General features: G+C 38.1%; 7 protein-coding genes and 4 long non-coding RNA genes across 18 annotated transcripts; 6 read left to right on the forward strand and 5 right to left on the reverse strand.

The window, feature by feature from the left end:
• Positions 1-3,474: 3,474 nt before the first annotated feature.
• On the forward strand, positions 3,475-49,000 carry LOC103458587 (palmitoyltransferase ZDHHC14-like). 4 transcript variants are annotated; one of them, XM_017302591.2, is made up of 11 exons: positions 3,475-4,018; positions 4,569-4,867; positions 20,034-20,194; positions 29,959-30,111; positions 34,772-34,909; positions 36,894-36,942; positions 38,683-38,785; positions 39,582-39,691; positions 42,021-42,126; positions 47,466-47,491; positions 47,914-48,160. In XM_017302591.2, exons 2-11 carry the CDS (start codon positions 4,632-4,634, stop codon positions 48,008-48,010), a joined length of 1,179 nt encoding a protein of 392 aa, XP_017158080.1. In that variant the 5' UTR covers positions 3,475-4,018; positions 4,569-4,631; the 3' UTR covers positions 48,011-48,160. The 4 variants fall into 4 exon arrangements, with proteins under 4 accessions (XP_017158080.1, XP_008397726.1, XP_017158081.1 ...); XM_017302592.2 differs by having other exon boundaries at positions 3,478-4,018; positions 47,959-48,160; XM_008399504.3 differs by lacking the exon at positions 47,466-47,491 and having other exon boundaries at positions 3,477-4,018; positions 47,959-49,000.
• A 1,187-nt stretch (positions 49,001-50,187) lies between these two features.
• lgals8b (galectin 8b) lies at positions 50,188-54,547 on the reverse strand. Its single transcript, XM_008399502.3, has 8 exons — positions 54,364-54,547; positions 54,091-54,179; positions 53,566-53,776; positions 53,370-53,489; positions 53,253-53,279; positions 52,103-52,191; positions 51,190-51,355; positions 50,188-50,961 (listed from the first exon to the last, which is right to left on the reverse strand). The coding sequence occupies exons 1-8, from the start codon at positions 54,400-54,402 to the stop codon at positions 50,812-50,814; spliced, it is 891 nt and encodes a 296-aa protein (XP_008397724.1). The 5' UTR covers positions 54,403-54,547; the 3' UTR covers positions 50,188-50,811.
• Positions 54,548-55,046: 499 nt separating this feature from the next.
• On the forward strand, positions 55,047-59,656 carry LOC103458720 (interferon alpha-inducible protein 27-like protein 2B). Of its 3 annotated transcripts, XM_081603072.1 has the most exons (7): positions 55,047-55,133; positions 55,639-55,766; positions 55,864-55,966; positions 56,564-56,670; positions 57,591-57,620; positions 57,862-58,032; positions 58,485-59,656. In XM_081603072.1, exons 4-7 carry the CDS (start codon positions 56,571-56,573, stop codon positions 58,682-58,684), a joined length of 501 nt encoding a protein of 166 aa, XP_081459198.1. In that variant the 5' UTR covers positions 55,047-55,133; positions 55,639-55,766; positions 55,864-55,966; positions 56,564-56,570; the 3' UTR covers positions 58,685-59,656. The 3 variants fall into 3 exon arrangements, with proteins under 3 accessions (XP_081459198.1, XP_017158145.1, XP_081459199.1); XM_017302656.2 differs by lacking the exon at positions 55,639-55,766; XM_081603073.1 differs by lacking the exon at positions 55,639-55,766 and having other exon boundaries at positions 57,594-57,620.
• A 402-nt stretch (positions 59,657-60,058) lies between these two features.
• LOC103458585 (uncharacterized) lies at positions 60,059-64,879 on the forward strand. Of its 2 annotated transcripts, none has more exons than XM_008399501.3 (6): positions 60,059-60,404; positions 61,229-61,847; positions 62,583-62,678; positions 63,304-63,330; positions 63,632-63,801; positions 64,184-64,879. In XM_008399501.3, exons 2-6 carry the CDS (start codon positions 61,466-61,468, stop codon positions 64,304-64,306), a joined length of 798 nt encoding a protein of 265 aa, XP_008397723.1. In that variant the 5' UTR covers positions 60,059-60,404; positions 61,229-61,465; the 3' UTR covers positions 64,307-64,879. The 2 variants fall into 2 exon arrangements, with proteins under 2 accessions (XP_008397723.1, XP_008397722.1); XM_008399500.3 differs by having other exon boundaries at positions 60,082-60,404; positions 63,632-63,805.
• A 293-nt stretch (positions 64,880-65,172) lies between these two features.
• LOC103458581 (interferon alpha-inducible protein 27-like protein 2A) lies at positions 65,173-69,786 on the forward strand. Its single transcript, XM_008399496.2, has 4 exons — positions 65,173-65,815; positions 66,068-66,097; positions 66,907-67,080; positions 68,506-69,786. The coding sequence occupies exons 1-4, from the start codon at positions 65,806-65,808 to the stop codon at positions 68,670-68,672; spliced, it is 381 nt and encodes a 126-aa protein (XP_008397718.1). The 5' UTR covers positions 65,173-65,805; the 3' UTR covers positions 68,673-69,786.
• A 488-nt stretch (positions 69,787-70,274) lies between these two features.
• Positions 70,275-73,099, forward strand: LOC103458583 (interferon alpha-inducible protein 27-like protein 2B). Of its 2 annotated transcripts, XR_014085775.1 has the most exons (7): positions 70,275-70,387; positions 70,494-70,526; positions 70,629-70,790; positions 70,899-72,347; positions 72,471-72,503; positions 72,620-72,781; positions 72,898-73,099. XR_014085775.1 is itself a non-coding variant. In XM_008399498.3 (4 exons), the coding sequence occupies exons 1-4, from the start codon at positions 72,338-72,340 to the stop codon at positions 72,981-72,983; spliced, it is 291 nt and encodes a 96-aa protein (XP_008397720.1). In that variant the 5' UTR covers positions 72,188-72,337; the 3' UTR covers positions 72,984-73,099. The 2 variants fall into 2 exon arrangements, 1 of the variants encoding a protein (XP_008397720.1); XM_008399498.3 differs by lacking the exons at positions 70,275-70,387; positions 70,494-70,526; positions 70,629-70,790 and having other exon boundaries at positions 72,188-72,347.
• A 3,726-nt stretch (positions 73,100-76,825) lies between these two features.
• LOC145549978 (uncharacterized) lies at positions 76,826-86,305 on the reverse strand. Its single transcript, XR_014085777.1, has 2 exons — positions 85,616-86,305; positions 76,826-79,478 (listed from the first exon to the last, which is right to left on the reverse strand). It is a non-coding gene; the product is annotated as an uncharacterized LOC145549978 (long non-coding RNA).
• Positions 86,306-86,680: 375 nt separating this feature from the next.
• Positions 86,681-88,754, reverse strand: LOC103458584 (uncharacterized). Its single transcript, XR_014085776.1, has 5 exons — positions 88,552-88,754; positions 87,805-87,850; positions 87,670-87,699; positions 87,149-87,286; positions 86,681-86,965 (listed from the first exon to the last, which is right to left on the reverse strand). It is a non-coding gene; the product is annotated as an uncharacterized LOC103458584 (long non-coding RNA).
• A 10,339-nt stretch (positions 88,755-99,093) lies between these two features.
• Positions 99,094-101,481, reverse strand: LOC145549965 (uncharacterized). Its single transcript, XR_014085767.1, has 5 exons — positions 101,457-101,481; positions 100,111-100,159; positions 99,980-100,009; positions 99,759-99,896; positions 99,094-99,581 (listed from the first exon to the last, which is right to left on the reverse strand). It is a non-coding gene; the product is annotated as an uncharacterized LOC145549965 (long non-coding RNA).
• Positions 101,482-101,976: 495 nt separating this feature from the next.
• On the forward strand, positions 101,977-102,546 carry LOC103458580 (uncharacterized). Its single transcript, XR_532593.3, has 2 exons — positions 101,977-102,113; positions 102,267-102,546. It is a non-coding gene; the product is annotated as an uncharacterized LOC103458580 (long non-coding RNA).
• A 2,351-nt stretch (positions 102,547-104,897) lies between these two features.
• LOC103458579 (cytosolic 5'-nucleotidase 1A-like) lies at positions 104,898-111,901 on the reverse strand. The gene is made up of 6 exons (XM_008399494.3): positions 111,266-111,901; positions 109,782-109,949; positions 109,512-109,641; positions 107,028-107,150; positions 106,743-106,927; positions 104,898-106,449 (listed from the first exon to the last, which is right to left on the reverse strand). Exons 1-6 carry the CDS (start codon positions 111,386-111,388, stop codon positions 106,078-106,080), a joined length of 1,101 nt encoding a protein of 366 aa, XP_008397716.1. The 5' UTR covers positions 111,389-111,901; the 3' UTR covers positions 104,898-106,077.
• Positions 111,902-120,265: the final 8,364 nt, after the last annotated feature.

The raw sequence follows: 120,265 nt of genomic DNA on the forward strand, positions 1-120,265 counted from the left end.
GTTTAGACTTGTCATTTTCCCGACCAGCCTACTGGGCTGCCGTGCATATAAAGTTAGATACCTGGGTATTTGATAAAAGCAAGATGTGTCTCATTTTTTCAATATTATGGGTGGTTTTAGTTATGGGTTTACCTAAATATGTCAAATTTCCAATCAGATGATGTTTATTTTACTGTGATGAGGCCTAAAAAATGTATTATGTTCCTACACTGAGTTTGATGCAAGTGCATGGGTTTTCCTGCTTCTGCCATGATCCTCACGCTGCTTAGCAAAGCCCACTCTAAAGACAACAGTGTAAAGGTTCAACAGACCATCAGTAGCCATTAAAGGCATCCAAAGCTTTCCTACAACCTAAGTGTTGTATTTGAAACTTCCTGGTTCACTTGCGCACTGCTGGAAACTCGACAAGTGTTTTTCTTAAAACAATTTCAAAGTAACTAAATTTTGTATTTGGTTCCGTTTCTTCATCCGTAACCGTTAAAAAAAATACAGCTGATTGTAAATATTTTAAACATTAAATTCCTAACATTTCTGGTTAACACACTGCAAGAGATTTACAATGTCATGGCCTAGTAGATTATATCACAGTACCTTCCAAAGATATATATGCAACAAACTTCAATATCTTTTACTGCCAATTATTGATTTTTTGTGATACATTTTCACAAAATAGCTTTTAATGGCGATACATAGAAGTAAAAGAATACATGGTTTTAACACTTTAATAACCCTTTTGATATTTGACACCCATAAATAAAGTCTAGTGCAACCAATTGCCATTGCATCATTTTTTACAAATTCAAATTTTAAAAGATAAATTTTGACTTTATAGATTTTAGAGAACCACCTTTTGCTGTTACTACAGCTTCAGGTGTTTTGATGTATGTCGAGGTATGATTCAGATTGGACTTTGACATTCCCCTCAGCATAATGCTGCTACCACCATGTTTAACAGTTAGAATGATTAATTCAGGCCACAGACTGTCAGCTGGGATAATAGCTGTACTTTTTTATGAAACCATTTCACTGTGGCTCTAGTGTAAGTTTAATATTGTTGGTCCAGTAGAAAGTCAGCTTTTGTTCTTTGTAAAGCTTTAGCAACCTCTTACAAGTTTTCTTTCAGGATTTTCCCTGTATTCAGCTCCATCCTTCCCCTAAAAGCTCTGACCAGTATCTGAACCTCCTCATCACATGATGATGCTGCCATAGGAGCAGAGATACTTTTTTTTTTGCATATTGACCAAAAGGTTTAAAGATTTTCTCATTATCAGATCACCTTCTTCCACAGTCTGTGCTCCTGACATTCCATAAAGAAGGTTGAATACAGATGAATACCATATGTTTCATTTTTATTGCAAAGAAATTGAAAATACATGCATCATTTTACTTCTACTTCAATTTAGTGTAACTAAACAGTACTTTGCAGCCTGTATTTGAACTCCAATAGCCTCTGAGTTTAGCATGCCTTTTGTATACCCTCAAATAACAAACATCAGAAAACAAAAGTAAAATGAGAAGGTTTTCCATCTCTGCAAGCTGGAACAACAAAGCTTTCTCAGATTAAATTAAAAAAAGCAACAAGGCTTCTTTACAGAGACAGGATAATTGCACAGCCATGGGAGAGAACGAGCAGGACTGCCTGGGCAACTTTGGAGAAAAATGAAGAGGTGGGCAAGTGTGTCTGTGTAGGTGTTAGGAAGGGGACGGAGAGCTCAGGGAATGTAGGCTGAGAAGGCAGTCGGAAGCTGGACAGGAAATTGATTCATTGGTAACCTAAAACTGGCATTTGAGTGGGGCACGAGTTGTGGTGGTAGCATCACTGCCTGTTTGTTTTCAGAGAAACGCCGTCAATATGACAAACACAGACTCCATTTACTGTACAATTTTCTTTCAGTAAATGTTGGTTTTGTCAGGTTTTAGTTATTTAATAATCTTTCTTCCTGTTGACCATCTGTTTCAAAGGACACTGCAGAAGAGGCGGAATAGAACAGGAATTAGCTCTCTCTCTCATACAGATAATTGACGGCGAACTCTTAAGCATCGCCTCATACAATATTTAACGTTTCCTGGGTTTGTTGTGAACATTTCAGGCTGCAGTGCGATTTATCAAAAATCCACACTATTATCTTGTGGTGACAGTGTTGAAATGTTTAGCCACATAATACATTATGTAGACTATTTTATCAAGGTTGATTTCTCTCACAGCGGTATACCATCATCTCTGCTTCTAATACAAATAATTAATGACTACTCACAGCAGAAAGACTTGAAACGAATATTCCAGTTCTGTTTTACGTCCTCTTTAAGATAGAAAGTCATGTGAAAAAATTAGGACACCTGATGAAATATTCAGAGAATTGATTGTATTTTGCTGTCTCACCTGTTTCTTCTCATTTATATCTGGAAAGGAATCGTTTAATTTAGGCCAAGCACCAAAAAGTGACCTTGTTTTACTCATTAAAAAGTTATTGATATAAACGTAAATTCTAACTGATGTTAAGCAAAATGTTAAAATACTCTACCCTCTATTAGCTAATATTACCGCCTCAGGTTGAAATAACATCAGTGAGATTCTCCTTTAAGACATTTATTCCAAAAGATTAAAGTTTGGCTTGCATTCTGCCAAACTTTAAACTTAGAGGCACCTCCCATAAATGTTAAACATGTGCAGTTTCTTTCTGATTGCACAGGCATGCACTTTCATGTCAATAGCAGCTGGACTATACTGCAGGCTATAATTTTTCCATATGACTATAGTTCCAAGAAACAAATCTGAATTGGTTAAAATGGGTATAAGAAACGTAAAGCATCTGAGGAAAATACAATTAATTCAAAACCTAGTTTAGCAGCAATGTAAAAAGTTGCTTTTGGTTGGAAGCGCTGAGCAATAGCAGCTTCGTAAGGAGGTGGAGAAAATCAATATTTTCACATAATATCTTTCTCACAACTTACTCTCTTGACATGGTGACAGTTTTAACAAATATGTAAAAAAAACATATTTTTATAAATGCTATATACTGCAGGTTTCATTTTTTGCTATTTTAAATAAGCAAAAATATAAATAAATAAACAATTTACTATAAACACAGGGTTGTTCTCTATCACTTGACAGTCGGAAAAAAACTTACAACACGTATGCAGTAGCTTACATGTGTGTTTTGTAAAATAAACGTTTCCACCACACTTTACAACTGCTACTGCAAGGAGTAACCAAACTGAAATGCAAAGTTGGCCTTACAAGTCATAACTGGGGTTAATTGAAGTTGATCCCACTCAAACTACTAGAGAAGGCATCCCATTTTTGATTTTTCCAACTGTACAACTGAAGCATCAGGTTTGGGTTTTTAAAAAAAATATAGCAACTTGATCTCCAGCTTTCACAGCGGAGGATCCCCCGACCCCTTGAGTGGACCCTCTAGTGGTCTCCGCACCCCGTTTTGGGAAACCCTTAATCGGCGCTTCCTGTCTCTGCACCTTCATGACTTCAGCCCCAGCTGAAGGGGGAGGAGCAGGCGGTGGAGGCTCTTCTCTGCTCCCATGTTGATGTTTGTTTGCGAGGGTGGCATTGCCGTGTGTGGACGGGTTATTGACGGAGGGTTGTCGAGTGGCCTGGCAAGACGCTTTATTGAGGAAAGCTGCAACTTTGCCCTCACCCCTCCGAATACGAGGCTGAATAATGAGGATTTAAGATAATGTCTCATCGATTATTGCTATGAACCGCTTTGCCATATGGCTGCATGATCATGTTTGACTCGTCTCTCTTGATTGACTGCCAGTCCGGGATTTTGGAGCTCGTCTGAGGGCGCATTCTCTGGATTTTCCTTCCCCTTTCAAAAAAAAGATAAAAAAAAACGACGAAGTTCCCCCTCGGCGACGAGACCCTTTCCAACTCATTTGTTCACCTCTAAACTTCCAAAAATGGTCTTCTTCGCTTTGGCTCGAAACAAACCGGGATAACGACGGGAGAAGCTCCGCGACAACACCCCTACCAAGGACGGCCAGTGTTACTTTCCCCCCGGTAAGGCAGCGCTTCAGCGGGCAGACCAGACGAAAGCAGCCGGGATGCGACGCCTCGCTGCCTGTTTGTGATACATGGTTGACAGCGCCGCTGAAAACTAGATTTAAACCTTCTTCTTCCTTGCTCACTTTCAGCGGGAAACACTAATGCCAAATAGTTAATTCAAAGCTTTTCGCTATATTTGAACGAACATGGTGCTAACATTTGAATGCACAGGCTTATATCAACTTAAATGTATCTCCTCAACTTGTTAGCCACGCTAGCCTGTTAGCGACACTTTATTTATTTAGTTAGATGAAACTAGCAATGTTCCCTGCTTGCAAAGGCAATATATACTTTAATTAGTGCTTTTGAGACTTGCTTGTTAGGTTTGCCTTTATTGTATTTACAAAAAATTATTACATTTAATGTCATGTGGCGAACTGAAAGCTACAATCGAAACGTTAAGGTTAGCAGAGGTATTTTTTAATAACAGGAAGTGCTGTACTCTCAAACTTTACTTCTATACCACCTTACAAGTTGAGCTAAACTGAACCTCTCTTCTCCGCAGAGGCTGTCCTGGCGCTGGATTTATTCAACTCCTTATTTATTTATTTTTTTTTTACTGTAATTGATGCATCTTGGGGAGTCCATGAGAGAGTGCGAGTACAGTCAAATCAGCACTCGCAGCTCCACGCCAATGGAGACCCCCTACAAGAAAAGGACCCCAAAGAGGAAGAAATGGGAGACCTTCCCAGGTCGGAATAAATTTTACTGTGATGGGAGGATTATGATGGCCAAACAGACGGGGGTTTTCTACCTCACCCTGGTCCTCATCCTTGTAACCTGTGGACTGTTTTTCACCTTTGAGTAAGTATTATTTGCTCACATCTGGTACTTGGTTGTGCAAGATGACAGTGTGGATTAGGGATTTCATCTCAAAGGCTCAGCTGCCAGAAGAGGAAGTTGTACACAAATCATTGCATGGGTCTGGAGTGAGCATGTTTCCCTTTATCTGACCTGCTTTAGGGAGATGTCAGTATAAACTGGTTGGAGATTAAAATATCTCATACGCCTTTTGTGCAAGAGGATTTTCATAAGAGCTGCATGTGGAAACTGCAACCAATGTGATGATATTTCAGTGTTTACAACCCAAAGAGCCATTTTCTCCCCCAGTCCAGCTGAAGCAAACTCATTTAGAGCCATTTCCTGATATTTTTTTTGGTTAATATCTACTCTATAAAATGTGTTGACATCTTTAAAGAACCACCATTTTAATTTTTTATTTTAAGGTTTTTAAATGAAGAAAAACACAAAACCTTTTCTACTGTGGGATGTTTATTTGTCAGGAAAAATCAAATAGTTTCTAACCTAATGACAAGAAAATCATCTAAAATAATATGGATTATTTCTAAAAATCTGCATGAAGTTTAGTGCCATTGTGGAAGGTCCAAAAAGGCACTTGGGGCTCCAGAGCCAGAGGCAACATCTAAAAATGTTGGCCTATGTTGTTGCAGTTCATCACGGAAAAGTGGAACAAACTGAAATTTGAAACCAACAAAAAAACACATTCTGGCCATTGCTGGCAGATTTATTGTACTTCATATCCTCTGGAATTATAAAATTTATGCAACTGTTTTTCTCTTAAATTAACATACAGTTATCAAGTTTGTCTAAACTAACTGAAAATAAGTTTTTCTATTCCTAATTGTACTGTTCCTCTAAATCAATCAATTGGAGGTGCCTAAACGCTTGCTCCCAGAAAGCGTCACCTATTTCCACAAAGCTTCTCCTTGGATCAGCCCAACGCTCGTAAGAACGGATGTAAAGAGCATACTGAGAAGCGCTATTAATTATAACGTGCTGAGTGTCTGAAAGAGTTGGAGCTTTTTGGAGGGACAAAGACTAAATTTCAAGTTGTTTGATATGTACAGCATTTTAATAACGAAAGGAAATATAGTTACTTAATTGTGCTATAAAATGTGCCTAAAAAGTACAAAATACAGCGCCTTTAAGTATCGATAGTAGGCCACAAAGAGTTGAGAGAGTGCAGATGTTATCAGCGGTTAGACATTTGCTCAGACCTGTGCTATCTCAAGATTTTGTCTGTGACTAAGATAAAAAATTTTTTTATTTATTTATTTATTTATAAAGCTCTTCTAAAACCAAAGTCCTGTTCAGGTGAAAAGGAAAATATGATATATTTTTTCTTCTTTTTGTGATGCATCTCCATGCTGAAATAAATGCTCAGAAAGCTGACCTTTCTGTATTAGTGCTACACGGGTTCGGTTAATTACATTCCCAGTGTCATTAAAAGAGCATTGTTCCTCTTTTACGCTGAAAACAATTGTTAATAAGCGTACAGTGTGTCCCTCTACATGCTACTCTCCCCCCAGATGTCCTCATCTTTCCACTGAGTGGACTGCATAAAGCAGTATGTGTATAAAGGCTGATGTGCTGCCATCGCTGGAGAGTCTGACAAGCGAGTGTGCATTCTTTCTCCGGTCGTTAGCCCATCAGTCTGTCATCTATCATGTCAGAAACCCCTTTCTATAGTAGATAAGAGTCCTGCTCTGTCATGAGAATTGTTGTGGAGTTGGTCGGTGTTTTCATCACGGCAAAGTGCTTCACAGCCAGAGGGTGTTTTATGGGGAAATATGTGCTGTGGTCGAAGCCTCCTGCACCCTGTCTGCACAGCAAAGACAGGCTATACTACATTACACTATATTTGTACCGACCTCCAATTTTTTTTTTAGATTTGCTCTGAAACCATGTGAATAAATTAGGTGCCCCCATTCATGATTTTTTTATTTTATTTTTTAGTTCGGACTTCGCCAAGTATGAACTTTAAATTTAAACTTACTTTTTTCTATATAGGCGTAGGGATGTAGTTTTGGAAAAGGTTTGTATCACAATTCTTTTGTACAAATAAATCATTGCATGTATCAACGGTGATGATGTTATTGTGCCAAAAGTGGAACCAATAGTTAAAGGGTTAATTTAGTCCCAATAAATAAAGTGGGTAACAAGTTTGCATATAAATCAGACTGTTAAATATTATCTAACTTGACGTTTTTGTTCCTGGCAGAGCGGGTGGAGGCCATTGATGGAGTCCAGATTTTTTTTTTAGATCATCTACTGCATATAGATCAAACCTCCATTACACTTTTTTACAAGCCGTGGAAAGCAAAAACAACTTTGATTTCATTATCTGTCCACGGAACGCCTGGCTGGCTAAGGATATGGTCTATACTTGGAATCTGATCAGAATTATGTTGCTTTAAGAAAAGAGCTACATGGAATAATCTCATTAGTGATTTGTTAAGCATAGCAGCTTGCAGTACTGTTAAAATAGGTTAGTCAGCTAAAAAAATCAAGAAGAGAATAATTTGTTCTTGGCATAATTCTGAACTTATAGATCAATAAATTGCAAGACATTGAAAATTCAATCTTCTATGAGTCAATTTAGAAAAAAAAATTGGTACTTTGTATACAGAGAACATTAATGTGTATTATTTTATGGTAGAGCTGTGGTAAACAATAGACTAATCAACATTACAATATTAATATTTGGAAACGCAATGAATTGCTTGAATGCGGTTTTTTATTCAATTCCTTGATACTTTAGTTTAATTGTCAAGGAACCGAGGAAAAGACAGAAATTAACCTGTCGGTTACAATTGATATCCTCAATTCAGGATTTAGTGATGGTATTATTACGTGCTGTTTTTTTTAATTTTTTATCTTTTACAGCTCTACAGTTTAGAGAGATTATTTGTTTTAATAGATAAAACACAAACCAAACTCCTGTAGGTACAGTATATGTATGCCCTTTGAAATTCATTTCTGCTTATCTGTGTTGTGTGGCTTGTGTTTAAAGTCTCCCAACCTCAATGCTGTACATCCATCAGCAGTGATCTCTGGACCACTTCAGCTTTCAGTGCATTGTCACTTCAGCATAGATACGGACATAACCCATGACCAAAGGGCAGCCTACCACAGCACCGCAAGATCTGAGACTAAACTACCCTGAACATGAAACACCTTTTAAAAAAAAAAAGGGAGATGGACTTTTATGTAAACCTGGAAGTTACTCTGCATCTACATGTAGGATGTCAGATGCTTCCTGATGATACCTCTCCTGCTGCTTCCACAGATGGCTTCATTTCCTACAGTGTGAGCAGGACTCTTCATTCTATCTTATGTTTGTTGTGACTACACAGGGACATTTTACAGGAACACCATAAAACAATGTTTCAGCTAAGCATTGCCCCGTGCCCCAAGGCTGGCTGAGTCCTCCTGACTTTCCCACCCCTCTCCCATCAGCTGAAGGGAGACATTCATCAGACAGGGCGATGGTCAGCAGACCCGCACATTGGCTTATGTTGTCATTAACAGTAATGTGTTTCGATTAGTTGTGTATACCTAAGCTCATTCACTAGTTGTCAGCATAGTGGATTGCAGCTACTCATTCACTTTGCAGAGCTTTTTTCTTTTGCACAATGTTTCCCATCACGCTGCCGGATCATATTTTGCAGAAACAAATCTTAGGGATGAGGCCATTTGCAGTCTTTCTTTATACTTATTTTCTTTCCTTCTGTCTGAGGGGTGCTCAGCCATGCATGATAAACCAGCCTGTTTATTATTCTGTTTCTGGTCACCCCCCCCCCAAGTGCCTATGTGCCTTGTTGTTTCACATGTTGCTTTCTGTCCCATATGTGTCATAAAAGTTCACTGAGGCCAGTGTCTGAATAACAGTTTGAGCATTTTTCCAGGTTGGAAAAACTGAATGCTTGATCACTAGTTGTAATTTGAGTAAAAATATGTTGGGTGTGAAGCTTTTTTAAAAAATGTATTATTTATTATTTCCCTCTTTAAGGTAAAGACTCCATGCGTGATTTGAAGTAAAGTTCCATCAGGGCTGCAGACACAAGTTGCTGTTCATGGCTATATTAGATATTGTCACAGGAAATGTACTAGTCCTCAACAGTGGATTCATACTTCTTTATGAACAGGGATCATTTCATATACAAGCTTTGTTGAAAATTACAACCAGAGTATTTTTTACATCAGTATTAAGCAATTTCCAAATGTGATAAGACTAAAAGAGTAAGAGTAATTGCACAGGATATGAAGCAACTAATCTACTTCATGGATATTCAACACCAGATTTGGGTTTGCAATGATTATTTTTATTTTTGTAAGCAAAGGTTTTTCTCCTTGTGTAAGAATGTTTTCAGCTTGGTTTGCAAATTCACACCATCCTGGTGAATGATCCTCGGTATTTTGCTTCTGCTGACTCAACAACGTTATTCCTATAATTGTGGCTTTTTCTTTATTTTTCCAATGTGAAAAGCCACCTTATGAATCTCACTAATTGGACCGGGATTGTGCAGCCTTCCTTATTATTTGTGCCTAACAGTTTGTCTTTCTTCTCGGCTAGAGATGAGGAGAAAAATTGGAAAGCTAAAGGCACATGACTGTTGGGGAGAGACTCTGACCCCTCCCGCCGCCAGTTTCTGACACAGAACTCACAAAAAAGGATAATTTCAATGCTTTTGAGAGCCGCAGTGCTTTATAGATCAGGGTTTTCAAATTGACATTTTGTTCTTAAAATAGGTCTGTTTTAGAATCCAAACAGAACAAAACGACGCTATCAAAGGACACAGGGCGTGCTTCAAATAATCTGTGTAGTATTATCATATGTTCAGTTAAAGTGTTTTTTCCTAATCAGTGTTATCTGGAAGGGTGTTGATTTGAGGCATTCCAGATGGCAAATAAGGAGAGAAGAACCATGAAATGCCCCTTTAACATCTTACAAAATTGGAAACCAACTCGAGTATAGTTTGCTTTCACTGTTAGCAGGACATGCAGATAGTAAAACCCATCTATGTACAGGTTTTGTGTTAAAATATTCAAGCTTATTTTTCAAATTTAAGCCTGAATAAGTAAGAAAAGCTGGAAAATGTGTTTGAACTTGGTGAGTAGTGCTGTCACTTTTTTTTTTACTTTTATCATGCTATGCTGCAGGAGTTTTGCAACTGATCCTTTTCTAATTTTTATGTGTTTTTTTTAACACTACTAACTTGTTGGAACTTGTCTTTCATATTCTGAATTTCTAAACATCTCTGTTCTCTGACAGTATTTACTTACCATTTTGGTGTGTGCATTTGTTTCTTGCAAACATTTTGTCAAAAATCCAACCTATATACAGTGTTTCCTGTTGATTGGCTTGGCAATCCAACATTCATATTCATGAATGGAGCAGCAAATATGATTTAGGCTCTGGCAGCTGTAGTCTGGATAAATTACATTTTTCTCTGTCTGGGACTTAAATCAAAAAACTGCACATTTAACGTCAGAAGATGGCAACAACGTAGACATCAACAATATCAAAGTTCAAAAGAAGATCCAGAGCACATTTAAATCTGTGCATGACTCCAAAAGATTATGTTTTATGTTTTGTTTTGACACAGTCTACACTTGCTTTTCAGTCGCATAATTTATTGAGATTTTGTTTGCAGTTTAATGGAAGCAGAAAATGACAAAGCAAGACGGATATGGATTAGTCTTTCAAAACTCTTTGCGTATGAACTGAAGACGTAAATACAACACATCTCTGTGATTCACATTTTTTATTTTTAGGGTGAACACAGGGTAAACATACACACAACTTTGAACAGACTTAATCGTTTTCATGTTTCTCTGCACTTATGTATGTGCTATCACCATATACAAGTTTTTTTTCCTTAAGAGTTGGCGTGGCATTATTATTTTCACCTCAATGCTGGGAGTTTGCCGAAAATATCAGGGTTTTTAATGCACACAATCCTTTATCTGGTAACAAAGGTAATCATTCAGCTGTCACCCATTAAGGACCCATTAACGAACATGTAGGCATCTTGGAGGTGACACTTAAGGGATTAAACAGAGTTAAATGCTTTGCATGCAAAATGGTAAACAAGTTCTTAATTGTCTTCACTTAAGATGTTAAGGACCATAAAACTGATTAACTTTGCTTTAAATATACTTGTGTCTGTCTATATGGGCTTGTCCTGCCTCCAGCAATCTGACCAGTCCAAATACACACTGACTAATGAAGCTTTGCCAGTGGATGATTTTTTTTCTCTCAAGACGAGGAAAACTATGCTACCTCAACATGAGAATTATCAATCAAAAAGCAAACATACCAACCGCCTTATTTGTTCATAACTTGGTGCAGTCCAGATAACTTGCTAAAGTATCTGCTGTGAAAGACTGATTACAGATTTATAACGGAAGCTGCTAAGGTTTCAGAAGATTATTTTCCATATTCTGCCCCCATCATATTGGTATTGTTACCTGCTAAAAGAAACGTCCACCCAGTTTGGCTCGCTTTTCTCTGATCACTGGAAAAATAATTAATGTCTCTTGAGCTATTTTGTTAAGACATGTGAGAAACAGTTAAAGGGTTGAAGTCTTGGCTCATTTTTTTACTCTGCTGGTTGTTGTAGAACACCAACACTTATTTTTTTCTACCTTATAGCTTTCTTCCCTTTCTATGTAAGACTTTGCAGGCCAGTAAATGTCAATTATTTCAGCAAGTATCAGTTCTTGGCTGTGTTGCTTTTGAGATCTTTTGTCCTATTTCATGTTGTCAGATGTGCTCTGTTCAAGTGGTTTCTTCGTTTTACAGGTCTGGCAGTCGTTAGATTTGGATTTTCTAGTGAAACTGAACTCAAGCAGTAGGGTAATTACAGGTAAATAATGATTGAACAAATGGGATAATCTTTTTTTTTAATGTCAGGCCAGGTTGCTTTGGATAGTTGTCTTTTCCCTTAGTAAATAAAATCATAATTTGAAAACAGTTTGAGGCTGTTTTTATCTGATATTCAAGAACAAAGCAGAAAATTGTTTTCACGGTGCATTCTATAAACATCTGTGCAGCTACATGGTACAGGAATGCTTTAAAGTTTACATTTAGTGTTGTGTACATTTGTACGGCTTTTTTTTAAATGCCCCCAGTAAACTGCAGCCGCTTATTTATAGAGCCTGTTGGGAACTGAACATTGTTTAAGACTGCTGTCTGACACACTTCATTCAGGAAGAAATGCATCCTCATGGTGTGCAAGAAAAGGTGCAGAAATCAGTCGTTTATCTTGTCTGTGTGACAGATTCATAAAAAAGCCTGGCTTTATTAGTAGTTTTTAGGGTATCCTGTTTTTTGGGGGAGGGGTTTTAGTTTGTTTATTTTTTTAACTACATTATAGCAAAATGTTTGACTGCTGCATAAAACATTTACAAAAATGTTGCTGCAAGTCAGCTTTTTTTTTTTTTTTTTTTTTGCTCCCCTTCAACCTAATTTATGGGAAGCTGTCTATTCTGCTTTTCATCTGCCTGACAGATGCAGAGTTATAGTGATCCTGTTATAATTCCCATCAGGTACATGTATTAAAAAGGCTAAAATAAGCAGCGCTTTGATGAGCATTAACTTACATCAAACTCTTAACAGAACCGATTAGCTTTGTGCAACAGTGTTCTTGAAATATGGATGGAGTACTTAGTTTTTTTCCCATGTGTTTGACAGGTTTGCTCTTGTGGCTAATCCATGCAGCTGAAATGTTTTGGAGGCTGTTGAAGCTAAAACTGCCCACATTTCACATTTGCCCAGTAACTCTCTCAACCAAACAAATAGGCTCTGCCTTCAGTTTTGATTAAGAGGGTTGTTAAAAATGCTTTAAAGTACTTTCAGGTGTAGCTCTTTTGAAACATGCCCCAAAGTGCATGAAAGAAAATCTGTTTAATGAATACCCAATGTATTGTATGAATACAATTACTCTCAAGATGCCTTTGCAAACATGCAATTAAAAAAATTGAATTTGTTTTGCTTTTTCTTGTCCTTGATATTGTTGACTGTTTGTAGAAAATTCCCTGAAAGAATGAGTGGAAAAAAGGTTTGCTGCATGAGTGATCAAGAAAATAAGTCATCTTTTGAGTGTTGTCAGGCAAATGGTTGCGAAACAGACTTTATCCACATAACTCAAACAGTCACACCCATTGCTAGGCATAAGGAAACAAAAAACATTCCTCTCACTCCAGTACAGTGCCATTCCAAATCTTGTTTCACTGCCTTATGTTTTTTCAGATGGGTGGTTGAATGTGGTGGAAAAAAACAAGTTGATGTTCTTTTGAGTGAGTTATCAAACTTGAAACTTTAAAATTTAGACTTGCAGATGTAGATTATTGTAGAATAATATAATATAAACATACTTCTTTTTTTGATACTCCAATGCCACGACCAGTTCTACCAGCCTCTCGCTTTTTTTGTGTGTGTGTGTGCATTGCGTGATTTCTTTCTCCAGCTTGCTTCAAGTCTTTAATCAGTCCTGCACTGTGTTTGTCAACCCCCTCCTCCAAGCTACATCCAGTCCCTTCTTCCAGGGGTGATTGAGTGCAAGGCCGAGGCTGAATGGTTACACCTCAAGAATTTGTAGGTCTCTGGAAAACATGAGTGACACATGTTTCACAGTACACTATTGGCATCTGTCTGAAATCTGGATGAAAATCTCTGGAGACTGTGGAGGAGTTTGGGTAAAAACAAAAAATGCAATTGTTTGCAAAAGCTTGTCATGTTCTCTTGTTTTGCAGACAAATGAGGTGGCCTATGGCTATGAGGAGATTGATATTCTGCCCTTGTCTGCTATCAAACCCAATCAAAATGTTATAAAAGCCCATGCAGACAAAGCCTTTGTTTCCGTATAACACGGATGATTAATGATACTGTAACCCGAAAGGCCAGAGAGGTATTTTAACACGGCATTAAACATATTTGAAGTTCCTTTGAGTGTTAATGTTGACATTTCTTATCGAGTAATCACCCTGAAAACTGACTGCAGATTCAGATAGCAGCTGTTAACTTTGCATGACAAACATTTTGTTTTTCACAGATCAATGGATCGCTGTTCTTAGAGTTACCATAAGAAAAAAAGAGATCTGTTAATCTCGGAGGACATTGTGAGGACAAACTGGGAACAGTGCACAGTGAAGCAAGTTTTACTTGATTAAATAAAGCTCAGGCAAAAGTCCTCAATGATTAACTCCCAGCTGAGTCTTGACTAGCTTGATGACATTATATTTGAGTCATGATTGTTTACATTGTAAGCATATTCAATAAGTTGTTTAACCAATTGGAAAGCAAAAACATGTGATCTTGTGAGATTTTACTGAAGTGAAGCATTACTTTTGCTCTTCAGACTTGGCAAAGTTTACCATATTTTAACTTGTTCCATTTGGCATTCGAGTTTTGTGGTCCTGTTGCTGCATCCTAACTTTTATCTTTTACTTATTGCTTTTTCCATTAGGGAGATGAAAACACTTGGAAAATGGTTCAAGTTTATTCTTCATTTGAGGTTACCCTAATACTTCTATATTTCCAATCTCCAGTGCAGTGAAGGGTCGTGTGGGTTAGTGACCACAGCCATGCATGAATAGCTGAAACCTACGAATAAATACTTTTAAAAATGCTGCTAGCTGCCTAGTTTAATAGGCTACCACAGAAGCTAACATCCACAAATGTGTATTCCTGAATTGGGTGGTTTGCAAAATCTTGCCAATAACATGTCAAGTATAATTACACCTATTTCATGTTCCCAAGCTGGATTTGTTTTTTTTTTTTTTTTTTTTAAAGTTTATATGTTCTCTACAACAAATCAAAACAATTTGGAGTCACGTTCCTCATAAAAATAAAAAAAAACTAAATACTCAACACTGAATAAGTGGGTGTCCTTATATTCTGTAGGAATAGCTGAAAGTTTCCCAGTGACAATATATGACCTTTCCTTGTCTGCATCCACAATAGTATTATGATGTTTCCATTACAAAACAATATAATGACTACTCTGTGGTGAAAAGACAGCCTTCTTTTGCATATCATACCAAAATACATTTTTAACTGTCGCTGTCCTGAATATATTTTTTCACTTAAATGGACCAACTTTCAGATGTAGCTGCGATAATTATGTGGGATTGCACAAGAGATTGGCAATGACGTCAGTATCAGTCGATGTTGGTCATTTTTTAACATACTGGTATCGGTCTGATAAATACGACTGGGCTAATATTACTAACCAAAATTTATTTCCATTTTGGTATTTGCTGTCATGTGGTATTTTTTTCATGTGACTGACAGTGACGCAGCTAGCACAGAATTGTGGGGAGTTTAGCTGAATCAGAAAAGCAGTGGTGAAGTCAGCAATGTGGTTTGCCTTTCTCTCCAAAATATGGCGAGGGTTGTGAAATGTATACATAGCTCAATATCGGATATCGGCCACAACAACAATATTATCAGATATTAATATCGGCACAAATTTTCATATCTGCACATCCCTAATACTGATTTCTCCCTCACCTGATGTATCGGTGACGACTGTGACCATTAAAGATGCAGCTTTCACTGCAACCCTGACTTGGTGAAATTAGTGCAAAAAGCTTCTCAACTCTTAGGTTTGTCCTGTTTTAGTCTTCACTTCAGCCTCTGTCTGTATTCATTGGTTTTGGCCTTATTAGATGTTGTCCTTGTTTATTCACTAAAATATTTCGTTTCTTTCAACAAGACAGGCTAATAAAATTGGTTAAAGTCTGCTGCTTCTTTCCTATGAGGCTTCAACTCACTGATGTGGCTGTTTCCAGGGTAACCATAACCCCTTTTGAAACTTACCATGTCTGACATTGCATGCCATCCGTCTCTATGGCAACGATGCCTCCAAAGTCTCTGTAAATATAAGAAGTGGATTGAAAGCAAATAAAAACGACAATATGACTTTGTTCATTTCTGCTCTCTTAAAGTCTTATCAGGAACGGGAGCTGTCGAAGTACTCTTACTACCGCTGTTCCTCGACAGATGAAGACAAATGTCGGAGACGTTTCATTTGAGGGGGCTTGACTGGGCATGTTTTTGTATACCTGCAGCGTGTAGACAGACATACCTGTTTTAGATTCACAGGAGGCGTGGGGTTAATGGATATGTCCTTTCTCCCAGGTGGGTTCGGTGTTTAATCTGTGTCAAATGTCGCCTTATGCCACACTTGATCACGTTTTCATTATGTTCCTGATATCCGACTCGTTGAGATGTCGCTCTTAAAGATGCTGTTGCTTGTAGCGTATTTTTCCCCCCCACTTTCTTTTAAATCTGTCAGTGGATAGGTTTTGAAGTATGACAGGATTTTTACCTTACAGGAGGTTGAACACCACATCTCTTCAACAAAGTATATAATATTAATTGTAGTTCCAATGCTGGATTCAGTAATTTTTTTTGCCAAATCATGACTTTTATCCATGATCTATGTTGTCTTTAAAAAGCTTTCCCTTCCATGTGTGGAGTTACTTTCAAAATATGTTTTTGCTTTGTACTGTAATTGCAGATTACTGGCAGTAAAAAAAAGCTGTAGATTTTAGCCTTTACTAATGTCCTATTTAAGATTTTAAAATTCAGAAGTTATATTGGGGAATTATTGGGTAGGACTTTGCGGTAAGGTGAGGTGTATATTTGAAATAATAACTAAAACATGTCTAAATTTAGAAAACCAATGTTTAGCCAACCACTTTTTGTGGGTAATTTCTTCTGCTTTATTTTGTTTTATCAAAGTTAGTGCCTTGTTCAGCAGGGAACTAACAGTAACTGGCTGAAAAAATCTACAGATTTTGTAACTGAAGTTTTCTTTTGCAACAGATACTTCTGAATTTAATGATGGTTTACGCAGAACAGTCTTGCAAAGTAGTCTGCTGTTTGTTTCTTCACCTTTTAATATGCAATACCATGATGCAAAATTAACCATGGTAAATGGCAGCCGGCTAATTAGAAAAACAAGTGCAAGTAAGGTACAGTTCCTACTTTTAACTAGGTGTTGCTTTTAGTCATGTTCACTTGTCACCACTTAATTTCATTGCGTGTGTAAAGACTAACCCTAAAGTGTCCAACTGAAGTTTTTATGTTGATCATTTTTTGGATCATTAGATTTCCTGTTTTCGTCATCGTTTGCACAGACTCTTTGGTGGGGAGGAGTGTTTTCAGAGGAACTGTACAAAGTGGTGATTCCTGTAGTTCCCATTTAAGCAGTGTTGTAGCCACTGAATCTCTTGTGACACTTGTTCCTAAGAACAGGATCCTGCCATCTTGACTTACAAGTAAATCCTGCTTTTCACATTGAGACAGTCTCAAAGTGGACTGGGCCCTCTCTACCTTTGGTATCTGTTGAAAGAAAACCCAACAGCAGAATCACAAAAGCAACGCTTATGCTTTGAAAAGGCATTCAGGAAAAACACAGCTTCTGACACAGTCCACCTTATTTCTACAATCCGCTGTACTTTGTAAATAATTATTTTCATAACTTCTGGACCAACATGTGAACAAATGGTCTCTCACAGAGCAAATCCTAATGAAAACATCAGGAAACTAAGCAGAGCTAGGAGTTCATTTTTTAAAAATTGCAAGGGCCACCTGGAGAAATTGCCACTGATTATCAATGCTAGCTTAATTAGCTGCTTTGTACACTATTCCTGTTGATGGATAAGCTTTGAACAACCTACAAAGTTCTGAATCAGTATGTACTCTGTTATAAAGTTAGTTAAGTTTTGTTGAAGGAAGTCGGGCACAACCTTGTGTGACTCCAGACAGACATAGAGCTCAGTTAGACTGAACAATACATCTACACTGTCAAGGTAAATAAAAATATAACTTGGTTTGATGAGCAATTTTTTTCAAAAGTTTTTTTTTAAATTATTTTGTAGAAATCTGAGTCTCCATTTAAGAGGGGAATGTCAGCGACGGCATATGCTGAATTCTCTCATAAATAGACGTTTCTGAAGTCTCCATTGAGATGCTAATGCTTTTCCGAAGCTGAAGTGTCTTCTGTTTATCTGTCGTAGTTTTTGTGTTTGCGTTTCTGATTAGATTTAGAGACACGTTTATTTTCATCCTCCTTGTAATCAAGGCAAACTGAATCACGACCTATTGCAGGAGTATTTCAAACTCACTTTTGGTGCAAATTAATTTACGCTTTTGAAGCTTCTAAATTTGAGCTTCAGTTGATTTTTAAGCGGAGTTGCAGACAGCCGGATAAATGCCAGAACTTTGCAGGAAAATATGTGGTATTATTACAACAGACGAACGAGTATACATTTTAGCTAAAACTTTAAAACCATTACTTAAGATTACTTAAGAAGAAGGTTTGCTATTTAGCTATGTTCTATTTACTGTAAGCTAGTTGTTGAAGTAGCAGTTGCTTTTATATCTATTGTTGCACTCATCGCTGATCTGCATTGTCTGTTTTGCTGATTACACTTTGAACTTTTTCAGATCAGATTTTCAGATCGTTTTTTGCAAGGAGTTGCCACAACCTCCCACAGTGTTTGGCTTTTCATCTACTGTGGCCTGAGCTGATGTTGTAACACAGACATGCGAGGACTCTGTTAATGATGCCGCCAAACAGATTTGGGATCAGTGGATCAGCGGCTTTTGTTTTTACAAGCATAATGTCATGCCATAAATCAGTACAGATTATATCTGTGCTTATATTTTGGCTTTACTCCTGTTAAAAATAAGTTTGAAAAAGTTTTACATATATGGCTCAGGGTTTTCCTCTGACGGAAAATAGAAAGAAAAGTGAATATTAGCCACAGTTTTCCAGGTTATCACATTGAATGCCTTTTTATTAAAATTTTTTCGCCTATACAAATAACTGGGTTGTAAATCTTAATGTTTAAAGCCATTTCATCAGAAGTTATGAGGCACTCATACATCTCAAAATGGGGAGCAATGTCTGGTTTCAGTACCTTGATTTAAAAAATCATGATGCCAAACCACCAAATCAGAGGTGGAGGCTGTTTGAGCAAATGCAACCAAAAGGTTAGAAATGACACAAAAAATTGCCTTTTTTTAAAAACCTAAAACAATGTTTTTGCTGAACTGTGTTGCCCTGCCTGCTTCCCCCTGCTGATGTCCCAGACATTTTTTTCCCCTTAGGTCAATGTCACTTAATTTGTAGAGAGCAGCTGGATTGCATCTTTCCACTCAGGTTTCTACAGGTCAATGTTTATAGAGATGTTAGAATTATATTTTCAGTTGTTGTTTTTTAAACAACTCTAAAAACATTTTGCTGACCAACTTCACATTTAGGTGTGATTCATAAATGATTCATTCTCTTCCATATTTTACTGGCTTGGAAAACAGGTTAAGTGTTGAAATACTTTTGTATTCAGTGTGGTTTTATGTTAGCGTTGTTGCTGTAAGGTATGCCTCGAGTTTAGATGGATCACTAAGTAATTAATCTCTGCAGAACTTGATGAACCAGTATTGGGACAGTTCGTTCCTTAGGTGGAGGGAGCTGACGCCTGTCTTTAGCAATCATTAGCAGTCAGCACAGGAAACCTAAAAATTCTTTTGTCAGTTTCATCAGAACAAATGTTCAATGTTTTTGAGAAAAATTTGATATTTATGTTGTATCCATTAGAAACCTGTAATGCATCATGGGAAAAAGACGGCATCAATTTAATAAAATACCAGAAACTTGTAAACAAAAAGAATAGCGTGCCCTAGGCCCATCCCTGTGGTACTTAATGTGATTTGTGCCCTAACCAGCTGCAGTGTATTTAAAAAAAGTCATAACTTTTTAATTTTGCTTTTGGGAGGTATTTTATGTGATGGATGAACATAGGGTGGAACGTAATTGTGAAAGTAGGAAAAAGAAATAAATCTTCAAAATTCAACTGTTTATCCATGTTTCCTTGTACAGTTTATATATATATATATATATATATGACCACTCTGTTTTGTGGTTATTTTCATTTAGTTGTTGAGCAAGAATATTATTTTCCTAAACCTAAATACATTCCTCAGTAATTTCCAAGTGTTGTCTTTTGTGCTAATGTTGAAATGGGGGTAATAAAGTTTTGATGTGCTGGAACATAAAACTTCAACTTTTAGCTTTTCTTTTAGTCTATCAGAATTTCTGCTTATGCCTTGTCACTGCTCTTTCTTCATCATCTGTTTTTATTTCACCAGTTGTCCGTTCCTGGCACAGCAGCTGACCCCCATCATCCCAGTCCTAGGAGGAGCTCTGTTTTTGTTTGTACTGGGGACTCTATTGAGAACCAGCTTCAGTGACCCCGGCGTCCTGCCTAGGGCCACCCCTGACGAGGCAGCGGATTTGGAGAGACAAATAGGTAATAGATTTCATTTCAATCATTTTTTTTTTTATAGAAGAACAGAGTCTATTTTAAGATCTTCACTTTGGGGTTTCTCTCCTTGTTTTTTTATTGCTTTTGTGCCAGTATATAGTGCCACAAATGTATTGAGGTCCTACATACTTACTCCAAAGTGCTGAAATAAGCTCTCAGTGTAAACGCGTGATGAAAATTGTCATTTTGTTCCAAGAGAAGCATCCGCCTACCAATCTCTACTCCATAGAGTAGAGTTTGAACCAGAGTAACACTTTGCTCTCTGTGCAAAGGGTTGCGATACTGGTCAGAAGTTTGCTGCTGTGTTTTATGTCGAAATGGGCTCGGACAGCAATATTGATATTTCCATTCAACTATTCTGCTTCCACCATCTTGCAGCAGGAGACACAAAAAATGTTTTGAGGAACATTCGTCAGATGTGATGAGAAATTATGTACATTTGTACGGTTCCTCACCAAAAATCTCCTAGAAAAACAAGACTGGCAAACGGCTAAATGACTCTTGGATGGAAATTGTGACATTGTTTTCCACAGAGGAGGCTGTGTGTAGAAAGTGACGCTCTCTCTGTGACTGCTACATAAAAACAAAACCAAGGATTGCAGGGAAGCAGGGGGAACCCTGGTGAGTAGGGACGTATACTGAAGCAGGAGGGGTGTCCCCCAGGTGGTCTGTATGAAAGGTGTATGTGAAAACAAACCCCGTTCGCAACCGTGTGACTGTGTGTCGACTGTTCGGCATCAGATGAAGGATTTGGGATCTTTTAGTGATTCTCCTTTGTATGTTCTTTTGTGCATGTCCTGTTTACACAGCTCCCATCCGTCTCATCTCCCCTATCTGAGAAAATGTTCCATGTGTAGCTGGATTCAGCTTTTGTGTGGGTGTTTACTGCCTCCCTGACACATTAACTGGAGGAGGTGTCCTTAGTAAATCTGCACAGCCAAAGAAATAGGGGCTTCAATTGACTTTAAAGGTTCTCTTTGTCTTTGCTGGGATGAATTATTGGCACTGCACTGAACTGCTCTGCACAAATGGCCTCCGATCTTTTTATTTCAAAAAAAGCTTCTCCAAATACCCTTTTCTGATGGATTACTTGGTCATAAATTGCCATTTGATAAATACCTTATCTAATATATGTTGGCACAAGTAAAACTTATTGGTGCATTAGGAAGCACTAATGTTGAACTAACTGAATTAACAGGAGTTATGAGGATTTTCAGAAAAATTCATTACTTAATTTTAGTAAATTTGTTCAGTCTGGAAAACAAATCCCATATTGGGAAACAATTCATAACATGGAATAATCTTCCTTGTGCAATTAATACCTCCCATATTAAGCCCTTTAAAATGTGTTCAGCTGTAGGATTGTTTCTGAAGTTGAGCCTAATTTCTAAGAACATCGTTCTGTTCTCTTGTCCTAGATGGGTGACATGACATGGAGGCCCATCACTTAGTCACTGGAAACTAGATTGGATGAGGGCCCGTATTTACTTTACCACCTTGCACAGTAAGCAGGAAGGGAAAAGAGGTAATAAAAATCTTCATAGCTCATTATGGGAGAAGTGAAGCAAAGAACAGCATCGTGGGGGTCACCCAGTGTTCATAACAACCATTAGACAGTGTGTACGTGCCAGTTGTGTGGGAGTGGTACAATTTTCTGTTCAATCATCACAAATATGAAAATGATGAGTTTGATAAAGATCACTGGGACTTGAACTTAGACTGCAGATTTTCCATAAACACTCCAGGTGGGTGTGGCGTGAAACAAAGAATGAGCAGTTGGAAACTTCTTTGATGGACCGGTTCCTAACTTTAGACTGCGTGACATCAGACTATTTGAAATGGCTCAAGGTTTTAAAGAACAAACGCTGCCATTGGGTTGTCACCGGGTCTTATGACAGGTTAATGATCCATAACAAATGACCGAATTTACTCAGAACAGTTAACCAGGCACAAATTCAACCTTTTTCCTTGGCCATTAAACTAAGCCGTGTAAGATGGGATTGGATGATCTAGAGATCAATCTTATGAAATGTTGCAGGAAAAGACAAAGCAGTGACCTAATCAGGAAACAATTTTTTTTTCTACTAGTTGCACACGATAAAAAATCACAGAGCTAAATGTACTGCTTTATAAATATACAGAAGCAGATAATAATGATGGCTCATCTAAAATGGATGTTGCCTTGGCTTAAGGTGATGTCAGGAAGATTTGAGGGCCAGAAAAAGAACAATGTGTAAAGCACAAAGGGACGTCATCCTTAGAGGTTAGTTTCTTGACTGTTAAAGATAGTAAATATCCTTTTGATTATTAGCTGCGGGAAAGTTCCTTCACAGTAAGTTAACAAGAGGGTCAACATTTGTTGTCAGTACAAGCAAGAATCCATCCGCCCGTTGACTTCATTTCTAGGATTTATTGTGGTTTGCTAAAATGCTTTGTAAGACGTTAGTGACTATGTCATCATTGCAAAACATGTATTCAGTATCAGTGACTCCCAGTGTGCTTTTTTTTCTCCTGTTTTTCCTTTACATTTTCTGCTTCTCTGACTTTACCAGGGAAGTCATGATTCAAACACCAGTGCTGGTTTAGTGACCAACTCTCAAGGATCTGTAGGTGCCCTGCTGCCCACTAGCTAAATGGATTATCACAGCTTAGCCCCCTAGTTTAGCTGACTTAAAGTGTTCTGTGTAATTGTATAGCTTTGCTTGGAATGTGAAACTTTTCTCAGCCATCGTCCTCTTCTGTGCTTAAGGCCATTAGGGCCTCATTAAACAAACTCTGGGCTAGCTTAATTAATCTCATTAGGAGACTTAAAAGCCTTTGGAGGAAAGTTAGAGTACCGAAAACCTGTAGCAGAGGCAGAGACATTAGTGTGCAGAAGTACCATTTTATGGTGAAATTTATTTATTTTTTTTTTAAATAACAAACGAATTAAAAATATTCTGGCTTAAATCTGAAGGCCTTTGGTTGAGTATTTTACTTTTCCTTTGAGTATTGTTGTCTGCAACTGAAATTAAACTAGAGCTGTCATATATATATATATATATATATATATTTTTTTTTTAAACCAAATTTCTTGTCTTGCTTTTTAGCAAAGTAGTTTTCATTTTTAAGATTTCTATAAAAATGTGTTTGGCTGCTACAAGTATGTGTTAATGATTGCTTTGGTGCTGAAATTAGAGCCACAAAATATTATTATACTATATGATATGAATTCACTTTCCATTCTTCAACCATCTTTGTTCTCAACCATGCTTCTCAGTGTTATGTTAATAAAGAAATAATTGTGATTCCAACTTCTTATTAATTGTGGACATCCATTAGCTTTTAATATTTCCTCAGAAGTCTGGAAAAAAAAAAACCTAACCATCTTTTTCTACTGGTGTTAGTTTTTGTTAGCATGCAGGGATTTGCCTGTTGAATTGTGCTGCCATGTGAACATGCCTGTTAGATGAGCCACATGTTAATTTTGCACATAAAATTCTAAGTATTCCCAGATGTAAGACATTATCTAGCCTTTAAACACATTTGCACTAGTTTCACATTTCTAACCACACCTCTGGCCTTTCGGTAGCCCATAAACTCCCGCAATTCCTACTTTTTTCTCTTAACATCAGGTGTCTGCATGCTGCTTTGGGTGTAACGGTGTGGATTCATTGTCAGGTTTCTTTAAAATGTGTCCAAATACACCTTGAATGTTGAGGATCTGCAGAACAAAAGCAGTTTTGGCCATATGTGTTAGTATAAATTTTAATTCTACGTAGGCGTTTGGATGTTGATGCATTTGTATCTTTAATCTTCAAATCAGAATCCTGTTCTTATCGGCTAGTCTTTGCGCTGCATTGAGCAGATTTTGTTCTCCGTAACCCTCCTGTCATTGTGGAATAGACCTGCCCTGTAAGTAGATGACAATGTTTTCAAAACAAAATGCCACAAGGCTCAGGTTCAGCACACATCTTATCGATCTGTTGACTAAGCGGTGTTGGGCCTAATCTGTGAACAGTACGGGGACATTCAGGTCTCTCACGTTCCATACCCCAGATGGGAAACTTGATATCTCTGCTGACTGACAAACACTCAGCTTCATGTTAGAGTGCATAGCTAAGTATATATTCATCATGTCTTTTGATTCTGTCCTGTCACTGAACTGAATGCAATAGGAAAAAAATGTGCACAGCAATTAAGGATCACAAAAAAAATGTGGCCAATATTGTTTAATATTTGTTTAAAAAAAACAACAACAAAAAAACATGCTGTTTCCCCTTGCACTACTGCATTTGATGCCCATGCATGTCTAGCTTCCCAATGTGTCAGAGCTAGACAGGCTGGCGTGATTTCAACTTCCATATGCCAGATTCAAAATCCTCTCTGAAGCAGCAATCAGAGAGAAGGATGGATCAGACCGCTTGTTTCTTTCTTTGCTCTGAAATGGTCAGAGCCTCCCTTTGATTTTCCAGCACAAATACAGTTGTTTTTTTTCTTCTGTTGCCATCGGAGGAAATAGATCTTGACACGTGGGATTTGATTTGCAGGTGGAACAAGTCAAGATTTTAACATTTCAAATTTTAAAAAATCATTCTCCTGTTAAAACTTGTCTTTTGTTTTGCTTCATTTTCTTGTAGTAAAACTATTTCAAATGCCAAACTTGAATACATATTAAATCCATATCCTCTCTGCTCTTTTTTTCAGAGAGCATAGACAGTTTTATGGTATTAGATGCAGTTTTTTTCTTTTTTTTTCTGTTGCAGTGAGACTCTGTAAAAAGCTTGTTGGATTTTAAAACCTTGTAGGTCTAAATCTTGAATTTGCTCTGGCTGGAATTTTGAGACCACAGCACAGATGCATTAAAGTGATTGACTTTGAGTCATCTGTGTGTGTAAGAACTAAATGTCATGTATTTTTTTCAAGAATTTTTCTTGGAAATTTCAATGACGTAAAATATCAAGAAAATATGGATTCAATTATTGATATATGGATTTTCTTGAATCCATATATCAAGAAAATATGGATTCAATTATTTAATACGTACAGGATGACGTATTTCAAGTGTGTTCATTTTTAATATTATGGCTTGCGTCTAATAAATATTACGTTGGTCCAATAATGAAGAAGATTTTTGTTACAGACATGGTGCAACCATTTCATTGGGTTGGTAAAATATACTGCTCAAAAAAATAAAGGGAACACTTCAGTGTTCACTTAAATGTTAAAGTGTTCCCTTTATTTTTTTGAGCAGTGTATAATAGCCAACACTGAGTTGATTTGAGTTATATGGCAAGTTGAATTGCCATATAACGAATACGTGTAGATCACAAATTTTATTGATGTCAAAGTTTATTTTGGTGAGTCACCTGATTGTATCCTGTTCTTTTGAGCCTTGCGTGATAAATTAGTAAAATATTCCAGTCAGAATAGATGATTGACTTTATGATGAGATCACATGAGCCTCTCGGTAACTGTGAGCATATTTATGTGGTGTTTTATTGAGCACCGGTCTGTCCTGTTTAATGCCTGTCCAATCACGATTAATAATTAATGTTGATCTTTCCACCACAACTGTGATCCCTTTACTTTATAATGTCAAATAGCAATGTCCACCTCACTTTCCTTTAACAGCTAGTGGCTAAATTATAACTTTAAAATGTGAATATAGAAGACTAGAGCTTCTTCAGCTGCTTAACGTAATGTCTGATTAATTGACATGAATACAAAGAAACGATGCTTTTCTGCAACTTTTTTGTGCAAAACCTTTTCATCTTAGTTGAAAACTAAGACTGAATTTTTATGGAAGGAAATTTGACATTTTCAATTCAAAAGCTCCTTTGCGATTTCTTGACTGAGATGAAGTTTCATCATTAGACACAATATTTTGCATAGACACTGGTACATCAATAATCCTTTAATTTTAAAGGACTGCTGACACTCTTTAACAGCCATTTTACAGTCTTGAAAGTGCATGAGAAAGAAATGGCTGTTTTCTTTTTCACTCCTTCTCTTCTGTGTTGTTGGATTTGCAGTGACGGGAACATGAAAAAGATGGACTGAAAAAGGAATATTGTTTGTGACAGAGCTGCTGCTGGGGGAAGCATAAGAATAGAGCTGTCACTGTAGAGCCGTTTAAGTAAAAACTTGTTAGAAAAAATTTAACTGGTCTGTACTGAAAGGATATGCTTATCAGCAAATATCCTCTAAATCAGCCATTTTATCTTTGAGCAAGATAAAATGGCTCATATTTATTTAAGCTGAAACACAAAGTATACCTGCAGTAAACATCATATATATTAATCGAGACATTTTTCATACTTTAGGCTTTTCATTCTTTTATCCAGATAGATGTTCAGCATAAAGCCAACCTTCAGTGGCAACCTTTTCAGAACAAAATACCCCTTCCCACTGGTCTAATGACTGAACCGAGGTCTCAGTTAAGACATTTCTCCCTTGAGACCTTGTGGACCAGAGGACGACAATCCTGACTCTGTACTATTCTGGACAGAAGGCTCTCACTGATGCTGGATTTATTTATGCCGTCTTTCTTTTCATTCTGTCTCCCGATATGATGAGATGTGTGTATGTCTTTATCCCATCTCGTACTAACGTGCTTTAGGGTTCCATCCATCCATCCATCCATCCATCCATCCATCCATCCATCCATTTTCTTTACACCCTTGTCCCTTAGTGGGGTCGGGAGGGTTGCTGGTGCCTATCTCCAGCTAACATTCTGGGCGAGAGGCGGGGTTCACTTATATATTTATATGGCAAATTGGGTTTAAAATATAAACTGTACGCAGCAAGATGGCTGGTTCAGATGGCAATTAGTTGATGATTTACTACATTGAAAATCTGTAAAAAAAAAAAAATAAAAAAAGAACATAAGCTTTTTTGTTTAATAAATTATCACCTCTGAAAAGAATGCTCAGTTGAGCTTTTTCAGGAGCTTTTATAAATGCTACCTTTTTTGTATGCAGTGTGGGCACAAAGGCGCAAGCACAGAAAAATCTAATTAGCTCAGCAAACAGTAATCAGGAATCCTCGTGGAAAAACAATGAAATAAAATGGCATCCCACAAGCTTTGCACTGTGGCAACTGTTCAGCAAAACTTGATCTTTTTTCCTAACCTGCTCAGTTTTTATTATTAGTCGACACCTCCAACTGAATGAGAAACAACTTTTGTGGATACAAGGGAAAATCTTAGAGTGAGCAGAGTTAATTAAAATAGGCAGGTAGGATTTTAGACATTTTGTGGAATCACAATGAGACCAATGGGCAACATACATACCTGTAGCAACCCTGTATGACTAAGTTTAGATATTTAGATCCAGTTGTGAGTCTCAAAATAATGATAAACTTGAGAATAGATTGCTTAACTTTTATTGTTTTGATTGTACATTTTTGCAGGTCCCTTGTATTCAGCAACATAACAAAATGGTGAATGTAACTGCTAGTAGGAAAGTGGAGTTGTAGTTACTATGAAGTCCTTGGTACAATTTATTTACATTACAGTGTATGAAAAGAAAAAGAAAAGTATTTCTGTCACTCTGTCAAAGTCCAGCCTTCAATGTTGCATAAGGTCTCAACATAATTGATGTCATTTAATTAGCTAAAGCCATTGTTAATTATACCATTACTGTTAATGAAACTGGAGCAACATTCCTTTACAGTGTGAGGAGTAAGGTAAGACAGAAGACGGTAGTTTCATGTTGAGGCTACTTAGAGGGTGTGTGGTGAACTTAGTCTTTTTAAAAAAGCAGGAATTTAGCTAGGCTGTTAAATTACCAAATAATAATGAACACTTAAATTGTCTTGTTTATGAGATTGCATCCGAATCCTATGAGATGTGACCCTGTAATGATGATTGCGCTTATGAGTGGGTATGCCATGAGCGTGCATATGTAAGTGCTGTTACATCATTCTCTGTTGTAACTTGGCCTTGTTTTTTTTTAGCTTCAAGCTCTTAGACCTGGCCTGTCTCTAGGGAATCTCCCTCTAGGCACTGATGTAAGGCTAAACTATGTCTGCCCGGTTAGCTAAGTGTACAAAATGGCTTTGTTCAGGAGAAAAGCTACTTCGACACCCCCGCTTTCACACTACTTCACTGCATGTGGACAGTCTGCCCAAGGAGTACGACCGTAAGGTTCATGCTGTAGATTTGCAGAAATTATAAAACTTGATCTTCTAAGCTGTATTGTATGCAGAGTATTTATTCCATTAGGTCATCAGGTGGTGTTGTGCAATTTTATCTTTTGTTTGCTACTTTATCAGCACGTGTATAAAACTACAATGTTCTACTCATTTGTAAAATACTTATTACCCAAAAATCGTAATAATTTCGACTTTAACAATTAATATAAACCCTCATTAATTCTACCTTCAAGTGATGTTTTTTTCCTTGTTTCTGGTCCTGAACTCGCATCACTCAAAAGCATGTTAAACATTTCTTTTTCAAATTAAAAAATGAAATTGGAGCACACACAACACTGTGCATGAATTACCTGTTATGGTCATTTGCCTGCTTAAGATATAAAATCAGCAGAAACTGTATATATTCGTACAGTCAAATAAAAATGTTAATATCATAAAAAGTTTAAATATTTTTTTGCTGCTCCTTTCAGAAAGTGAAACTTGTATTCAAAATCCATTCAAGAATTTATAGGCCGCTTTGTGTTGGTTTAGTCCATAAAATTGTATTGAGGTTCGCAGTTGCAACAGGACAAACTGTGGACGACTTCAAGGGACATTAATATTTCTGAAAGAAATGGGTTTTTGGTTTGGTTTTACATTGGTATAATAACCCAAACATGGTCATGGCCTGGCAGGAGCTGTGAAAGCAGATCGTCCTCCAAATTGCTCTCAACTTTGTCATTATTGTCCCTCTGAATGTCCTGAGGGCAGGCGATCGGAGCGGAGGAGAGAAGAGAGCGTGTTGTAGGCATTCCTCACAATAGGGGCACATTCAATAGAAGCTGCATTTCCAATGCTCTCTTTTAGAAATGTCAAACACCCACATAAGCTTTGCAGTCCCTACCCCCCACTAATACACACACACACACGCACATATTCTACTCTAAAGACACAGGCTTCACCGGGATCTCAGAATTATCTTCCTACACACACTATTTCCTTCTTTCTCGGTGTAAGAGTTCTCTGAGGAGGCACAACAATGGTAGGATACGTGCTCTAGTTTTTATCTCATAAAAAATTACTATCATCGCTTCATCCTTGCCGTTTCATCTCTCACCACTGCTTTCTTAGTCCTAAACTCATTTAAAGCAGCTTCTTAAGGGGTTATAGAGTGATGTTTCAGTTATTATATTTCTAACTGATGCTCGTATTACCTGAACCAGCATTATACTAGGTTTAAAACGGAGTCAAAGAATTGGTGCATTCTCCTCAGTAAAAAAAACAAAACATCTCTAATGGCGAAGTCATCCATCCAAACAGTCTGAACAGAGACCCCCAAACCCCCCCCCCAGCTCAATCCTCAAGCACTTCCAGGAGTCCCCACTGGGTCTCCATCCCAGCTTTGAGATGACATGTTTCCAATCTCTTTTGGTTCTTTCAAAAGCCCACTCGTCAGGGAAATTATTGTTGATCTGTCAATCAGTATCACACCTCTACATCATAAGGACTGTAGAAAATTAGGTGTTACTTGTGTCCCACAAAAATATTCATGCACACATTAAAGCCTCATGCACCGATCTCTGCACGGATTCTCATGCCTTTCTTTGGTTCCCTCTTTCTTTTCTCTTGCCCAGATGTGGCCAACGGCACCAAAGGCTACAGGCCTCCTCCCAGGACCAAAGAGGTTGTCATCAACGGCCAGACAGTCAAGTTGAAGTATTGCTTCACGTGCAAAATCTTCAGACCACCACGTGCCTCCCACTGCAGCCTCTGCGACAATTGTGTGGGTGAGTTATGGCGTTTTCTAAGTTTTAATTGGAAATTTGAGTCCTGCATGCTTTTAGCTTGTAAGTGCATGTTCTCCGGAAGTGGGATTTGTATCGCACTTCCGAAGAAAAGTCAGGAAATTAATCTTCTCCACTTGGAGCATAAACATTAAACATAAAAGTTCAATGAAAGGTTCTCTTTAAAAAAATTAAATGTGGAAAGAAACCAAACAAATGTATAAAAACACAAAATTTCATTTGTTTTTTTTTGTTTTTTTTACATGGAAATGAAGGTCACTGTTTATGCAGTAAAAATATTCTCTTGCTCTTTAGTTTCTCCTTCATATTCAACAATTCATGTTAGAAATTTATTGGAAGTATTCAATAGTTTTAGTGGACAATTTGTTTCTATGTGGTGTCTGGTTGATTTAGTTAGCTTATTCTCTAAATAAAATCATTTGAAAACTTTTTGTGTTGACGGTTATCTTTATTTGATATTCAGCAGTTTTTGATTGGATACTTTCGCTAAGTTTACCAAAAAAAAAATATTTTATTTCATATGGGAATACAGTATGTTGATTTAGACCACTGTGATTTCACATTGATTTTGTAAAGATTGTGTTTGTTACTGAAAACACAAGTCGAGCTAAATATCTGGAATGTGATGCAGACCTGCTGAGAAAAGGGCATCAATTGAAAACGTGTTTACTGAAACTATACTCAGTTCATCCCTCCATTGAATGGAAAAACGGTCTTCAGAAAAAAAAGAAAATTCAAAGATTTTCTTCTGTTTTTTTTTTTTTTTAATAAAACACTATACAAAAGATGTGTTAAAAGAAACTGTTATCAGGAGCCTCATTGGTCAGGGCTTCCCACTAGAGTCAGCTCTGTATTTCATTGTCTGTTTCCCTGTTGAAGCAGTTAGGCAACATTTGAGTCAAAGATGAAGAGCCTATAAAAGAAAACAATGGAAAGATGGTAATCAGACAGTTTGTGCACACTGGCAGAAAGGAAAGAAGGAAGGAAGATTTCATGAAGATGGAAGAACAGCTGACAGGCAATGTATATTCTTACATAAAGTTGTATTTTATGAATATTGTAAGCAGATGATTCATGTCTAACAAAAAGAACCAATGAGACTCAGCTGTTCTGTTTTTGTTTTTGTTTTTTTTTAAAGATGAGACAGAGCAGGAGGTTTGCACCCATGCATGCGCTGAGACTCCGAAAATTGATTTCTGAAATGACATTGACAAAGATCTGCATTGTTACAGTTGTACACTGCTTTGTTTAAACACAAATTTCAGTTTCCATACATCCATTATCTACACACACTTATCCCTGCAGCGTCGCCAGGGGGGCTGGAGCTCATCTCTAGCAGCCATTACGCGAGAGGTGAGGTACACATCTTGGACAGGTTGCCATGCCATTGCAGATTTTGGTTTGTGAATTGAAATAAATGCAAGACGCAAACATGATATCGCACCGATTCACAAGGACTGCCCTCTAAAGACACTTGCACACAAAAAAACATACAATTTATATACACAGTCAATTAAATCCAAACTTATATAAAGATTCAGATTCAACTTAAACTGTATTCCAATATTCACTCCTTGTTATTTAATAAAGCAGTCAAGTGTAATTTATTTAAATTGGTTAAAACTTTTTTGTCTAAGGAAATCGGGCTGGTTGCATCGAGCCACTGAATTTGCATCATTCACTCCTCCTGGGTGAGCATATGGTGGGGTGTCTCTTGCATTGTGTCGCTGACTTTGCAGCGATTCCTCACAGCAAACATCGGAAAGGAAAACTCCTCTTTAACAGGAAGAAACCTTCAGCAGAAGCTGGAGGGAAACAAAGCAGGAGAGTCTGCCACAGATTTAGATTTAGATTATTTAGGTTGAGTGACACGACAACCTCTGAAAATAACTTTTTAATCTATTTATAGGGAAAGCATTCCAGGCTGGTCTCAAATATGTCTTCTCTTAACTCTGAGATGATCATTAACCTTAGTTTTAAAAAGTAATTATAAAACATGAATATAAACACAGATTTAAAAGAAATGACTGGAACCCTGTGTGTGTGCGTGCGTGTAATAATTGTCTTATTTATGATAACTGGAATAATGAATGAAAAAGATGACTGTTGTGTCGATTTAAAAGCCGGGGGAAAATGTCAAAATTTCTGGTGGTAAATTTACTACATTTCCTGAAGCTCAACAGAATCACCATTACAACTTTTAAAAATGTTTGAGAGGGACAAGATTAATAACAGAAATAGCAAAAACAACAGTAGGTTGTAATCTGCTGGCCTTTGGGCAGAACTGAATTTAAATGGACTGTAATGGGTTTATAAGCATGAGTTCAGAATCCCTGCAGAAAACTGTTCCCAGTAAACACATTCCATCTCTGAAGTCAGAGCTACAAGTCTTAGCTCTGCCAGCCAAAGACAAATAACGCATATAAACAAAAACCAGACATGCAGCTGCCTTCTCAGGGCTAAATCTGAAAACTATTTTTAGACCATTTTGGAAATCCTGGACAGCACATCCGCTGGGTTGAGAAGAATAAAGAGAGATCCGGCTTGTTGTTAAAAGATCTGAGTTTCTGTGGCCAATTTCTCACCAGTGATTTTCAGACTTTCTGACCTGATGATGCAGATTTTTAACAGATTCTGGTGTGTTTTCTGGAACTACAAAATACATCTTTGTGAAGATCTCTGAAGATTACATTAAGGGTGAATGAACGTTTTCAGAAGAAAACTTTATACAACTGCAAAGCTCTGTGATCTAACTTAAACTGCAGTTCAACCCTACCATGTCTTATAAACGTTTATTAGGATACTGAGTGAAATAGTACTGATGCAGTAAATCACAAGTCACAAGTGTTAAAATACTTGTTTTAAAAGTAAAATGTGTCTTTTTAGTTAAAAAGGCAGTAAATATTCTAACTCAGGAGCTAGAATATTTTTTTTTTATGTTTTTTTTTTTTATAAATTGCAATTTTAAAAATACTTATATATATAGGTCACGTGTCTGTAAATGATTATCGTTAAGAACAAGCCCGGTGATATTTCTTCTAAAAATTAAAGAGTTTTCTTGTTCCAACAACAAAGTAAGGAATCTGTTTCTAAGTTTTCCTGCTTGTGGTGTTGTAAAAGCCAGAGGGATAACATGCTGTTAAATAAGTAAGAAGCCAAAATGGATATCCTCACCCCAGTGGCTGTCCAGGATAATAACATGGAAAATTCATTGCCTTTTTATTAAGGTTCTTCTATCCCTTTGGGTGTGATTGAAGAAGGTTATGGCATGCACAGAATTATGACATACTATTGCCTGTGTGGTTTAAACTGGCAGCTATCTGTGTTTATAAGTCTGGATGAACGCTGCTGCTTGTCTGAGTTAACAGACGGTTGGAATTGAATAATTGATTTTAATGGTAATTTTATTGCTCTTTTGATGTGCTTCAGTTTGAGGACATGCATAGCTGCAATAAGCCCTTTGGGGGGTTTGTGTAGTTATGTAAGCAGAAAATAAATGCATCAAAAGAATTCTGGTAAATAAATATGAATATATTACATTATTACGAAGCCATTTAGAGGCATCGGTTCCCTTTTAAAACCATATATTGCTACAGAGTAGTTTCAACATTCTTTATTAGGTGTGTTTTTTTTCTCTTTACCAACTATGATATAATGTTAACATAAAATGTTTACGGTTTCCAGAGAAAGTAGGAGAAGAATCTGTCAATAAAAGCTTCACTTTCTCATCTAGTTGCATTGGTCACTTCATCATAAAAGTTCTGACAGACTGTGGCAATTAGCTTCAACTAGTTGTAGTTTCCTTTCTCATGGGCCAGAGGCTCCAGCTCCAAACGTGTTTCAGCCAGGCATTGATCAGCGGAGACAAAAGCAGGTCATTTCACCTCACTAAGCTAATAATGGATCTAATTAATTAGTTAAGTAGCTACCGCTGAGCACGGCACGTAGTCTGCACTCGGAGATTAGACTGCGTTACTCGTGGGGATTAAATAACAACACCAAATACTTCTCCCTCAGAGAAATCAGTGAAATAAGAGTAATGAAATGGCTTAATGATTAAATAAAACACTGCTGATCTATGAAACACTACAAAAAACATCTTTTCAGCTCAGTGGAATATTTTTAAACACTTTCTACCTGGTTTGTTTTCATCTCTCATGTGATCAAATTTTCACAGATTGACGTACCAAGACTACCACTTCATTTAAGTTGTGAAGGCATTTGATTAACCATCTTGATTGTTTCACGGTGGTGACTTTTCTGTCCCGTGGTAGCCTCACCAGTCGGCTTTTATTTGGTAGATTAAAAAATAATAATAATCCAGTGTTGGCATCTGTAATTTTTTTATACATTTTTCTTTTTATTTTCACAAATATTCAGATTTATTCTACAGATATTCAGATCAACTTGTTAATCTTAAACTTTTCATATGTCTATCTCTCAGCCAGGATGGGGCCATCCCTTTCTCCAATCAGTAAAGCTTAATTTGCAGTGAGGCTTTGGCTTACACAAATTCTTAGCAAGGGTTATATAATCATCTATAATCTTGTTTTTTCTCTTCTTTTTTTTTTAAGCTGAAACTTCAGTGTCTTCATTGTGTAACTTCAATAACTTCCTGATCTCCCTCTCTGTGTCCTTGCAGAGCGTTTCGACCACCACTGTCCCTGGGTGGGAAACTGTGTGGGAAGGAGGAACTACCGTTTCTTCTACATGTTCATCCTCTCCCTCTCCTTCCTCACCATCTTCATCTTCGCCTTTGTCATCACACACATCATTTTAAGTAAGTAGCTCACTGGCACAGTGCAGACACGCACTCTCCTCCTGACTGAGCTCTCGGTGTATTTCAAGCCAGCAGGTTGTAAGTGGGCGGTGTGAAAAGCTGCAGAGTTCTGGCTCGTTACCGGCCTTCCAGCTGGGAGCAGCCGGTGGACGGCTCAGTGCGTCGTCCTTTTTGGTTTTCTGGTTTCGAATCATACTTTATGGTGTAAACCTGATCTGAGGATGGGGACAAAAAGGGCAAAAAAAATAAATGATAAACTCTGGAGAGCAATTACTGAGATAGAACTTATAGATTTGTATTTTTCATACTCCCACTGGATCCCATGAGTCACAGCTCAGTCCTACATTTGTTATATGTAGTCGTGATAAAACCTACCTAGATTATCCACAACTCATGGGTAGTGGAGTATTAGTTGATGTTTAAATGGCGCTTAACTTTTGGAGTTTTTTTGTTGTTTTCTGTATAAAATTGACATTAAACTGTCTCATTTTGTGAAAAGTTGAGTTCAGCTGAAGTAGGCTAAAATATGTCAAAAAGCCACGACATTGCCTAAATCCAGATTTATTCAAGAATGCAATAGAAACAAAGTCATTACCTCTGTCAGACTGGAAGGAGTTTAAAAGTCCTTTAAAAAGATTTGGGACTTCGGCAAACCACACAGCAAGACATGATGCATAAAAGGTGAAAACTTGGAACAGTAATAAACTTTTCTAGATTCTGGAAATATTAAAACACAGATAATAGACTATTATATGTTGCAATAGAGAAGACTATTTTATCAAACACTTCATTAGTGTCTTTCTCTGAAGTGTGTTCTTACTGGAGCAGGTTCTGCGCTCTGAATACCTTCCTTAAATCTGAGCAGAAAGTTTGGACAAGAGAAAATGGAGGGATTCAGTAGGAAGGAGACCTTTTGTGGTCTATCAAGTTCACACATAGCTGCCACAGTCGTGCAACTGAACAAGAGCCTGCCTGCTATTTACACCATCGATCGATCGGCTCTCGGTTTCCTCAAGTTTTGGGTGATCGGCTGATTCTTGCATCTAAAAACAATCTTATCTACCTGTGCAAAGGTGTGAATGTCAGCCACTGTCCTCTTTTGCTCCACCATGAGGGAGGGCTGACTGACAGATCTCGCTTCAGGCAACTTGCTATAGAACTATGAATCCTGCTATCTAGATGTTTTTCAATAAAATAAGACTGGAACAATGAAGGTGTATTGTGACCTTTATAACACCTGACAGTGTCAGTTCTATAAAAAAAAAAAAAAAAACTAAAAAAAAACCCGATCAAAATCGTAAAACGATGGAGAATATGAGAAAAAGAACGTGATGGAGACAATCAAACCCTGGTGTGCTGGTCGTCTGAAGGTTTGGGTCTGTTTTACTGCTCCGGACAACTTGCTGTAGAACTATAAATCCTGCTCTCTAGCAGAAAATCCTGCTGGACTGTGTCCAGACATCAGTTCATAGATTTAAGGTCAAGTACTGCTGGATTATGCAGCAGAACAATGATCAAGTTTGCATCTGAATGACTCTGGGGGAAAAAAACAAAACAATTAAAAGTCAAAGCCTGGACTTAAATCTAATTAAGTAGTAATTGTTCATGCTTGAGCACCATTCAGTGTGGTTCAGTAAGAAGAATGTGTTAAAATAAAGTGAGGCAAAAGACTAACTGGCATAATTCTGTGTTTACTCAGGTTATTTTTGTCTCATAAAAAAAAATTTGATCTGAAACATGCAAGAGTGGGTTTTTCTCACTCTTGCATGTTATTTTCACTCTTGCAAATAGAAGAAAATAGATAGAAAAATAGAAGAAAATTGTTTCTTCTATTTTTTTTTTTAAAAAGAAGAAACTTTTAGGGGGGGAAATACTTACTGCTTCACAATACTATAAGTGAGCACTGCATCCAGATCTTTCGCACATACTCCAGAAAAGCAACTGCATTAAATGTCTAACAGAAAGTGATTTTCTGTGTTCACAGGTTCATATCAAAAAGGATTCCTCACTGCACTTAAAGAAAGTCCTGCAAGATATCCTTTTGCCAAACTCTGCACAGTGTGAGCTGATGAATATCTGCTTTATAAGAGGGATTTCTTTGACGTCGTCTGATGATTGCCTTATTACTGCTAATTCTAACACTTTTGGAAAAAAAGGTTTTTCTGCTGTTTCATAGATAAACCAAGCAGCATAGAAAATTCTAATCCACTGGAAAAAGACCAGTAGAATGTTGTTTTGCACTAACTGCAAAGAATCTAAAGAAAATGACTGATAGGATATATTTTTTAATTATTGACAGTATTTTGCAGCAGCTTATTTTCAGGTTTGAATATGGACATCAAACTGTATGCAAAGTTATACCGCTGAACATTTTAATTCATTTTGCCAATGCCAGAAATAATTGGCTTTGCAGCTTCCACAGAATAAACATAATGGCTGTAGTATGATTAAGTTATCTTAAATTACATTATGACTTTAAACCCAGTCAATCCCACAATCTGTCATAATCGGTAGATATCAGTCTGATACACAAATTGTTGACCCTTTGAACAATCTGACATATTTACAGAGAAATGTAATGTACAGAGAAAAACCTGATCAGCCAATCAGAAGAAGACTTGTGGCAAACAGAGCAGTGCTTTGTTAAACAACCAATAATAGATTATTTTCCCCTAAAATAATTTTAGATTCAAACTTCAAAGTTTAAAAATATCTATAAAGACTGGAAACAAAGTCCTGTCTTCACATTACTACATATTCTGTTTGCTTGATAGTCAGCAACAATTTTCTTTAAAAGCTATAATAGATTTTATTCTAAAACATCCTGAATTAAATTTATCTTATTAGGTCTATTTTGGACAATGCTACATACATGTTGATATTTTCACTAGGATAAAATGTATGTTTTTTGGGTTTTTTTTTCTTGTTTAACTTTGTTTCCATTTTAGTACCTACTACATTTATGGCAGCCATATGTAGCTTTGTCTACACCTTCATCATCTTTCTGATATATTTCCAGTTACTCTAAATCAAATTGAAATTATTTTTGCTTTTCTATTAACGTTATGCTGTTGTACTGAATGTTTAAACGTATAAATATCCCCTTTCTCTGTGCTTGAGTGAGAACTTTTTTTCTGGCAGAGAGTTTGCTATCCTGATGATGTCCTGCCAAAGGAAAGATGACTGTTGATAGTATCAGTGCAATTATTTGTACCAATAAATTAGTGATGAGCTTTGACTTTGCTTACAGGGAAGATATTGATGGGTGGGAAATGAACACAAAAAAAAACAAGGTTAAAGATTGAGTTTTGGATGATTTTAAAGTACAGACTCCATGTCTGTGAGTAACGACCTCAGGCACTTCTCCGAGACAATAAATTATGAAGTAGTACGATCTGAATCTTTATGTCTTTTTAGAATAAAATACACTCTTACAGAGACTACCCAAAGATGTCGTACATGTCCTAAGGGGTCTTTGACATTGAGTTCTGTTAATGTGAAATGATTTTCTCCAAGTGTTTATGTATTGTGGGCTCTCAAGTGAGCACATGAAATGAGTTGCGCTCTACAGCTAGAGCCAAATGAACTGCTAACTGGGAAGTGTTGGCAAGTGGGCAGCCCTCAGGCTGTAGGTCAGTATACTCTCTGTTACAGCTGCATTTTTATAGTCCATCTTGGCTACCAAATGGGTCTGTTATGTACTGGTCTATGAGCTTTTAACATTGTCGTCTGTAGTGTTGTTGAAAATGATTCCTTAACCTTGATGGTGTCACTGTGCTGGAGGTGGTGGTGTGTTTTTTCTCTGTCTGGTCCATAGTGGGCCTCTCAGGCTTCCATACCTACCTGATCAGCTCCAATCAGACCACAAACGAAGATGTGAGTATGAACGTTGAATGAGTTTTACAAAAGTATTTATTCAAGGTGATTTGTGATCGATCACTAATCAACATGTTTTGCTCTTTAGGTTTATGTTTTTGGATTAATTAAATAATATAAAATTTAAATAAAATAAACAGGACTCAAAATAAAAAATGTTGTTTTTTTTTCTAAATCAAAGTAGGATATTTGGAATTGTGTTCAGAATTATGTTTTTTTAATTTTTTTTTATATTAATGCGGGCAGATTGAAAACCTTTAAATGGCTGGATGTACCCAGATCTGTTCTAACAAATAAAAATAAATGAGTACTCCCAAAAGAATAAATAGAATATATTAATAATTGATGATGTTTCTGGTGTCAACCCCTGGTTACAACAGGGTTCCACTGCTATTGTAGGTGCCAGAGTGTGAAAGGTTTGGGAACCACTTATTTAAAGCGTAAAAACTCATGTTTTATGCAAAAGTCCTTCTCAAAATGTATCCTTAGCTTGTGTTTATTTACTTGACATGGGTAACCTTGCCGTAAGATGGGCTCCACGAGGAATATAGTTTGTTGGTTCTCACTCCTAACATGTGCACACAGCTTGAGCTCTGGATTCTTTTCAACTCGGAGCAGAGAAAATGTTATCGCAGCTTGGTGCAGTCCACTCTGCTCGCCACTGCAAGTTGTTAATAATGTCAAGGGCACTTACTTGAACTCTGTATGTGCCACCAACACTTTCAGTATCAACACAAGTGCATCACATGTTCTGTTTGGACATGCCTGGTTGTTTAAGATGTGCCATCTCTTCCAGATAAAAGGGTCGTGGTCTTCCAAAAGAGGGAAGGACAACTACAACCCTTACAGCTCCGGTAATATATTCACCAACTGCTGTGTGGCGCTTTGTGGACCCTTGCCACCAAGGTATGACGAGTGTGTGTGTGTGTGTGTATGTTTTTTTTCTCTTATGAGTTAGTTTGCACGTTTCCAGATGCCCACATTATAACTTGTTCAGCATATACATGGTTGTCACCCGTCATATAAACTGAGCCAATCTATTTCACAACCCCACTGTGAAAGTGTCATTTAAAGGTCTCACTTAAGAGATGTCCTGGATTTTGAGATCCTTGTCGGTCTTATTTCATGTTTTTTTTTTCCTCTTTTTACTGAAATAATTAACTCCTTTTTTCCCTTCATTGTAATTTTTAGTTTTCTCCAGAGGCCAACTTTGAAACGGTCCGTTAAGACTCTGTTTGATGTGAGGAACTTCTTTGAAATGAGCCTCCCGGCAGCCTTTTTCTAAACTTAGCAAAGACGACACAGGAAGAGTGTAAACAATTTCAGGCCTATTCTAACCACATCCCAGATCAAAGCTTTTCAGACATGTTGGATTTCATCCGTTTTCTGGTCATTTACGAGCCAGCTGTCACAGCTATGTTTTCCTCGCCATGTGACTTTAAGCGCCGCTGATATCCTCACAGCTTCAGTAGTTTGAACAACCGTTCACATTTCTTTGAAGCTGTGGTTCTTGGTGGCCTTTCCCCGATTACTCTGAGCACTAACTGAACAGATACCTGGAAGTGAGTGTCTTTTCTGGCTGCTGTTTGTTCCCTTTATTAGAAAGAAATGAGACTCAAAAGATGTAAAAGAAATAACTTGAGTTTTGATTCTCTGCATTTTTATGCTCCTAAAGAGCATAGACAATAATTTTACAACTTTTTCTTTTCAGTTCTGCTTAACCTTGTATTCGCTTTGATGTCCGAAACTGAGATATATAAAAGCAAAAAGAAAAAGCACAGCTTAAGTGACGCACTTATGGTAGAATCTGTGAATTCTGTCATCAGTGCATCCTGTAGTGTTCATCCAAGACAAAAGGAGAGATGGCAAGGTCATTAGGTAAAGATTTATAGCTATTAATCCAGTGAGGAGAAGGAAGTCAGTAGCATTGGACGCTAAACAGTCCAGCACCGTACACAGGGATGTAAAAGCTCTCTTTGGTCATTTAAAGAGAGCTTTTATACAGTGGTTACCACAGTGGTGGTAATTTACCACAGTGGTGGTAAGATTTTTGGTTGTGACAAAAATCTGAATCCTTGAAATCCTGAATCTTGTTCTGAAATTACTAAAAACGCCCAAGATCTTGTGGTTCTGTAATATGTCTGTCATATAAATGTATCTATAGATGCCCACACCATAATGCAAACTAAGAAAAGTTCTGCTGAAGGCTTTTGGAGACTTTCCTAATAAGCCATTTGGGTGCACTGTGCTCTGGCCGTCTCAAGCAATAAATCTCCAGTAATGATTCCTGTGGGTGGTGAGGAGAGTCCTCAGTGCACAGGTGGCTGCCATCTGGGCATCTGTGTCTGTGTTTGTGGCCACAGGCACCGTGCAGCTGGATCCAACAGTATCATGGGAACGTCTTCTATCGTCTAAAGTCCAAGCAAGCAGCACCGCCTCTCACGTTCTTATGCTTAGATTGCCGTGTAGCATTCTCTGCCGACACCTTGAATGGTGCCTTTAAATGTGTGTTTTAATGCAACTCAGGCTGCTGCTGCGTTCTCCTTTTTTAGTTGATTTCTGATTCTGAGAAACGCATTTTTCCCTGCAGCCAGCTCAGCCCCACTGAAACCGTCTGTCCAGACTTCCTTGTGTGAAATGATTATCCCTTTTATGCTGTTTAACACCTCTCCAGCTGCATGCTTGTCTGCTAGATATTGCTCTATATCTGATCAACCTCTGTCTGGCTGATAAATGGCCTCCGTTCGCTGTATGTAGCCCATTAGCACTCACGTGTGCATGTGCATACCAGAGTTCAGCAGGTTGTTGTCTAAGCAGCCGCGTCAGGGCTCTGCAGCATTAACGACGGGACAGAAACAATGATTCACTCCGCTGCCCCACTGCAGGACTGCAGTGATTTATCACCAAGTTCTGGTTTTATGGGTCTCTGTTAGTGGAAATATGGGGGTCTGCGGTCTCTCAGCCTCTCTCTTGGTCAAGACTTGAATAATAGAGTTTGTGCACAACTTTATGCATCAAAGTATTTACAGTGTGGGCACATAAAGGGTCATTTCACCTGTCATAATTCTCTCCACCTTGAAGGAATTATGACAGTTTATCTAACTTTAATGTCTTGTTACATTATTGTGGTTTTAATAAAGATAATCTTGGAATCCTGTTGCTCTGTTATGCTGTTTGCTGTGTTATGTTTGTCAATGAAGCCTTTTAGCTCATCTATTCTCGCATTTCTCTGCAGTCTCATTGACAAACGAGGTTTCATCGAAGCAGACGCACCACAGATGGCACCACTGACCAACGGCATCACCATGTATGGTGCCACCCAGTCCCAGCAAAGCCACATGGTAAGACACAGACCTGAGACCCCTCTTGTTTCCTCAGGGAGATTTAAGAAAAGTGAAAAATACAGATTTGAGTTTCACCAGTTGATGTAGATGTTTACAGCTGTGCTCAATGTTTACAGCTGTGCTCAGCTCAGCTGGCTTACGTGCAGAGTTTTGTCAGAAATGGAGCAGAGGTGAAAACACGATCCCTTTGCCATTTCACTACTTGAATTGGACAAATCTTTTCTAATCTCTGTTGTACAGAGCTGCAACCTGCATGTGACGCTTTAGTCCCGTCTCTCTTGGTAACTCTGGTCAAAGAATTGAGTTTTAAAATGTGAAGAACGTTAAAAATAAATCCTAACTTTAGCAGTTTTCAAACAATATGTTCAACATTTCCACAAAGAATGACACTAATTGTGTAAGGAATATTCCTTTTTTTACAAAGCCATTTTTTTAAAAGATTGAATATTCTTTTGAAGAAAAATATTTGAAAATGAAAAACAAGAATAAAGTTGTTCCTTACTTGAAAAATCAAAATCTTCGTATTGTGGGTACGATTAAAAATAAGCTGTTTTTCAGAGTTCTGTTGCTTCTGAGCACATTATGTTTAGCTGAACCAAAGGCGAAAATGCCTCTAGTTTGTTGATTTTGGTTTAGATCAAAGCATATTCATGTTAGAATTCCTTGGACCTTGCATCTGTAACTGCTGTGAAAGGTTGTTTTGCAACGCATAAAATACAAATATGCCCCCACTTCAGGTATGTTTTACTTGTAAAACAGTTTATGCATTGATGCATGCCTTTTCTTTCAATTGGAAATGATGCTCTACTTTGTGTTAAGCTATGGCACAAATCCTAATGCAACACACTGAAGTTTGTGGAGGGAACATGACGACATTTCACATGGGTAACGGTTTTGAAGAACTCTAAATACGGTAGAATAAGAAAACACTTCTAAGGGTACACACACTTTTTGTATTGTTCATAGCTAGATAATTAAAGATAATAAATTGTTTAATTTATTGATGAACCACACGTGTTTGGAGCCTTGACTTTTTTTCCTGGTGTTTTAGCTGATTTCTTTAGTTTTCTTGTTTTTAGTTGATATCACAAGGAGGGAGTGTGTTTGAGGTGTTGCCTTAAAAATGTCTAGGTGTGCCTCAGATAAACTCAAATAATGTGGATTATTTTATCAGTGACAACATCATATGGGATTTTCCAAGTTGCGTAAAGGTGGGTTAATTTTAGTGTGCAAGCAACAAGTTATCTCATTATTCTGGCATTTAGCAAACATAAATAATTTTGGTTATCTTAACTGACCGAAAACAGGAAAAGACGTGGTTAAATTTGAAGATGTTGCGCATATTTTTTTCGAAACAACCCAAGATTATTTAAGCTACTTGTCCACATGTGGTTAATTTCTTTAAATAACCCACCACACAACGAACTCCACTCGTCTGTATTGCTCACATCAGAGAGAGTAAATCTAGTTGCTGTTTCTCTCTAGATTTAAATTGATGGTTTTGCTCTGGATTCCAGCGAGCAAGTCAGCAATAATTTCAGCTGAGTAGGAGACGCTCAGTGTTGCTTGTAAATTAGGTCAACAGAAGCAGTGCTGAGTGTTTTTTTTTTTTGTTTGTTTTGTTTTTTTTCCCCTGCCACCACGCTGAAAATCTCCACATTGCAGAGCGACATGAGCTGGAGAATGAGTCTGTCCATTGTGCTCCAAAAGTCAACAACCCTTTTCTTTAAAGTAGCGTCAGCCTGGGAGAATGTTTGGTCTTGTTCAGGCGACCTCTGTGTCACTCTGACGCTTGAATGGAGGCAACCGGTGTTTACCTCACACATTGCAATCTCGCCTTTTCACTTCTCCGGCTGTGCACCAGTCGTCCTCTTTGTTCTCGCCCAATCTTGACCTCGTCATACTTTTTTTACGCGAGTGTGAGCCGTCTCAACGTCGGAAGTGCGCGTTGGGATGAAAGCCGAAGGTGCGTTCCCCTATGTTAACGCATCCAGAAATAACGGCCGTCTGTCCGCTACCTGTAAACCTTGCGTCGCATTACAAAAGTTCTTATCAGTCACCCAGACAATTGTCCACTTCTGTTATGTAACACCAAGATGTGTTTGGAGCCAAGTAAACAAAGCGCATTTGTTCCCTTGTTTTTGTCGCGTCTTGGGTTTGCCATTTTTCGCGGAGTTTCAAAACGCATCTAGATGTTTCCATTTGTCTGGCGATGAAAGCTCCGCTTCCTTGTGATGTGTTTTGTCTGCGAAGCTGCTCAGAAGCCTGACAGCGTGCCATGCAGAGAGGGGCCTTTTAAGCTGTTGCTATGGTAACGATGGATAATATGAAGGCACGTCACACCTTGATAACAAACCCCTCCGCTCTGGTTCTGCCTCAGTTGAGGAGAGGCCTAAGCACATCTTTGTGTTGCCGTCTGAACATTGACTCCAGTCTTTAATTAGATGGAATCTAAACATCTACGAGCTCTGAGTGGGATGGAAATAAACTGTTGTTTATCATGATGCAGTTTTCACCCTTCTTCCTTCCTCTTCCTCTCACACCCAGAGACCAGTGTGGTCAACCACTATTTCCATGTTGATCATTTCACCATGAGAGACTGTTAAACCCACATAAGTTTTACCGCCCAATTTCCTTCCTTCAGTTGCATGACTTTTTCTGTCTCGTAATAACAGCTCAGATCTTTAGTGAAACAAAATGTCTCTCGGAAAGGGACAGTTTTTAATCCTGGTTTCTTGTTCAGGCTGGACTCTGTAAAGTGTTTATTTCCCATTTAGAGAAGCTAAATGGGAGATAAACATTTCTGACTTGTGAAGTTTGTCTCTTATCAAGACCTTTTTAAATTGAATAACTACAAACTAATAAGTAAGTAAATAAATGGGGAGCAAACATGGCGTTTCTGCAAGATCTTGTGAAAATATTACATTTAATAATTCTAATTAAATGGAGGCATGTTATTAATACTAGATCTTAAATTATATTAGTAGAAATATTGAATTTGTACATTTGTAAGGAAAAATAACTAATTTAAAAAACAAATGTCATGGTTTGTAGTTCTGGCAGAGGTATGTGGATGTTCTGCTGTGAGAATGAAGGAAACAAAAATTCATCCCCAGAAATGCAGCTTTCTCCACTGCTGCTAAAACTGATTTATTGAATGTTTTAGGCAATTAAAATCAACATAGTCTTCTTACATTATTCACCTGTGCCTCCTTCAGCCAGGATGGGTTTATTTATATCTAGTATCTAGTTCAGTATTCTGTTAAAATGTGCACCAGTGACTTTTATGAAACTAACTGCTCAGGGTTTGTGCTGAAGTTTGATAACTTTGATCTAAAACACACTTGCTAAAGCACACAAATTTAGGTCCAAAATATTTATTTTCTTTATGAAATTAAATATGTATTATTAGTCCAGTTATTTAAATTTAAATTGGTCGGATTTCAAACTTCTCTTCAAAGATTTAACTCCCAAGATCCCTGCAAAAAACCTTGTAATAGCGCTGAAGTGTGAACATCATATTTTTTGCCATTTTTTTTCTTTTTTTTTATCCTCAGTGAAATTTATCGGTGGTATTAATTCCTCAAAGCTTCTAGATAGTACAGCTGTGATAGAAGAACTACAAGGCCCATAAGACACAGCAACAAATAAACATGTCAAAGGGATTTTATTGCTGAGTATGTTGTCTTTCTCAAACCCTCTCAAGAGAATTTATATACAAGGTTTGGCTTGGAAAATCTTTTACAGATTTTAATAAGATGTATGAATCTGATCAAGCTTACTGTGTAAAAGGAGTCAAAGTAAAAGAAATGTAACCACATGCCAGAGCTTTAAAATGCCGACATACCACTGCAGAATATATTATACTTGCTATTAATATGGAGATCTTTAATTTGGAATAGTTAAAAATAAATTATCTTCACCAGAAACCTTTGTGATGCAGTTTTTAAGTGATCTTGGATCTCAACTTACGACTCTGAAGCGATCGTACGCATCACAGCGATCTGTGACGAAACAAAAAAACAAACAAATACTGAGAAATGAATGACATGCTGCAGTCTCACTTTGCTGTTTTCCAAGGGTAATCGGTGAAACTGGGTGTAGTTGGGATGCAGAGTAGAACCATAAATGGAAGCTTAAGTTCTTAAATATAAACGTTTGTTGTGTCATCATGGCTGCGTGTCGGCAAACCAAAACACATTTTCTCTGGATCACCTGCAGTTCAAGGCTGGTCTGAGCAGTCTTGTCCCTTCTTGTTCTGTCGATTCCTTCTGAGGGAAAGTTCTGAGGCGCTTGGTTAATATTGTTTTTAAGGAAAGTAAAACTAAGTGATGTTTGACTTTCTTTTTTTCTTTTGCTACTTAACGGTGGGAACACAGCAGACTGAGGTGTCTGTATTGCACACAGGACGCGGCACTTTTCATAACATTGAAAACCACAAACTTGCCTGCATTTTGTTTGGATTTCATGTGTGAAGAAAATCACAAAGTATAGTCCATAATTGTGTAGGGAATAAACAAATGTACATGGCTGTGTCAATTTCTCAACAAATAAAAATCCAAATACTGTGAGGTCCATTTATTTTCAACTCGCTGTTGAAAAATAAATGAACACTGACCTATTGCTAAAATAATAGCCACAGGTACTTTTGGGGCATATCTTTGTCATTGGAGCTGAAATTGTTGCCCGTTGTGTCTGTACTTTGACTAGAACTGTGAACATGCTTTGATCTAAACCAGTCTATTGTAGGGTACTTCTTCAAAAGCTTCCCTGCAGAACTAAATCTTTCGCAGCATGTAACACACTGCGACGTGCAGTGTTTATTTTCCCTCCATACAGTAGGGCTTTTGTATATAGGCTAAAAAAATCAGTTTCTGTTTTTCTTAATGAAGCTCTTCTTGCCAAACCTCTAAGTTTATGTTGATGCCCATTTTAAGATGCCATGCTCTGTCTAGATGATTGAATAAAGCTCTGAGAGATTCAGAGATTGGGATGTTGTTTTAGAAACTTCTCCACAGCTTTATTCCTGACCTGCTATGTGCCTCTGTCTTTTTGCGACATAGATGAGTTCTGAAACTTGCTCTGGATGTTATTTTACATCTGAGCATCTGAGTAAATGGGGGCGAATTTAATTTTGAAAAACATTTTTGAAAACCATGTATTCCTTTTCTTCTAGTTCACAACAATGTACAAGTTTGTTGGTTAAAATCCCAGTTAAATCCATCTGACTACAACATGTGAAAACTTATAAAGAGCCATTAGTAGAGATGTTATTGGGAGGAAAAAGAACAAGTTTCATTTGTTTTGGAGTCACAAGTGTCATCTGTTCTTTTTAGGTCACATGTGACATTGAGACAGAAAGGTGAGCAGTTGAAGCCTGACCTTTGCTCTTTTCATCAGAAGGTCTCTGGGAGTGCTGTGGGATGAAGGGCTGTCACCTTTGCTCAGCTGATGATTACACTCTGGTGATAACTGGTTGATGGGCTTTAAGCTAATTCTGTGGCAAAGTTGAAGTCCTAACCCAGACCGATACGTTACAGATAAATAAGCCATGAAGTGGGGATCGAGTAGCTCTGTCTCTGTGGTTTCTCTTTTGTGTTTTCTGCATTTCTAACAAGGCTACTAACATTTATTTCTCTTTCTCCCTCTTATCCAATCACCTCCCCCTTCATGTTCTGCTTTCCTTCATTTCTCCTGTCATCTGTCGGGTGTCTTGTCTGTCTCTGTGCGTTGTACACCCCCGCCACTCCCTTGCATGTCGGCGTTTTGTTTTTTTCCCCTCAGTGTGATCAAGACCAGTGCATTCAGAGCACCAAATTCGTTTTGCAGGCTGCCACCACCCCCCTCCTACAGCAGCGTAGCAGCGAGCCAGTCATCATAACGTCTTCCCCTGAGAACGGGACGTCTCTGCCCGCCCGGGCCTCCCTCACGCTGGGCGGGCCTTGCTCCTCGCTGCCCCTCGGCCAGCCGACCCCGCCGACGTCCACCCCCAGCCTGAGCTGCCACGAGGCCACAGACATGCTGCCGATCCACGGACACTCACTAAACCACACGCACCCCCTCCAGGAGCAGGCAGCTCTCCACCACTATCTCACGCCAGAGGAAGTGCCGTCGCCGCCGGGCATGCTACACTGCGGCAGCCCGCTGGGCCACAGCCACACAGTGCAGACCAGTTTCTACAACCCGGCCAGCCAAGACTCGCTACACGAGGACTCGGTCAGGGGGTTGGTGAAGCTCAGCTCTGTCTGACAGTGGGATATATAAACCCAACTCCTTCTGAAGACTTAAAACTCTCCTGAGCTGCTTTGGTATTGGCCGACTCCCTCTTGAGTTACAGACTCCAGCTGCTAGAAACTGTGTTGAAGCTATCTGAAGTGAAGAAAAAAGTGTTCTCAGCCATCATGTTGCCAAACTTGTCTGCTGGAACTGAGAGAAAAGTTACAGCTTGTGTGTGACCACTCAGAGATAAACTGTTGGGTTTATTTTGTACTTCAAGGGAAGATTAGACAACTTTCATTTGATAATCTGCAAACTGGACTTTGCTTTTCGAAGCGGTATCCTACGTCTGTAAGCCATTTCGAGCAAAAACAAAGGAACTGATTCAACACTTCAGGTCAGGAAGCTGCATTTCTGCCACTGGATCGGACCGGATTTTTGTTAAATATAATTGAACCGACTTGCCTGTTGCTGATCTGACCATGTCTCCTGCCTTTATTCTCAGCATTGTGATGGTTTATGTCATTATGTTGCATATCATCCTGCTTTTTCTATGTAGAAGAAATCAAAGACTGTTGTACTGTACCATAGTTACTACAACTCTTACAAATTATATTTCCTGTGGATATTAATAAAACACCAACTTTTTACCAGATTCTGGTGCATATAAATTGAAAGCATGAGTGTGTATGGTGAGTTCGTCTTGTGCCCACTGTCCGATCATTTTCCAGTTGTTTCCAGAGGAAAGTAAAAACCGTTATTAGCTCTCTGCTGCCACTTTGTGGTTGATCAGACGTACTGCCGGTAACAGCGTTGTTTGTCTCAGCAGGGTTAAATATAGAGATGTTCCCTTTCAGCTCAGAGTCCAACCTCAGGATCAATGAGTATGCCGCGTCTGTTGCGTGTAGACCTTGTGGTCAGCCTGTTTCATCTGTTGGCTCTCCTCTCTGGTTGTTCTGCTTTCTGGAGAAGTTTGAAACTGATTTAAGTTATTTTTTTCCCAGGTCTGGTATATGGACAGAGCAGGGAGAGATTTTTATTTCCTGACACGCTTTCTAAACGTTACCTTTGTTCCACTTTAATTCTTCCATGTTTTTCATCCTTTGTCACTTCTGTCTTCCAAACCAAAGAAATATGGATTTTCACCATTTCACAGCCAGATCTGGATAAATATTTTTATCCCCACTCTTTATTCTCCCCCTTTGTCAAAATATGACCCCCCCTCCTTGTGTCTTCCCTCCACATATATATATATATATATATATATATATATATATATATATATATATATATATATATATATATATATATATTAATATATAATTTTCCTTTGTGCTTGTGGTCCTTTGTATCCATTCATCCTTCCAGTTTCTAGATTTTTGATATCCCATGTTAAAAACCTGCTATAATTTCATATTGAACATTTCATATTTTAAAATTGACATGAAGGATTTAAGAACTTTCACACTTTTTTTTTACACAAAAAAAAAAAAATCTATTGTGTTCATCCTTGTCCATCGCTTTTCTGTCTTTCCTCTCTTCGGTGTTGCAGGTTTTATGTTGAAGTCTGTGTTTCACAGTTAGATCCGCAGTTTTTCCAAAATCAACATTTCTGTTAGTCTGAGTTTAGAATTGGTTAGTAAACGTGTATTAAGCTAAACGATAAAGTAAGCAGTACAGAAACGTTCAGCCAAAGCAGAGAGCTGTGGAGTTCAATGATTCTGCATTTCACCTTAGACCTTAGTTTGTGGTAAAAGCACACAACTGAAGAGTTGTGCTGCTGTGTAGCAGCAGCTGTTCTTTTTAAAGCTTAAACTCGAACCCAAGAATACAAAATGTAAGTAAGACATTCAGTTGTCTTTTATTTATCAAAACATGGAGGATACAAGAGATATTTCTCTTCTTCACTACAGAAGGTAATACAGACAATCCAGAATTAATATCTATTTTTGACTTTAGTGATATATTAGATTTTGAATGGCCACCCTGGACCACAGATGATTTAATACTGGCTGAGTCTTCACATGATCAGTTGTTGTATGAAGTGCATCTGATATTTCTACAGAAATTAAACAAGTTTATTTGAAAAGGATAAAGAGTGGGCTCTTTTAAATTAGAAAATTAGTTTTTTTGATAAAATGCCATTAATGAAATGTAATATACAATCATGCACAATGATGGTGCAAAGATGAGATTTTGTTTTCTGTATTGCACATTGCACCAAAAAAAAAAAAAAAGAATATTCACCTGCATATAATTTAACTTATAAACTAAGCTTAAGTGCTTAAATACGTGTGTCCCGTTTTCTGTCACCCATTAATCTGTCCAATCAGGACCACAAAGACGAACCTCATCAACCACAGTAACAGTGCTAGATTAGCTCAGACCTGAAATTCAAACCTGACGTCCATCGTGTGCGTCACTGTAAGCTAACTGAACCCCGACCGACAACGCGTTGGCTTTGAGTCACCATAACTTCACATCATTGAGCTCCAGGTCTCCCATGATCTCCAGCTGGTCGATGCTGCTCAGGTCCTGCACCCGGTGCCTGAACTCGAACAGGTGCGACCCGTTCACTGCCAGCTTGAACTGATGGGGCTGACAGAGCAGGAGGATCTGGAGGGGGAAGAAATGTTGAGGAATGCTAATCCAGAATGCACCGAGGTGAAAATTCAAAAGATGAACTGACCAGAATAGGGGCACTTTTTTTTTTTTTCTGGTCAGTGAATGATTCTGTTTTAATTTGTAATATAAATGGTCAATGATGCCTCTTCAGATAAAAAAAAAAAAGGGAAAACTAATTTGTGCGTCTCTAAAATCTTGAAAGTTGCTGGTTGCTCCTACCTCAAAGTATTCGCCCGGCGAGAAGGGAAAGAAGGGCAGCTCCCTCTCCTCCTGACCCCAGGATCCGTCCAGGTACGAGTTCCTGATGAACACGCCCGACTTCATCCGGGGGTTCAGATGGAGAGCAATGTTCTCCATCTTGCTGTTGCAGAGGTTGACTGTGAAACTGGAACAGAGGTAAAAATATTCTTGGATATTTCTGGGGTTTTTTGTTTATATATATATATATATATATATATATAAACGTAATATTAAATTTAGAAAAAACATTACTAAAATAGTTCAGCTACATCACACAATTTGTATTATTCCACCCGGTTAAAAGCTTAATTGGAAGATAGATTATTGATTTGTTTGGTACCAATTACAATCACTGAACGGTAAAAACAGCCATGTTTTATTTCACTAAATCATTCAGCATCTTGCAGACGTTTTTATTAACCTTGAACTTTCTCATATTTTGTCATGTGACAACCACAAACATCAGTGGAAAACCCTCCTGCAGGCTGCTAAGGTCATGAGGCTGTGGTTGATTTTCACCTTCTAGCAGAACAATGTCCCTAATCGAAGCATAATCGTGTGGAGTGACCTAATCAAAGCCCAGACATGGATCAAAATATGCACATGTTACAAGCCCTAAAAACTGATGCTGCAAAAATGTATTAAACTTAGCTTGAACATCTTTGCGGTCAAACGTTTTAGGCTCTTGGATGTTCAAAGCGGACATACATGAAAAATACTTACAATTGTCATTTTTAAAATATTTGTTTACCATTTTCCTTCTGTGCAATTTTAAACTTTTGTGTTTAACAAAGTCCCATTAAAACACATAGAATGTTAATAATTGCAATGTGATAAATGAAAAGTACAAAAAAAAGTTTATATATTTGCATATTATTAATAATTTGTTTACCTGTGAGGGTACATGCTGACCTGTCCTTTTATTGTGATGTGCTGTCCTGGGTTCAGTCCTTTGAGTATACTGCCTTTGTAGGGAAGATCCTGTAACAACAATGTTATTATTTTTCTCAAAGTTTGTCACCTGAGCTTCTATGACTGAGCTGTATACAGTAGTGCATATGGAAAGTATTCACAGCGTTTCACTTTATGTCGCAGTCTTATTCCAAATTGTACTAACCTCATGCCTCAAAATTCTACATACCAAGGCTCCATTATGACAATGTGGGGAAAAAAGTGTAAAAGACTGAATCAGCCTTGTGACTCACACAGGCTGATTCTTGGTGAATCAGCCTTGATTTCTTGGTTTTATATTTTTGCAAAAATCTCAAAAGCTCCACAGTGTCATAATGGGGTATTTGGTGTGTAGAATCTTTAGGCAATAGATTAATTTATTACAATTAGGAATAAGTTTGTAATGTTACAAATTAAGGAAAAACAAAGCGCTGTGAATCCTTTCCGGATGCACAGCGAATCCGCTATTTACACTTGGCGAAAATAGAAAGTTAAGGGCCTGTATTCTCAGAGTTTTAGATTAAGAGAGACTGAGTCAGCTGCTCAGAGTGACTTTGAGCGATGAGTCAACAGAAATTCCCATCTCAGTGCAGGACGTGTGATTGACCGCGTGACACTGTCTTCTACGGTTGATGCACACAAAACGACAAAATAGTATTCAGTTCAGACTAAGTTTTAAAAAAAAAAAAATAGCATGAGGATGAAACTGCAAAATTTAATTATTCACCACGCAACAACCACAGCAATTATAGCTTATTTATATCATCGTTACTTTGATTTGTAACAGCTTCTTGCCATGCTGGTTATTTTACTGCATCTATTTAATAATAAGCCCTCAGCTGTCAGCAGTTTACTGTGACTGCCTGCTTGCCTGATCTGGTGAAACGACCATAAAATTAAGGAGTAAAGCTATGTTTAGTCTTAGAATTCATTGAGAATACAGGCCCAAATAGTCTACAGCATGGTGAATAAGCATGGCTGACCATTAAACATTCAGGACCTGTGATGCAGTTTTTATTGCATCATAAGACACCAAGAAAATTCTAACTTCATGGACCCGCTAAAAAATAAAAATAAAAAAGGAAACTCACCAAATCACCTGACTCTGAATATATTGCCTAAAAGAGAAAAAAAAATGTTTAGAAGTGATTCATAAGAAAAAGAGAGAAAAAAAAAACCCCAAAGAAAATTAGAAAGGAGTTAGTTACTGAGTTTGGGATATAGCCAATAGCGTGGACCCTGACATTCCCAGAAATAGAAAACGTGTCGACCCTGGTCAGAGGAGTTCTGTGTTTGTATTCCAGCAGGTGAGTACCATTTACTGCCACCTACAGGCAAAGCCAGACATTCAGTTAGTTTATGTTCTTCAGCTACGGCACACAGGCTGGTGAAGGGCTGCTTCACCTTAAAGCCATTCTTGTGCACTAGAATGATGGTCTCGAAGGGGGCTCCGCGCTTGTAGGGCAGCTGGTGGAGCGTCTCCTCTTTACCCCACTCCTCCTGCAGCAGGGAGTTGCAGACCACACGGGGGGAGTCACTGAAGCGAGGGCTGAAGTGGAGAGCGACGTCTGAGCGCGGTTTGGTGCTGCAGCCGCTTGACAGGTCCACCTGAAACCTGCAGAGAGGACGAACACACAAGTCATGGTTAAAGTTATAAACACAGGCTCAGGAATGTACACATTTAAACTTCTCAGCAGTGCCACAGGCTGATGGTGCCACGCTGCACTGATGCAGTAATTCATGCAACAGGAGCCTCGTATTGAGTGCTTATACTCTCCAGTGTGTCATCACACTTTTTAGTAAGACATATTTTTGTTGCAATTTCCCTTTTTTCTAAACTAAATCAAGTTTTCAAATGTATTTTAAATTTATGCAACACAACAGACAGCTCTATAAGTGCTATCTGCTCGGTTTGACTGGAAAAATCACCTGTCAGCTTCTGGTGGCACAGTCCCCTGGATGATGATGATCTCCCCTGGATGCAGGCCTCCAGGTATGGGACCAGTGTACGGGATCCCCTAAAAGGGAAGGTAAAGTTAAAACCACTGCGTCTACACTGGACGGTCTGGCTTCTGCGTAATATCTGAGAGCTAAAACATCCCTCAGATGCGAGACGGATTAATCAAATGAGAATGGCAGCGGCTTAAGCTGAGAAATTACTAGGAGCGGCTGTGAACATCAACATTAAGCGAAACCTCTTACCGGATCCAGAACGGTGTGTTTTGCATTGGCCACAGACATCGAGCCCCGGGAGTCCTGACAAGCTGCAGCGGGTGACGGACAGCTGACAGTCGGTGGTTTCTGCAGCAAACGGCGGCAGCGTTGGGCTCTGCTGCGCTACCAACTGACGGTACCAGTGGCCATATTTACTCCATCAACGAGCAGCGCATGCGCACAATCTACCATGTGATCAGGCTTACATATGAAAACAGCAGGCTTGTTTTTTTTCTGCTGTTTACTCATACAACTTGTTCAACTCCTGCTCCTCAGGAAAACACACATGTACTTTAAAATAATCTGAGTGTGTGCCAAAAGTTTGACGCAAGTTTATTTGCAGCCAAACAGTCAATAGAAAAAGAAATCAGAATGAAAAAGTTGATATTAATTACAATATTGGCAAAGGACAGCATGTCTCCTCTGTTTTTTTTAATTAGGATAATATTTCAGTTGTATTTGAGAGCATTGGGAACAATCTAAAATAAATAAATGAAATTAGCTGTTCATGCAAGGTGGCTTTGTTATACATTTAATATTTTTTTAGAAAGTGTTTATTTTATTGTTCTACATTGAATAAAAGTCAATGTAGACTTTTTATCCTGGACTACCAACATGTTTTGGTTTGTTTCAGAATTCCGAGTTGCATTGAATGCAACAAGAATTAGAACTGTTGTATAAATAGCATTTGTCAGTTGCAAGAACAGGTTTCTCTGCTAGTAACAAGCAGACTGTTGAAGAGCAAGTTGTGGGTCTTGGTAAGTGTGTTGAGTAGAATATACTTTATTCTTTGCAATGATATAGATACCTTATTTATTTGTCAAAAGCGGTTTAGACTACTAATAGGGGTTCCAAGTGTTTTGAAGACGTGAGACGATCAGGACATGTACTGTACTCAGGTTCAGGTTCAGCCCAGAGCCGCAGCTTTAGTCCACCCAGATCAGAACTGCTGATATCCACAAAAGATTTGAAAGACTTCCTTTTGCACTCTTCTGATTGGAAAAGCTGCAGATAGAGGAGTGGGTGTGGCACAATCATAAAAGCTGTCAGATCTGTTTTTAGAATGTGAAACTTGTATTACAGGCACGTGCGGGTGGGGGGGGGGGGGGGGGGGGGCACTAGAGGGGCTTGAGCACCTGTCCCTTTTGCTTCTTGCCCCCAAGTGCCCTTTTGGTCAATTATTATTATTATTATTTATTATTTATTAAGCCCTCTGACACATAACATATACTAAATTTATTAATTTATTTTGTATTTTTCAAGAAAAACAACATAACTCCTCTGGTCACCTTGTGACCTTTGACCTTTTGCCCGTGATGCTCGATGCAACTGCCTCTCGCGGCTAACTGGAGCTCAACGTAGCGAACGTTCCAGATTACAGGACAGTTTTGGTGAATTAAAAAAAATGTTTTTGGTGAATAAAGTGGAGTAGACTTGCTAGTTGTCAGATGACGGAAAACGTTGAACGTTGTATCGTTTTTGCTTCAGGACGGAGTAGCGGTTTAAGCAGAGAGGTAATGAAATACAACAGACACTGACAGGCCTCTGCGTCTGCCTTTCTCTGAAGAACTGAGCGGGAGGAGACAGCCAGGTGAGGAGAAACTGTTCTTATCTATCGATTCAGTATTTTTATCATACAGACATTAGGCTGTTGTTGTGCTATTGGCTAGCTGCTAGCTAACGACTTTGCTAGCAAAGCAAGATAACTAAAAAGCTTCTTCCCTGTATCGTTAATGATAGCGGTCATTCTTCAGTATTGCTTATGCAATAGGGGCACATCGCCCGTCCAAAACCAATCATCTCCATAATGGATATATGTCCGATCTTCTAATTTCTTTTGCTGCATAATGTACATTTCATTTACTCTAGCGTTAGGTAAATGTATCTTGAAGGAGAATAGCACTTAAATAAATGTCCAACAAGGATATTCATTTAGAATTAAAAATAACTCACCCTGAATTTCCATGATAGATATAATCCATGTAATAATCAATCAAGCTGCTCCAGTCCAATAAAAGCGTGTCATTAATGAAGGGGAAAAAACTCAATCCAGACATTAAGTAATATTGTTATGTTGTACTACAGACTGAAAAACATATTGGTTTAAACACAAGGGTAAAGAATTGGTAGTGTGGTTTAATATAGTGTTATGATCATAATTAATTACTGTATGTTTTGCTTTTTTCAGTTCAAAGATGTCACGTAAAAAAAGACGTCAGAAACAAAAAAAGGATTTGCCAGAAGCAGCCAATGGCAGTGGATTGTTGACCAACTGGTTCAGAGCAAGTACCGCAGGTCAGAACAAAACAAATAAAGGTTCTTACAATGATCAACATGCAGTTTTTGGTAGTGAACAATATATTTAATATTACAAGGCAGCTGTTATGTTTTTATAATGTTAAGGTGTAATAAATCTAGTTGTATGTCTCACAATTTGTAATTTATCATTGTTTATTAAACTCTGAAAGCTGTGACTTTGTTAATATTCTGTCCTAAAATGCGGTTAGATGTGCCCTTTTTTTTAGCACCTGCGCCTTTAGTGATCTCTGCACGGCCCTGTTGTATTGTATTGTGATATAAAAAATAGATTATTTTATTATTGCAATATAAAGGTGCAGTTCTGTGTCTCAAGATACAACTCCTGCTGTAGAGCACATGCTCAAGGTGTAAACTAGACTTCAGTACAACATTTTACCTGAAGGTATTTTATTATTATTGCATTAATTTTGACTTATGTGATTTTCATGTGACAAAACAGTTGTATTAAATTGTAGCAAATACAATTTTATTTAATTTGAACTTTACTGTTTTCTATGTATTTCAAATTCAGTCCAATCCAAAGTATTCAAAAATACTTTGTTGATCCCGAAGGGAAATTAAATGTAGTTGTAACTCATTTAATTAAGGAGTTGTTGTATATTCTGATGGCTGTGGGCAGGAAAGATATCCTGCAGATGTCTGTTTTACTTTGAATTTGAAGAAGCCTCTGACTGAAGGCACTGCTTTTCATTGACAGTCTTCTGAAGAAGATGGTCAGCATTATCCATAATTTTCTTGTTTTTATGTAAAATCTATTTTTGCATCATCATCTCCAGGGAGATTATACAGTTTATGCAAAGATTCCTTATATAATTTATATTATCATACAATTTGTATATGAATCCATTATTATTTTTGCTACACATTACATTTTCTATTTTCTTTTTCTTTTTTAGCAGAAACTGCTGCCAACACAGGAGGAGCAGGTAGGTTTCAGATGCCCTGGTTTATCTATTTCTTCATGCCATATCAGGACAAATGGGGCTACGCATATATTATTTGTAATATGTACAAATAATACCTATCAAAGGTCACTCAGGATACATGTTGCACTTAGGGCTTCCCGGAAATAAAGCATCATCTCTGTGTGGCTAATGATTTTCTTGGTGAACTCACAGGAATATCGGCATATATTCTAACATCAGTAACATGTGCTTTTGCATGCAGTAGGAGCAGTGGGTGCAGTGCTCATGGCCCCTGTGATCTTGAGCGCCATCGGCTTCACCTCAGCTGGGATAGCAGGGGGCTCCTACGCTGCAAGCATGATGTCGTCTGCTGCCACCGCTAACGGAGGAGGGGTGGCAGCAGGAAGCCTGGTGGCGATTCTACAATCTGCAGGTACCTAATGCTGTAGTCAACGCTATAGTTGACTTGATTCTAGTTTTAAGAGTTTTGCTTGCCATTTTAGAAAAGATAAATTACAGTTCTGCTCAAAATAGTAGCTACTGTTCAAGTAGTAGTAGCAAACAGCAGTGATTTATTTTATATAACTTTATACAGTTAACACCCCCTAATCTCTTAATGTGTTTGTTAATATTGCTCTTTTTCCAACATCCAAAGATAAGGAAGCAGCACATTTCTTCCTGTTCACATCGAAAGGGGAACATTTGAAATTTACATTGGCATTAATAAGGCTTATCACACTACTATGTTTGCTGTAGCCTGACTTCAGCTTCGCAAGCTCTGCTTAAAAAAAAAGAAACCCACTAGAGTTTATGTTTTTTTCCCCTTACATCTTCAGTAATCCTGTTTGGTTAGTGTATTAGTGTATGCACCTTTTTCTCCTGCAGGTGCATCCGGTTTTACAGAGATCGCCAACACGGTTCTGGCCAGCATTGGAGGTGCTCTTGGAACCTGTGTCGGAACTGCAGTGGGATGGCTGTCAAACATCTTTCAGAAACGAAACGAACAAAAAAGAAGGGAGGAAGCGATGAAAGCCATTCTGTTTGGCATCGCTGCAGGAGCTTTATTTATGTGGTCAAAACGCTAATTATTATCTTTGCTTTCTCAGTATTGGTGACCTCATGTTATACATTTAATTGGTGGGGAACTAAAAGAGCCACTTCATCATCTCATTTCTGCTTCATTGGTGCTCCAGTTAAACAAAATAAGACAGAACCCAACTTTTATTAACTTCTTTACATAAAGTTTAAAATATGAATTTCCTGTGTGATACATCAATACAAAGCATAGTTGTGAAATAGAAGAAACATGATTTATGAATTTCCAATTGGCTATGACGTAAAACTAAATTCTTATTCACTCCCCTCTAGGTCTGTAATTTTTTTTTCTTGAACTGCCTTTCGCTACAGATTTGTAATTAATTTTGGATTTTGCCTTTTTCAGTTGAAACCAGAAGTTTACATGTAGCAAATAAGTATATGTAAACTTTTGGTTTCAACTGTAAATGGAATTTTATTTGAGGAAAATAATCCCCTACTACCTGAATAAAGAAAATATTTATTCTGTTATGGTATGGTATGGTATGGTATGGTATGGAGTGTCGTGTAAAGTGGAGTTTGGCCTCCCTCCCATGGGAAGTCCAGATTTAAAGAGTACTTAAAAATTGATCTGTTGAAATAACAAAAGGTTATGTGAAATTAGTAAATATCATTTTCCTAATTTCACCTAGTCCTTTTATACTTGCTTCACAGTATAAAAGGACTGTGAAGCAGCACTACTTATTGGTAATTGTAACAATAATCAGCAATAATCATGTTTAATGTGTTTGCGAATTAGAAATGACATATAACATCACACCACTCCAAGTCAACGGCCTTCATTAAATTCTGATGGTAGAGGAAAGGTTGGGAAAAAGAGGAACTGAAAGGACAAAAACACAACAACAGGAGTTATTTAACACATTAATGCACCATTTAATTTTGAAACAGCATTACTTGGATTTGCTTTTCCAATAAAATTTGAAAAAAATATTCCTGAATAAAACTGGTTAAAAAAACAAGGCATATGATTTAATTTTGTGTCATTGTCGCTCAGATACTCATAATGATGCCTATTAATATCAGTTGTACTAGTTACATTTACTTGAGTAATTTTTTGGAAGATATTTACTTTTAGGAGCAATTTTACTAAACTTACTCTTAATTTTGTAAACATTTCTACATAATCTACTCTTATAAAGAACTTCATTTGATAATTTGATAACAAAAAATATAAAGCTAACTTTATACATTTAGTTTTTATGATTATGTCATTAAACTTTAAGTCTTATGATTAGTTCAATTCAGTATTTGAGTTTTACGGAAAACTTTTTTATTACTGAATAATTTCTTGGACGGCTACTTTTTACTTTTTCTTGAATAAAAATATGTTGGGAAGGTGATGTTGTGACATGTCCAGTTTCGGATTCTCCACCTCTGGCTAAGGAAATCGAAACTCGGTCAAACCGAAGTAGCAGTAAGTTTTAGACGTTGGCTTCTTTATGATGCGTTCAATGACAATCGGGAGCTCGATTCTTTTAGTTCCTATTTTTAACATTCCTGTGGGTTAAATGACTTTTATCACGTCGTAGTCCGCCTTTCGAGGTTTAGTGAATGTAGCCTCCATATTTGTTTCGTTTTCTCACGCAGGAAGCAGCACAATAAAACGTCAGTAGCAGCACACGCGACTCTGTGCGAGTATTTATGTCCGTGAGAAGCTGACGGTCAGCTTACTAGACTGCAGCCAGAAATAAGAACTGTCTCATTTGGGTGAGTCCGTCTAAAGTTTAGAAGAGATCAAAGTCTGTTTAAGTAATCGGTTTGATCGGTCTATTTTTGTAAGCTTTATATGTTGGTGTTGCGAAGAAGAAAATTTAGATATTTATTTAGAATAGATGGTTCAACTCAAGGCACCATAATATGCTGATTTTATTCCCGTGAACTTAACCAAGGCATAAACAAATTTATCTGTTTACCGCTAAGTGTTTAACAGACTTCTGTTTGTGTCGTTCCAACGCCTCTGCATTCTTTCAAGCAGAGGCTTGAAAGAATGCTTGAACGAATGCCTCTGCTAAGCGTTCTTTCAAGCTTAATAGAGGCACGGTGATTTTACATACTGACAATTCACTTCAAAAAATACTTTCTTTATCGCAAAGGGTAATTAAATCTCCTAACTCGTATCATCCAGCAAATATGTCTTGTATAACAAATCTAAAGAGTAAATAATTAATAATTCAATACATTTATTTATTAAATAATTTATTAAATAATATAATAATTTAACCCTTTCTCTGTGAAATTATTTTAATTTAAGGTTAATTGATGCTGATTTTCGTTTGTAAAATATAATTTTGATATTTATAGTTTATGCAGCAGTCACCCAATGGCTGCTGGAGATGGGCTTTAATTGCAATCATGTGACTAGGTGTTGTACTTTCAATTTGAATTATTTCTTCTTTTACTTGTGTTTAGATTTTCTTTTTTTGCAAGTAATGAGCACTCAGGACCTTGTTTGGTTGTATTTCTGTGACAAGTGCACTATGCATAGAGAGTGCGCCTCAGAATAACAAGTTCTCTCTCTCTGTGATCCACAGTGTGTTCGGTGTATTGGCTACACAGGACACAGTCCTCTCTTGCCACTGTGCTGCTTGTTACCGGTCCAGATATCCCCTAGGTTTGGCAGCAGTAATTACTGGGGTCTCGTCCAGGATTTTGAGTTTCCTGTTATGAGAGGTTGGCACTGAGACAACAGGACACGGTTGATGAAACTTCAGGAAAGGCTGCTTTGAATATATCATCCAGTGACCTGAAGCAATCTGTGAGACGTCAACATGGCCAACAGCACTTTACGGCAAGAACTGATATTCAGCCTCCAGAAAAAGCTTTTTTCTTTGAGTAGAGATCAACTACAGGTGATTGCGTTTATAATTGACGATGGTCCCGCGAATAACGTTGATGTTTTAAGTGTAACAGAACTGTACAACCTGATTGATGACTTCATCAGAAGTGAAAAACTGAGCTCATTGGAGGATGAAGGCATGACCCAGCTGCTTCTCTTGGATGACCTTATTAGTGACCTGCTGGCCTCTAATGGTGGTGCAGCTGGAAATGATCCAAACTCACCTCTCATAAGAACACATGATGCATCAGGTTCTCCAGCAACAGCCGCCGCTGCTGCAACACCAGCAGAATCACCTACAGAAAGAGAAAATGGTAAGAGGAGTCCCTCTTCTTGTGTGTGTGACTTGAATTTTTTTTTTTGATTAAATAATGCTGCAACTTTGTTTCCCCTCATAAACAGAGACTTTAGGCTTCATGGGGGACAAGTCTTCTCTCTTACAGTATTTTAGTTCTGATGTGTCATACAGTGACCTATGTAAACAAATAGATGATGGTTTATTGAAACTTATAAATACACAATCCTTAAGACAATGAAACCCTGGTACGTTCAAAAAGATGTTAACTTATAAGGTGAACACTGATTAGCCGGAGAGGTTTATCCACTCATATCAAATATAAAAATAGTTCTGAGACTCGAGTAACATGAAGCAATTTATGTACAAATGTTCCCTTGGTCAGCCTACACTGCAGAACCAGCAATCAAGCCAGCACTAACATGGTTTCATTTTGAGTGAAAATATGGGGTGGTACTCTTTTTCTTCGTGACCCACTTTCAAAACTAGTACATCTGTTTACACATTTAACAAAAATAAAATTTCTCCAAAAGTTACATGAAATTTGAAAATGTTGTTCTAATAAAGTTCTTGATAATGCATATCTTTTACATTTATGTGTTTTCCCTGGTGTTCAGATAAAGATTATCTATCTGAAAATAAACCACAGTAACCCTTTATCTCCTCTTGTGAACAGAAGGGTAATATCACAGAAAGGAACATGTATTTTGAAAGATTATGTCTCCCTCCAAATTGGACTTTTTCTCTCTTTTAGATCCTCAGAAGCAACAGGACCCACCAGCTCAGGACTCTGCTGATAAAAAGTCACGATCAGGACGCAGCAATGGAAACTTCTTGTCAAAGCCAGCAGGTAGAGAAATAAGTGGCATGATCTGGACCCTATCTCTATAAAAATATTGCTCAAGGAGGAATTAATTTGCTCAGAGAAACCTCAACTGTAACTGGTCAGATATTGTCCTACACTAAGGTAACATAATTAAATTATCTCCTACTACTTGTTTATATTTTCACATTGATACATTTTTATCGTAATTCTTTGTTATTAACACAAAAATGTGTTGAAACTGGATAGAAAAAGATGTATTTAATATTGATGCTTGATGTAGATGGTCGCAAACTTTAAAGACTGGACTGCAACAATAAAGTCTGTGACTGATCTATGTATACAAACTGAACCACAAAATTATACCCTATCAGATTAAGTTTTCAAAATAATTGTATTATTTTATTTTGAAAGAAGAAAGACATCTCACAAAAGATAATAAAACTCTACAAAAAGAATGCCCATTTTTGTTGTATTTTTAATGGTGCTTTAAGGTAAAAAGCATTAAGACGGTGTTTAGAGATTCACCGATCTGACTTTCTGTGGCCAGCACAGATTTCTGCTGGAGCTAGAACTGCTGCTGATTAATACAAGTCAATCTAGTCCTGGCCTCAGGTGAAAACTAACATTTTATGTTGGTGTTGTGTTTCAGGAAAAATTTTCATAGCAGCATCTGCAGGTATGACATTTTTTTCTTCTTTTTATGCTTGTCATCTTGACATACTGAGATGTTCTCAGTCTGACAGAAAATACAGCTGTGTTTGTGTGACAAAAAAAAATTATGAAGTTTAGCACTGGCCATAAATAGATCGTGTCACCTTGGCTGCAGAAACATTTTGGTTTGTTTTCTAAAATCAATGTTTTATTTTGTTCAGACAGTTTCTATTTAGCCACAGAGTAGACAAAATATATATACTTGTCTTAGCCTTCTTTTATTGTACTTTAATAACATGTTTGTGTCAAATATTTCTCGTTCTAAGTCTTGGGGGGAATCGGTGCAGTGGCGCTGGCTCCTGTTGTTCTGGGGGCCGTTGGTTTCACCTCAGCTGGGATAGCAGCGGGCTCCTTCGCTGCAAGCATGATGTCTGCTGCTGCCGTCGCCAACGGAGGAGGGGTGGCAGCAGGAAGCCTGGTGGCGATTCTACAATCTGCAGGTTCTTTGACTTGATTCTAGTTGTAGCTACTTCATTTACTTGCTGTAATAAAACAGGATAAAGTACAGTACTGTTCAAAATAGCAGCACTCCAACATCGCTCACGGGATTAGGAAATGTCCTTGATAGAAATTAGTCACTCCGGTTTGTTTATATGATGAGACATGATTAAATACTTGATTGAAGTAAACATATGAAGAGGTCCAAGAAACAAAAGACGCTGTTGGTCTGCTGGTGTACTTTGAGTACTTGTTAAAAAAAAACGTGTTGGTTCAAGACGAGCATTAACTGCATGGAGTGAACAGCTCAATCCAGAGACGTGTTGAAGTCTGTTCATCCTGTACCCATTAGACCATCTCACATTTGACATTTCCTGCAGGTGCTGTTGGTCTCTCAGCAGCCGCCTCTACAGCTGTGGCTGGTGTTGGAGCTGGTGTTGGAGCTGGTATTGGAGCCACTGCAGGGCTGCTGGCAGGCAGCACCAACAACCAAGAGGAGGTGAACAAAGAAGACAAAGAGAACAAGGATAAGGAAGAGAAGAATGACGGGGAGAACAAGGATAAGGAAGAGAAGAGTGAGGAGGAAGAGAAGTCAGAGGGAGAGAACAAGAAAAAATAGTAGAAGAAAAAAGGATAAGATAAAAGGATCATGAAAAAGGACAATAACTAGAAAAATGTACCTATTCTTGTCCCCACATTAATATTTTTTCCCACTTGCTAATCTACATCAAGTTGTCTCAGTATTTACAGTCCATCTTTACATTTACCTCACTGGTTATGTAATTCAAGAGACCTCACACCACATAACCTCTAATATTGTTGAAACACAACTGATAATCATTTAACTATGAAATTATTAGTATATTATATAAATAACTACAGTTTTGCATTAACATGTTTTCTTGCCTTCATGTTGGACTTTGTTTTAACTTAATTTTAACTTAATTCACTTGCTGTAATAGTACTTGTTTTAACAAGAACTGAGACTAAATGCCAAAATCTACAGCAGTCATCCTGTTTTGTTGCTTTTAAATTTTAAATTGTTTGCGGAATAAACTTGTAATTTTTAAAATATAGTTCTGTAGTTAGTACTGTGTGTTTCTTAAAAGAAGAACAAAATGTATAGTTGGTCATCAACCTTTTCAGTGGGTCCTCAAACATCTGAAAATGCAGTTTGTTGAGCTTAGTAATAAAGATTTTTAACACAATCATGCAAACACTTGGAAAGATAGATTACTTTTTTTAAATTCACATCACAACTTAGTATTTTATTATTTTCTCACCAGATATTTACAACAGCTTGTGTGACTCAACATAAAAAAACACAACATTTAGATTCAATTGCTTCATTTGAATAGAACAATCAAGCCTAGGCGGTTCCTTAAAGAGTGCCGAACAACATGAAAAATGTCTGAGGTTCAGGAAACTGAACTGTACTGTTTAGTCTCTTTTATACATGACTGGTTGTGATAAAAAAAAAAAAGTTGCATTGCCAACACCTGTGGTAACTCCATACAGGCCCAGAAGTTTGAAATAAGTGTTAAAATGAACAACTATGAAATATCCCTACATCAAATAACGTGTTTCACATAACTTAGTTATTACTTGCTGAAACTTTCCCTCGTACATTGTTGTATTTATCATACAACAACGTAAGATTCAGCTTGTTGCGCTTTTGTAGGTTTGGACGGCGGCCTTGCCCCAGAACGCGGTGCTGCATTCGGGGGCATCTGGAATTTCAAATTTATTCAGGGATGCGGACGAGTGTGCAAACAGGTCGCACAATGTGGACCAAAATACGCTATAATTTATGTCGTCAATTGAGAGAAGAAAAATTGTAAGATAATTATTTGTTGAAATAAAGGGTGAGAACATTTTGTGATTTTACTTCCGAGTGACAGTGAACACACCAACAGGAAGTTTCATTTTCTCTCTATCTTTATTAAACGCAAAATATAGTGTCCCGTCTCAAATCTGTTCTAGTTGGGTCTGTAGTTAAACTATGAGTCTCAGTGAGTACATCGCAATGCGATTCTTGATTTTAAAGCGTTGGTTTGAAATATGTTCGCATTAAAGATTAAACAAAGAAAAACAAACGAATGACAAATCCTTTTGAACATACTTCGTGATCATTTTAAATTCTCTGTGTTTTTCTCAGTGTTTTTTTTTTTTTGCATAGCTTTTATTGGGTAATTGTAGTCTTAAATATTACAGTTGGTCAAAAGGCTAGGTAATAAACTTATAATGATCTGCTTGTGTTTCAGGAAAGGTTCTTGTCATTACAGGAGGTGCAGGTATGACTTCTGCTTTTTATCTTGAAATAGGCAGCTGTTCCTGCATGCTAATGAGTCATGATGTCAAGTCTGACAATAAATAGATCCTATCACCTTGGTCACCAATGCCTTTGCATAACAAAACAAAAAAGATTTTATTACTCTTTTTTTTCTATTTATTTAGAAAGTACCAAAAAAAATGCTTTTTGTTTTTTGTAGTGTAGTTTTGTTTTTATCTATTGAATAATTGTAAACTGGCCACAAAATTATATGACTATTGCCTTTAGGAATTGCTCATGCTCCAGTACAATTCACATATAAGCTGTGTGACAAAATATCAGAAATGCTGATTTTTTGGGGGGGATAGTTTGTAGGTACAAAACTTATTTTTTGTGGTGTCATTCATTGACAAATAGAAAAATAATGATTTTATTTCTCCTTCTACAAGTTTTCAGAAAAATGATAAATCATTTCACAATTTTGACCGCTTACTGGTTTGTAGCATACCTGGCACAATACCAAGATGGAAAGACATCAGCAATAACTTCCACAAGCGTCGCTGTCCATTAGAATGGGAAAGGACATGACGCACAAAATTCTACAGCGAGAAATGCTTCTGAGAGTCCTTAAGAAAGTTGTGCAGATAAAAATGACTCACTTGTTTTAAATAATAGTGGGACAAAATTCATTCACAGTGATGTGAGACTCGTTTATTGCTTAAAGAAAACTCCTGCTCATTATATCGCCATGTTTTTTTTTCGGTTTAATGAAATTAACATGTTAATACCAAATGTTTCTTGTTCATAAGTATCTTGTATCTTATTCATAAGTTGTAGGAAGTGTGGGTGCAGTTGCCCTAGCTCCAGTGGCCTTGGGGGCCATCGGTTTCACCTCAGCTGGGATCGCAGCAGGCTCCTTCGCTGCGAGCATGATGTCTGCTGCTGCCGTTACCAACGGAGGAGGGGTGGCAGCAGGAGGCCTGGTGGCAGTTTTACAATCTGCAGGTATGTTGTTGCAGAAGATGAAAGTAAATTTGGGTCAAAAAAAAAAAAACAATAGTCCAGTGGTAACACTAATATAGTTGGTGCTATGGGTGGTACAGGAAGTCTGTAACTGGGAACACTTTGATTAACATGGCAAACCTAAAAATTTGGAACAAGTTTTGGAGAGGAGGCACTTCGTCTGATAGTTTAAAAGGTTGCATCAATTCAAACCCCGTTGGAGACGAAGGAAGCAAATGGTGACTAAGAAGTTAACTGAATAGTTGCTTAGCTGCTATAACAACAGCCCTCTTCCTGGATTTTAATATTGAAATCCTATTACTGAAAAAGGATTTTCAATAGCATTATTAAAATGAACAATAATTTTCAATAATTGAGCATTATTAAAATGCTCAATTATTGTCACATCCATTTTTGATGTGACATATTTCGCTATGACTTACAAACAAGACTCAGTGTGTTTACTAACGCTTCAAGACTGAGACCTCTGAACACATTAATCTGCTGAAATGTGCTGTGAATTCAACATGCTGTCACTTGATCATAATAATAGAATTGTCCTTTTATAGTAACAGTACAGAGAGACGTAGCGACAATTCTTAGAGTACAACATGTGCGTTGTACACAGAGTTTACACCAGTTGCTTACTTTCAACTCTCGTCTCTATGAGGTTTTACATAATCAAAACAATTAGCTCCAGCTAAAACTGCGCTATACAATACAATACAATAAAATAAAATAAATACACATTAGAACACAAAATTTAAAGAAATAAAGTCTTATTCAGTGTAAAATTCATCCTTCATTTTAAGGGATAATTATGATAAATGTCAGGACCAGGCAAATTGGTTTTGTTTCAGTTTTTCCTATTATATAATCCTTTGCCATTACTCTTTTTGTTATCTCTAAAAAAAAGTACAAATACATCTCAAAATTACAATGTCATAAAAAATTTCAATATTTTTGACATTCATTTAAAAAAGTTAAACTCACATATAAATTTATGACACATAGTGAAATACTTCTAGGATTGTGTCTTGTATTTTAGATTACTGTGCCCCAAAAATAATGTAAGATCAGTAAGCTTTTACTGACCACCTCACAGAGCCTCAAGTTAGATGAAAAGATCAGTGAGTTGCAGCTACACTTGAAGTTCATCACCCAAAGTATCAGTGAGTGAAAATCTTTTCTATAATCATTTAAAAGTGTGTAAATAAATTGGGGCATTCCTATTTTTTTTTAATAAAGGACAAATAAAAACATATTTTTAAATGGCTAATCCTTTTCATCTTAAATGTAACTTAAGTCTTAAATGTTGCATAGCCCGCTATCCATAGTCTGTGTTTAATTTGTTTCAAGCGGCGCCCGTCAGAGCTCATCTGCTGCTTGGTCATTTGAACCAAACTGTTGATGTTTGGGTTCCTGCAGGTGCTGCTGGTCTCTCGGGTGCAGCCTCTGCTGTTGTGGCCAGTGTTGGAGCTGGTGTTGGAGCTGCTGTAGGGCGATTGGCAGGAAAAACAAGCACACCAAAGAAGGAGGAGGAGAGGAAAAATGATCAGATGGGAGAAGAAGAAAAAGCCAAAAATGAAAAATAGGAAGAATTAGAATTAATATAACACTGTTTTGTTTAGTTGTCTGGTTGTTTTGTATCCTTGTCTCAGAATTAATGGTCTGTATATATAGTTTTAATTGACAGTTTATATATAAATGAACTGAGATTACATCACAGTCTAACTGGTCATGAAATTTAAAATTTTTAATTTAAAAAACTTACTGGATATATATTTTTTTGGAACTTTCTAAATATGCTCCAGAGCCAAGCTATATCATGAAAAATACTTTGTATTTAATAAGTTACATGAACGTTTCAAGAAAGTTCCTTGTAAGTCCGAGGAAAATAAATGGTAAGTTTTAAAAGAAACCTCTATGTTCAAGAACAGTAGCCATTAAATTCCATAAACACTGGAGAAATACTTGGAAAGTTTTGTAAAGTAACCACTAAGTCCTGAAAAGACTTAACAACATGACTGTTAAGGGTCTAATGTTTCCTGGGCCTCAATTATTTCCAAAAATGTATCAGCAAAGAGAGAAACAAATACCTCAATATATTGAATCAGTTTTTCTGGATTTATTGATATATTATTTACTTATCTATTGAGTGCAAATATTGAGTACAGGTTGAAGTTTTACAATTGATGCACACACGTACAAAGTTGTTTTTTTTCTTTATTCCGCTCTCAGAATGATGAGTAGAAATAGCATTCCCTCAAAATTTAGAAAATGCCAGCAGCAATTCACACATCCCAATGGCCTTTACCAAGACATGTTCACAGCAAAAAATAATGTTTCTTTTATTCATACTCAGATTATACATGTTTGAATTTCAGAATCTACTCTTTAAAACATGATTATATTAGATAAGAACATGACTTTAACTCTACTGGAGATGAAAAATATATTCCTTCTCTGTGCTATGGACTGTCTTGCACTTTTAAGGTTACATTACAGATGCTTGATATCATCCGTGCTACCATACTTCCAGTACCAGCCGCTGTTCCAGCTCCAAGCCATCCTAATCCTGCCATACCTGTAATGAAACAATACATTTGAGAAAAATAAGTATTTAACTTTTGTAGCTTGTTTTTTGTACACCTCCTGCACAAAACACTTTTTTTCAGTTCTCAGTTTAATTTTAAAAGATTCTTTTTTTTTTAATTGTTTAAAATAGCGTGGCAGTGACTTGCCTGCACCTATAACGATGTATTTACCTGTCGATTTAAATAAACAGCAAAGTAAGTCACATATACCAACAACAACTAAGTATACTGCTCAAAAAAAATAAAGGGAACACTAAAACAGCACAATATAACTCCAAGTAAATCAAACTTCTGTGAAATCAAACTGTCCACTTAGGAAGCAACACTGATTGACCCGAAGAGGGTCCCCGTTGTCAATCAGTGTAAGTGGACAGTTTGATTTCACAGAAGTTTGATTTACTTGGGAGTTATATTGTGCTGTTTTAGTGTTCCCTTTATGCAGTGTATATATAAATGTATATTCTCACAGATTTCTTCCTCCATTTTTCCTGGGTCGATGTGCTGTTCTTCTGTCTGATTTCGGAGGATTTTATAGGTTTCATTTCTCAGGAAATAGGAGCAATTACCAACATGGGACAGCAGGAGGCAGCAGAAGGCGGACTGAAAGTGCAGTATGACAGGGCGAGAATCTTATTTATTTCCATAAACGTCCCGTTTGCTGCCTAGACTTAACTTTGGACTTCCATTTGAGTCGTAACAAGCCATGGGTCTGCGTGAGTATTTTTCAAGTTATTACAGTCTGTCGTTTGTTTTTTTTTTTTTTAATACTTGCTTTCCTTTAAATTGATGCTATTTTTTTCTGCTTTTTCTTCATTTTAGTTACAATTGCTGCATGTTCTGTGGTCGGCGCTGGTGAGATTACATAGAATTTCATCTGCAATTAAAATCTTAAGGAATTTTTCAAAACTGTTTCTTCAGATGGTGATAAATAAATGTCCCTCTTGTGCCCATGAGGTGGGGCTGTGCTGGCTGCGCCTGTGGTTCTGGGAGCCGTGGGCTTCACGTCTATCGGTATCGCTGCGGGTTCCTACGCAGCTGGCATGATGTCTACAGCTGCCGTCGCTAACGGAGGAGGGGTAGCAGCTGGAAGCCTGGTGGCTGTTCTACAGTCAGTCGGTAAAAAAAATTAAATTGGGTTGTCCTTTAAAACTTATTTTACAAAAGAAAATAAATCTGTAAGACTGACATGGGAGTTCTGAGCATTTTCGTGTTTACCGGCTGCAGGGATGGCTGGTCTAGGTACAGCTGCCACTGCCGGTGTGGCAGGTACCGGGGGAGCTGTTGGAGGACTCCTCGGCCTTATTATTTAAGACAGACACCATTCTGCCATTTTACAGAGAAGACAAAGAAGTTGTCCAATGGGGGGAAAAAAAATCTACAAATATTCTACTGAGTTCAAGTTTTACTGCAAACAATCCTATCAAATGAGTCAATAAAATTATTTAACAAGTTTTGACTGGTTATATTGTGTCAAGGTTGTTGTTGTTTTTTTCTTTTGCCTCTTTCTTTTAAAATATATTTCTGAAGATGAATATTAGGTCTGTGTTAAGGTCTGAACTTTCTGTTGCATGAATGTGGTATATTAAGATTTTATCTCCTTGAAGAGAGAGCAGTGTGATGGTAAACACGCAATGGGCGGTGCTAGAGGGACAAATATCCAAATGACTCCTTCAAGAAAATGTTTCTATTTTTCTTGATTTTTAATTTAGTTACTTCTTACCTTTTTTGCTAGTGGTTCACTGCTGTGTTGAATTTGTGCCATAAACAAGATGTAGAAATTAAACATGTATCAGTGAGAGAACATGTGACTTTTTGAACATTAATCCAGAGTAATCAGGAAAGCACATACTATCGTCAGGATCCTTAGCTTTCATGTTAAAACATTTGAATCTGAGTTAATAAGACCAAAAAATTATGAGTGTAGCTGTTTATAAAATGTGCTTATAAGTAAAATAAATGGCGCTGACTGTGACCTTAAACTGCTCTGGTTTTTGGCAGTGGAGTGTATTTAACACTCTTATTTTAAAATGCATTTTAATTTAAATCTGATTAGTTTTTTTCTTTCCCTTCAGCCAAAGTAGATAAGAAATTATATGGCATCAAAAACAAAACATGTTTTGTGCTATAAGTCCCCCCCCCCACCCCCCAACAATCCCAAAGCATTGTACAGCTGTGAAGTAAAAAAGGAAAAAAAAAACACACATGAGCATTACATCATGCTGCAGACGAACAAGAGTCAGAGTTAGCTACAATGTCTATGGTTAGCTACATCTCCTGCCCCCCAAAAAACATGACTAATTACATTTTTTCTCGTTCTTAAGACTTCCGAGTTAATAAAAAAGAAAAGTGTCATTTAAGGAAAACATAAAATCAAGTCATGACTTGGGTGCACCCATAGTGGCATATTTACCTGTTGAATAAGAATAAACATTTTTTAAAAAGCTATTTTTTTTCGATGACGCAAGGGAAAGGGGCTGGGCTCTATAGATAAGGTTTCGTTTCTCAGGGAATGGAAGCAATGACCGTCATGTAAACAGCAGGGGGAGCAGAAGACTCTGAAGGGAGGAGGGAAATTTTCTTATTTCCAGGATTTATTTATTTTTTTCGGTAGGCATCATATTTAAAGCCCAGACTTAACATCGGACGTTCAGAAATCCCAAACCATGGGTCTCTGTGAGTATATATTTTTTCCTGGTTGTTGTTGTTTTTTTTTTTTGTTTTTTTTGTTTGTTTTAAAAAATACTTGCTTTGCTTTTGGATTGATGAAAAATTGTTCTGCCTTTCCTTCATTTTTAGTAACTATCGCAGCAGCTTCGGCTCTCGGTGCTGGTGAGTCTACTGAAAATCTTGTGCTCAGTTCGTCGCTATAATAATGCTTTTATGGTGTATTTTGAAACTATAACTAAAATAAATTGACGAAAGCGTTTTCCTCTTGCCCTCATAAGGTGGGGCGGTGGTAGCAGCCCCGGTGGTGCTGGGAGCCATCGGGTTTACCAGCGTGGGGATAGCGGCGGGGTCGTATGCAGCATCCATGATGTCTGCGGCCGCCGTCGCTAATGGGGGCGGCGTGGCAGCAGGGAGCGCGGTGGCTGTCCTGCAGTCAGTTGGTAAATGCCTAAAATTGGGGTTATGCCGTGCAAGTTGTCTCACAAAAAAGATAAATAAACGTGACTCATCGGAGTTAGGTGTGTTTGCTAATCCTTATGTGGTGTTTCCCCTGCAGGAATGGCTGGAATGGGGGCAGCCGCCACATCAGCTGTGGCCGGTGCGGGAGGGGTGCTTACAGGACTTGCGGCCCTCATTTTTTAAGACGCACATCATTCATATGACAATTTAAAAAAAACTTTCCAAATGAAAATCAAATTGAACTCAAGGCAAACAATGTTGTTAAATGAATGATTCTAAATAAAAGCATTCGAGATGTATTTACTGAGGTTTTGTTTTTTTTTTTGTCATTTTTTGCCTCTTTCTTGTACAAAATATAATGGACTAAAAAGTAAACGCTGTCGCAACATTTAACCAGATTTCTGAAGATGCTAATTATGTTTCCATCCAAGTCTCTGTCACCCTGTTCTGCTCTGGGTAGCAGTTTAGTTTCCTGAAATGTGCTCAATGAAAGCAGAGCAGGTCATGGTGAGCAATGTGATGATGCGCATGCAGGGGGTGACTCTTAGCACGCTGATTGAACGCTAGATTGAAGAAAAGTTTTTCTATTTGCAGACATTTTTCACTCATTTTGTAGTTTTTATGGACATCCAACGTCATTATGAATGCACACATATTATCGATGGATCCATTCTGGAATTGTAAAACTTCTTGTTAAAATGTTTCAATCTGAGTTGAGAGGAACATCTAGTAAAGAGTAAAATCCATTATGTTTACTTACAGATTTAAAGTTAAATAAACTGCACCCGTTTTCTACTGCTTGTGACGCCAAACCGCTTGAATCTTTTGGCAGTAGAACGTGTTCAGCAAATACTGTGTATTTTAAAGGGCGTCTTAACTTAAATTTGATCTCCTCATGACTCAACAAAAAGCACCTTTCTTGGTGCCCACATTGGGAAAATAAAACTAAAAGTGCAACGAGATACCATGTAATAAAAAGAACTGAGGTACAAATTACAGAGACAATTTTAAAACCTGCTTTCTCAGTGTGAAGACTGGCTGTCATTCTGTTGAGTCATTGCATTCAAATTGTTAGATAAGTCTTACAGTGAGGGGCATGTTTATTGTCAGTGGTAGTTTCATAATGCTTACATGTTGGGCTGCAGGATATTATGTAAACTTGTGATATTTGATCTGATATCTATGTTGATGGATGCTGCCACAATCTGATTATAAAAATAAAATGTGCACAAACTGTTTTCTGCTTTGGATCAGTAAGCAGAACCAAAAACTTCAGAAAGTAACGTGATAAAACGTGTTGCTTTAGTAAAGGAAAAAAATCCCAGTAATAACTTTACGTTTGTGTTCTTGAACATTTTCAGTGCCAAACTGGAACAGAGATCTTGACTGTAGGGTATATTTAGCTTTTAAATGTATACAGAAAAAAAATATTTGCATTTATACTCCAATATAAAGATTTATCCACTGTTTTTAAGTTTATATTTCAAATGAACTTAAAATGTAGCTATATTGTACATGTGTCATTATTGTGGCACTACAGGATTCTGCTGTAAAACATGGTGCTTATGTTTTGATTATCAAGAAAACCTAAAGAATGTAACAAAACATGTCAGTCAAATATTTAAGACTTTAAGACGTCAAAAACAAGACATGCATTCATGATGTTTCTGTGTACAATGATTTAAGAATGCCATATTTCAGGTTTTCTTCGTCACAAAGCTCCCATCTCTAATCTGTGCATCAATACAAATAGTTTCCTCCAAGAACCCTAAAGCGACAGCGAGGTCAATAAAAAACAAACAGCTTAAAGTGAGTTCATTATCAAAATATGTTTTTAGTATTTAATCTTAAAGCATTTTTTAAATATGGATTTTTTTTTTCCCCAAGTCAGAATTTTACTTACTTTTACTAATTATTTTGCAGAACTGCTTTTCAACTGTATGACTTGGGTCAAGTATTTAGTTATCTGTTTATCTGCAGCAATGTTGATAAATTATGTTTTTGCTTTAAATGCCATTATTCTGGCATTTAGCAGGTAGAAAAAAATGTGGTACTACTAACTGACCTAAAACAAGATAACTTTATTCTGACATCACTTCAGACACTTCAAAATATACATTATGTGTCTTTTTATATTGTGTATGTGCTCTTCTGGATTCAGCTGTATAAACTGATGGGCAAGCTTTATTGATTTTAGTTAAATGTAGCTTACAAGTAAAATAAACAGCACTCATTGACTACAGTTGCTTTGTTTGTGATGTCAAGATGAGGTGAAGTGTATTTGGCACTCCTAATAAACGTACAAGCAACAAGATGTGAAATTAAAAGAACTGAGGTAAAAATTACAGTCAGTTTTAAAACCTGGCAACGTGTAAAGATTGGGCGTCCGTCTTCTTACAGTGAGTGTTTACAGCCTGTGGTGGTTGTTACACTGGTTACATGTAGGTCAGCAGGACATTAAGAAAACTTGTGATGATACTGGTAGTCAGGCTGCACAGTGGCACAGTTGGTAGAGCTGTTGCCTTGCAGCAAGAAGGCTTGATTCCCGGCCCTGATCTTTGCATGTTCTCCGCTGTGCATGCGTGGGTTTTTTCCGGGTACTCCGGTTTCCCCCCACAGTCCAAAAACATGGCTGTCAGTTTGATTGGCCTCTCCAAATTGCCGCTAGGTGTGAGTGTGTGTGTGCATGGTTGTTTGTCCTGTGTGTCTCTGTGTTGCCCTGCAACAGACTGGCGACCTGTCCAGGGTGAACCCCGCCTCTCGCCCAGTACGTTAGCTGGAGATAGACACCAGCACCCCTCCTGACCCCACTAAGGGACAAGGGTGTAAGATGGATGGATACTGGTAGTCAATGATCCCATGTGGAAATAATGCAAAAAAGTAGCATCTGATAATATCTGTTGGATTGTTTAAAAAAATAAAGAAAAGCAAAAACCTTATCTGTTTCTTATTAATGACTTTTCCAGAACATTTTGTTGTTCTCAGCTCTAACTATACAACTGAAAACTGCTCTAGTTTTTAGTATGAGCATGTTGAAGAATCTTATTTTAAAGAATGTTTTCTCTTAAATTTTATCTACTTTAAATGCCACAACAAATAAAACACTTTTGACATTTGCAATAAGAAAATAAATAAATTAAACAAGACACTGTAAAACCAAAATGACTGAGGTAAATATTGCATAGGCATTTTTAAATTCTGGCAAACTAGCTTGAAGATTGACTGTCAGTCTTGTGTATGTTTAATTATTGCTTTAAGATAATATATATTTGTAAGAGTGAGTATTATGTTCACAGTCAGCAGTGGGTTTTGCAATACTCATGTAGGGCTGCTTCACATGAAGAAAACCTGAAATATATCATAATGATGGTGAATGTTAGGATTCAAACAATGTCTTTCTGCTTTGGGTCAATAGCAGACATGGACCACAGAGTGGAAAAAGTAGCATCTGATAACATGTTTGGTATATTTAGCTTTTTACGGTCTACAGCACTTCTTCTGCCTGCAAACTGTGTAAAGTTTTTTTTTTTTACGTCTGTTCTCCTGTACGTTTCCGCAGTGTAACTGACGGCAGCTGAGGAACAAGCTGGGTCAGCTGATAGCAGAATAGTCAGATTGTAATCATATTTTTCTTTTGTATTTGAAAATTTGATAAACAAAAGTAAATAGCAGCACTATTTAACAGTATGTTCTTGTTTCAACAAAAGAACAGGTGTGCTCTTCCCATAGTTCACCTATTTATAGGCGTGTTGTTCATTGTTTTAGCTGCACACAAAACAAATGTTTAATGAGATAATCGCCTCACATACTGAACCTTTCAGTCATGCTCATCTACATATTAACCTTTTTTTTTACTTTATGCAAGTCTCTTTTAAGTTTAAACTTATTGAGTAGATTGAGCCTGCCATGAATACTATGGCTAGTTATTAAGGCCACCAATGACGGCAGATAAACAATTTTTTTGTAAAGGTTAGTTGATAGGTATTTTCCTAGAACCTACATAAAAGAACCACAGACAACGTATATGAATTTTATGACAAACTTTGCAAAGGAGAACAAACTCTATCAATTGCTCCTCCGAGCTGTTCATAGAGCGTTCTGAAAATCTTTGGGTAAAGCTTGTCTTTTATTTTCAAACTTCAAAGAGGGAGGATAGGCAAGATAGACAGCAGAGAAAAAACAGCAAAGGTCGTAAAACATTTTACCTAAACACAGCAAAGGTCGTAAAACAATTTACCTAAACAACTAGCAACCCAGTTCCAGATGCGATATCTGATTTACGGCCTGAGCCCGGTTCAAATCTTGGTCAAACTGTTTCACCTGAAGATGAACAGGCAGCTGTGACCCCCAGGTCAGTTAATACACACACTAAAGAAGAGAACATTTTAATCTGCTCTAACATTAGACTGAATATGAACTAAAGTAACAACAAAATGATAATACCAAAAAATCTCTAACATTCCCCCCTTTTTATCATTTTACCACGTGTGTAAACCCTATTCAAAAGCCAAGCATAGAAAAGAAAAGAAATAAAATAGAACCAATAAATGCAAGAATTTTTTTTTTTTTTTTTTTTCCCTAGTCTAAACATAAAAATGACACAATGACTAAATTAATATAATGAATAAATGAAATGGACAAAAACAAAAGAAAGAAACAGCAAAAAAATCAAATGCAGTTTTCTCATCTCTAACACCACTTGTTTTCACATTTTCGGTGTAGGAATCATTCAGCAAATGAATTAATCTGTTTATTGATTACAGAACATCATCATTGTTCAGAAAATCGTCAGAACCTCGAAACAAGTCATCTTCATTTGTCTCATAGGATGCCTTTGCTAGCTGATAACTGACAACAGTTGTGTTAATTGTTTTAAACAACATACTTCGTAGGCAAGGAATAATGCAACCCGTAAAAAGACAGAACAGAACCAAAACAATCAGAATAGGTGTCACGAGCTTTAACAATAAAGTCCACCATGGACCAGACGTGAGCCATGAAAACAAATCAAAAAAGGATGAGCCGCGTGTTCCACTCTCCACATATTTTTTAAGATCCTCCAGCTCATATAGAGCATCAGAAATAGTTCCTCCAGTGCCTATTTCATCCGGCACAAAAGTGCAGCACGTTGGGCCAATAATTTTGCAGACCCCTCCCTGAGGGGCAGTGAGGAAATCCAGAACAACACGATTTTGCATGACCATGTTTCTCAGTTCAGTCAGCTCCTTCGCGGTGCCATTGGCCAGCTGGTATGTGATGTTGATTAGTCGCAGTAATCCGTACCTGTTTATCTCTACGTGGTCCCGAATCTCACCTACTCCAACCCACGGAAACAAACCTTGCATGAATTTTTCTCCGCCGTTCCAAATCCTGAATTCCCATGGAACTCCAGTGTGTGTAGTTAGGCCTCCCCATTTTTTGACCTCTGACATAACTGTTCGTTTGGAGCGGGTACGTGGATCATCTTGTGCTTTCCTGATGAACGCAATCGGGTTGATTAACGGAACCACAGCACACAGTCCTCCCCAATTTTTTGGTAAAAACATGTATGCTTCATTTCCACATATGAAGTACCAATCTGCCAACATACGTGAACCATAGTCTCCTGGCACTATGGCACTGCACAGCGTTGTCTCCTGTTTCCTCTTTGTCTTATGCGTGATGTTGAAACTCCTCTCCTGAAGCAAGTTGTCACAGTCTGGGTTGTCCTTCCAGACTTTGCAGTGTGGAGTCATCCTTTGACCCCTGCAGGCTGTGCAGTCGATGAAATCCTGTGTCGGTTCGCAGTAGGTGTAAACTCTGTTACACAAGTTCCAGGGCAACGTCCCTAGAATAACATGTCCATTATTGTAGACACAGTTCCCCAGAGATCCTGGTTTAGCTCCTGCTAATGAAATGATCTCTGGTATCTTCCATACAGTTTGTTGAGATGATGCAAAAGGAAGTACATCGTCTGCGAGTGAACAATTTAAAAATCCAAACAGACCTTGCACAGCCTCTCCCATTCGGAGGTCAGCTGAATAGTCCTTCTCGCGCGCTCTGTCTCCCCGTAGGGGTGGGACGCGCCGTGGTCTGGTGCTTAGAACATAGAGACACATCTGTTTGTTGTCAGTAATGTCACCTGGTCGGAGGCCTGAGTTGTGAATAGAAACCGGCAGCTGCGCACACACGTAGCAGTTCACAGCATGTCCCTCGTACGCGGTTCTATTCATTAGTTTCCACCACAGGTTGGTGCTGTAGTCGTGTTTGTGGAACTCAGGCTCACGTCCTTCTCCAAACATCAAACATGCTGCAGTCACAGCGCCGTAGAAAATCCATCTGGCATATGGAGTCCCCATTGTTGCTCGGCACACAGAGATGTCAGAACCCCCAAACTAAAAGAGTGAGAATCTTAAGCGTTTCTTCACCGGGTTTGAGACGAACCACACTAAAAGTAGCACCCCTTTGCAGCCCGGAGGCAATAAAGCCCACCTTCCTCTCTACTCCGGATTAGGGGTCCAACACTCTCTGCAGCTTACAGTGACTGAGATGAATCCAGCTGGGTCTTTCAGCGATTTTTACAGCTGTTGGTGTGGTCATCAACACCTGGAATGGTCCTTCCCACCGTGGACTTGCCCAGTTCTTCCGTTTGATGACCTTTATGTAGACCCAGTCACCTGGCTTAATGGGAGGTGCCTCCTGTGGAGGAGAAGAGTCAGAAGGCAGTAAATTCGCACTGGACACTTTCTTCAGTTTAAGAGTCCTGTTCATATAATCTGCTAATGTTTGTTCTTCATCAGCTTTCTGTAAGTCAGGAGCAAACAGAGGCAGTCTGTAAGCTCTCCCATGAATTATTTCAAAAGGTGTTAGACCATCTGCTGTTGAGGTGATTCTCATATAGAGCTTCACCAAGTCTAAACATTCTGGCCAGGGTCGGCCAGTGTCTGCCATGCACTTTCTTAATCTGCTTTTCACCGTGCCATTTGTTCTTTCCACAAGCCCTGCACTCTGTGGGTGATAGGCACAGTGGTTTTTCAATGTCATTCCCAAGTGAGATGCCATGTTTTGTATCACTTGGTTTACAAAATGTGGTCCATTGTCACTGTAAACAGTCTGTGGGATGCCATGCGTTGGGATAATAGTTTTGCAAATAGCCTTCGCTACTGTCAAAGCATCTGCATACTTTGATGGTACTATTTCAACCCATTTAGAAAAAGCATCTATCATCACCAGACAGTATTTGTATGGCCCACTTTGTGAAAGCTCAATAAAATCCATATACATAGTTTGAAATGGATAAGATGGTTTCGGGAACCTGCCTCGTTTTGGCCTTATGTTTCCCTGTGGGTTATGTTTCACACAGACTGGACATGCAGTACAAAAATTTTTTAGGTAGGAATTTAAACCATACGTTGTGAAATGTTGCTGTATTATGGCTTCCATCCCCCTGTTGACACATGGCAGCGCCCATGCGTCACAATTGCTGCAGCTTTAAATAAAGATTTAGGTAGAACTGGTTTGTCCTTTACTTCAAAAATGCTCTCATCATTAATTTTCGCACCCTTAGTTATCCACATCCTTTTTTCGGCCTGTGGTGCATTGTCCTGCATGTCTTTCAGCACTTTTTTGTCTATCAGTTGTTGTTCTCCTTCAGTCTGTGCTGAGAAAGTTCCTTTCCCATGCTTCCCTGCTGCAGCTTCTTTAGCTATTTTGTCAGCTAGTCTGTTCCCATTTGAAACTTCATCCGTCCTTGTTGTATGAGCCGTGCATTTACATACAGCTAGTTTAGCTGGGAGTTGTATTGCTTGCAAAAGATTTTTAAGTAAAGATGCATGTGTCACTGGTTTCCCAGTTGATGTTGTCATTCCTCTACGCTCCCATTGTTTTGCAAAATAAAACAAAGTAGAGAAAACATACTGGCTATCTGTGTACACCGTCAAATGCATGTCCTCTGCCAGTTCACATGCCCTCGTTAAAGCAATCAATTCTGCTGCCTGTGCAGAATGAGTGCTGGAAATTTTTTCTGCTTCTATTATTTCATTTGGCAAAGCAACAACCGAATAACCTGTCTGATTTTTACCCGTAGGCTCCTTTGAACATGACCCATCAACAAACCAGACCTCTCCCAATGCTAATGGGGTGTCCTGTAGGTCTGGCCTTGGAAGCTGCAAGTGCTCTGTAGCTTCTATGCAGCTGTGTGGCGTTCCATCATCTGGTAATGGAAGCAAAGTAGCTGGATTTAGAATCGTACACCGCTTTATTACAATGTGTGGTTGTGACAAAAGCGTTGCTGTATACGAAAGGTGTCGCGCTGGTGAGAGCAAATTCATTTTGCTCTGCAAAAGTAGAACATCTACCGCGTGTGGAACTAACAGCTCCATCTTGTGAAACAAGACTATGTCAGTCGACATGTGTACAGCTAATGTTGCTGCACAGACTGCTTGGACGCAGTCTGGTAGAGACTGTGCTACTGGATCTAATTTCTTTGAGTAGAAAGCCAACGGCTTTAGCTTATCACCATGGTTTTGTAGTAACACAGACGTCATAAATCCATTCCTGCAATCTACAGTTTGAATAAAAGTTTTTTCATAGTTAGGAAGAATCAAAGTTGTTGCCTGCATTAGTGCTTGTTTTAGTTCAGTGAATCTTTTTTCAGCTTCTGGATTCCAAGCTATTTTATCAGTCATGGCCATTGGGGTGCCATGAATCAAATCCTGTAAAGCCTGAGTTTTCTCAGCATAGTGTGGAATCCAGGCTCTACAGTAATTGCAAAGTCCAAGAAATGACATCATTTGTTTTTTAGTTTCTGGTTTAGGTGCTTCAGAAACAGTCTCCTTTCTCGCTTTCTGTATCTGCTTTCCCTCAGCAGACAGTGTGTGTCCCAAATAATTTACTTCTTCTCTCACCCACTGCAGCTTATCTTTGTTTACTTTGTTCCCTGTCTGACAGAGATGGTGCAGCAGAGCAAGTGAGTCTGTTCTGCAAGCTTCCTCGCTCTCTGATGCTATTAATAGATCATCAACATACACCAAAAGTTGACTTTTGTCTGACATTTGGAAATCAGATAAGCAGGTCATAATTGCCTCACAAAATATGCTTGGACTGTCTGCAAAGCCTTGGGGTAATCTGGTATATGTGTACCCCTGACCTCTGTAGGTAAAAGCAAACCAGAACTGTGAATCTGGGTGAATGGGTACAGAGAAGAATGCGTTGCTGAGGTCAATTACTGTGAAGAATTTATTGCTTGGTTTAAGCGAGTTTAGCAGTGTGTGTGGATCTGGCACATTAGGTGCTCTTGTTTGTACTGCTTCATTTACTGAACGTAAATCCTGAATCATACGCCAGTCTTTTTTATTTGCTTTTTGAACAGGAAAAATAGGTGTGTTACAAGGAGAATCTGAACACTTTTTTATGATTCCTCCTTTTAACAAACCTTCAATTACTGGTTTAATCCCGTTTAGTGCTTCTGGTTTTATAGGGTATTGTTTTACTCTAGGCCTCCAGCTAGATTTTGCTTTAATTTGCACCGGGGAATTGAACCAAGCAACCCGACATCAGAGGGACCTTTTGTCCACAAGTTTTCTGGAAGTTCAGCTAGTTCAGCTACATCCTTTCCTGTCAAAAATATGTTTGTGTGTCACTCAAACGCGTGGACTTGAGCTGTGCCTGTGACTACTTCACATAGTGATTGTTTCCAGACGTCACAGCTGGGGCTGTAGCTCCAACCGTCTTCACCTTCTTTGAAATCAGCGGCTTCACCAGCCATTTTAGTTCTATTACCCACATCTACCCATGTGATATTATGTGGCTTGAATAATGAAATGTGTGGATTAGCCGGTAACTTATACAGCTCTATTTGGCTAGTCGGAAGGAGCACAGTCACAGCTGCATAAGACCGTCGGTCTGTGAACATTTCGGTCACAGCCAGTGTCACAGGATTTGTTTCTAAAAACTTTTTAACATAATCATCCTGTGGATCATTTAGGATGTTCATTGTTACATGCAACTGATTGTAGTTCATTTCCGTTTCAGGTGAGTCCAACTGTTCACGAGCTTCTCTAAGAAGCTTTCCTGGGACATGAGGATTGTCAGCTGGCTTTAAATCATATGAACAGTAGATTTGTTCATTTTTTTGATCAGAATGTTTTAATCTGACAGCTCTCATCCCATCTTGTACAGGGACTACTGCTATTCCTAATTTTGTCATTAGGTCTCTACCTAACAGATTTATTGGACATTTAGGTGACATCACAACAGAAGCTTTTACATTAATTCCTGTCTCAGGGTCTTTAAAAAATGTACTTTTTGACATTTTTTCTCTATGCGTTTGTCCATCGGCAGATTTTACCCAAATAGACTCGTTTGTGGGGTTTACACCTTTTATTTTAACCGTTTTGCATGCACCGGTGTCACATAGAAATTCAACTTCTTCCCCACAAACATTCAGTGTGATGTAAGGTTTTTCTTTTAATGCATTTAACATATCCCAAGCTGCACATATGTCCACCATTACACCAATTTGATCTGGTGGTGTGTTTTGTTTGGGTGTGGCAGAATCTAGTCATACTGAGGAGTTAGGCTTTTGTTTTTTCTCCCATCTGCTACTTCTATAGTCCTTTACGTTCTTTGCTTTGCAATCTTTTGCCCAATGGTTTGACTTGCCACAACGCCAGCAGACATCTTCGTCTTGTGTGGTGTGATTTATGGGTCGCTGCTCAGGGTGACCTCTCCTGCCTTTGTTTCTCCCTCGGCCTCTCGAGGGGCCACGGAAAAAGGCAGAGGTTTCTATTTCTCCAAAATCCTCCAGATGAAAAACATCTGACCCTGTTTTTGGTTTTTTACTACTTTTTCTGCATGACGTGCCCATGTCATCAGTTGTGGGACTGAGGCAGCATCATATTCGACCAGGTGTTTTCTAATCCAGCCCTCAATTTCAGGGCGGAAACTTGACATTAAAGCGTTTTTCAGTTGTTGTTGATATACGCTGTCGGGCCCTTCATCATAGGTAATCCCACTGTGAACTTTGAACTCTTTTTCAAACCGCAGACGAAAGTCGTCTACGTCCTCTCCAGTTTTTTGTCTTATCCCCGCTAAGTGATTGTAGTTTGCCTTTTTACGGAAAACTGTTCTAACTCTTTCACATACTGGATCCCACTGTGCTTTGTATTCGTTACTCAGCTCTGGGTTTTCTCCATCAGGGTATAGTATTGGGCCTATTCTATTTTTTCCCGTATAGTTTCCCCTTACTTTTGCCCAGTCTTTTCCTAGCGAGGTCATGGCTGCTGCCCCCGCTTCAACTCCGTTCAGTCTATAAGAATGAATTAATCCAGTCATGTCCTCTATCCATTTATTGGGATCCTCTGCTGCAGGTGTTATTCCTTCCACAGCTTTCCGGACTTCCTCTAAATTCCAGGGTCTAAAAACATATGTATGTGGTGAATCATCCGCACCAGCATTAGGGTTTGGTACCTGTATCATGGGGTACTCTTCAACATGTCCCCCGTGGAAATCAGGACTATATTGGATCTTCTTTTTAGGATTTAACCTTAAATTGTAATGTGGCTGTTCAATTGGCATATGTTCTGTTTGACTTCTGTCTCCCGCATACGGGGGTGGATCTAAACCTTCCAGTGAGGGATACAGACTACTTTGGGGCTCCTTACTGCCAGTAGCGGGCGCGTCCGGAAGACTGTCTGCCGGGGCTGTTGCTACTGGGACAGAGGCAGACGAACTTGCTTCAGCGGTTGGGGGAGGAGCAGTCGGCCGTACCTGCTCTCCCTGCCCCGCTGGAGCATTCCGTCTGGATAGCACCATTTCATTGTCTTCTGGTCTTACAAATAAGTTATTTGATTCTACAAGCTTTTTGTCTTTAATCTTTTTAATTTGTTCTTTCCGGTCTGTGGCTGCTTTTAACCATATTTTAGCACATCTCAACTCATCCTCCTTTTTAATCTTTTTTATCCCCGTTTTTCTTGCTACACTATTCTCCAAAATTCTCACAATTGCTTGCCATTTATCGATTTTTAGCTTTCCGTCTATTTTATATTTCTTTCTCCATTTTTCCATGTGTACAGTGCTACCAGGAAACCTGGACAGCATGTACTTTTCATCTCCATCGGGGCCCTCAATAAGTGAGGAATTACAAGAATGTTTATTTCCCATATTTAAAACACTTGCAATTTCAGCTTGAAAATATTATTTATTTGAATTTATTTAAATTTGGTCCAGGTTCGTTGACTCCTAGGGAGTCCTATGAACTGGAGATCTTTTCAGTGGGCCAGCAATTAAAATACCTTGTTGTGGTATTCCCCGCTTCGACTCTTTCGAGTGGGAGAATCTTGCCTGTTGCATCCACAAGAGGTTTGCTGCTTAATTCCACTGTTTTATATGAGGTAAAATACAAAGCGGTATTTAAACCTCCAACCACTCTCACACTACTCTTTCACGCACACACACACACACATCAAAGTAGCAGCAAACCAGCAATACCAGCACAGTAATGGCAACATTATCTGTTTTTGCCTTGTCAGATAACTCAGCACCAGTGATATTTTACCCATCAAAAAATCAAAACCACACAGCAATGACAAGCTTCCTATCCGCCTGAGGACTTGCCCTTATGGGGTCTCCTCGAACAGAGTTTTAGCAGAGCGACATCATACAAGGATTCTCAAACCTCAGAGTTTTAGCAGAGCGACATCATACAAGGATTCTCAAACCACTGAGTTTTAGCAGAGCGACATCATACAAGGATTCTCAAACCACTGAGTTTTAGCAGAGCGACATCATACAAGGATTCTCAAACCACTGAAATAGCCATTTTAAAATTCACCTACGTTTCTGTAGTTTTCGGGTTGTCCAGTCGGATCTCGTCACTCCGCCGTTGGCAGACAAAGTCGGACCTACGTCGCTGGCCCAGCGAAGAATTCTACTTCCTGGGTCTTTCTTTCCAGGTCCAGTTGACTCTGGCCGTGCACGGATTCAGCGCGTCTTCCTCTGCCTGACAGCGGTCGGTATGAGAGATCCCGGGTTTCGGCACCAAAATGATAGGTATTTTCCTAGAACCTACATAAAAGAACCACAGACAACGTATATGAATTTTATGACAAACTTTGCAAAGGAGAACAAACTCTATCAATTGCTCCTCCGAGCTGTTCATAGAGCGTTCTGAAAATCTTTGGGTAAAGCTTGTCTTTTATTTTCAAACTTCAAAGAGGGAGGATAGGCAAGATAGACAGCAGAGAAAAAACAGCAAAGGTCGTAAAACATTTTACCTAAACACAGCAAAGGTCGTAAAACAATTTACCTAAACAACTAGCAACCCAGTTCCAGATGCGATATCTGATTTACGGCCTGAGCCCGGTTCAAATCTTGGTCAAACTGTTTCACCTGAAGATGAACAGGCAGCTGTGACCCCCCAGGTCAGTTAATACACACACTAAAGAAGAGAACATTTTAATCTGCTCTAACATTAGACTGAATATGAACTAAAGTAACAACAAAATGATAATACCAAAAAATCTCTAACATTAGTTGTTTCTCAGCCATCAGCACATTAAACAGTGCGTGCACAAGATTGATTGACAGGGCTAAGGGACATGTCCTGTTTTTCGGTCGGCTGTTTTTGACCAGGTGTGGTGCATTTTTGTAGCCAGCAACAGTAGCACTGGGAGAAGATGGGGGAGCTTTTCAAAGATTATCTGTTTCATAAGAGATGGTGTTTGAAAAAATGTATAAAAATACATTTTACAATTACATACTGCAGCTTCAGGGTTAAATACAAACCATAGTTTTCTTCTCACATCTTTACACTTTATTCAGATTTACAATGTTTCTATAGTTTAGGCACATTGATCCCAAAATCTCATCTCTTATTTAAAAAGAAAAACCCTGGAGAATCATCAAAATCATTTATTTTATTTAAGACTGAAAGTAGTGGCCAAATGCTTAAAAACATCTTTTATTTACTGCATCATCTATTTGTAGTGGTTCCCTAAAAATGTCAACAAAAAGACAAACTGTTTTTTTTTTGACATAGTGAAGAAAAGACCATCAGTCTTACATCAGTATTAGGAATCATGGTTCATTTTTCACAGTTACGTTGCAAACAGTAGATATGATCTTCCCCATAGTACCTCCAACTGCAGCAGAAAATGAAGTGCCAAGCCATCCGAATCCAGCAGCACCTAAAAACAAACATATTTTAGTTCTCAGCTGCAGAACTTTATCATACAATTCATCTTGATATGAAGTTATTTCCATTTGCATGTTCTTATTTTTCTTTGTCTCCAAGTTTGCTTCATATACTCACAATGTAGAAATGTTTTTAATAAATGTTTTTATTTTAAAAAGATCAATATTTAATTTACCAGCTGACTGTAACCAAGCTATCCACCAGGTTGTTCCAAACATTGACATGAGATACGCAGCAAAGGAGCCTGCTGCTATTCCAGTTGTGGTGAAGCCAAGCCAAGCCAGAAGAGCAGGACTCATAATCACAACACCTCCTGCAGGAACACAGCAGAGGAAAAAAATATTTCAGTTTATTTTTCAGCAAATGGTTGTATTGGGTCAGTTGGTAGCACCGGAGCAAGTAGGTCCTTTGTTTGAATACCGTCTTTCTGCCAGGGGTTTGTATATTTTCCTTGTGAGGTCCTCTGCTTTCCTCCCAAGTCCAAAAACATGAATATTTTACTCTCTTTAAATTATCCTTTGCATAAGTGTCTGCATTGAATGGGTGTTAGTCCTAGGTGTGTCTGTTTGGTCTGCAATGCTCTGACGACCCGTCCGGGTTTACCCCTCCTCTCACTCAATGACCACTAGAGGGCACCAGAACAAGCGTGTGTAGACAATAGATGGTTGGATTGTAAGTGTTTAAGTACTTACTTACCGACTGAAAATGCCGTAATGATGGTCTCACCTATTTACAAAATACAAAAAGTAGATTAAAAAAAACACAAAAAACAATGGTAGAAAGTGAGGACATAAATATAAATTAATACAATTTACATTCATCATTACTTACACATTTTTTCTATGGTTTCAGAGTCCATATCTGCGTTTTGTGTTACCTGCAGATTGTGAATTTTACAGTAACATCAGGAGATGTAATCTCTAAAATGTTAAAGAAAACTCTTACAACACAGTTCTATGCATCAAATTAAAACCTCTGAAAATAAGCAGTCATTTATTTGCTTAGTCTGATAAACCAATACAAATCACATTTAGCCCTTCAGTGATTCAGAGAACATGTTCAACACAATAAAGGTGTTTCAGATTTTAACAAGAAAGCAACATGGTGGATAAAGAGGGAGAACTTTCACCTCAGATCTATTCCTCTTTTTAAATGATTCATTCAACTTTCTATTTGATATATTAAATTATTAAAGCAAAAGTTAAAATGTTGGGTTTTTTTTTCTTTTTGAAGAGTATGATATATGGCAGGGAATGTCATTGAGTGACACAATTTTTTGTGATCATTTCTGCAGTTAATTTCACAACTTTTTGTCTTGGTTGCTTTCTTTTTGAAGACTATCAAAACTTGTTTTGATCTGCAATATTGTGATTTCCAGCAGAAGAAGCCTATTATGCCTGAGCAGGGGACCTCCTCTTCAAGCTCAGAATGCAAAAAGGCCGATTGCACTTTTATCAAAACAGTAACTTAAAGCCGGGTTAAAAAATGTTATGGTGATCACTAAAAAACGTTTATATAACAGCTAGCAACCTCAGAATTGCAAACTTCAAAGTGCAGAGTTGTTACATTTCTCCTTACCTGAGGCCGGTCTGGCTGGTTCTGCTAGAACACTGACAGCAAGATCCAACTTATAGTAAAACGACAGTGGGAGGTCCTTGTAATTGCGAGCTTAAGAGTTGGTATGACGCAATCTACTACTGTTTTCTTGTGGTAAAAATGAATTTATCCAAGAAGTCTTTATTTCTAAAGTACTCTTCTTGTACAAGATAAGAGCAAATACTGTCAAAATCTTCCCATCATGTCAGCTCTTACTTATAGAGTACAAATTTCACATTGTTTTGTACTGAAGGACAGTACAGGTGTACTAATTACAAGACAAACTATGAGAAGGATGTTCTGGACCCGAAGCTGCAGATGTCAGTGATGCTGCAGATGCATAAGTTATATAAAGATATGACATGAAAGCCACATTTATATATAAAATCTGGAGGGTGTGATTGTGGCACAGGGGCAAAGCACAACCCATGTTTGGATGCCTTAGTTCCCGATGCTTGTCTTCCCCCTCTCTCATTACCCACTTTCCTGACTGACCACTCTCAAATTGAGGCCACTAGAGCCAATAAACCTTAAAAACTGGGAAAATATTATATTTTTTTATTGTCACTAGTAAAGATCTATATATTATGAATGAAAACCTGAATAAGTGGGAGTGGCCTCTAGGAGTCACGAGGAATGTGATGGGTTATCATATTTGCCAGTCGTGATGGAACAGATTTAGCTTTTCTGTTCTATTAATGCATATGTTGCTTTTGGCAAAGGATATTATAATGTGCACAAACTGTTTTCTGCTTTGGATCAGTAAGCAGAACCAAAAACTACAAAAAGTAACGTAATAAAACGTGTTGCTTTAGTAAAGGAAAAAAAATCCCAGTAATAACTTTACGTTTGTGTTCTTGAACATGTCAGTCAAGTATTAAAGAATTTATGACGTCAAAAACAAGACATGCATTCATGATGTTTTTGTGTACAATGATTTAAGAATGTCATATTTCAGGTTTTCTTTGTCACAAAGCTCCCATGTCTAATCTGTGCATCAACACAAGTAGTTTCCTCCAAGAACCCTAAAGCGACAGTGAGGTCAATAAAAAACAAACAGCTTAAAGTGAGTTCATTAACAAAATATGTTTTTAGTATTTAATCTTAAAGAATTTTTTAAATATGGATTTTTTTTCCCAAGTCAGAATTTTACCTACATTTACTAATTATTTTTGCAGAACTGCTTTTCAACTGTATGACTTGGGTCAAGCATTTAGTTATCTGTTTATCTGCAGCAATGTTGATAAATTATGTTTTTGCTTTAAATGCCATTATTCTGGCATTTAGCAGGTAGAAAAAAATGTGGTACTACTAACTGACCTAAAACAAGATAACTTTATTCTGACATCACTTCAGACGCTTCAAAATATGCATTATGTGTCTTTTTATATTGTGTATGTTGTAACGCTTCAGGTTGTGTTTAAGGGAGGAGAGGAGGCGGTAGACTCGACTGGACGGTTAGAAACTCACAACTTCACTGGTACTGAGAATTCCACAGTGTTGTCCTTTAATAAGACGCTCTTCACCAACCTTACAAGCCCGGTTGAACGGCTGCTATACATTCACACATGAAATAAGCAGAGTTCAAAGCAACCCGTAACGTCACCAACGTAAGATGTCCGTCTCAGTCCAGGTATTGTAACAATTTGTAACGACTGTTACAGTATCCAACTGTAGCAGGTTTCTCAGACGTTCTCTAAAAAGAAACAGCGATGCATACATGACGTCATCTGAGATACTAGAATGTCTTAAAGAGATACTACACAATTACGACTGTTACATATTCCCCCCAGGTCAGAATAGGCTGCCCTCAGCCGAACACAGCAAAGGCACAGTCAATACTTAACAAACCTCCATACATGGATAAGTTGTTAAAAGTAAACCGGGAATATACAGCATAATATTGAAAAGCCGACATACATGACAGTTTTCAACAACGGCATTATCTACTTTGACGAGTACTGTAAAAACAAAAAAATAAGGCAGGCAGGATGATTACAAAAGTGGAATTCCTTTTTTTTTGTCTTTTGAAAATGCTAGAACCCTTAGCATAACATGTGTTAAACGTTTGAACATGACCCGAACAAAACGTAAGTGACAGTCACAGAACACTACTGAAACTAGCAAAACAAAGTTTAAACAAGGTCACTTCAGGTTAAACCTGGAGGTATGAAAAGGGTTGGTCCATCTATTGACTGACCAGTCAGTGGTGAGCCTCGGAACACGTCTCGGTCTAAAATTATACGAGACACCAGCAGCACACCCATTGTCCGCAGGGGGCAAACTGTTAAGAGCCGTCTCCAAAGCAGTGTCAGTGTCTTGGACAGGGTCGTGGTCCAAAAAGGCTGGAACAGGATCCGCATATTCCCAATCAGTTTTGACTGGGACGTCATCAGAGACGTCATCAGAGACGATATCAGCGTCGACATCATAGTCAGGCTCTGGGTCCAAAAGACCCGGGGAAAAACTGTTGTCTGGTGAAATGGAAACCAAATCTGCAGAAGTGGTTTGCTTTGAGTGTTTGTTAGATGAAGCTGTAGCCCAGGTGTAGAATGGTTGAAGGTTTGCAACATGAAAAACTCCAGCTTTCTCTCCAGTGTCCACCTTGGTTAGACAATAGTTCACGTCAGACATCTTTTTGTAGACACGGTAGGGACCCATGTAGAGAGGCGCCAGTTTTGCTGAAAAGTTAGATGATGCATCCGACTTTGGGTGTGATTTTGCTCTGACCAGATCTCCGACTTTAAAAGAGATTGGGCGTCGTCTTAGATCATAGTAATGCTTTCGCCTTCTATGACTTTCTGTGAGAACTGTACGAGCATGGTCATGAGCATCTTGAATCGAGGCTCTCAGGTGATCTGGGTAAGAAGTCTCAAGGTCGTCCATTCCTTCCCACGACGGCTGAGTGATTAGGTCCAAGGGAGTGTCTAACTCTCGTCCATAGAGCATCATTGCGGGACTCAGGTTTGTACTTTCATGAGGTGCCGTACGCAGCGCGAAACAAATCTGGGGAAGATATTTGTCCCAAGAAGTGTGTTTGTCCTCAATATATGCTCGAATGGCTGTTTTCAACGTGCGATTTACACGTTCAGTTGCATTAGTTTGAGGATGGTAGGCAGTTGTCATTCTGTGCTCAGTTCCAAGTGTTGACACAACATGTTCAAACAGGTCGCTGATGAAAGGTGTTCCTCTGTCTGAAATAAGGTATTTTGGGGAACCATGTCGGGCAAATATGTCGTTGATGAACTTATTAGCAGCAACTCGAGCAGTTGCTTCCCTGACAGCACTCACTTCAATCCATTTGGAGAAATAGTCCACAAAAACAAGGATATATGCATTTCCCATTTGTGTGCGGGGGAGTGGGCCGATGTAGTCCACACCTGTGTACTCCCATGGTCTCTGTGGTTGGATTGGGACCATGAGGCCTGCTGGTTTTCTTTGAGTCGGTTTAGTGACTTGGCACGAACGACATGACACCACATATTTCTTTACATCAGAGTTCATGTTTGGCCAGAAGAACCTGAGACGCAAGCGTGCCAGAGTTTTTGCAACACCCAGATGTCCAGCTGTAGGATGGTCATGATAATACTTGAGCAGATAACTACGGAGTGCAGTTGGAGCAAAAAGTTTAATCTGCTTGAGTGGGTGAAGACCGCACTTTGTTTTCGGATCAATGAAATATAAGAGTCCATCTTGTACAATGAACTTTTGCAGATCATGGTTATCCTCCTCACCCTGTTGGTCATTTTCAAGTTGGCAGAGTAAGTTGGCTGTGACTGGGTCCTCCAGTTGCAACTGACGAACATGAGGACGGTCCGACACAATTACAGCGGGCAGAGCACGAAGATCCATGCTTCCAATCACGGCATAGGGAGGAAGAAGATCCATGGGTGTGTCCACATCTGGGAGGGGATTACGTGAAAGGGCATCAGGCACCTTATTACGTTCTCCCGGTTTGTGGATGATGCTGAAGTCAAAGTCCTGAAGGCGAAGAGACCACCTGGCAAGCCTACCAGAGGGATTTGGTCGAGACATCAACCACTTGAGGCTGCTGTGGTCGGTGTAAATAGTCACATGTAAACCTTCGACATAAGGACGGAAATGTTCCAATGCCCAGATAACAGCCAGACATTCTTTTTCTGGAGTTGAATAGGGTTTTTCTGACTTATGCAGTGAACGGCTAGCAAAAGCCACAGCTACATCTTTGCCGTTCTCATCCCTCTGCATTAATGCTGCTCCAAGTCCAGCATCACATGCATCAGTGTGGATGAAGAACGGACACGTAAAATCTGGGAATTTTAGCACTGGTGCCGAAGTTATGGAATGTTTTAGAAAGTCGACAGCTGCTTGGCACTCGTCAGTCCAGTTGAACGGCACGTCCTTTTTAGTGAGAGTGAAGAGTGGCTCTGCATGACTTGCATAATCTTGTACAAAGCGGCGGTAGTAGCCTGTTAAGCCAAGAAACTGTCGCACCTGCTTTGTCGTGGTTGGCACTTTAAACTCAGTCACAGCTCTCACCTTGTTAGGGTCAGGATGAATGCCAGATGGTGTGACACGGTAGCCGAGGAAGGTGAGTTCCGAAAGGCAGAATTGACATTTGCTCAGTTTCAATGAAGGCCAGCAGATTTAAGCCTGTCAAGGACCTCCTCTAGGTCAAGTAGATGCTGCTCAAAAGTTGGTGATGCGACAACAATATCATCCAGATACACTGCACACGACTTATAAATCAGGCCAGCTAGAACATTGTTCATAAGTCGCTGAAAGGTCGCATGAGCATTACATAGACCAAAAGGAAGGACCTTGAAGTGAAACAGGCCACAATGCGTGATGAAAGCAGTCTTAGGTTTAGCCTGTTCGCCAATGGGGACCTGCCAGTAACCTCGAGCAAGATCTAATGTTGTCAGGAACTTTCCTCTTGATAAAAAGTCCAATGACTCATCCACTCGTGGTAGTGGGTAAGAGTCTTTCACAGTCAGCTGATTCAAACCCCGGAAGTCAACACAAAACTGTGGTTCACGGGGTGGTTTGGTCACAATGACCACAGGAGCCGCCCATGGTCCAGACGCAGGTTCAATGATGTCATCCTTTAACATCTTTTGTACTTGCTCTTCAATGATTTGCTTTTTAGCTGGGGAAGTGCGGTAGGGCGGTAAGTTAACTGGCTTTGCATCCCCAGTGACAATGACATGTTCTGTCAGAGAAGTGCGACCTAGATGGCCATCAAACAGATCACTGTAGTTATCTATCAACTTTAACAGTCCATTTTTTTCCTCAGGATTCAAGTTAGCTTCTTCAACTTTTTCCTTAAGTGAGAGCTGTGGAGTGTTCTGTAGAGTCATCGTTCCACACTCAAGATCAGCCTCCACAAAGTCATTTTCACAGGGTTCATCCAGAAATGGGGAATTGTCATCCACAATTACTGTTCTGGTTGGGACATGAATTGTTAGTGAAGTGCGAGTCATAAAGTCCATTCCAAGAACTAAGGGGGATGAGAGGTCCTGCACTATCACAAATCGTTGATAGACTGACTTGCCCATAAATCCAATGGTCAACCAGGTTACACCTAACGGATTGCAGTCTGTGCCGTTGGCCAGTCTTATGGGTGGGTTTTGTGACTCCTTCCAGGACATCTTCAAGTCTCCCCGGTAAATTAGTTAGAAAGTTCCACCCTGTTATGTTCATGAACCAAATAAGGTAGAAATTAGGGTGAAAAGAAATAATTTTAGGTCAAATAAAAAAAAATTCAGATGATGCAATAGAGTTGCAGAGTAGTCTGAGGTATTATCAGATGTCTTTGCCATTTGTCTGTTTTCATTTAGTTGCCCCCATTGACTCCTGTGAGGGGAACAATGAGTTCCTGTCATGGGAAAAATCCACTACAGGGATGTCACCTTTTTTTGCCAAATAGAGCCAAGACAAATACTCTACCGATACTTTGACTTGAAAGAGCCAATCCTGCAACTAATAATGAAAATCATCAGATTTTAGAATCAAAGACTTTGATTTTCCACCCTGTTATGGGACAATCCACAATGTTATGTTCCATTCCACACATGTTTTTATTAAATATTGTTACAGAAACATTAAGTACTGTGAATTTTTCTGTGCCATGTTGGGAGTTGAGGAACAATAAATGCAAATATTGGTATAAGTTTTTAAAATTACCAATATTTTCAGTGCTGTCAGTAATAATGTGTTAGGTCTAAAACCTTACATTTGTTCACCAATCTGCAATAAAGAGACACAGACAAATATGAGCTGTATACTTGCAAGGAGAGTTGCTCGGAGACTGCTCAGTTACAATCCTCCAACCCAACTCTGAAGCAGTCTCCGCTCTCCAGGCTTTTTATTTAGTTTGGGAACACCCTAGTTACATGAGGTTCAGTTACTAAAGGGGGTGGGGGAAACACACCAACTGAAACCTATTCAAGCTTGCTTCATACCGCACAATCAACTCCTAACACAATATTCTACAGGAAACGGTCTGAGGGGTCAGAGGGGAAACGACCCCCTCTGCATTTCTCCTTTTCAGCGCTGTTGCAGATTCACTTGAGGGTGCGATCAATGCTGACAGTTGTCTCCTCCAGTCACGAGCAGTTTGTTGCTGTCAGTTATCTCCTTAAGTCACGCAGTCAGTTTCTGTAAAACAGCATAGTCTACACAAGAAGTTCTAAATACACACACACTTATAAAGATGAGATCAATTATATACATGTATTCCAACATAATGAGTAAAAAAACAGAGTTTTTTCTTTACAATACAGTCATAAATGATTCGTAACTTCATGATGTGTTACAATTTCAAGAATAAAACATATAGTAAAAGGGACACACTCTTTCTAAGAAAAAGTCATTTTTCAAAATTTAAATGTTTAACTATTTGTGGTCTTTATGTAAATGTTCATAACAGGGTGGAACACATTCAGAGACAATGGTGAAAAAAACACATGTAATTATTAATTTATCCAATCCTGAGCTTGCCCATTATTAATTTCTTATTATTAAACATGTCAGTGTTACGTTTCCGCAGCGTAACTGACGGCAGCTGAGGAACAAGCTGGGTCAGCTGCTAGCAGAATAGTCAGATTGTAATCATATTTTTCTTTTGTTTTTGAAAATTTGATAAACAAAACTAAATAGCAGCACTAATTACCAGCATGTTCTTGTTTAAAAAAAGAACAAAAAAGAAAACGAAACCTTCCCTACACCTATGTGTAGGAAAGAGCTCACCTGTTTTGTAGCGAAGGGTGTGCTCTTCCTGTAGTTTAGCCATTTATAGACATATTGTACATTGTTTTAGCTGCAGACACAATCATGCTCTTCTACACATTAACATCATGTTTTTTTTTTTTGCAAGTCCCTTTTAAGTTTAAACTTATACCACATTGAATAGATTGTGAAGCTGTACGATTCTAAATTGGTCAGAGCCAGAAGGAGGGTCTTAGTGCTGCCAATCACTCCCTGCCCCTTGCTCTATACTACTACAGCTTCTTCCAAATAGGAGAGCCTGACATGAATGCTATGGCTAGTTTGCATGGCCACTGCTGATGTCAGAAACAAATTTTCTGTAAAGGTAAGTTGTTTCTCAGCCATTAGTACATAGTGTGTGCACAAGCTTGATTGACAGCGATAATGTCAATCAAGATTGCGAATCTAAGAGATTCACAATTGTTAATACTAGAGGAATAAAATGTTAAGCTTCTTACTAGTTGCTTACCTCTAGTCTCCCGAATCCAGAGTTCCACATGTACACAGTGGAAAACACACAGAGAACAACCAGTCGCCATTCAACTTCAGACACATCTAGAGTTTTATTTAGACAATTAAATGCATAGAAAAACAGATCAGCATCACACCCAAATCCTCAAGAAGTCCAAACCATAAAACAGACATTAATTACCTGAGAAAAGTAGAAAAATGAACAAAATACAAAAATAAGAGAAAAAGCAAAGGCGCCTTTGGGAATTGCTCATGTGGCTTCAAACAAAGCAATCCGGCTTGCTGCTGTGAAGTGGAGACTTTTATTAAGAGGTGTAGTCCTAATTTTAATATATGCATTGAAGGTGTGTCCTCTCCTAAGCCTCTAAGCAGTTTCAAATTACTTAAATGGGATGGTCTAGATTTTGTTACCTTCTTTAAGACCTATTCAAAACCAAAGATAAAGAGAAAGAGGGCAAAGGTCAGAGAGCAGAGAGAACAAAAGTCACTCTCAAAACAGGATGTTCTCATGCCAGTTACATCTGGAGTCTCTCCCTTTCTAAACATTTGAACAAAGACCCTATCTTCAGTGGCGGAGCCAGAGGGGGGGGTCAGGGGGGCCAGTGCCCCCCCCTGTCATCTGATTGGCCCCCCTAGTGGCCCCCCCTGATGATTGACATGTAACAGCACCAGGTCATTCCTGTACATTATTTGGAATCATTCTAAGCCAACCTAATATCTAAAGAAGAAAAACAATAATAAATATATCAAAAAAAAATGTATAAAACTTTATTTAAGTCCATGTGACATAAATAAATAGATTTAGATCAGGCGCGACACCAGCCTCCTTTATACTCATAACAAGCTGATATTCTTCTCCTGGATGTTTCAGTTATGCTGCGCTGTGGTGCAACTCAAATGCTAAAGCACATTTCATACCTGGTGATGATGGTAAAACACCAATAAGTTATTTATTGATCCTCCGCAAAAAAGAGAAAAAACCGAAGAGGGGCAGACAATGTTCCTAGTTTGGATCAGAGGTGGCGCTACAGTTTTTTTCGTTGTCCGTCAAAGAAAAAAATAATTTTATTTCCAATTTGTAGTCATCAAACGAAACATTTATTATTTCTCTGCTAGAAAGTTTTTGAAATCAGGTACATTTAACGAAATGACGTGATTAGAAGACGGCAGAACTCTGATCGGTTCCTGATCCCTCAGCGGGAGAAAAACCAGCAGAAGCGGATCAGCTGCTGGACGCTCCAGAGCCTCTGGTCCGTTAAAGCGTCCAGATCAGAGATGATTCTCTGACAGATATTGTTCTTAGTATGATTAATAATGAGCTCCACGATGTTCTCTGTGCGTAAAGTTGAAACTGTCTACGCACCAAGTGGTCAGCTGATCACAGTCTGGACAGAAACCAGTGAACTGCTCTCTGTTCTTATCAAGACGAGTTGAGGAGGGAATCTGACATATTAACTAGGTTAAGTTTTTACTGGTTTTGTTTTTAAAACACCATTGACGTAAGCAGTGTAACTATATATTGTATATTTGGCGTTTGTCATCTCATGAGTGATTAATTGGAGCGTAACGGTGGAGCATTTATTGTCCAGCGCACTGCGCTTGTTTCTGCCTAACGGATCTGCACTTTAATTTCTTTCCTCTCTCAACAGTCAGCTGCTATTCCTCTACTTAAACTACAATAAGTAGATCATAACATTCTCTTTAGCTTTTCTCTGTGTGCTTCAAACTCATTAAATGTAAACTCATTAGAAGCCCGAACCACCATCAGGCAAATAATTCTGGTCCGACCCGAAATATTGTTACCTGTCAAATTACCTGTCCAATCAGAGCTTCCTAACCAAGGTGTCCATAACTCTTCAACACGCTGTCAGCTCCCGGTCAGAAAGACGCATTTAGTTCAGAGACAATGAGATGATATTCAGAAAGCATATTTTATTTGATTGATTCTAGTTTCCTCTGTGATGAACTCTATGCGTAAAGTCTATCATGTCTCCATGTGCTCCAGTCAAAGGTGTTAATTATAACATGTCAAATGACAGAGGGGCTTAAAAACTAACCAAATATTCAGTTTGGTTATTTTTTAAAATTATATATATGTGCACACACACATTTAAAATTTTGCCCCCCCAGAGGTAGTCCTGGCCCCCCCTTGGCCCCCACAACTTTAAAAGTCTAGCTCCGCCACTGCCTATCTTACGAGCCCAGACAGAGATTTATTTTTCACATAGACCTTGCTCATTTTCCTGCCTGAGTGATTCATCAAAAAACAGATTCCTGCTTCAGCCTAAAGTGACATGGAGGCAATTTGGAACCCAATTTTCTTATTTTAAAACGTTGATAATTTTATCTAATATTGTACATATGGTTAAGTTTAAAAACTAGCATATTTTAAATGTATTTTCCTAACACAATCTATTCAGTATGGTATAAGTTTAAACTTTAAAGGGATTTGCACAAAATCAAAAAAAAAAAAAATGAAGCTCTGTCCTGGTTCTGATTGTTGTTTTTGTCTGGGAGTGGTGCATTTTTGCAGACAGCAATAATAACACTGGGACAAGATGAAGGAGCTTGATCTTTTCACAGATTATCTGCCTCTTATTATACTGTTAAGACTTGGTGTTTGAACGAATATGTAAAAAGAAAACCCATAAATATATATAATAACAGTTGTCCTACTATTTATTATGGATTTACTTGAGCTGAATGATTTAAATTTGTCCTTGAAATGTTTCACCAGTAAGAAAAATACAATACTTTAAATAAGAATAACTTAAAACGAAACCTTTAGTTTTTTTCTCACATCTCTTGACTTTATTGCATTTTTTTCTTTCAGGTGCCTGGATGCCAAACTTTGTCTCTCAGCTTATTAAAAGGATCACAAGGACCACTTATTTAAAGCTGAAAGTAATATCCAAATGTGCAGATACAAACAGCATGTTATTTAACAATAATGATTAAAAACATCTTTCATTCACTTAAGAATGAAAGATGTTAAGTGAACACGATCTGAAAACATCTTAAGAACATCTTAAAATGTCCACTACATGATGTAGTGGAACCACCATGAGTAGTGGTTCCACTACTTGTAGTGGTTCACTGAATATAAATATATTCATCAAAAGACAAAACAGCATTTTGTGACATTATAGAGAAAAGACCATCAGTCTTACATCCATGTTAGGGATCAGGTTTAAATATCACAGTTATGTTACAAAGACTTGAGATGATATTCCCCACATAAGCTCCAGACACACCCAAGACAGTATTGCCAAACCATCCAAATCCGGCCGCACCTAAAAACAAAAATTAATTTTATATCTCTCAGCAACTTAATCTTACAAAATAAGAGTTAATTCTGATATGAAGTTTTTCTCATTGCGATGTGCTATTTTCTTAATTTTAATACTCTATTTATATACAGATTTTTACAATAAAGGTTTTTGTTGTTAAAATATTAATACGAGATTTACCAATAGACTGTAAGGTGGCTATCAACCAGGAAGTTCCTAAGAATGACATCAACTTTGCAGCAATGGAGCCTGCTACTATTCCACCTGCGGTGAAACCCATTGCAGCCAGGAGAGCAGGAGTCAAAATCACAGTACCTCCTGCAGGTACACAGCAGAAAAAAACATATTTCTAGTTAATTTTTCAGGGTTTAAAAATAAGTCATTTATAAACCCATACTTACCTACTGCACCTGCTGTAATGATGGCCTTACCTGTTTGTAAAACACAAAAAGTATATAAAGACACTCAAACCAATGGTAGAAAATGAGGAGATAAGTTTAAATTAATATTATTTACATTTATCAGTACTTACATATTTCTTCCATGGTTTCAGAGGGAATATCTGCTGTTTATGTTACCTGCTGGGTGTGAATTATACAATAACAACATAAGAAGACTTGCTCTCCAGGATATTAAAGCATTTTACAACCCAGGTCTCTTCTGCAACAGACTAATCCCTATATGGAAGCCTGTTTCTAACACTGGTAAAAATAAATAAATACATAAATTATGTCATTATTTTGAGATAGTATCTCAAAATTTCGAGATTATTTATTTATTTATTTTACCAGAGTGGCCGAACGAGGTTTACATAGAAAAAAAAAAAGAAAAAAAATACTGCTTAGATGCGTAGGGCTCTACGCATCTAAGCAGTATTTTTTTTCTTAGTTTGATGGGTCAATAATCATATTTATTAGCGACTGTCAAACAAAGTCGCCGAGCGGCTGAGTAAGGGAGTGGTTGTTGACGCGCAAGCTGATCGAAACATAAATCCAAGCTGCAGTTACAATGATTTCATTGTCAATATCCAAGGCAAAGGTGTTATGCCCAGAAAAGCCCGCCTGCCCAAATTTGCATCCCCTGTCGCGCTCCCGCGACAGGGGATGCAAATTTGGGCAGGCGGGCTTTTCTGGGCATAACACCTGCAGCAATATAGACCTCCCCCATCACCCACTCACTAAAGTCACGTGATCCCACGCTACCCTATCCACAACAATATTTATCCCGTCAGTGATTCAGAGAACAAGTTCTGCAGGATAAAGATGTTTCACATTTTAACAAGGCAACAATACAGATGGATAGGGATCAAATTTACATAAACTCTATTCCTCTTTCTGTGATAAGATAGCTAGAACTTTATTTATCCTGTGGGGAATTCAAATATCCGGTGAAATCCATAAACGTTACACATACACATGATCAAGTGATCAAAATACACACTGTAAAATGATAAGACAGGCAAGTATGGTGTCCTTGTCATTTTATCACTCAAAAGAGGGTGTAACTCATCCAGTATAAAATTAAAACATTTCTAAATGATTCCTTCTCCTCTCGGTTTGAAAATATAATAATAATGTTATAAAAACAAACTTTATTTTTTTATATGGTGGGAAATCTTCATTGATTCAAACCAGAGACACAATTTTTCAAGCATTTAAATGTAATCATTTTTTTTGAAGACTGTCAAAAATGTATTTAATCTCCCCTTCAAATAAAGTGTTACCCAAAACGGATTAAATTTTTTTTACAACAGTAGCTTAAGTGAATATTTTTAAAAAGCATTCAGGGTATTCACTGAAACATATGAGATAGCAGTCAACAAGCTCAGAACTACAAACTTCTACATGGATTAAATAGAGCTTTTATGTCTGTCCTTACCCGAGGTTGGTCTGTCTGGTTTTACTGGAACACTGACTTCAAGGTTCAGTTTATGTTAAAATGACAGCAGTGGGAGGTCCTTGTGAGTTGAAACGTTGGTGTAATTCATTTCAGTCCAGTTTAGTTCCTTTATTGTCACCTGAGCAGTCTGCTGCAACTCTGTTGCCATCTTCTGCCTAGACTTTTGTTTCTGTATAAACAAAACCTAAGCGGTCGATAAAAGAAAATCTCATATTCAAGACTTGTTGAAGAGAGGACAGACATGGATCCACGTTTGTGCTCTGGATTTAGGATACTTTATTTACTTTATGATAATTTAATGAGTTTAACATGGAAAACTGAGCTGATATGATTTTATCTTTCAGTTACAACTGTGGCTGCTGCAGCAGGAACAGGTGAAAAGATGTAGAAACCGTTCTTCTTTAGTTTTGATCTAATTTTGATCATTTATGCTTAATTATGCATTTTCATTCTGCAACGTCTCTGCATCTGCAGTAGGAGCATTAGCAGCAGCACCTTTCGCTCTGGCAGCTGCAGGTTTCACCTCAGGTGGGATAGCAGCAGGTTCCTTCGCTGCGAGCATGATGTCTTCAGCAGCAGCGGCCAACGGAGGCGGAGTGGCAGCAGGAAGCGTGGTGGCTGTTCTGCAATCAGCAGGTTAGAAACAATGTTGGAACACATTAATTAAGCTTCTTCATCTTCCTTTGCTGCAAAACTTGTAATAATCTCTTTATAGCAATATATCAGAAATGTTTGTGGCTGCTTGAGATACCGTTTTTACTTGTCAAACATCAATGACAAATGTTGCAGGTGCTGCTGGTTTGTCAGGTGCCGCCAGTACAGCTGTAGCCTGTGCAGGAGCAGCAGCAGGGTGGGTGGCCAGCTTCTTCCGCTGAAAATCACCTACAAAATACTTATTGTTTATGTGTAGGGGAGTATGTGCTAATACTCCTGAAGCATTATGTTGCATTATGATGTAAATCAAAAAAGTTGCTTGAGTGGAATTTGAAATAAGACAAAGTTTTTCTCTATCTCACAAAATGTAAACAGTCTATAAAATGAAAGAGCAATAAAAGTCTTATTGAAAGTTTTCGCTGTTGTAGTGTTTTAACTGTTTCACTTTGAAACTTTTTTTTTATAGCAGAAACAAGTAAACCCCATCTCTACTACATCTTATTCTCGGCACCTCGACTTGCTATAAAAGTGAAGATAATTTAACTGGAAGGTAGAGATTTAAAACAGCTTTTACTTTCTCTTAGTCAACATTACAAATGTTATCTGATGGCTTTGGAAACAAGTGAGTTTTTTGGTTGTTCATGTAACTTACTTTTCTAATAATTACATAAAAATCATATTTCTGGTGCAAATAGTATATCATGAGACCTCAATAACAACAGCAGGCTGCAGGGATGATGTCATGCTGTTGCTAATGGAGCATGACATCATGCTCCATTAGCATGATGTCATGTATCTCTTACAGTCCAGTATCTCTTACAGTCAGCAGGTAATTGTGTTTAAATGGAGCTTTGACCTCCCATGATGATACTCAACACGATTGTGGTTTCCTGCAGTGCTGCAACAAAAGAATTTGAACAGATGTTTCAGTTTTTTATGTTTTGCCACAGTTAGAGGTTTTGTATTATCAAGCAGATTTTAATATTAAGCAAACAGACTGAAATTCAAAATGTAGTTCAAATGATAGTTTCAGTCATCTGAGGACATAGCTATTAATTTTGCCCTATTTGGGAACATAATTGCACCAATTGTTAAATCACGTCATGAACTAACTATCATTAAACTCACTTCCTGGAAAGCTGAGCTCAATTTTGAATGATAAGCACCCGACCTGGACATTCAAGACATGACCTAAAAAGAACCTGTCTGACAACAGGAAGGATGTCAAAGAACAAAATGAAAAAAAAAAAACTTAACTAAATAAATTGAAGAGCAGAGAAGAAACAAAGTTTGGTCAGAGTTAGAAAGACATTATCCACATGAGAAAAACTATCCTAGAGTGATTTGATATCCCAAAATGATCACATTTTGGGATGTTACATATATTAAAACGTTGTTACATATATAAAAAGAAAACAGAACAACATCTAAACCAGAATGTGATTCATTTATGGTCATTGTTTCTGATTCACCAAGAGGAAAGAGCCTTTCTAGTTCCACTTTTCAATAAAGTGCTCTCAAAGCGCTTTTCAAAACATACAAACACACACCAATAGGAAAAACTGCAGGCAACTTGGGGTTAAGTGCCTTGTTCAGGAGTACACGTGACAGGAGGAAGATGAAATCATAACCACAACTTATAGATCGCATAGTCACTCTTTCTACTGAGCCACGATGGTCTAAGTCTTGTCTATGCCAAATAAACATTAAAAGCAGCATTTTCTGACCCACCATCATAGGACGTTGAAGCAAGGGAACAACGTCAAGTACTGGTGGATATCCAGCTCTGATTATTTCAAGACTGATTAAGTTGGATGAGAACTGGCCTCAGGAGGCCACTGAATGACCATTACAGGCTTTTGCAGATGTTTTACCGTTTGTTAACCGTTTTACTCACTAAAACCAGGAAGATAGAGCACATAACACCAGTTTTAAAGTCCCTACACTGGCTCCCTGTAGCTCAGAGAATAGACTTTAAAATACTGATGTTAGTTTATAAATCTCTGAACGGTTTAGCACCACAATACCTTAAAGATCTGTTATTACTGTACCAACCGTCTAGACCCCTCAGATCTTCTGGTTCTGGTCTGCTCTGCATCCCCAGAACCAGAACCAGACGAGGAGAAGCAGCATTCAGTTTCTACGCACCACAGATTTGGAACAAACTTCCAGAAAACTGTAAAACAGCTGAAACACTGGGTGCCTTTAAATCTCAACTTAAAACCCACCTGTTTAGAGTTGCTTATGGCTAATAGGGTTAGAGTGCGGGTTTTGATGTCTTCCATGTTTTTATATCTTTAATGTTTTTAATTTTTTCTTCTTTCTTTTCGACGTTTTAATGATGTAATGTTTTTTGTTTTTTTTTGTTTTTATTTTTATTTTTATTTTTTTATTTTTTTTTTAAATTTCTCTCTTTCTCACTGATTATTTCTGTTTTTATTTTAATTATGTAAAGCACTTTGAAATGCCTTGCTGCTGAAATGTGCTATACAAATAAAATTTGATTGATTGATTGATTGATTTACCGAGAAGCCTGAAGTAATTAATGATCTTTGAAAAACAGAGCTCTCTCGCCCCCTGCTGACAATAGAAAAGAAGTGCAAATATTTAGACAAAATCCCTTTGGCATATTTGTGAAAACTCTTTCAAGGAGTTTCTCTCTTGATTTTTATTTAAATAATTTCCTTAAGAAGATGAAGTGAAGCTAATTTCCACAGCCATTAATAAATAAGCAAATAAATAAAATCAGCTTTCTGATGAGAGAACTGGCTACAATGATTTGTTTAATACTTATTTGGTTTTTAAAGAGAAGATACCGCACACTCCTTTACAGAAACTGACACAAACTCCACATTTAACAGTAAACATTACCTTCACCACAAGCCTGTGTTGATTCATTACCAGAACAATAAGTGCCATAACATTTAAACATCGCATAAGGCAGGCTTTAGCATTGGACATGGTTAACATTCAGAAACAAGGAGCAGACATGAGGAATGTAGCACTGATTTTAACAAACGCTGAAGCTGCTGTGGCCTATATAGTCTATTTATCAAGGGCAAACAAATTCAAAAGTGACATTTGCACACGATTTCATGTTTTGAAGCAAGCATGAACATTCATTATTTTTGCAACAAGTATAATGCACAAAAACAAACAAAGCACAAAACAAAGTTGTATTACATAAAGGAAAGAACTGGGATAAAAGGCACACTTTATGAAGTAGAATTGCACAAATCTCCTAATTTGCATAAAACTGGAATTTACAAAAATAGTCATGATTTTCTTTTATTATTTCTCGATAAATACTTCAATTGATAGATCTATCACTTTTACTACATCTATATTTCTTTTTTTATTACATTTTTATTTCTTGATCGGGGAAAAAGTATAAAAAGCCAGAAAAATACATACTTTTTGTATATCAGGCACATTTCCAATTTAAAATAACCTTATAAAACATTTATTGTGGTCACTGAGGCTGTTAATAAATACTTGAAATAGTCAACTTTGACCCAGTAATGAAATAATGAGGAATCCTATAGCTTATTTCCTCATTTTAGCAATATTAGTACATTTTTAATTCATTTCAAAAAGTGTATTAAAATCAGTTTCTTTACCACAAATTGGCAAAATGATTACAAATGAATGTTGGTGAATTAATATTAATATGCAAACATTTCTCTGTCAAATGGCTTAATGTTACTTTAGGACATACATCTAACACATTTAATAATAAACATTTATCAACTATTTATCTACTCAAGGTGCTGGTAAGGTTATTACTATAAGTATTTTTTGGTTGACATAATGATACATATCAGAAAGTGCATCAGTTAGATTTTAAAATGAAAGATTTTTCACTCTTAAACAGTTATTACACTTATCATGCAGCAGAAAATTAGTTCCTCGTGGACTCCTGAGCCTCTGAAATGCTGCATTTCTGCTACTTAATTGAAGAAACCTCTTTGTCGTTTAGTCCTTTTCTCTCTGGGACCCTTTGAGCGATCCCATAGGGCACATGGCATGCCACTGTTCCCATTTCAGCTGCTCCTTCCACGTGAAACATCTGGTCGTCAAAGAAGATGTGCGGCCTTATCTTCTCTAAGATGGGACCCTTAGGTGCCCCTGCGAGAAACAGGGCCTCGTCGATCTCTAGACCCCACGACCGCAGAGTTTTTAGGGCTCTGGCCCCGGAACTGGCTGCACTGCGAGCCGTCACCAGGTAGGTCCTAATGGGGCAGTCCATGCGCTGGCCTTTGGCATAAAACTTCTTCTGGAGCTTTCCTAAAACCTCCAGGAAGCCTTTCAACGGTCCCTGTGGGAAGAGTAGATGAAAGTAGATGGTATATTACTCACTTTGAAATTCTGCATTTGGCCAAAACATTTGCATTTGACTTCAAAAGCTTCAAAGAAAGAGAGATGCACATATTAGACTCTCTTCAGAGTATAAAAGCTCTCTGAAGATACTCAAAAATTTGTACTGTTTCCATAGTACTATGTACCAATTTAGGAATAATGTAAACAAGCATCAGTGTTGCCTTGTCATTTATGTAACTATACAAAAACAGGTTTATAACAATGATAAGTGCCCCATTTGGTGTACTTTACATGGTCCAGAGGCTTGTTCTCGTGAGCCTTCTCATGCTCAAAGAACTTGTCCAGTCCGTGAGCCTTATAAATCTGCTCCGATTCATCTGAGAAGAGCACGGCGTCACCATCAAAAGCAACGCGGAGCTGAGTCTCTGACACTTCTGTCATCTTCTCCGGGGTAAACATGGTGGCTGCTGCTATACCTGGTTCACAACACATTTCACACACATATAACTCGTCAAACATAAACAAGTCAAATGTGTTTGGAGAGTTAGAGTGCAGGTCCCTCTGTGATTGTGATACCTTCTTCCAGAGCCTCGCGAACTTTGATTGGGTCAGAAGACAAGTAGAGGTTAGTGTTGTAGGCCTTTAAGTAACCGATGGGACTGTTTCCTCCAGTCATACAGAATCGCTCAATGAACAACTCTGGAAGAGAAGAAACGTAATGAATGTGCACACATCTGCATTTGTACACATGGGTCAAACTGCCACAGTTTTCGCACCAATAAAAATGGTGCAAAGGAATCAAATCTCGATTGCAGACATTCTGATGTCAGGGTGAGAGAATTGCTGCTACTACCAATACTTCAGCTACAGATACTCTCATTGCTCTTTTCCAAAAACAGCAGGAGTTGCCATCAAAAAAACTTTAGCACAGCAGGAATGGCACCAGAAGAACTGCACAGGAAGTATACTACTCACATACATACATAAATGTTGCCTCATCAGCTGTACCTTCAGTGGATATTAATATTTAAAAAATGCACAAATGCAATTTTGGTCAGTTTTGTTCAGTAGTATGATTCCAATGCAAACTTAAACAACATGCAGATTCAAGTTGTCCAGTTATACCACTGCTGTTCATCTGAAGCAACTGAGTTGGGCTCTGTAACCAAGACTCCAACATAATGTTGCCTTTATAATCAAAATTAGCACAGACACAACAGAAAATCACTCTCAAAGCTTGTAGGATTTATTTCTTTGTGCTGCATTGTGGTGTGTGAACCATGAGAAACATCCCACTGTTATGACAGTCAGTCCTAGTTCAGCCAGCAGGAAACACCACGACAATTTCACACGCATGTCAACACAGGAACTGGGAGATTGTGAACAATCGAGGCTTTAAAAAGTAATTTAATGGTTCAAAAATAGCTGTTCCACAGTGTATTTTTAGATCACATTCAGTTTATTTCTGCTTTTGTGGTCATCTTGTAGTCAGCAGCACCATCTGGACTTGATTTATAATATTTCATTACTGATATGAAGAGAATTTATGAGGGTATAGAAAGACCCAGCTGCTGAGACACTCTGCTTTTATACAGCAGAAGATGGGTCCAGAGACTATTCTAACTCAGACCTACAACTAGTCCTGAAGAATAAAATAAGCATAACATCTAAATGTAATATTTTCATTCCCTCAGATTAACGTCAAAATAATCTCTAAGTGGAAGGGCTAACCCGGGTCAAGCTGTGGCAGTTTAATCTCAGTCACAGATCTGTTTCCAAGCCTTTTGTAAATCACTTATCACCTGCTTAGTGTCCTGAATAAAACCCAATTCATCATCAAGCTCTCCCAACACATCTGCAGGTTTTTGTTTGCTGTCCTGTTTCATTTTTGACTCTAACTTCAGAACGTAAAAGCAGTCAGTGAGGTTACTGTGAGTACATTTTAAGAGAGATTCAAAAAGAGATGATACCTCTCTATGGAGGGTAGTTGTTTTTTTGCAAATTTGTACATAACTTTTTGAATAAGGTAAAGAAATCTCTGAATGCTTGTGAGAACATGACTGTTTTGCTTTTTAAGGATGTGATCTTGTTAAAATTGCTCAGCAGGTTTAGCAGCAAAATAGGTGATCCTGCTTACTTGAACAAACACACTTAGCAGGATAAAGTGAGGCGTCATGAATATTTAATTGACTCCACAGCAGACAGGATAATGGCTGAAGTGATGGGAAGAGAAGGGAATGTAAAAAGGACACTACATGATAATCAGTTTTTGTTCTATTTTAGAAATCTCAACCTACTTTCTGTTCGTTCTGCACACATGATTGTTTTTAAATGCGCCAATTTATATCTAAATAATTTTTTTTCAAATATAATTGAATCAAACAGATTAAAATTAAGCAGGTTTAAAATAACAGTAATAATAATAATTTAAATTATTTAATTTCATCAAAAGAGCCATTTATTTAGAGACTTCTTTCTGACCTCACACTAACAACAAGAAGTAGATAAAAAAAAATAAAAATTGTGTTTATGTTCAGTGTAAAACAAACAACTTAATGAAAAGCAGAACTGGTCAGGAAGATGGCATCAAATATTTAAAAATATAACCAAATCCATTTTTTAAATATATTTCTTTCTAGACAAATTAGAATATTATCAAAAACATATTTGTTTTACTTATGTGGTTTAAAAGTCAAACTCATATAAGAATTTTTTTTCATAGAGTGCTATTTTATTTTGCCAGAATTTTTTTTTCTGTTGCTTTTAATGATTGTGTCTAATAAAACACAAAAGTGTTTTAGGATTAGAAATTATTATATAAGACCAGAAAATAATTTTTTTATTGTTTTATTTTTCACTTAATACTTGATTGAGGTTTAAACACTGTACTTTTAGCTTTCACTCATCTTTAAATTAATATGTATCCCGTCTCTGTGTGGTCATTGAAGGGAGTTTTGGAGGGTTGTAAAAGAGAATAAAAGCATCAAGTTGCCCTGCAGGTTAAGTCAAAAGAGGGAAAGCCTTCACATGCTAGGAGTGATCAGTGTATCAACAACTCACGGTGATGATTGATGGTATTGATGAGTCTCAGGCCGACATAAGCGTGGTTGTTGGTGATGAGAACAACGTCGAAGAGCTCCTCACTCTCAGGATAAAGGTCCCTCAGCTGAGTGTTGACTGCCTCCAGGGCCTGGGAATAAAACCAAACCAGATGTAAAGGATCATTTAAATTCAGTGCAATAAGGAGATACAGTCCTTAAGAAGGAATCAAAACAACGACACACCAAACACCAGCTTTGAAAATCAGCTTTCATTCGACGGCCCTCTGACCTTGACAAAGGAGAAGGCAGGTCCGGGGCTGAAAGGCTCGGTTTCATGCGCCACCTGATACTTGATGTACTCCTCCATGCCCTGCTGCTCGAAGATCTGCTGCTCCTTATCCATGTTGAACAGGACTCTGGACGACACGGCGATGGTGATAGAGTTCTCTGGCTTGGGCTGGAGGGTCGCAGGTTTAACACACGTCATTTTAAATTGGACCTGATATTTCTACTTAACAATCCAAATCTATGCTGAGAAGAACAGACGGAGCAAAAGTAAAGCGAGAGAACTGCTGTGACTGAAAGTGAGTGTGACATGAAATGCCTCCCAATGCTGATAATGCTGTTTCACATACCAGAGTTTTGAACCCGTTAACTCTTTGAGCGTCTTGTTGCCCACTGTAGCGATCATTTGATTACGTTTGAACACATTTTTATGAGAATTTTAAAATATCGTCTCAACTGCAGATTTAATATGTTTGCTAGATGAGACAACAAATGTAATAAACATCCATTTTTTGTTTTAATTTTTTAAAACTCATTCATTGGAATTCACTATAGAATATCTCTGGTACAGATTTTCACACAATTATGACATTATGACAAATAATATTGGTTTGACAGTCATCGAGCAGATAGTCACTGACACCTTTCACAGGGACGAGATTAAGACAATAAAGGTTAGTGCTAAGCACGCTCTATCCAAGTATGTCATTGGACGGTTGAGTGCAAGGAAAAAATGTGATAAAAATAAAAAGCTGTGTAATAAATTTGTTTTTTGTTTGTTTGTTTTATTTTCCAGTAGATTCTAGATAATTTCATGCTTCCATTCCTCTGACAAACTTTATGGACGTGTTCATTTTCCAGTATGACATAACACCTGCTCACATGACCAAACAAATAAAAATTTCCCTTATGTTGCTTTACCCAGAAGTTTCTGATTGCCTTCGTTCTGGGCTGCACTGGTGTAATAATTCATGTCAAGCAACCTTCAGGCAACTATAGGGTGAATATACTGTGCACTACACAAACTGAGCTGATATTTCCATGCTATACCTCATTTCTTTTGTCTGTGCCTGAATGTGAGCTGCTTTAGCCGGTCACACTCAGGTCACTGCTTGTTGTTATCTATCCTCCTGATCTGAAACACGACCTCTGCAGCTTGCTCGTTTGTAAACTGGTACAATGGAGCATCCGATCCTGTTTCACATAGCATCATCACTATGCAATTTTTTTCAACATGAGCTGGAGCCATAATTAATTCGCTACTGACACCAATTTCAAACTTTTCAGTGAACATTTTTTTTTGATGGAATTTAAATATTCTCTTTGTTGCTCTTGTCTTAGTTGCAATAAATTACGGCCACTCCGAAATTATTTGACGCAGTTCAAATGAACTATGTCTGACTTCATTATAACAACTACCTTCAGCAAACCTCTTTATCCTGTAGCCAAACCTGTACTAGGGATGATGAAATCTATAGAGATACTCACAGGTTTTTTTGAGGGTGTGGATGGCTTCAAAAGTGCCTTAGCATCTTCCGATGAGTTCTGGCTGCCGTTCTTGACCACATCTTGTCCACTGATTGTCAGAGTCTGAATGCTGCTTCGACTCATTGTGCTGCTTCAGTTCACAGCTCACACTCAGGATCACACCGAGTCCCAGTGTGATCCCCTCCTATTTAAATATACTTTAAGATGTAGCAAACGCTCCTAACAAAATTCACCCTACCCAAATTGAATGCAGTCTTGCAGCCATCAGCACGTGAGCTCAATATTTTTGGAGCTCCTGAGGCACTTGGATGTAAAAATATGACATGCTGCAGAAAAGACAGAGGATGCAGACAAGATTCTAGCTGTGACCTTGGTTTGATATGTCCACCATCGTTTGGAGGAAAATCCTGGATCGGGTCTTCTGTGCTGCACTATGCTCTCCTCTTTTGCACACTCTGTCCTGACTTCAAGCCATTCTGCATCCTCCCACCGTTAACTCTTTCAGTGTCAGACTCCCCTGAGTCATAGCTGAGCATGTGATTTAATCTGGATGATAACCGGTTGCTGCGCACTATGGGACAATAACCGTCTGAGTGTCCTGATACTTAAAATGTCTTTATCTTTCACCTCCCCTCATGTAACAGCTGACTCACAATTTGTTTGTCAAAAGGTGTTAAGTATTACAGCAAAAGGTACACTGTAAAAATTAACTATTTCATAATTCTGCGTAGCATTGTGGGAACTGCAGTCCATCTTGGCTCTCTCGTTTAGAGCCTCCTGAAACCTCGCCAGGTTGTCGCAGGGACTGAGTTACAAAGCAGCAGTCCCAGTTTCCAGGCAACAAGAGTGGAGTTGAAGCAAATGGGACACTCCCATATGATCTGTACATCTGATTGGCTGCATGGACTCCATTTGAAATACATCATCCACCAAACCCAGGAGCCAGAAACAAGCAGGTGAAGCAAGGAGGAAAGATGAAAGTACATGCTGTGCTTTGAAGAGCATTAAATTATAGTTAATAGAGGTAATTTAGCTTTTATCAAACCACACAGTCAAGGTGGTTTCTGGCAGGAGATACTAAGCAGGACCACGGATTAACTAAAGGAAGAAAAAATAAAACAGACACGCTTAGGCAAGATAACAGACCATCACAAGCATCATCTTTACACGACAAGCACTTTTAGAATAAAACATTGAACTGTTACATATTTCGATATTTATGTTACTTTCTGTGTTTGACCAAAACAAAATGTATAAAATACAAATTAAATTTATGATATTGTTAAAGAATTTAAAAAATATCAGAAAAAGTATAAACTTATTTCAAATATATAATATTGGTTTCTTTAAAATACCTAATGTATCAGAGGTGTATTTCAAAGAAACAAGGAAAATAAATGTATTTTACTAGGAAAAAAAGCACATCTATATATCTGTTACAGGTATATAGATATAGATAGTGCTAAATACAAATTGTTTAGCAATATTATACGTAGAGAAATTTGATGAAATTTATTTTTAAAAATGATACATTTTTTAATGAAATGTATAAAGAATTTTATACATCTTCAATACATTTGATAAAAAGATCAACAATTTGTATATATAATACAAATTTCATAGATTTTTTTATTTGAAACTTTACAAAGTATGGCGCAATGAATGAAGTAAGACTGGCGAATTTGAAAAAACTGATTCTGTAAACTCACTTCTTGCAGTTGATAGTTAGAGCCACTAGAGTGCAGCAGAGGGCCAATAGCTCCTCTCTGAATGCTTCAGATTCATTCATACCTTTGGGTGGCCGTAGACAAAGAGGATGTGAAAGAAACACTTTGTTAGAGGAAGTTGACTAAAAACTTTGTGTTCGAGTGTCTTTAAAAATTAAACTAGTATGCTGAGTCAAACAAAAAGGGGGATTCTGAATCAATGGTTTCATATCACGTACATTCTGAGGATTTACAAGAAATAATTTAGCTGTGATAGTAGAGCTAAAATTACTTCTTGGATATCTTTGCAAAAAAAAAAATCAAAAGGTAATGCATTAACTCCAACACTTATAAAACCGCTTATAAGTCGACACTGCCAGATGCTTTGTGAATGAACAGTTACATCAAAAGTTTTCAACGCCAGTTGCAGTGCAAGTTGGAGTTCTGAGTTAAAAAGCAACCCTCTGATTTCTGTCTGTCTTTGTGTTGGAGCCCAATGCTCAAATGGGGTTAACAGGGCATCGAGACAGTTGGGCCGCACCCTCTGAGCTGATTTGAATAGCACCGGCTTTTTGGCGCGAGGCTGAGGGTAGGTCGTCTTTCTTCATGCCGGCTGTGCAGCCACTCCTCCCTCCCTGCCCCTGCTGAAGCACCCTGTAGTGGCGGGAAACACTGGCGGGAAAGAAAAGCGGTAATAGGCGGGTTTTGGGGGGGGCTTTAGAAAACCCGTGCTGTACCTTGGAAGCATGCCAGACATTAGAGGATACCTCAGAAACAAAGATCAATTGAAAAAAATAAGCAGGAAGAAAGGAAGCAACTCTACCTCTTTTTTCTGCTTTAAACTGGAAGTCAGATAAAGATAGCTGTGGGTGGAGACAAAGAACTGAGCATGGGAGGAGAAGACCAGAACAAAGAGGGTAGCAGCCTGGACAAACCCCCCTACTCTTTGCGTGGCCCCACCCCCCTAACACACAGCCTGGAGGCTTGAAGCAAGCCAAATGACTATTATAACCTTAATCAGACCTTTAAAGCAGCTACTCGGGCATGTTCACCACCACTAGATTCTTTGTTCTCAAAGGGATTCTGCTTAAACAATGCACCATAACCAAAGTCGAGTAAAGGTCTTTGAGAACAGCCTTCAATCTCCAAACTAAAGAATCCAAAAAAAAAAAAAGAAGGTAATTTGCGGACCTGGCAGCGCAGGCAATCAGCAGTCACATAATTGGATTTGTCGTTATTAGCTTTCAGAGATTGAGGGTTATCCCAGCCTCCTAATTCATTTTACCAGTAAAACAGGTATCACCTGAGTGGGAGCCAGTGTGGCAAATTTCACCCATTACAGAGCAAAATAAGCAGCGGTTCCTCCTCACTTCCTGCCTCCAATGAGTTTAACACAAAAACAGGAAGCCTGCAGAGCTTGTGCATTTCCTAGATCTTATTACGCTGCGTCTTTTCTTGTGTTTCACACATACCAGCCTTCTGTGGGGTGAGCGAAGGAAAACAGAGGCAGTGATTGTTGCATAAGCAGCATGGTATGGTGATCTATCAGAGGCCCTGACAACAACAGCAGTTTCATGGAAGAAGGATCTGCAGCCAAATGAGACAAAAAGAGCCATTAAACACAACTTGCATTCCCCATCTGATAAGATACAGCGAGGTATAGTGAGGCATTTAACTGTAGAATGATGCAAATACACCCCAATGCTGCAGTAATACGCAAATAAACAGGACTCCTGACAGAGCAAGATGTAAAAACTAGCAGAGAAGTGTTAGTTGGTGGAGGAGCAACAACTAAGAGGGTTGTTAGGGGTTGAAAGGGGATAGGGGGAAGGGCAAAGTCTTCAAAGTGGTGGTGGTGGGGGGGTGGGGGGGGTCAGAGGGTGACAGCACTGAAAGGGGGTAAATTCAAAAGATGCAGAAAGAGTCCTAAACTCAACTGAAGCAACCTTACACCACAGGGCCTAACAAAAGGAACATCTGCCCGCTTGACAAAAGTTTAACACTCACCATAAGAGCATCAGTAGCTCTGTTTTGAAGAGCCACAGTCACTCTTCAGCAGAGGCAACAGATTTAAACCTATTCGCAGCTTTATTTTGAAGATTTTCAACGTGGTGTTACTTGGAAAAATTGACAGAGCTGCGTTGGTTATTTTGGGTATGCAAATCTTACACGCATGCACTGCAATTTGCTTTGAAAACTTTTAATGTAGCTGTTCATTCACAAAGCATCTGGCAGTGTCGACAAGACGTAACTGGTCCCACAAAGTCAGAATATTATTCACAAGAATAGACAAACTGCACAGACAGAAAGTAAAACTGAAGATTTCTGAGAAGGACCATGTGGTGGAATGTGTAACTCTGTGGTTACTGTCTCTGTGGGGAAAAAAAAGAGAAAAGAGGACTGGTAAAGACATGAGGATCCAGCGGTGAAGGATTCAAAGTAAAATATGGTTGCCGTCTTTTCCAAAAGTACAAAACGTACAAAAACACACACTTAAATGTTTCACATCATCAAACACATTTTTACGACAAAGAAAGACAACCTCAGATTTTTATTTATTTTTTTTTAAGTTTCAAATGCTCCATTCATCTATTAAGGAAAAAATAGATAAGATTTGCCAACCGTTGAAAACATAATTACCATAAACATAATTCAGGACTCAATTGTGCCTAAGCACAATTCATGGACGGATTTAACCCAGGGCTGATTACTGTCACACCTAAAGTATCAACATATCAATTACCAGTAAGTAAAACCTGGATGACTGAATGAAGTACTCGAAAAGGTCAACAAAAATATTACATCATGCCTCCATCTAAAGAAATTTAAGAAGAGATGACAAACACTGTTGTAATCGACATTGACAATCAGTCAGCAAATAACCTTTAAAGGTCTTTTAATGGCTAATTAATATTATAAAATGGTTCACATTTTACTTTACTATGATATTTCATATGTGTTAAAAAGTTTATTAATGATTGCTAAGACTTTTGAGAAAACACTCTGGACTGATGACACAACCTAGTCGATGGAAGACACTAGGTTACATTTTTGAAAGCTGCTTTTTGAAACTCAGTAAGCTTTATCCAATACTAAACTGTATTTCTCAGTTGGAAAGAATTAGATAACAATAAGTTATAAAAGGCAAATAAAAATCAATCTGTATTAACGAAAATATATGTATCAACTTTACAAGATTTAATTTTGGTGCCAAGTTTAGTGCTAGAATTCACATATGGAATTTTTTTTTTTACTTGCAGATCTGCTCCACAATATTCTTACAGTGGGTGACACGATTCAAACTGTTAAAACTCTACTGTGTCTGCAGTTTGCTGCATTTTCATCCGCTTAGAAAGGTGTTAAACTGTACGGCTGTCTTTGGGAGCACCAGACTTGCTTAAAATGATTTACATAAAGAAAAAGAGCATGAGATTAAGCAAATAGGCTGCATGAAGGCTTTCAAGGCAAAATCTGTGACTGAATCATAACTCACGAGTCCATGTCAATGTAGATAATTGAGCCCTCTCAATTGTCTACATTGAGTAGATGACAGGAAAAAAGAAATTGGAGCATAAAATGAAACAAACATTTATTTATCTTAGGGTTTTCCACCTTCTGCTACTAATTTTGCTTCCAGTCAGTGCTCACGTTAAGAAAAGTGGAGGCAAGAAAGGGTTGCTAGGATTCAATCCTCTGTGTTTCCTGTAGTGTATCCATTAACCAGCATCATGGCTGAATCACTGAAGTTACTGCTGCCTCTCTGGGGGCCAAAGGCACTATAGAAACTGATTACTCTCATGTCCTAACATAACATTTTTATGTTTATTTTATTTTAAATCTCACATTAGGTGTCATACAAGGATGTGCAAAATTATTCAAGCCACAAGTTTTTTATTTTCCACTACAATGGAAAACTTTGCTGTGTTTGCGGTTCACACACAAGTTGAGACAAACCAAAACATACACATCTGAATTTGACCTCTCACCTACATGAGCAGGCCAAGCAATTTGAATGGCATCAGGCACTGTTAGATTTAATCATAGCAAACCCTCAGGCCATTAGTGAGTGTTTTTTTATTTTTTTTATTTAGTTTTTTACAATGAATGAACTCACAACCTTACTTGTTACTGTCCTGTTTATACGAAAGTTCCCAATATCTCAAAAATTTATTCCAAATATGAGACAAATCAACGTTTTTCTCTGTTTTTGGTAAATTTGAGATTCCAGAAACTTTAAAATATTGTACAATAAACTGTAAATCACTATTGTTAAAATTTTAAAGTAAACATCTCTTTTATTTAACGGAATGAGTAAATGTCTAAAATAGGTTGAATGTAAAAACAGCCGTAGTGATGAGATGTCGCAATGGCTAAAGTGATAGACTCTGGACAGCTTGGGAAGTACGATACGAGGTCTCTCAGACAACTGAAGAAAGTGTGTATGATGGGCTGTAAGACGGGATGTAGCTCTCATGTTTCCTCAATTCTGCTTCAGGTTGGTTGATTAGTCCCTTGTGAAGACTCCATCTCCTCTCTCGGAAGTGTGGTTTTCAGAATAGCTGAGTTCTGGGGCTCTAAGAAATTCAATGCACCATCAAGAGCAGAGGCTAAAACATATTCAATCTGGAGAGACTCAGACAGAGAAAGAAAGCGATTAAAGAAAGTTTAATGACAAATAAACATTAAAGTCCTTTGGCGTTCAGGCCCCGGCCGGGAATGTCAAGCTGGAGCTTCGATAAGTTTGATAAACATTCCTGATGCTACATAGGAATGTAATCCCTCCGGGGCCTGTACTGATGGCGGCGGTCGAAGAAGGAAGTGGCTTGAGAGCCAGGAGCAGAAGGAGAAGATGGGGCGGAGGTGGGTTGATCGCAGCTGGTAAGCGGAGGAGGCTGTGGCCAGGAGGTCCTTTTCAACTGGAGGGAGCTCGAACGATGATTGGCCGGAGCGAGGCTTGATCCAATGCTGATAGGTCCAGGGTGAAGAGAGGGAGGCGCTGATTGATGAGGCAGGTGAGGCTAAAGAGTCTTCCAGATTGAATTTGCGCCGAAGCTTCATCTCTGCAAGAAAAAACACACGTGTACTCCCATGGCTGCACAAACAAAAGAAAGTAATTCTATTCTTACAGTTTTTGTTTTTGAAAGCCATCAATCATTTTATGTTCAGTATATTTGGTTGCCAATGTTACATTTATCAATATTTCTGTGTCGTTCTAATAGGATTTAGTTTTATTTCTTTTCGTACACACTTTAGAGATTCTATTATCTGAGTCAGAGTTTATTTATCTCAAATAAAATCTGATTCAGTGCAGCCTTCAGGGGGTCTCTTGTCTTTCTCTGTGTTGTTTGAACTCAAAGTAATATAATTATTTTTTGTTTGAGTTAGTTTATCATGTAAAATTTGTAAAAAAAATAAAAATAAAAAATCTTAACAATGAAATAAAATATGGGATAAAGTAATAAAGTATGGGAGATTCACACAATCCCTAAAAAAAATACCCCTAAGCCTTTTTTTGTTCAAGTTTAATATGAAGATGAGTCCCTGGCAGCTCAAGAGGGGAATGACTTGAAGAACTTTTGTTGGGTTTTTTATAATTAGAGTGTGTCTGGACCCAGATGGCACAAGCGTTTGCACTAACAGGATTAGGATTATCTTTAGATTAGATTATTACCTTCTTGAGTTTGTCTCTGAAACTAACCTTATCTCCCAAGCAAGAGGCGCTGTAAAAGGTTAAAGAAATTAAAAATACTCCAGAAAAACATAAAAGGTTTGACAAATTACACTACACGTGCCCCTCATGATTATTTGACTTCACAGTGGATCCATGTACTTGTCTGTTTAAGGTTTAAAGTAAAACACAGATTTGAGAGTAATCAGCTGGGGCCAGATGTATCCGAGAGGAACATGCAGAGTCTGAATCATCGCTGTTATGTAACTTGGGCCTTAGCAAGGGAAGGGCATATAGCATGAAGGGGGAGTGAAACCCAAAACAGACCACTGACCTAGATCAGCAAATGGTGGAGATAAGTACCTGAGGAGAGGGAGGCAAACATGCAAAAGCCGGGTTAAAGAGAAAGACATGGAATCGGATTAAAGTAAGACGAAGAAAAATGTGATGAGTTTCCATGCCAACATGTGGTTTCTGCTTTGCAGGAAAACAGCATCTGAGTGGTTGTGAGCTACAGTGACACAAGCGGGCAGGAATGTGGGTCAGTAGGCAGCAGAGTTTGACAACTGAGACCGGGTCGAGGAAAGTTTTGTTACAAGTGCTGTTGTGGGTATGTGTGGAGCGCACACTCCTGGCCATCTGTGTGTCCTTTCCCGCTTGTGTTTTTCACATCTTCCTTGACCGTCAGCTGCTTGAAAATAGAATAAGGGGAAGGGTGTGTGTGTGTGTGTTCTGAATTGAGTAAGAGAGGGATGACTATGTCCACTTCTCCTGTGTTCAGAGCTCTACAAACTGATTTGCAACATTGAGAAGCCTATTTGAACTGCTGTGTAGTGAAAAAGCATTTGCACTGTACAGAGTTCTTCTGATTTTACAATTATGTTCAAGTCATCAGATTCATGGGACCAACATAACACGAGTAAGCACAAAGTGAAGTTTTCAAATTATTTCATTTATGTAAAAAGCTTTGTCAAAACCAAAATGAGAAAATGTGGAAAAATAATTTTCCAAACATAATGTATCAAGTGTTTGTGATAGTTGGCAATGAGTCCTTTACACAAAATTTGCCCCACTATGCTTTGCAGAATTATTTTTAATTCATCCACAGAAGATATTGAAGCATGTTAACAGGTACACCAAAGTGGCGGTGTTGAGTCGATTCAAGTGACTTTAAAGTCAGGCTCGAGTTAAAAATTAAATGACCATATACATGTCTTGATAAAATCGTTAAAGACTTTGGACCTCCGCTCCAATGACTCAATTTCAGTATGATCTGATCCCTCTGACCTAAAGAAACTCTATAAGTTACACCAAACAACATTTTAAAAAGGAAAGAGTCAGGTGTGATATGAAGGAACCATGACAGGTGAACAACGCACCCTGCTTTGTTCAGCCTGCCCCTGATATTTGCCAATGTTTTCTCCTGTTGTTCTGTGCGATTGAGACAAATGATTTAATCACTAATGGAATAAGATTATTAATATTATGTTGTGTCTAATTGATTTACAAATAATGTTTATTTCTTGTTTTATTATTATTGTCATTTATTCTTGGTATTTTCTTTGAGATTTAAAACTGCTGACAACATAAAAGCCAGTTTTTGCTGTCACTGTATAATGAGCTGCA

Source organism: Poecilia reticulata, chromosome 22, assembly GCF_904066995.2.
Source record: "Poecilia reticulata chromosome 22, P_reticulata-male-v2, whole genome shotgun sequence".
Taxonomy (NCBI): Eukaryota; Metazoa; Chordata; class Actinopteri; order Cyprinodontiformes; family Poeciliidae; genus Poecilia; species Poecilia reticulata.

What these genes read in the sequence shown, in the direction of transcription:
- LOC103458587 (XM_008399503.3), top strand. Translation starts at nt 4,632, where the DNA reads ATGCATCTTGGGGAGTCCATGAGAGAGTGCGAGTACAGTCAAATCAGC. An exon ending in GGACTGTTTTTCACCTTTGA is followed by an intron (nt 4,868 to 20,033) that starts GTAAGTATTATT and finishes TTATTTCACCAG; the next exon opens with TTGTCCGTTCCTGGCACAGC. An exon ending in AGTCCCAGCAAAGCCACATG is followed by an intron (nt 42,127 to 47,913) that starts GTAAGACACAGA and finishes TTTTCCCCTCAG; the next exon opens with TGTGATCAAGACCAGTGCAT.
- lgals8b (XM_008399502.3), bottom strand. Translation starts at nt 54,402, where the DNA reads ATGTCTGTGGCCAATGCAAAACACACCGTTCTGGATCCG. An exon ending in AACACACCGTTCTGGATCCG is followed by an intron (nt 54,180 to 54,363) that starts GTAAGAGGTTTC and finishes CTTCCCTTTTAG; the next exon opens with GGGATCCCGTACACTGGTCC. An exon ending in ATTCAGAGTCAGGTGATTTG is followed by an intron (nt 52,192 to 53,252) that starts GTGAGTTTCCTT and finishes TTGTTGTTACAG; the next exon opens with GATCTTCCCTACAAAGGCAG.
- LOC103458720 (XM_081603072.1), top strand. Translation starts at nt 56,571, where the DNA reads ATGTCACGTAAAAAAAGACGTCAGAAACAAAAAAAGGATTTGCCAGAA. An exon ending in TGCCAACACAGGAGGAGCAG is followed by an intron (nt 57,621 to 57,861) that starts GTAGGTTTCAGA and finishes TTTTGCATGCAG; the next exon opens with TAGGAGCAGTGGGTGCAGTG. An exon ending in GGCGATTCTACAATCTGCAG is followed by an intron (nt 58,033 to 58,484) that starts GTACCTAATGCT and finishes TTTCTCCTGCAG; the next exon opens with GTGCATCCGGTTTTACAGAG.
- LOC103458585 (XM_008399500.3), top strand. Translation starts at nt 61,466, where the DNA reads ATGGCCAACAGCACTTTACGGCAAGAACTGATATTCAGCCTCCAGAAA. An exon ending in ACCTACAGAAAGAGAAAATG is followed by an intron (nt 61,848 to 62,582) that starts GTAAGAGGAGTC and finishes TCTCTCTTTTAG; the next exon opens with ATCCTCAGAAGCAACAGGAC. An exon ending in TTTCATAGCAGCATCTGCAG is followed by an intron (nt 63,331 to 63,631) that starts GTATGACATTTT and finishes TCTCGTTCTAAG; the next exon opens with TCTTGGGGGGAATCGGTGCA.
- LOC103458581 (XM_008399496.2), top strand. An exon ending in TGTCATTACAGGAGGTGCAG is followed by an intron (nt 66,098 to 66,906) that starts GTATGACTTCTG and finishes CTTATTCATAAG; the next exon opens with TTGTAGGAAGTGTGGGTGCA. An exon ending in GGCAGTTTTACAATCTGCAG is followed by an intron (nt 67,081 to 68,505) that starts GTATGTTGTTGC and finishes GGGTTCCTGCAG; the next exon opens with GTGCTGCTGGTCTCTCGGGT.
- LOC103458583 (XM_008399498.3), top strand. An exon ending in AGCTTCGGCTCTCGGTGCTG is followed by an intron (nt 72,504 to 72,619) that starts GTGAGTCTACTG and finishes TGCCCTCATAAG; the next exon opens with GTGGGGCGGTGGTAGCAGCC. An exon ending in GGCTGTCCTGCAGTCAGTTG is followed by an intron (nt 72,782 to 72,897) that starts GTAAATGCCTAA and finishes TTTCCCCTGCAG; the next exon opens with GAATGGCTGGAATGGGGGCA.
- LOC103458579 (XM_008399494.3), bottom strand. Translation starts at nt 111,388, where the DNA reads ATGAGTCGAAGCAGCATTCAGACTCTGACAATCAGTGGACAAGATGTG. An exon ending in CAATACCATCAATCATCACC is followed by an intron (nt 107,151 to 109,511) that starts GTGAGTTGTTGA and finishes CTTCTCTTCCAG; the next exon opens with AGTTGTTCATTGAGCGATTC. An exon ending in AGAACAAGCCTCTGGACCAT is followed by an intron (nt 106,450 to 106,742) that starts GTAAAGTACACC and finishes CTCTTCCCACAG; the next exon opens with GGACCGTTGAAAGGCTTCCT.